The sequence below is a fragment of the Electrophorus electricus genome, chromosome 3 (assembly GCF_013358815.1).
Source record: "Electrophorus electricus isolate fEleEle1 chromosome 3, fEleEle1.pri, whole genome shotgun sequence".
NCBI lineage: Eukaryota > Metazoa > Chordata > Actinopteri > Gymnotiformes > Gymnotidae > Electrophorus > Electrophorus electricus.
In genome coordinates, this window is record NC_049537.1 from 15,784,750 (window position 1) to 15,901,351 (window position 116,602).

Below are 116,602 nucleotides of genomic sequence, written 5' to 3' on the forward strand. Positions count from 1 at the left end.
TTGTTGTTGTTCCTCACTGAAGCCTCCAGAGCCTTCTGCTTGCGGTAGAAATGCGAGAACTTGTTGAAGATGATGGTGATGGGTAAGGCCACAACCAACATTCCACCCAGGATACAGCCCGAAGCTGCTAGCTTTCCCGCCACTGTGACCGGCACAACATCTCCGTAGCCAACTGTGGTCATGCTTACTGTACCCCACCACCAGCAAGCAGGGATGGTGTCCAAGCCGACATCCTCCTTATACTCCGCAGTGTAAGCTATGCCAGAGAAGACAGACACACCTACAGCCAGGTACAGCAGCAGGATGCCAACCTCTCTATAACTGTGCTACAAAAGTAAAAATGAAGTAAGGAGGAAGAGGGTGAGCTTTGAAGTTTGTGATAGATGATTTCTTTGATAATAATGACAAATGGGGACCAGTACATTAAATAAAACTGCAAGCAGAGGCTATTAAATATCTATGAAACATTTGAGAACAAAATCAAGCTCATTGGTCAGTTCCTAATAATGGCACACAGCCATCTTAGCCATTTTCATCACTCAAGAGTTTGCATGGTATTTCTACCATTAAGGAACATGTGATTTGTAATCTGACTATTACTTTAAAATTCATCTGCTAGGATAAATACAGTACTAACTGATTGTAGGCTATTATATAATACAGTGGTGCTTGAAAGTTTGTGAACCTTTTAGACGTTTCTCTATATTTCTGCATACATTTAACCTAAAACTTCATCAGATTGCCACACAAGTCCTAAAAGTAGATAAAGAGAACCAAATCAAACAACTGAGAGAAAAATATTAGACTCTGTCATTTACTTATTGAGGAAAATGATCCAGTATTACATACACTGCCTGGCCAAAAAAAAAGGTCACACTCTCTAATATTTAGTTCGACCGCCTTTAGCTTTGAGTACACCAAGCATTCGTTGTGGCATCGTTTCCACAAGCTTCTGCAATGTCACAACATTTATTTCTGTCCAGAGTTGCATTAATTTTTCCCCCAAGATCTTGTATTGATGATGGTAGATTTGGACCACTGCGCAAAGTCTTCTCCAGCACATCCCAAAGATTCTCAATGGGGTTCAGGTTTGGACTCTGTGGTGGCCAATCCATGTGTGAAAATGATGTCTCATGCTCCCTGAACCACTCTTTCACAATTTGAGCCAGATGAATCCTGGCATTGTCATCTTGGAATATGCCCGTGCCATCAGGGAAGAAAAAATCCATTGATGGAATAACCTGGTCATTCAGTATATTCAGGTAGTCAACTGACCTCATTCTTTGGGCACATAACGTTGCTGAACCTAGACCTGACCAACTGCAGCAACCCCAGATCTTAGCACTGCCCCCACAGGCTTGTACGGTAGGCACTAGGCATGATGGGTGCATCACTTTAGCCACCTCTCTTCTTACCTTGATGCGCCCAGCACTCTGGAACAGGGGAAATCTGGACTCATCAGACCACATGACCTTCTTCCAGAGTCCAATCTTTATGCTCCCTAGCAAATTGAAGCCGTTTTTGCCAGTTAGCCTCACTGACAAGTGGTTTTCTTAAGGCTACACAGCTGTTTAGTCCAAATCCCTTGAGTTCCCTTCATATTGCGCATGTGGAAATGCTCTTACTTTCACTATTAAACATATCCCTGAGTTCTACTGTTGTTTTTCTATGATTTGATTTCACCACACGTTTAAATGATCGCCAATCACAACCATTCAAGATTTTTTTCTGACCACAATCCTTCCTCAAAGATGATGTTTCTCCACTGTCCTTCCACGTTTTAATAATGCGTTGGACAGTTCTTAACCCGATTTTAGTAGTTTCAGCAATCTCCTTAGATGTTTTCTCTGCTTGATGCACGCCAATAATTTAACCCTTCTGAAACAGATTAACATCTTTTCAAGGATCACAGGATGTGTCTTTCGACATGGTTGTTTAACAAATGAGAAGCTACTCACTGCATCAGTTATAACTTGTTGCCAGCTGAAACATAATCACCCATGCAGTAACTATTTAATGGGAGGCTCTTACTTATTTGTTTAGTTAAATCCAGCTGGTGACCTTTTTTTTTTTGACCAGGCAGTGTATGTGAGTGGCAAAAGTATGTGATCCTTTAGGATTAGGAGATAATTTGAAAATGAAATTTCAGTCAGGTGTTGACAGTCAATGGGGTGACAATCAAGTGCATTTGAGCACTCTGTTTTATTTAACTTCTTTCTTCTTGAAATATTCTTTGGTACAATGACTTGTGTGCTTAGGGTCATCTTGCTGTATTCAGCTCAGAGAGATGGCCTTACATTTTCCTTTGCTGGTATAATTCGGAATTCAATGATGACAAGCCATCCTATCCTAGATGCAGCAAGACAGGTGCAAACCATAATACTAACACCAGCAGGTTTCACAGAAGGGATGAGGTTTTTATGATGGAATGCAGTGTTTTAATTTCTCACAACATAACATTTTAATTTAAACCAAAATATCTATTTTGATCTCATCTGTCCACAAAACATTGTTCCAGTAGAACTCTGTCTTATCCATGTGGTAAACTACAGTTGGTAAGCAATGTTCTTTTTGAAGAGCAGCGGCTTTCTCCTTGTAACCCTTGCCTCCCCTGACCACTCTTGGGGAGGGTATTAATGATCTTGAATTTCCTCCATTTGTACACAGTCTGACTGTAGACTATTGGAGTCCAAACACTTTAGAGATGGTTTTGTAATCTCTTCCAGCCTGAGGGGCATCAACAACTCTTCTTCTGAGATCCTCAGTCCTCCTTAGTTCATGCCATGAAACACTTCAAAAAACGTGTTGTGAAGATCAGACTTTGCTAGATCCCTGTTCTGTAATGTTTTAGAATGGTCAATGTCCTGACCTTAATCCAATAGAAATGTTGTGAAAGTACCTGAAGCAAGCAATTCATGGGAGGAAACCTACCAACATAACTGAGTTGGAGCTGTTTTGTATGGAGGAATGAGCTAAAATTCCCCCAAGCCAATGTGCAGGACTAATCAAAAATTACCAGAAATATTTAGTTGCAGTTATTACTGCACAAGGGAGACATGCTAGATACTGAAAGCAAAGGTTCACATACTTTTGCCACTCACAGATATGTAATATTGGATCATTTTCCTCAATAAATAAATGACAGAGTCTAGTATTTTTGTCTCATTTGTTTGATTTGGTTCTCTTTATCCACATTCAGGAGTTGTGTGATTAAGTTTTAGGTCAAATGTATGCAGAAATATAGAAACGTCTAAAGATTCACAAACTTTCAAGCATGACTTTATATATGCACTTGACTGACAAAGATCCCTTTTATTTTGGGGATTTTAATGCAATTATTATTTTTGAATTGATGGTATATTATGATTGTGTCTGTAGGATGCTGGAAATCATTCAGTAGCTGAATTATCTTACCCTTAATGTAGCACCAAGTGATCTCAGCCCTGTTGAGTGTCTAGCCAGCTTCAGTACCCTGAATATCCTCATCAGCCTAAGAACCTGGACGACCTTCCCCAGGTTTCCTAGCTCAGACTCACCAGCAACCAAGTCAAAGAAGATTGTGATGTAGATGGGAACCACTGAGATGATGTCAATCATATTTAGCGGATGGAGAAAAAACTTCCGATGGTTTGGGGCGAGGAGCATGCGTGTCACTACTTCAAAAGTGAACCAGCAGATACAGAAAATTTCCAAAGTTTGCATGGTTGGATCCTCAATTGGCCGACCATCGTCATCATACATCTGATTCTCTGGGATGCTGTTGATGCACATGGTGGCAATTGACATCAACACAACACTGATGGAGAGCAAACTGAAGAGCTTACTAGGAATAGAATATCCTGGGTTTTCCAAAGTAAGCCACAGGCACTTCCGAACATTACCACAACGCATGTCCTGGAAATGCTGAATGTCCTTGTTAAGATCAGATATCTCATCTACTGAGGTGTCCACACTGCTTACATCACTTTCCTCATCCCATGACTTGTGATGGCTCTCCAGTTTGCGATCATGATAACGATAACTACAGCAACTGTCCAAGAAGAATTCATTGATGCCCCAGTACTCTATCTCCTGGCAAAAGGAAAAGATGCACAGCTCCTCCATAATGTGCAGTTTTCCGGTCTGATAAAAATGACAAACATAAGGGAAGAGGCCAGGGTTCCGGTCAAAGTAAAACTCTTTCTTCTGAACATCATAGTCATCACAAACTTGCAGAATAGCTTCCTCTGTGTCACAGGATAGAAGGCGGCACAACCGTGTATCTGGAAACTTCCGGAGCATACTGGAGCAGATACTGTGCTTGAGGCCACCAACATTGACATTCACCAGGTGGTCCTCGATGTCCTGGTCCCACACAGAGAGACTCTTCCTCACCATTGTGCACTTTTCTGTTAAGCAAAGTAGGACAATATATTATAGGTGTGAACACTCTTCATAAAAAAGGATTACTGAGTCTCTTAGTGTTGCATCAAATAATGGTTGATGTTACTTGCTGCTTTTTCTAAGGTTGGCTTTTCTGAAATTTAAAAGTGCTCTGCTCTGTAATCATCAGGCTGTAGCCCTACTTTAAAGTTGTCTAAGCCCCTTGCAAACATCTTTAGAATTCTATGTAAAAGAGATGGTAGCATTTGAGGAAACAGCACTTTGAACCTTGTACAGTTTTCTACTACTGTATAACTCAATATTAAATACTTGGGTTATTGAAAGTTTTCAATCATTTTCTTGATATGTGAATTGGTTATTGTCATTTTTTTATGGTACACTCAAAATAAAGTACTGAAAATTTTCAATCAATACTCAGTTCCACTGACCATCCATTAAGGCTTGGAGGATTGTGCATAACAAAAGATTGGCTATGGTAACTAACTGTACACCTATGGGGAAGTATCTAAGAAATCAATGTTTTTAATAATGTGCATGGTAAGTGTATACACAATATGTAAACATTTGCAAAGGTAACTATATCATGTAAATCTTGTTTTCCTACACATTGTAAAGGAAAGCCACCACAGAGCTCATGTAACATTTTCAAATGATATACTAATTTAAAAACACCTTTGGCATTCTTTACAAAGTATACCATATACCCTTGCTTGCTTTTTCATAAAAAAAGATTTAAAATAAATTGGAGGTAATCCCTGGGTATTTGTGACACTACTAAAACATGCACAATCTATAAACATTGTACACTTCTGACTTTTTGAAAGTACAATGGGACAATCCCAACCACTTGAAATTTACTCAAATTCTCTTTTAACAAGGTTTCTCATAAAGTAATATCCCATTTTCACACCATACTTGAGAAAAAGAAGTTAAATTATTTGGATTGTTAAAACTTATAGCCTATAAGTCTCTTTGAGTAAGACTCATTGTATATGTTTATAACCTACAGTTAAATGTTAATGTTAAGATAAACTTAAACAGTCAAGCACGGTATAGCTGCTGTTAGCACCCCTGACTAGCTAGTTAGTATTAATACACAGTTAAAGCCTTACTGCAATATAATGCATTCGAAATTTTAGAAACTGATATGATTTCATTGTATTTCAAACAACAAATTCTCAATACTCATAGTGAATCTGGGTTGGGAATGTGTTTAGGTGCCTGTCCCACTCATGAAGATCTACAATGTACTCCATTACTTCTCTTTTCTAACACAACTAAATCAACCAGTGAAACTCATCTAGTAATTGCAAGTCTATAACTAAATAAATATCTTAATTCAGTTCAATTCAGAATTCATTACTGAAGTAGGTGTACAGCAAGCAAACAATTTTAAACTCACTATAACACTGGGTTTGCAGAGTTGGGACCAAGAACTGTTAGTAAGAAGAGCTGTTTAACTGTGTTCTATTTATGTCTGCATTCATTTCTGCTTAAATCAAAAGTTTCTGCTAAAGATTTTGCCAAAGCTGTTACATCTTTTAATAATTTACAATGTATGCATAAATGTCGCAGAGTGTATTCTTCTGTGAATTATCCATAGGCGATTTAAGCACTTAAGGTTAAAGCTAATCTATATTTAAACAGTGGAGCTCTTTGCACAATGTTCGAAATGATACGACGAAATGAAAAGACGAAACGATACAGAATGACAGGCTACAAAAATAAAAGAAGAGGTTCACAGCGAAATCATTGAATACTCACCCCGTTTGGTTATTTTTGCGTTAATTTGTTGGTATTTCTTCTTGCACACCACTGGCTCAGTTATTATTCTTTGCCACATTCTCAAACACTGTAACACGTTAGGTTACGAAATTAATCACATTTATTGGATTTATTGGATGTTTGCTTAGGCTGTATTTATTAGTTTAGGCTACTCACCTTAAAGAATACTCTAGCACTCGCCTCCCGTTGTCTTTCATTTCACTGGAACACTTGCCCTCGACTTGTAGCTTAACGCTCCGAGACAAATAAAGATTTTGTATTTGATGTCAACTCGATGTAACAGTTAATGCAGCTTTATTTGCCATTCTTCACAAAATACATGCGACCTCTGATGGAAAAGTAACTGATTTTTTTTTTTTTTTTACAGTGCCATGCTTCTTGAACATTGTGAGGTAACCACTTGAAACCACTTTGTGTAGAATGTAGATTCGGGTTCGTCGGATTCCAGCACACGCTTTTTTTTTTTTTTTTTTTTCCCCTCAGACTATTATCGAAGCACATGGCTGCCTTTAGGTTCTGTGACACCTATATTATATTAGTAGACGTCTCCCTGTGTTCAGTCTAGAAGGGATTAAAAAAAAAAACTGCCAATCTCAACAAGCTATTTCCAAACATGAGTTAAAGAGGAGAAGGACGTAGGGACATGTAATTGCCTATTTGGATAACGGGAAATAACGACAACACTGTCTGCTGCTTTGTACAACATAAAAACTATACCCACTAACCTAATCTCTTATTTTGCTGTGGTGTAGTCTTGAGTATGTCAAGCATTTTTACTAATTTTGTTTCATGCGAAACTAACCGAGTTTTAAAGTGTTCATTTTCATTTTGCCAATTGCTTAATGTCATTTTTCGGTCGCGGAAAAAAAATATCTAAACAACGTCAAATATCCACATACGAGGGCTTCCGATTTCACTATTAAATACATTTATAAAACAGTACATTCAGAAATAGGTTCCAGCTCTTAAGTGCAAATGTCCCTCTTATGTGTATTTCACACAAGTGAATCCCTTCAGTACTGGTTTGGTGTTTTTAAAAGGAAATTTTAAAGTTAAAGTTGATCATGGATGGATAATAACGGATGTCTGCGCTTCTTACTGCAGTTCTATTTTATATGTTAGTCGCTATAATGCTTCATGACTACTGGTAATAACGAGTTCCACCGGTTCATGTACAGCCATTATATCATTACATCCTAATAATGTGGTGCTCCCTAAACAGCCCATGTAATCTCATGGACAATACCAGTGTTAAATAATTGGCAAAGAAATCTCAAGACTGAGACCAAATTTCAGTCAGTCTTGTTCTGCTCTTGTTCTGATTCTGTTCTGTGCAGGAGTGGAACAACTTACCACATAAAAATGCAGTATCTTGATACCAGTATATTAACATAAAATGAATATGCATTTTGTATTATTAATAAACAATGTTGTCCAATTCATAGGTCTGGGCTACATGCGGTTGAAGCTGTTAAACAGTGATATAGTTATATAATATACGTACTTTCTCACCCAGCACTGGCTTTGGTTTAATGTCATATTTAAGAAGCTATTAAATGTAAATGTTGTATTATTTGATGTATTTTGATACCACTCACATCAAAACTCCGTCTTGTAAGTACATTGCTTCTGCACCAAGATATATGAGCCAAGTTCACAGCTTCAGTTTAAACATGCATGCTGACAGCATTTCTTAAATGGCACACCTTGAAATCTAATTTCTGTATTGTTGTTTTGGTGATTTGTTGAAAACATACTCTAAGAAAAGTTCAGTTTGATTCTACCTTTGTCCTGTGACTGTCTGCTTTAACCCGTGCGTCGGACAGATCGCATGTTAAATGCATTCTGACATATCTGAACAATTTTTTATCTTGGACTCCATATGTAAGTGCACTGAGTAGTTTTGACATGACATGAGACAATAGATAGGTAATGTATAAAAGTGTGAATTTATAAGTAGGAAATGCTGCGAAACAAATGTGAGTTAGAAATTGATTGATGTAGGAAAGCATGCAGAAAAAGAGCCGCACTTTTTTGGCAGAAACTTGATCAGCGGTTGAGATTTTAGCTGCCTGTAGGACCTTAAAGTAAGTAAAGATTAGCGTCATCCACACAAATGATAAATAAAGGCTCTCTAGAATGATCAATTTAAGGAGGTACTTTTCTGTGCTGAACAGTGCTGTGTTGACGCACATAATTGACGTCGAGAAGAAGATGATGGGTTGATTCTTCAAGACAATGATGATGCTGGTCACGATGCTCAAGAGCCAAATCAGGCAGATGGGAGAATAGGTTCTGCTCACTATACAGAGCTGTGATTTGCAACTGGCAATGTAACGTTCCAAGGCCATGCCAGCGAGGTTGAGCACAGTTGCCTCCAGTCGTCAAGGCACACAGAAGCAGAAAACAGCATAATTTAAAAGCGGTACAGTGTAAGTTAAAACTTGTGTCATTGAGTACAAGGTGAGTATACAGGATGTATCTTGGGTCAGTTTGAAAAACTGGAATTTTTAAAAATACAAACACAAAAATCCCATTGATGTAGGTAATGACGATTCCTAACCGACTGTTATTAAGTTCTTCATGAAAGCGCTCTCAAATGGATCCCAGCTCATGTTCATTCTCCCAGAACCTTTTATAAAAGTCGATCTCATTGACCTGTTTTATCAAATAGACATATATTAAATATGATTATGATTATTTTTACACAGTTCTAATAAAATATTAAGACCTTTTTAGTAATATAAAATATCTGCAGAATATTTCATTTAAACATTCACACTTAAATATTGACAGTGCTATGCCATGGATGAATTCAAATGTCTTTCATCTATGTACTTAAATGATAATACAAAATCACTATAAATTCAAATATACCAATTATATAACCTTTTGATGTTGTCTCTGATAAAGACAATGATATGCTAAGATGCTGTTTTTATACTTTGTCTGTTTTAAATCTAACTCTGTAATTGTAATCCGATTTCCCTTGTGGTAATGACAAAAGCAGCTAAAATTAGATGTTAATTAACAAGACATTCAACTCCTTAACTCGAGAGCTCAAGATGTTTTTCATTTCACTGGTTTCATATATTTATTTATTTAGTTACTTGTTAATTAATTTATTAACTCATTTATGTTTATTAATTAATTTGTTTATTTAAAATGTTATTTTGAGTATTATAAATATATATTTTCACATCAAAACTTAAAAAGCAATTCTTTTAATCTTTCACTACAAAATATTTTTGCACAAGCATAAAGTATACAAACTTCACGTGATATTATGCTGTGGTTGCTATTACTCTTTGGTTTCAGTTTTGTCTCCATGCCAAGATTTGATCTGTTGACTACACTTCATAGACATGAGGACCTATCTCTGTCAGGAAATCCAATTATCTACACAGTCACTGCCATATGGAAATGAGAGAATATCCAAAAGGCACTTGGTGATTTTTCGCTCAGCCAACCAGACACCTCCAATCTGTCAATCACCAGCCTAAATCCTGTCACATTACTCATTTACTTCCATGTTATCAATAACCCATATATTGATCATCACATCAATGCCTTGCAAACTCAGTAAGGAGAGGGCCAGTTCAATAACATCAACCAAGCCTAAAAGACTCTGAGACTTCTATGTCATGCGTTTGCCTTTTACTTTTTTTTTATATTTGACTTCTGTTTGCTTCTCTTTGTTTTCTTGTTACACAGGCATAAGTGCTACATAAAGCTTTCTTGCCTCACTCTTTCATGTAAATGTTATATGCATGTTCTAGTAAGAATTTAAACAAGATACAATTAGTCCAGAATATTGCAGATAGTCCTTACAAGTACCAGAAAGTTTGACCATATTAGCTCAATATTATCAACACTTCACTGGCTGTCCCTCAAATTCTGTATCTATTACAAAATTCTGATACTGACATATGAGGTTCTACATGACCTTGCTCTTCAGTATCAAAGTTAACATTTTCTATTTTGAACTGCCATACCTATTTAGATCACAATGTGCAGGTTATCTATTAGCCTGTAGAATTATTGAAATTACAGCAGGGGAAAAAGCATTTTTATACAAATCCTCCCAGCTATGGAATAAACTTCCAGTCAGCGTTTGGAACTCAGACACAGTCTAAATTTTTAAGTCGAGGTTGAAAACTTATTTGTTTAGTCAAGCTTTTGGAAATTATTTCTCATGTTAGATAAATGGCTCAGACATTTAGATTTATAGACACAGGGTTAAGCCAACTTGGATGTTGGCGCAGTCATTCTGCTGCTCTCATATGTTCACTTAGGGTTGTTAACAGTGGAATGGATTGGCACTGATATCTCATGGAGTCTATGCTATCTTCTGGTTCTCCTCTTTTTTTCTATTATAGCTATTTATGCCAGAGTCTCTGTTATACTCTTTTAATCATATATAACTGTCCAGTACTATATATAACTATATATAACCGTCATATATAACAGCCATATATAACAGTGTTATATATAACTGTCATTTATAACAATGTCCAGTGTCCATTGTTATCTATTTAATTTCTTTGTCAAGCTGTATAACTGCTCCTCTTTCCTCTTCTGATGCTGATACAAGTTCCACCCTGAAGGAGAATTTCTGCTGTCATTTGAACCAACCTGACCATCATGGACTCTACAGCTGCACCTGATTGGTTCATCTGCATGTTGACCCCCTACTCTCCTCAAGATATAGGAACTGTTCCTGGGTATCAGGAAGACTTTAGTGAAGAGCCCATCAGTATCACCATCAAATCTCCTGCTAGACTGTGTTTAGTTGTTTACTCTCTAAATTCTGAATAGATCTACTAATTGTTTCCCATTGAATAATTGAGTACATCTGTCAAATTTTGGTTAGTCATTTCTTACAGTTTCTAGGATACTCTTGTAAATTTTATAGCAGGTTAAAGTTAAAAGCAAAATCACCTTTATTCATTGTTGTGTTATGTGACTGGTGGAGTGGAACTGGTGGCACTGAGCATGCATTAATGTGGCAAAGGGGCTTGTTATGGCCTTAGTCACCAGATAAACCATAAGTCCATGGTTAATTAATTATGTGGTGACACTGATCATACATTATTGGTGCCAGCCTGGCTTCATATAGCTATACTCACTGTGGAGGCCACTATTGTATCAGTTGTGGTAACATGTTTATTACAAAGTGGGCTTGCAGAGAGTGGGTGTGGGATGATAGATCTCACTGTTGAGACTTCTGGAAGAATTGTAGGCTTAATTCTTCTAAACACCAGAGTAGGTGGAAGCCTACTTGCTAAACCCAATAAAAAGCCTGCAATGTTATGGGCACCAAGGTGGGTTTATCCATCACTATGGTAATTATAGTAAATGGGAGGGGGAAGATTAGCCCCTTTTGTAATCCCTAGTGTCTTGGTGCATGTAAATAATAGGTCAGATGCTACCAATGGATAGGACTTGTGACAACCTGGAGACACTGTCAAGTTGACAGTAGGTAATAGACTTTACTAGGGCTGCCATGGGCTGGCAACTCATGGCAGGAGCATTCATGGCTACTTCAGCCATGTGTATTCACCCAATCAAGCTATGATAAGACAGATGCAATATCTTATGAGTATGAGAGTGCATAGGTAGAAGATGACTTGCAGGTGGATGGCACAGTTTTCAACCTTATAGTGGCTTTGACAATGAACATGGGGTCAAATATGGATGCATTTAGTATGGTGGGAGAAGGCAAGAGGTTACAGGTGATTGAGGCAAAGTGAAATCAATTAAAGAGTGGAGGATCCACCAAGGAAGAAAGAAGTGCTTGGATAAAGGAGTGCAGGGGGTCTGGCATTGAAAATTTCAGTCGGCTGAAGTCCAGTGGCAGATTTCACACCAAAGTTCAGAGGACATCAGTACCATTGCTACTATGAAGGAAAATCCATCGTCATGGACATAGGAAGGTAGAACCAAAGGAGTTGATGTTGAGCAGGGGATTAATGGCAAGGGACAGATAGTGAAGCAGCTAAAGAGTGAGCAGTGGAGTGGGCAGAAACTAAAGGTTATATGGCAGGGAGCTACAGAAAGTAAATTATGGATAAGAATTAATAATGACTTAAAAGGTCTACTGGTGAGTTTGAAGGAAACAGCTGAGAAGACGTTTAATTGCTTGAATAAGATTATATATATATGATTCAGTACGGCAAGATTGGTTCTGCTGATTGGTAACAAAAAGCAAATGGAGGCAGGACATACACACTGAGAAGAGCGACTTATTATTGAAGGCAAATCCAGAATCACAGTAATGAAGATGGTCCAGGGTCAAAAAGCCACAGGATTCAGATAAAGAAACAAAACTAGAATACATTCTAAATGTAAGAAACAAAACTTAAAAACTAAACATGGAGTTTATTGGATAAACAGGCTAATCACAAAATTGACAACAAGGTAGTACATCAAACAGAGAAAAGTAACACTAAGACATGAAACATAAGATACAAGCTTAGTGCAATGACCAGCAACAAAGCCCAGAAACACAGGGAATAAATACACAGTAATAAAAGAAAATGAGAAACAGGTGAGACAAATCATGGGAGGGGGAAAACCGAAATAAGGGGTGGAACAAGAACAGAGCCAAAAGAGAAGAACGCATGGCCAGGCATCAGTGTTAGAACAGCAAAGCTAGGGGAGGGTCAATTGTGACAATTAGAGACATGGAATAACAATTGGAAGTTAATCCTGCCAGGTGGAAGGAAGTGCAAGAGGCTATGCATCATGCACAGGCATCCCTCTGTACTAGGGACTAATAGCATTACTTATTGACTGTATAAGGTTGCACCTGACATCTTAAAGCATTTGTGGGAGCTGATGGTGATAGTGTGGAAAAAGGGAATTTTCCCAAAGGAGTGGTGGAGGGCAGGCAGAATTTTTATACCAAAAGAGAAAGATGCAGTGAGTATTGAACAGTTTTGACCTTTAAGCCATCTTAATGTGGAATGAAATATCTTCTTTTAGTGTGGACGTGTGGAGGCTGATTCTGCACTTGAATGCTAATGGCCTAATGGGCACATCAGCACAAAAAGCAGGGATCCCAGACTTTTCAGGATGTTTGAAACATAGTAGTATAATCTGGCATCAGATTCAGTCATCAAAAAGGGGTGTGTTTTTTAAATCTTGCTATTGCCTTTGGTCCAATGCCATTTTTTGTGGAAGGCATCTGGGTTCTTTCAAGTACCAGATAGTATTACTAAGATGCTGAGAACTTATTTTGATGAGATTTTCTTTGCAGGAAAATGTTTTGATTCCTTCTGTATTGGAAAAACCATTGAAAAGCATAGGAAGGTGATAAAGAGCATGCTTTGGGCAGGAGGAAAGGGATAGTGAAGGCTGTTAATAGTATTGATGCATCCTTTTTGCAAGGTAAGATGAAACTGTTGTGCCTTCAATTTGTATTGTTGCCTCATATGTCAGATGTCCACTAACAATATAATGTTACAGGCAGTGGCAGCTCAGTAGTTAAGGTGCTTGACTTGTAACTAGAAGGTTGCAGGTTTAAGCCCCAGCAGGTCCCACAGAGTTTTGTGTTAAAGGCTGAATAAGGTGTTGTACTTGGAAAGTTTCTGCCATGTCTTTGTGGAATTTGGTTTTAAAAGATGTATGCTTGGGGTAGATGTGAAGGAATTACCAGAAACAACAGGAAGGGCTTGTCAGAGGAGAACACATACTAGCTGGGGATGTGCATCATAAAGATGGAGTGCCTGAGGTATTTGGCATCTCAGGTATACACTTCATGGCCTTGCACACCCACAATGAACTTAATGGTAATAAATTAGACTTGTTTTTGACTTAAAGTTACACCACTACAGTATTGCAGAATGTAAAATCTTTCTATTTTCAAAACACACACAGGGAACATGAAGCCTGTGAATCAGGAGGCAGATCTGCAGACACGGAAGAGACTAGAGAAACAGCAGTGGCAGCCTTTTGGGGTACAGGAGAGCTTAGAGGAGCAACCACTGGGACAAGTCTAGTACAAGGCATAGAGACAGGTCTGGCACGAAGGCTCATGGAGTGGCCTCTTCCACTCCAGGAACTGGAATTAGCGGGTCCGGAGGTGCAGCTACAGGAACAGACCTGGTCACAGAACAGGTGGCATCTCTCACGCCAGGATCAGGATCAGGCTGGGTGGCTTGCGGCATAGCCATAGGCACTGGTGGGGTGACCCTGGAGGAACACAGACACAGAACCTTCTTGGTGGCTCCCAAGGCTCACGCGAGTGATGGGGAGCTCGCAGTTGCGCTTAAGTGCACACCGAGTGCCTAGCCATGAACACTGTGCATTCACTCCTCCTACTCACATCTTGCGCTGCAGGCCGCCCCCTGCAGCGTTTGTCAAGATGGGTGCTTTCTTGAGATCTCGTCGTCATTAAAATAAACGGAATCCTGCTTTTTACGGGATTGATGAGATGCCCGTGTACCCGCAGCGCCAGGGGATTTGCTCTCGCTGGTATGGTGCCGCTGAGACATGACGAACTTGGACTGTGTGGAACAACATCCGAGTGGAACAACCATCTCCCAGAGTCTCGCTCTCCCGCTGCGTCCTTGTTTGGCTGTTCATTCTGTAATGGTGAGCGGTAAGGAGGCGGACGCATGTGCTGAAAAAAGCGAGATGTATTATGGGCAAATCCAAAATCAGAGTCAATGTAGCAGTCCAGGGTCATAGAGCCAACACAGAGAGCACGAGGATACATAATTAAACACACCAGTACACGAAAGCAAACAGGGGAATCAGGCTATAACAAAAGACTAAGAAACACGAAGGCTAGGATAACAAAACAGGCTAACAAACGAAGGCTTTGAAACAGACGGGCTTTCAAACATCCAGACATTAATTCAAACACAATGAAGAGAACATTCAAAGAAGCACAACCAATCGAATAAACAGCCAACACCAAGGCCCCAAGGCAGGGCTTAAATACCTGAACCAAATGAGGGACAGGTGTGGAAAATCAAATGAGGGCCAGAGAAAACGATGAACAAAACGATGAATTCCATGAACATTTCATATCTATCTAAAATAATGTTTGGTTTTTTTTTTTTAATATACTTTTTATTATAATAAAGCCCGCAGACTTTATGTTGTTGTACCTTTCTGTTGTATAGCACAACAATATGGCATAAAATATGTGGCTGATGAATTGTGCATGCCAACATGTGTCCTACACTTGATAATTGTATAATTGGAGTCTTAAATATGTACCTGTAAGATGTGTCTAATAAATTGGCCTGAAGGTTCAGGTACAACGGTCAGGGTTTCTAATACTGGGACACTTTTAAAGCTGCTTTTGTGACATCTGTTCTAAAAAGCACTATATAAATACATTTGATTTGATTTGATAATACATAGGGTGTAAAGCTCATATAAGGAATATGTTTGCTATTACATCTAAACAATAACTTGTACACCCCTTATGCATTAGGAAGGATGCTTGTAAAAATTACTTGGGGGGGGGGGGGGGGATATGTGTGTTTTCATTGTGGCCCTTTGATGCTGTGATCACAGTGCCATTTTAAGAAAATGAGAAAAGTATTACTGAAATATGTATTATTATTCCCTTTATATATCATGTGTCACAGAACGCTCGCCTCCCACAAGTCATGCGGTTTGGCCCGCCATGTGTAGTGGGAGGATCTGTTTGTGGCCACACCTGCACCTTGTTTGTGTATATGTATTTAAACCCGTGTCGAAGTGTGCAGGATTGTTGGTCATTGTGGATGTAACGTCTTGATATAATGGTCCTTTTGTCGTTGTTAAACGTGTCCGTGTTTATTGTTAACCATTTCATGTTCATGTTTATCGTGTGTAATTCTTGTGAGTGCCATTATCATTTTATGTTTATATGTCAATAAATGTACTTCCCAGTTGCTGGAGTCTGTGCGTCCTGCCCCATGCCCTGCGGCACTTAGGCCACCAAGCGTTACAACACGAATATAAATAAAGAGTATAATATAATTTGCTCTTATTAACATATTCATCTGAAATGATACTAATAAATTGATAAAAATAAAATGAAAAGGGTGAGCATATAAGTGACACTAGTTCCATCTATTGCAGGTCTGTCAATCACATTGCTTATGGTGTGACCTTTACAACAATGTCTTTACAGGAAAAGTAGCCTTTGATATGCCTCACAAACTTCTGATCTTGAATTCTGTAGATCAGAGTCTTTGTATAATGTTTGAAGGCAGACAATTACTGAAGGAAATGAGAATTTGGTGAGCCAGGAAAAATGAGATGAGCACCCTATCCAAAACAGGGGCTACATAAGAGAATATGCACAACAGTAGCCGAACACTGTGTAACAGGATGGTATTCCATGCCTTTTTAGCTGAAGTTTGATGATAGCCAGATGAGACTATTCTAGTAATAAAAAGAACTCTTAAGTAAGTGTAAATTATCGTTATCCACACAACTGACATATAAAGGCACTGTGTAGCAATTGTCTTTTGAACATTATACTTTGTAATGGGAGTGGTTATATGGTGTTACAGAGATTGTTACACCCTTTTTTTGCTTTTACTTGGCGTGTAGTCATACTGCCCTCCGAGGTTTTTTGCCAGTCTCATACGCATTTAGTTCCACTGCGTGTAGCCTGCTTGCCTTTAGGAGGACTGGACTGTGAGTTCTGCATACCTACACAATGCAGTGGAACAACCCCAGAAGCTTTCTTGCCTCTCCCTTCACGATCTTGTCAGCCAACTCATCAGACTACTGAAAAGGAAAGGCAGAACATCCAGCAGTATTCCATGGAGGACTGTGAAAGGAAAATGAGTGAAATAGTGTCTTTCATTCAACACCACATGGCCCACTCACAACAAAGGCAAGAGGATGCTGACTCAGAAGATGAGTCAGACCCAAAGGTGAAATCCATACTTGAAGCAGTCTGTAGCTTATCTCTTCACAACTTCTCACACCCAAACCCCAGACGAAGGTGTAGCGTGGCTTCCACTGGTATTGAGACCATCCCTTTTGGAGTCTAGTGGTATCAGGTAACCTGAAGCACCTCTCAGCCCTCCAAAAATTGTACCCAAAAAGAGCACCCAGGAGAGTTTCGTCTGGTACAGGCTTCTTGGACTCCCTCCATAGTTCCATCTTCTCAAACCATTCATGGGGGACTCCCAAATGCACAGCCACACCACTTTTCCTCCATGTCTCCCTTTTACTTCTTGCCCCCACAATGAGAGTCAACCTGTTGCTCCATTTACTATGACACTCTATATCAGGAACAAGACCTCTGCTTTGCTGACCAGCAGTGATGGGTCCACAGTGGATATGCGCAGAACCACACATACCAAGCATTCTTATCAGTATTATAGGGAATGTTAATTTTATAATCATTCTCCAGAAAGGGACGAGCCCCTGCACCGTGATAAATACAACAGGCATGTCTTACTGTCCCTTAGGTGTGGCTGGAATGAACCACACCACTATGACCCCTCAGCTAGATATGGACATGATCACTCTGAGGGGAGTCACTAACCGTCTTATGCCTAGGCTCAAGAACCAAGATTCTGTGATGCCCCATGTATGAAACAGCTTGATGCTCTTGCTAAGCACACTGAGTGCTTTGATCCTGAGAAGCATGATCATAACATTGAGGACTACCTCAAAGAGATAAGAAACTGCCCATCTCACTACACACACAGAAAGAGGTTCAAATTAATCTGGAAGACAGCTTCTAGATCAGTTCATGCTTTCATAGAAACACAACCAGCTGACATGTGTGATGACTTTGATCTGCTCAGCTATGCTCTGGCAGAGGAATATTTACCTTGCAGATGAGACCTCAGGGTAGGATACCTCCTTATTTGAGCTTCATTGATATGGTCAGGGACATCATAAAGTCAGTAACACCTCAAACTCTGCAGGTGCACTTAGCCTACAGCCTTCGTAGTGCCATCCCCATCTCAGTTAACCTGCAACCTGCAAATCATTGAGACCTAAAATATTTATATTTAATGTAAGATTCTGGTATGATGACATCCACATCAACATCAAGACTCCGCGATGCTGGCTTACCATAACTATATCCCTACACTGTACCTCATTCCTAATTTGGCCATAAAGATATTCACTAGGTTTGTCCAAGGAAACCATTTATTAGAGAGACAGCAGATCGCCTGTGCAGCTTGCAAGCCAGAGCCACAGATGAAAAATGCAAGGCCCATATGTCCATTAGGGATGACATTATTAAAACTAGGGTAGAAGGAGCAGGTAACAAGTTGTTTGTCAACACACCCCAGCATGAGATAATAATGACCTTTGACTGTCATGACACAGCCATTAGGATGAAGCTTCCAAATCACACTCTGTTTATTAAAGACCCAGCATGGGCCACCATATACCTAGATTATGTTGTTTTGTACCACTTTATTTCTGAGAGATATGAGACAGAAATTGAGTTAATTGATGCTTTTAGTGGCCACAGTCTGCACTTGGGGGATACCCTCCCACAACAACTCCTGCAGGAAGGGACCAAAGTAGTTCAGTTCAGCCTGGACCATTCCAGACTTCAGATCTAATGACTCTAATGAGTCCTATAGTAAAAACACTTGCTGATCTGCAATAAACACGGTGAACATGGCTGCCTTCAGTCTCATCCTCATTGGCTGGGCCATAATTGCAGATGTTTGTCTTATGCCCCTTAGATACACCCAAGCTGTACATGCTAGGTTGATTTACTCACTAACATCCCTCAACACCTTTGCCTCCAACCATTTGAGGTGGTTCCTCTCTCCTCTCCAAGGGCCTCTGATGTGACTACACAGCAGTAAACCCTGACATTTGTTCCTTATTTTCCTTATTTTTGTACATCCTAAACCCATATGTTTATTTTTGTATTAGAAGTGTGCCATACTGTATTGCGTTAGTGTTGTTAATTGCTTAATTTTTGTTGTTATGTATCGTTTATTCCTTTCTTGTTTATTATACGTGCATAATCTGCTCAGATGTTACAGTCTGTATATCCTGCCCAGATGTCACAGCCTATATTTCCAGCCCAGATATCACAGTCTGCTATGATTTGCCTAGATGCTGTCATTCCTGAATGTTTATGCTCCACACTGAAAAAGACAAGGGATGGAGATGAACTGGGGCACTAGAAATAAAGATGGATCCCATCAATCTTGGACAACATGTGAACGGGGTGCTATGAAGGTTTTGTGGCTCCACCATCAGACCAAGGAGGGAATGTAGGTACCATGCCTCCACAGATAAGGGGGGGTGCGCTCTGAGACAGGTACTACCCACATACAGGACACACATAGATCTTTGCATCACCAGGTAGACCAATTTTAAAAGAGGGCATCCCCCCTTGTCCAATCTTGCTACCTGACTACTGCCTAATGGCTACATAGAGGAGGAGAACGCTCACCACCATCTTCCATCCGTGGACAAAGCTCTCTTTGGTCTACACTTGGTCTTAAATTCTCCACGAACTTAGATGAGATCGCTCGTTTATTTGATTTTTGTTTATTTACTCGTAGTTTGTTTATTCAACTGAATTTTGCTAGTAAGTGCAAAGAACTGTATTAAAACGTATACTCTCTTATGATGCCACCTGGCCTACTGCACAGGCTGTGAACAAAGCAACGACACCAAGTAAGACTATACATCTATACAACTGTCACGTCCGCAGATCTAGGCATCCCTCATTGTCATGGCAACCAAATCACTTCCTGGTTTTTCATTTGTCTCCATGGTTCCCTGTCTCCTTCACCTTGTCTCCAGCTGTTCTGAGTTTGTCCCTAATTGTAGTCCTATGTAAACCCCGTTCCTACATCTCTTGGATGTTGGTCATTGTTTCAGTCACCACGTTTGTGTTTTGGTAATGTGTGTTTAGTTAGCTCTCGGTTTTCCTCGCTCATGTTTGTGTCTCTGGTAAGATCCCATTTGTCCTAGCTCTTCGCTCGCACATATTTAGTACTGTCCCGTTTTGATCTTGGCCCTCGTTTTATGTACTTTCTCCCCGCACCCCCTGTTTAGTTACCATCGCTGTCTTATTGCTTTCCTTGTTTAGTTCCCTGCTGTTCGTGTGTCCATTGTACTCTCAGTCCGTGTCTATGCTGCCTTACTCGTTATTGCTATCTGTCCTTGGTTCTGTTCTGTGATTTTGTTGACTGTTTAAACCTATTTGTCAATTCCGTTATGACATCTCTTATTAGTTCTGTGTTGCATAACATCCACCGCGTTAGCACTTCGCGAATGTGTTCGCTCGTCACCCCACCGTTGTCACAACAACTGTTACAGCCGTGTCTTTGATAGCTAGCAATGTACATGCTTGGTTCGTTATGTTAAATGTAGAGATTTCAGTTGGCGCTACAACACTTTAGATCCAAGATAAAGGAATCTGTTCTGATACTTTCTCCCCTTTCCACGTGTGCTTCACATAATTCCTGATTAACTCGGCGTTAACCACTCTGTTACTTTGAGCAATATAATATATGCTATAGCGTAACAGCTTGGCGGTATAATTGTGTACATGTGGTGGCTGTGCTTCCTTTGTGATTTGCGTTATAAAAGGTTGTAAGGATCCATGTGACTATACCATGCAGAGCAGTCCTAGTTCACCCTTCTAAAGTGAAACTCAAGCGTTCGAGGCTGGAATATGATGTAATGGCAACCATAACAGTCACTAACATGGAGATCAGACAATCAAGGCTGGGAAACGGTGTTTTAAATGCACAAGACGAGTGACAAACGATACAGGTGGATGAGGAAAACAAAGAGCACATGGCAAACAAAAGGGGTACTGCATGGATGACACCACCATGTAGGAGGCAACATGGACTGTACCTCAAAGTACCAATCTCAGCTCATTGTCTATCAGGTTGCAAGGAAAGTCCGTCAAGGACATTGTACATTATATCTGGAGCCAAACAAACTTGTATATGCTATTGTTTTTGGATGGCCCAGCTAGAGTTTGGGCCAATAAATTAACCCAGCAAGGACATGCGGTCACTTAAGGCTTAATATTATATTGCGATTAAAATGAACAATTTGACTTTATCCACTGTAGCAACCCCAGCATCAAAATAAATTCTCTATAGTAAACCATGGCTAAGATCCTGTGTCTCATCAGGCAGTTTAGATTCTGAGGCTGCCCCACCATTTTCTTCAGCATCCTCTGATGGGTTAATATCCATTGCTCCATCTAGTCACAAGTGTTAATGCAAAAAGTGTTGTCAAACTTGTGATATAGAGCCAGCCCATTAAAAAATGATAGCATGTAGGTTGATTCAGAGTCAGGATCCAGGTTTAAGTGCCTGCCTGAACCCCAGGGGGTTTGTCTGAGTGTCTTTTATGCCAAAGAGGAAGTGTCTGCATTGCAGAGGTTTTGTTTTTGGTTTTTTTTTCCCTTTAATTCCTATTTGTGGTCTTATTTCCCATTTTAACCCTGATTATTGGTGAAATGGATAATCCATAGCTCATGTCTGGACAAGGTATTGAGACATTTGCTATTGCAACCTGCTTCATCTATTAAATCATTACACTAGTTCTTCAGCATGTTTAGTTGATAATAGGTTAATTCATTAGTTGTTAGTTGTAGAGCAGTTAGATTTGTGTATGAGGGACAGTGTAGTGGAAAATGAACCCTGGCTCTAAATACTGATGCATTGGGTGAAGCACAAGATTGGACATGTTTCTTCCTATTAAATCACTCCATCTTATAGACTCCCTCCTTCCTGACTTCTTTGTGAAGTATTGCCGTTTCAGTATGCATAGCGAGTGTATTCTTCTCTTGGTGATTTTATTGGTTACTGACCACTATTTCTTCCCCATGCCTAGATCCTAGCCCTTCGGTATCTTCTGAACTCAGCCTACCGATTCTGATCCTGGATTTGTCTGACTACTCTCTGCTTAGCGATCTCCTGGCCAACCCTGCATTATTCTTTAAGAAATATTCTTGCACACTTCATGTTAATTTTATAACTAATAAAGCCTTCTGCATTTGGTTCTAAATGTACTTGTGTCCCAGCAATCATTAGAATTGGCTGCTCAGTGGCTATAAGTAGTGTACTTTGATACCTGCTGTGGGGGCCTATATAGTTTAGGAATTGATTGGCACATTTTTGGTAAGTGGTAGGTCTCTGGTCCTCTTGGGAGGGCATTGGGTTTGGGGTGTGGTAATGTTGAGCGGAAAGAAGGTGGGTGTATGTGTGAAGAAGAGCGAGATTTAATAGGGGCAAATCCAAAATCAGAGTTTTTGTAGTCCAGAGTCAAAGAGCCAAAACGGAGAGCACGGGAATATGATTAAATGGGATAAGGGCTAGGATACATGAGTAACAAAACACAGATTCTAAGTCTAAACACACAGAAGCAAACAGGGGAGCAGGCTATAACATAAACTAGGAAACACAGGCTAGCTGAACACCAAGACGCAGAGTACAAAGAAACCACCATAAGAAAAAACATGCAAACGCAAGGAACCAACCACACACAATAATTCAAAGACCAGCAAAACACAGGGAACAAAACATGGTTTAAATACACAAACTTAATGAGGGACAGGTATCAAAAATGAAACTAAGGCATGGAAGCAGGGAGGGCAGGAGGGTAGCCATTCGTGACAGGTGCCAGACCTTCTTGAGGTTGCTGTCATACACTGAATATTGAAATTTTACTTTTATTTTTGCCTTTTCTTTTGATAAATTAAAAAAAACATTAACATTTTTGTAGCACATGAGATTGTTTTAAAACTAAAAGTATGGATATTGGAAGGGTAAATAATGAAATTCATACATAAAACACATTTATTAAGCAGACAAAACGGGTAGTAGAAACAAAAATCTACAAGACTGTTTTAAAGCAGTTTAATATAATGAAAAGGAAAAAAATGCAAATAAAATTTTATATTCACTATGGCACTTAAAAGTGCCCTTAATTGTATGAACAGCCATTTGATTTATGTGGTAATATATTCTAAAGGTAAAGCTAATTATGAGTTGTTGCATGTCTTCAATTAAATACATTTTATATTTCAAAGTTTACTTGTCACATACATAGTCATACACTGGCAGTGAAATGCTTTTTTTATATATTTTAAAGGATGTAAGATCTTTAAGTTAGTAATCAAAACCTGCTATTGGTATAGATGTCTGGTATAGATGATTATCATAATTTCTAATATGAAGGACCTTAATCCATATTAGAATTGCTGTGCAACTCAACTATTTTTATTTGTGCCTAATGGTGGAATCACTTGTTCATTCAAGGATTGTGCTGACTTTAAATGTAGTGCTGAGGTGATTCTTATTACAATTAATATATTTTCATACACTCATGGGACTTGCATGGAACTCATATTCAATTAGGCCAGCCTGTCACTGTCATCATGAAATTATCAAAATATCTTCCAAAGCCACAAAGTAGTCAATGCCCTATCATACTTCACAACTTTGCACACCCATAAAGAACTTAATAGTAATAATATGCTTGTTTTTGCCCTCTAGTGGTTTAAGTTTAGAATTGCAGAATGTAAAATCTTTCTATTTTCAAAACATGGTTTTTAAGTTATAAACAGCTTAGTTAGTTTGACTGTCACACACACACACACACACACACACACACACACACACAGACAGACAGTCTATCATTATAAACATCAGGTAATTAGGTTTTATGCTAGCACAGTAATGAAACCCAGTACAAACTTTCCACTAGCAGCTGCAAAGTACTGGAGTTGTGCAGCAGTTAAAGTGGAATAATGTCCTTAATGATCACAATTATGATGCCTTATAAATATATATGATCAAGAATGATCATCCATTATGATAAAACTCAACAACCTATTGTTATATCCTATAACTTATAGCATTTTATAGCTATCTAATATAATGCTTGTGTTTTTTATATATTTTTAATTATAATAAAGCCGTCTGACTTGATGTTTTTGTAAGTTTCTGTTGTATAGCAGTCTGACATACAATATGTGGTTGATGAATTGTGCATGGCAACATATGTCCTACAGTTGGTAATTGTACAGTTGAGGTCTTAAAATATTAACCCGTAAGATGAGTCTATAAACTGGCCTGAAGGTCCAGGCACAATATGAGGGTTTCTAATACATAGGGTGCAGAGCTCATATAAACAAGAAAAAACACTAACATTCTGTTTGCAATTATTTCTAAACAATAAATTGTACACCCCTTAAGCATACACGCAAATTAGGAAGGATGCTTGTAAAAATTACTTGCGGGGGAGTGGGGGGGGAGATATATGTGGTTTTCAGTGTGGCCCTTTGATGATGATCACAGTGTCATTTTGCCAAAAATTAGAACAGTGCTACTGAAATATGTGTTATTATTCCCTTTACATAGTGTAAATATAATCAAAAACAATATTTTCTTTTGTATTAACAATATGTTCATCTGAAATGATACTTCGAACTGATGAAAATGAAATAAAAAGGGTGAGCATTTAAATGTGACATTAGTTCCATCTATTGCAGGTCTGTCAGTCACATCACTTATGGTATGACCTTTCCAACAACTTTACAGGAAAAGTAGCCTTTGATATGCCTCACAAACTTCTGATCTCGAATTCCATAGATCAGAGGACTCAGGAGCCTTGGTATAATGTTTGTAAGCAGATAATTAATGAAGGCAATGAGTCTTCGATGAGCTGGGAAAAATGGGATGAGCACCATATCCAAAACAGGGGCTACATAAGACAACATGCACAACATTAGCTGAACACCGTGTAAAAGGATGGTATTCCGTGCCTTTTTAGCTGAAGTTTGATGATAGCCAGATGAGGCTATTCTAGCAATAAAAAGAACTCTAAAGTAAGTGTAGATTATTGTTATCCACACAACAGACATATAAAAGCACTGTGTAGCAATTGTCTTTTGTACATTATACATTGTGTTGTATACAATAACTGGTTGGCAGTAGATGACAGAATTAAAAAAAGAAATAGATTTCACTGCTGCAATAATGATAATATCGACTATTGGAGGAACAGCTCCGATTGTCCAAATCAAACAGATGAGAATGTAAGTCCTGTTCACTGTGCAGATCTGAGAATGATGTAGTGGTTTACCAATGGCAATGTAGCGCTCTATTGCCATCCCAGCCAAAATCAAAGGAGTATTCATATGAGTAGTTGAACCTAATACTAACAGTGTACAGCAAACAGAAACATTTACATTAGGCAATGTATATGTCAAAACATACAAAGTCACTGATATGCAAATCATGAGAATGTCATTGATTACAAGGTTAATATAGAGAATGTACCTTGGGTCACTGTGAAATACAGTATTGTGGAAGAAAGTGACAACTAACATCCCATTTATGCAATTAATGACTAGGCCAAGAGAAACAATAACAATATTTTTTATAACAGCTTGCTGGTAAGTGTCCTGAATTTGAACTTGGTCCGTAGTAATGTTCATTGCCCTGGTTCTCTCTGATAATTACCTGGAAAAAACAATAATTCCAGAAAACCAGAATGTAATCAAGACTCTTAACATTTTATAAATGTGTCAATCCCTGTTTGTTGTATAGTTAAATAACTTGCAACTACCTCATATAAGTTAACAGTCCAATTCCAGCTGCTTTTCATTCCTTTAGCCAGAAGGAAGGTTAGAGTGGACTGTTAGATTTGTTCATATCACCACTGTTTTATAATGTATCAACACCAAGGGATTTTGGTAAATTTAGCCACTCCCCCTTTTTAATTTTTTAATTTTTTAATTTTTTTAATGTGGGCTCCCCCCTCAGCTCAAATCTCAGTTTCATTTCAGTTTTTGTTTATGGGTAGGAAGTTTCTGATTAACTGTGTAGCAAAAATGCAGAATTTTATAAAATATTAACACGGAGCACCACTCTAAATACATGGAAACAACTATCAGTTATTACTGGTTAATTACAGAAAATGTATTAATGTTATGTCATGCCACCTGTTTCCCCTGATCACTACAACTCCCTGGGTTCTGATGACAACTCAGAGGAATTGTCACGATACGGCCCCTCCCTCCTCCTCAAACTGTGCATGTGTTCCTTAGTCTGTAGTGCCACGCCCTCCTGTGTCGTCCACCTGATCCTTGTTGTATGTAATTGTCGAGTGTGTGTGTGTGTGTGTGTGTGTGTGTGTGTGTGTATAAAAACTTGCACAAACATCTTAGGGCCACATTTGCATTCTCCCAACACATGGAAAGGAGTGATACCAGGTGCAATGATGAGCTCCAAGTGTCAAGGTGTGGTACTATGTGTTTGTTCAACTTGGTGGGATAATCCCTACAGAGCACAGGGAAACTAACTCGAAGGTTCTGCTCCTATTGGTCCAGTGCGGACATTATAACTGACAGACTCCTGCCTGTTGTGTATCAGATTAAAGTCACTCAAGGAAAAAGGGAGCTGACACTCAAATGGGTCCACCGTAACCAAATCAGACCACACAAAGCTGTCATGGAATGGAGTGAGAATGCAGAGTAAACCCCCAAGTTGCAGAAAGAGTAAACTCCTGTGACCTAATGTTATAGTTATCAGTACTAGAGAGATTAGAATCCTGAGACTAATATTCTCCTAAATCCTACTTTTCTCCCCCTTTTCTGTTTTTCATGCAGCCTTCTTCCGCATATGTACACATGATAATATACTCAGTGAAGTAAACTATGTAACATATGCCTCATAATCTAGCAATAGCCTTCACGCTCCTGGCAAAGTGTGCTGAACTGATCCTCAGCCCCTTTACAACTGCCGCCACCCCTGAAATTATCGCACCTAGGCCTAATTCAGGAATTGTCCTGAAAGAGAAGTCCCGACTGTTGATTACTATCTGCCACCTACACACCCAAAAGGTGTTTGTCAAGTTGAACCGCTGCAAGGTATGGGCAAAACAGGAGGCCAAAATGCTTCCTATGAGCACCCTTAGCCACAGCAACTGCTGTGGGATTCATCCTGAGTATTGGAACCTCCGCAGTGAACACTATCAGCCTAGCCACTGTCAGACGACATGTAGGCAGAGATTCCTGACATTAAAACATAGTTTGCCATGCAACAGGCACAGTTACAAGCTATTGGACAGAGTGTGAAGGGCACTGTCCTTGTACTCAACACCCATAGCATTGCTCTAAGACCCTACAAACCGTTAACGCTCTTCTATCAGTCATTCAGACTATTGGCTGTGACTATGCTCACACCGAACTCATAAACATGCTAATGTCTGATATGCTGCAAGTAAGTTCCTCAGTGGATAGCCTCACCATGAGCAACATTCCCCATGGAAAGGGATACTAGATTAGATATCTAATACCCCTTTCCTTAGTACAGGAATGTTTGACTGAGGCTACTAGGGAAACATCTGCAAACATCCAGGCCCACTTAGTGTATACTCTATTTAGCTTATCTTATGGATGGTCACTACAGGGCTGTGGTACATTAACCCAAAAAGTCTGATTAGGTAAGGGAATACAACTGGCAGTGTAATGTTGGTCATATGTTAGCATAACATCCACTGCGAGGGTGCTTACTAACCAGGGCCTTACCAATATTTCAGCTTGAGTGGTGGTTACCTGGAATCTAAGAGTAACGGCGATGAGATTTTGTGCATGGGTCAACATGGGCCTAAGGCCACAAATACCAATAGTGCTATGCTACGCTATGAAAGGTTTGCTGGAGAATATGTAGTGGATATTTTTAGTTTGAGTGTTACTCTATAGAGTAGAGTTTCTGTCATGGTAGGCTACAACTGCTGGGCTTTGCACTTTAATGTATGTCTCTCCTTGCCAGAATCCAAGATTTACTATGTTTTTGAGCCTGTAGATATTATCTGTGGCCTATAGGTAGGTTGATTAGGAATGCCAATTCTCTATCTTGGGAATTAACATAGATGGGGGCTGCACTACATAAAGTATCTGTCCTTATAGAGTTCAGAGAATAGTCAGTGGCCTGGATGTACACTTGCTATCCCATCTATCCTTAAACTAGATGATCAAAACCTTAGAATAACTAAACCAAGACACCCAGGTATAGCATGTGGATGTTGTATTGCACCTGTCTTCTGATACCTGCAGTCTCCACACGGGCAGCCTGATGCCCATGACCTTGACCATCATATCAAGTAGGGGAGATGTAGTAGAAGCTGCAGCCCTCACTTTTACGACTACAATTAACCCTAAGGTAACCCCAACACCCCTCACAGAAGGTCTCCTTATCAAGATGCTGTGGAATACCAGTCTCCATCCTTAGGCCCTAGGACATTCACCCCTAGGACAACTCATAACATCCAATCTGAGAAGCCTCCTTTATAAACACTGGAAGCATCTGGGTTCTACTGAAATGGACCCCCATTCTCTTATCAGCTCTTCAAAGCCACTCTGTAAGAAAGGTTTATTACTCCAAGGACACAAGACATTACTCAGTCAGGCCTGATTGTATGGACTATGAATCCACAGTGCCCCTCAGTGACTATAACAGACACCCCCATCTGGACTTATTGACCACGTATGGCCAACAATGCCCTGTTATATACATAACAGTCTCAGCACACTCAATTCTGAGTGAAATCTAAAGATTTTCATCACTGCATTGTTATGAAATCCATTTTCTCTAAATTTTATTAATACTTTTTATGTCTTGTTATTTGGTCATTCATGAATTTATTATGTCTATGCCTTAACCTATTATTCTAGTGTTTGCATATTACCTTTCATACATATATTACTTAATGATTACCTCCTCATCTCAAGTATAACAGACAGAGAAAGATTATTTGAATTATTAATATTAGGACAGTACATTACTTGTGTAATCATCATGCTTTCTAGCTCCCTTTAGCTCTCTTTTCTATCCTCTTCTATATCTCTATCTATGTCACTCCTTCTGTGTTTGTCATGAAAATGTAACTGCTTTACTATATATAATTGTGTGCTTTATATCACTTTTAAGAACATCTGCACTACATCTAGAAATATTTGGACCAAAAGACAGGTGAATTAGGATAACTGAGCCCACCTGTTACACTTTAAAAGACATATCTCATAACCAGATATCACTATATAATTGTTTAATTCCCCTATTTCTCTCCTTTTGTGTTAATTTTTTTATTACTCCACCAAAACCAAAGATGAGACAAAGAAAGCATGAACATGCATGGACAAACCTAGTATTATAAAAATTGATGCTTCAGAACAAAGAGTGAGTTAAACTTGAGTTAAAGTTGGAGGAAAAGCTGGAGTTAAAGTTGGAGAAGTTGAAACCACTTGCTAGAATAATTAAGTACTTAGAATAGTGTCTTTGTAACGAGACATGATGAGGGGGTTGAATGCTGAGGAAAGTCTCTGTAACAAAGAAGTGTTTATTTACAACACAAACAAAACCAAAACAAAAACACAGAACATTAAAAACACACTAAACCGCAATAACGTAGCAAAGAGCAAAACCAGAAAGCACTTGCGTGATGTGTTACATGTAATGTACACAGGGTCAACCACCAAAAACAGACAACAGACAACAGAACAACAGGTGTTTAAATATCTGTGCTAACAACGAACATAACTAAGAACAGGTCTGACATGATCAATGAACATGGGGTATGATGATGGACAAACACACACACAGGGAGGAGTCTAGGAGAGGGGGGCCATGCCGTGACAGTCTTATTTTATGTCTTGTATCTAGTTTGTTAGTCTGTTGTAAGCTGTTTAATTTGCTTTCCACTACAATGTCAACATAGTCAATTCTTTTTCTCATAAAATTAGAATTAATCCTGTTTGGCCAAGAGTAATTAGCCAACCTTTCTATAAAGTGTAACGTTTCCACTCGGAACAGGCGAGAGGCAGAATGCATGTGCGGGGGGCAGTTTATTAACAGAGGAAAACACAATCATTGAGGGCAAAATAACAGGGGCAAGGAGAAAACACTGAAGCAAAATGATACACAAACTAAACAAATGGAAAAGCAACGGCAAACCAACGAGCATAATTAATCACAATAGAACACACGTAACTTACCAAAATAACTGACAAAGTAGAAGAGCAAACACAGGGTACAAATAACCAAAACAATCATGCACTAAATAGACTCAGGTGAACATGGGACAGGGAGAACCAAAACACAGACCGGAATGAAGGAACAGACGAGGGGTGACAAAAACGAAACCAAGGAACAGAGCAGAGATGCAAAGGAAAACAGACATGAACGGGAAAATACAGACATAGGGACGCCAGGATGGCAGCCGGAGCACGCAAAATGAAACACAGGACCAGGACAAGGCACTGACAAAGACGGAACAGGCAAGGCAATGAGCTGGGACAGGAACCAGACTAGACACAAGAACAGACAGGAGTTCAGGTTAGACAGAGACGATGTAGAGGGCTACACAATGCAGAGACAGGGCCAAAGGGAGGAGCTAGGGATGATAAGACAGGACAGGAAAGAAACGGGGAAACACAAGGAGCAACCAAGGAAAGGACAGGACCAGGGGCAGGATGATAGCAAGGATTAGTGGCAGGGCCCGGGGCACACAAGGGATTCCATGCTAAATCCTGGGCCAACTCAGGAGTCAAGGCAGACATAGGGACAGAAGTAGGAAGGGGAAAGCAGACAGACTAGTAAGGCGGCTGGAACAGGAGGAGGGTGTAGAGTCAGGAGATGAGAGGAGAGGGGACATGTTGGTAGCGGGCACATATGTGTGAACTGGGACAGAAGCAAATGCAAAGACAGAGGTAAGTATATCAAGCACGAGCAACATAGGAACAGGAACAAGGTACATAACAGGCACGGATACAGGCAAGGAAATACTAATGCCACACAGCAGGGTAATGGTCTCACTAGGTTCACATGAACTGGTTTGGATTCATAGACAGGAACCCAGACAAAAGCAGTAACAGAAGCAGGCAAAACAGGAAAAGAAGATACAGAGGCAGACAAGGGAACAGTATTGGGGGCTGGCACAGCAGCCTCAGGGAGCATAGGAGTCTCAAAAGTGACTCCTGGCATAACCAAAGAGTTTGTATGGGTCCGGGAGGTTGACGGAGGGACCTCAAGGGTCACTGGCTCGCCACAAGGCATGGCTGAGGGAGTCCCAAATGTCATCTGAGGTACACCTGTAGCATCTACTGGGACCACAGGGGAGTCTAGAGGAGCGACCACAGGGAAAGGCCTGGCGCGTGGCGCTGGGATTTGTGGAGTTGCCTCCTCTACTCTAGGAATAGCCGGGTCCAGTGACACGATGTTCAGCAGCGGCGGGCCCATGGCCATGGCCGCATCATTCAGCGGTGAGTCTGGAAGGTCCGGAGACGCAGCTAAGGCATTCAGCAGTGGTGGGTCCGAGAGGCCCAAAGATGTGGCTGTACCACTCAGTGGTGCTGCAGGGTCTGGAGGCATAGGTATGGCAGTCAGCAGCACTGCAGGGAGCTCCAGGGGTGTACCTGACACAGGGAACAAGAACAGATTGAGAGACCTCTTCGGTAGCAAGGATAGGCCAGGAGGCGTCTCTCACGCCAGGGGCTGGAACTGGATCGGGCCTGGTGGCTTCTCTCGCGCCGGGAACAGGCTCATGACAGGTGGTGTCTCTCATGCTGGGAACAGGCTCATGATGGGTGGCATCTCTCATGCCGGGAACAGGACCAGGCTCAGGATGGGCGGCTTCTCTCATGCCAGGAACTGGAACAGGTTCAATATGAATGGTGTCTCTCCCGCAGGGAACTGGACTGGTGGCGTCTCTCATGCCTGGAACATTCATGGCAACAGCATCCACTCTGCCGGGCACAAGAACAGGAACAGGTGGCTTCTCCCACGCCAGGGACTGGATCAGGCTCAGCAGCTGCTCTCGTGCCGGTGACCGGAGCTGGCCGGATGACGGTGTCTCTCATGCCGGGGACCAGATCAGGCTCAGCAGCACCTCTCACGCAGGAGGCAGGGGCTGAATCTGGCTGGGCGGCTTCTCTCGTGCCGGGAGCTGGATCCGGCTCAATACGAACGGTGTCTCTTGCGCAGGTAACTGGACTGGCAGTGTCTCTTGCGCAGGGAACTGGACCGGCAGTGTCTCTCGTGCCTGGAACATTCACGGCGATGGCATCCACTATTCTGGGCACAGGAACAGGAATAGAACTGACGGAGTCATCTCTTGCATTGCGTCGGCAGCGTCTCTCATGCAGGAAGCAGGGACTGGATCCGGCTGGGTGGCTTCTCTTATCCTAGGAATTGGATCCGGCTGGGTGGCGACCACCACGCCAGAGATAGTGACTGGTCGGGCTGTGTTCTCCATGCAGGAGGCAGGGACTGGTTGGGTGGTTGAGAGGGGAGTAGCTACAGATGGCAGGTTTGGTGGAGTTGTAGCAAACTGTACTGTTAACAGCCAGAAGAAACCTTCCACCATTCTAGCCTCCTGAGCTCTGTGCTGGAAGACTATCTCCGCACACGCCAGTGCTTTACCCTGAAGAAATGTCTTTATGAACAGCACCTTCACTAGTTCAGGGGGTTTAGGGTAGGTCAGGTACTGGAGATAGATGCGGCACTGCATGCTGAATCTCCCCACCGACTTGTCCTCGCCATCATATTCACTCAGAGTCGCCACTCAGAGTGAAGGCAATACCAGGGGCTTCCCATCCTTGAGCATGGAGAACAGAGTCCTGATGTAATCCAACTCCGCCTCAGGGAGTAATCCAGCGCCCCTCGTTGTGTGGTGTGAGGGTTACTGAACCGGAGAGGACGGAACACTATGCGACGGACCGAAGCCCTCCTGCTGCATTCTCTTAGTATGCACGGTTATTCTGTAACATTTCTACTCGGAACAAGCAAGAGGAAGAATGCATGTGCAGGGGGCAGTTTATTAACAGAGGAAAACACAATCACTGAGGGCAAAATAACAAAGTTTTACTGGGAGCCAATGTAAAGTAGCTAAGATAGGAGTGATGTGATCAAATTTTCTACTTCTAGTAAAAACTGTATCTGGTTCTGATTCAGATATGAGCTTAACTGCTGAGGTACAGTATTTCTTGGGTCTTGGAAATTGAAAGTTTGAGATCAACCTGTAGTTTGATAGCTGGCATGGGTCAAGGTTAGTGGTATGATTACTGCTAATTTGAATGATTTAGCAATCTAGAAATCTAGGATTATTTTTGTTATTTTCTATTAGGGTTGAGAGATAATCTGTTTGAGCTGTAATAAGTCCCTTTCTATACTTGAGGAAACTCTTCTTCCATGCAAGCTGGGAGTTTAGTGTGGCACCATTTAATTTCTATTTTTCAAGTGTTTTATTTTACATTTCAAATGTGCTCATCATACCAAGGTACTAATTTTTTGTCCCTAATTTTTTATTCGTAAGTGGAGCGACATCATTGAGTCTGCAGCGGAATACTGATTCTAAGCATTCAGGTATTTGATCAAGTTCTATGGGGTTTGAGGGTATTCTAGTCGCAAAAGATAAGTAGGAAATTCACAATAAATCTAGATGCATTGGCTGACATAATCGTGCATCTGCTGGGGCAGCGAGGTTGAGGGTACTACATTGTGGCTCATATGTAGTTCAAATGAAATGAGGGAATGGTCTGAGATGGCATCAGATTGGGGTAGTATGACTATGTTCTCTTTGTCTACACCGTATCTTAGTACTGGTGGCCTATGTCCTCCAGAGTGTGTGGGTTCTCTTATACATTGGGTGAAACCAATTTATTCTAATATAGAACTAAATGCCATCTCAGTGCATCTTGGGCACTATCAAAGTGAATATTGAAATCACCAACAATAATGGCTCATTCTAGTAGAGTGACTAGATTAGAGAGGAAATCTGCAAATTTGTTAATAAATTCTGAATAGGGTCCTGATGGCCTGTAGATGCCAATTAGTGGAAGAGGCTGGGTGGGCTTCTTATCATTGGCTACATCATGTATGCTAGCAAAAATAATTTCAGAGGACTCAAAATAACTGCAGTGCTGCCTCCACAGCCATTTAGATGAGGGCGGTATACATAGCTGTGGCCACAAGGACATGCTTCATTTAAAGCTATGTACTCATTTGGCTTGATCCAGGTTAAATGTATGATCTGTTAGGATTTCATGTATCATGAGTGCATTAGATGTTAGCTGTCATAGAATGCTCCTCCCCCCACGAGTACCATGGTATGACCTGCCGTGTGCAGGGGGAGTCACATGTGTATTATTTGTAACCACGCCCCCCGGGATTGCACACACCTGCACAGGGTTTACTGTTGAATGTTTGTCTATCCATTTTAACCCCTGTCAGTGTGTGCACCCTCGTTGGTCATTGTCGCTACTTATATGTTAACATCAGTCTCCATAAAACATTGTTGCCGTAACGTTCTTCAGTAACGTTTGTGTAGTCCTGTATTAATGTGTATGTGTTCTTCATTTAATGTTAAGTGTACATTCATGTTTACTGTAAGTGTTATGTGTGAGTGCCACCTTTGTCATATATGTTTAATGTTAATAAACGTCTTGCACCATCGACGAAGTCTGTGCGTCCTGCCCCACACCCTGTGGCACTTGTGCCACAGAATGACCAACCACCACAGGACGCCTACTCCTTTGACACTAAATGGGCTTCCTAGAGGATGGTGCTTAGGCATGTCCCAAACTGCTGCCAGGATTCCAGGAAATTGGGGAGAGTACCGCGACCAATGTTCATGGAAACTCCGGAGGTTAAGATTATCTGCAATGTCTGGTGCCCTGGCCCCCAGTATACAGCTAACTACTGCTGCTGGTGTCCCAAAGGCCTAGCTAATTTCATGTGTCGCAAAATAGAGTCCCCTATAACCAGAACTCTTTCAACAGGCTTCTCAGTGGGTGCCTCACAAACCTGTTGTAAACATGATTTGGAGATGTGCACCTCCTGTCTCCTGTCTCTGTGAACTCATCCTTAAGGGTATTTTACGGTCTTTGAGTTCCCAAGGCCAAGTCTAGGGATCATAAAATTTGGGCCATGTGTCCTTGCCGAAGTGATAAAAATTAAGTTAATATTGTCTTTAAGTAAGGTTGTTGTGATGTTTTAGCAAAACAAATCTTGCACACTCTGTGTATAGTGACTGATGACTTTTTGGGCCTTTGGAGAGATTTCTGTGCACTTTGGAGATGTCTAGGACACCTACTGGAAAATACTGTATAGCTCCTGAACTCAGGTGAGTTAATAAAAAGAGTGTTAACAGGGAAAAGAGACCTGTGCATTAGACATATTAATAACATTAAACATACAGGAGTATAGAGATTATTTGTCCTTTCAGAATGATTTGCGTACAGGGCAGAGGCCTCTATAGAGGCCTCTGCAGGCTTCATCAAAGGATCCTGGGTAGGCTTTGGTGGACCTCAGGGTAAGATATATGACCTCTCCACCAGGCACAGGACGGTATAGAAAAACTTCTTTAGGACAAGGTAAAGATAAGTCTTTTCTTGGAATGTGGTGGTAACGGGTTCCAACTGGTGTGGGTGTTGAATATCAGTTTGCATATTTTGAATAATGTATGGTTTGGATGTAATGGTGGTGAATGCAAACAATAGTATGTAAAAATGTGGGGTGAACACATAATTACTTCTGACCAATGTATAAAAATGTGGGTTCTTTGTTTGATTGTTAGACATTCTCCAGAGAGTGCCTCAATAATGCTTTTTAACATTAACCTGCAATAAAAGATGGGCCCAGCTATTCTCTTTAACTGATTCTGCAGTCTGCATCTTCATTTTATATTTGAATGTTTAACTTATCCAACTGGGGGATTTAGGAATGACACAAGGAAAAAAAGAGCATGACTGAAAATTCATCTCCAGCATCCAAATGCACATCCCCCCCCTCCCCCCCCAAATATTTTTTTTTGTTTTTTGTTCATGTTCTTATATATTAGATGAGCTCAAATGGAATCTTAACCATGGAAAAAGCTTGGATGGGAATGAATGTCTTGGCCCAAGTGTCTTCTTCAATTTGAATCCTGAATGATCATTGTCCTATATGTACAATTTCAGATAACCAGTCTTAGTGCAGAAGTGCAAATTGTAAAAAAAAATGAGCATAAAATTGGAGGTGCACATAGAAGTTAATTTGCATTATTCAGGAAGATCACAATTTGTATGTTGCTTACCTCATGCTTACTGTAACCAAATTGTTAATCACTCCTAGTTGTGTTTCCTAGATATCCTATATAAACCAATTAGACAATATATTAAAGTTAGCAGATAGTAATTTCTAGAAATTAGGAAAGTAATTATGTTGATTATTCAATAGCTCTACCCATCCCAGGGTTTGTTTTACAAACTTCATTCTAAAACTTAGGAGGTAAAAATTGGTAGTGTGATTTTCTTTGTTTAGTTGATTTGTAGTAGATCCTATGTATTCCTGTATTCCTGTATGTGCTACAGAAATTCTTTTCCATTCCCTCAGTCCAAGAATCCTTTTCATAGTCATTAGCCTTCATTGCCTTCACTTGCATACTGTCGAACCTGCAACACTGGGGATATGGACACACTTTCAGTGCCATCCGAGCGGTTTAATGGGAGATGGACATTCTCTCTCAGTGCCATCCAGAAGACTTCAAGGAAAAATGGACCCTTTCTCTCAGTGTCATCCTGGTAGTTTGATGGAAGATGGCCGCTCTCTCTCAGTGCTGTCCAGGTGGCTTCAGTGGACCACGGGCACGCTCCCTCTGTGCCACCCTGATGGTTGTACATAGTTGAGCACCTGTGAGTCATAAAAACAGGCATTTCCGTTTTAACATTATCAGTTGGTAATCAATAGTAACAATATTGTATATACATCAAATTAGATCCGTTTCCTCTCATCTGTCATCAGCACCCTTAGACCTATAATTAGTTCTCCCTCCAACTATTTCTTTCATGACTGGCCACCCTCTTGGCATCCCTGTTTCTATAATTTTCCTGTCGTGTCTGCTTTATTTACTTCCTGGCTCCGTTTCTTGGTTTTGTTTTCTCTGCCCATCGCCTGTTCCTCAATTCCAGTCCTTGTTTTGGTTTTCCCTGTTCATATGTTTACCTGTGTCTGGTTAGTCATTAATTGTCTTGAATATTTAAGCCCTGTGTTTTGTTTCCCATGTTGTCGGTTATTTTGGTAAGTTTGGTCATGTGTAGAGTCTTTATCATTATCACTGGTTTCATCATTATTGTCCTTGTTTTGTTGTTTACTTAGTTTGCGTGCAAATTTGCCTCAGTGTCCCCCCCATCTTGATCTGTTTCCTAGCCTCCCATGTTTTGTTTCCCTCCTTTATTAAAGAACCTCCTGCATTTGGAGTCTGCTTCTCGCCTCATACCTGCTAAAAGGTTACAGTTTCATAACTGTTTTCCCTTTTCCCCCTTGATTCTTCTATTATACTTTAGTAATGCTATCATCATGAAAGCATGTTTTGTTAATTAGTCTTTTGTTGGTCTTTTTGTTTGATAAGTAGATTGCCTTGTTGGTCATCCCCAAAGGTTGCTTTAAAAAGTTATTTTCCTTATTTCTTTTCTCTTTTCTTTATTAGCCTAGTTACTTACTTTTTATCCACCACAAATCATTTGTGTTAATTTTCACCTGGTTGCATTGTTATGATTGACTGTTATTATAGTGATTCTAGTGAAATTGATACTCCTGGTCATTAGTAGAATCTTAGTCAATGATTGTTGTGCATGTTGTTGTGCATCTATGCTTATTCAATAAACATATTACATCTGAGTCAAGATTGATATTCTAATGTTTGGCTGATGAGAAATATTCACATATCGAATTGATGACTTTCATGAATTAATATACAGTGCTTTGCCATCTCTGTGGAGCAAGTGTCCTGAACATTGTAGCATAATCAACTGTAGGGGTTCTCCCTTGGTGGAAATGGAGTAATTGTTCAAAGGGGTGCTTGTCACTATGAGAATATCTGAACACCTCCCTAAAAAGCTTATCAAAACTTACTTGTGTTTCAGGAGTCTGAGCTTCCCATACACCATAGCCATTACTTTACCAGTAAGATGGGACGTTAACTACATGTTATGAAGGCTATTTTGGATGTGTCCATGGGAAAAAACTCCAGGGCTTTGGTTAAAATACAGGGACCATTGAAGTAAGAAATCTTTACATTGACAAAGCTGCTCTCATACTCTGCCAGCTTTGTCTTAAGCATGAACATAAGCATCTTCCTTGAGTCTGGGTAGCATGTTGCATCTCCACAGATGAAGTATTTTGTGATGAAACAGACTCAGACACAGAGGAATGATCCATGAGGAGGGCACTTTACTGAATAACCCAGAGCAGGGTCAGAAACAAAACTCAGAGGTCAGATGACCAAAGGTCAAATACCAGAAATATAGACAGGCGGCAGTACAGAAGGGGTGAGGCAAAACTCAAAAACCACATAAAACAGGTAAGTCAGAACAGAACACAGAACAAACAAGACAGAGAACAGCTTTGTATGCACACTGAATGTTGGCAATGCTTCGAAACACTCGGAAGTCCTGAAAGCATTATATAGCATAGTACCGGTGAGGTGAGGTGAGGGTGATCAGCAGCCATGGAAACCACATCTGAACATTTGGTGGCCGATATATATATATATATATATATATATATATATATATATATATATATATATATATGTGTGTGTGTGTGTATATATATATGTGTGTGTGTGTGTGTGTAAAGGCTATAAAAAATTATATGTAAATAAAATTCTGAAAATTAAGTAATTATTTTAACAATCTTGGGGACCTAAATTTAGCCCAATATCTAACCCAGTGCAAAGCATGTGCATAGCATTGCATGTATTTTGATTTTGATTATATAGAATGAACATAATCAATCATTTTATATAAAATATAAAATATAAAATGTATATAAAATTAAACACCTTTAAATGTGACACTATTTTCATATATTTTTTTCATCTATTGCAGATCTGTCAGTCACATCACTTAGTGTGTTACCTTTACAACAACTTTACAAGAAAAGTAGCCTTTAATATATCTCACAAACTTCTGATCTCGAATTCCATAGATCAGAGGACTCAGCAGCCTTGGTATAATATTTGTAAGCAGATAATTAATGAAGGAAATGAGAGTTCGTTGATCTGGGAAAAATGGGATGAGTACCATATCCAAAACAGGGGCTACATAAGACAACATGCATAACAGTAACTGCACACCATGCAAAAGGATGGTATTCCGTGCCTTTTTAGCTGAAGTTTGATGATAGCCAGATGAGGCTATTCTAGCAATAAAAAGAACTCTAAAGTAAGTGTAGATTATCGTTATCCACACAACAGACATATAAAGGCATAGTGTAGCAATTGTCTTTTGTACATTATACTTTGTGTTGTATACAATAACTGGTTGGCAGTAGATGACAGAATTAAAAAAATAAATAGGTTTCACTGCTGCAATAATGATAATATCGACTATTGGAGGAACAGCTCCGACTGTCCAAATCAAACAGATGAGAATGTAAGTCCTGTTCACTGTGCAGATCTGAGAATGACGTAGTGGTTTACCAATGGCAATGTAACGCTCTATTGCCATCCCAGCCAAAATCAAAGGAGTATTCATATGAGTAGTTGAACCTAATACTAACAGTGTACAGCAAACAGAAACATTTACATTAGGCAATGTATATGTCAAAACATACAAAGTCACTGATATGCAAATCATGAGAATGTCATTGATTACAAGGTTAATATAGAGAATGTACCTTGGGTCACTGTGAAATACTGTATTGTGGAAGAAAGTGACCACTAACATCCCATTTATGCAATTAATGACTAGGCAAAGAGAAACAATAACAATATTTTTTATAACAGCTTGCTGGTAAGTGTCCTGAATTTGAACTTGGTCAGTTGTTATGTTCATTGCCCTGTTTCTCTGATAATTACCTGGAAAAAACCAATAATTCCAGAAAACCAGAATGTAATCTTAACATTTTATAAATGTGTCAATGTGTCAATCCCTGTTTGTTGTATAGTTATATAACTTGCATCTACCTCAAATAAGTTAACAGTCCAATTCCAGGTGCTGTTCTTTCCTTTAGCCAGAAGGAAGGTTAGAGTGGACTGTTAGATTTGTTCATATCACCACTGTTTTATAATATATCAACACCAAGGGATTAAAGAGGAGTATACATGTAAGAGGTAGTGTGGGGGCCCACCTCCTGCTCCTTTTTTGTTATTTTTAAATTTCATGATTCCTTCCTGTAAGGTACCCTGTCAGCTTGAATCTCAGATTCATTTCAGTTTCAATTTATGGGTATAGATTTTCTGATGAACTACTAAGTCTGGTGTAAATTTGAAAATAGGTTACAATCCCTTAATGCACTTAATTACTGTACATTTGAACAATGTCTATATTGAATGATAACATGAATGACTGAATATATTCTATTGCCATCTTCCCCCATGCCATGAAAATAACAACATCCAATAATGAATGTTTTGCAGTGGTAAATATTGTAAAAGTGTAATGAATGCCATTGTTCAGTTTAACCACAATACACCATTTCAAAAATGCATTTAATTAAGGAACTGAAAATATTTTACTCTTATACTGTTGCACTGCTAAGACATAATAGACTGCAATGTGAGTGTCCTTGTTTGTGGCTCTGAATATGGAATAATGAGTTGACACTATCTACAGTGTGTAACGAATAGTCAGGACACAGGTAGGTGTGGATCCAAATGCAAGAGTTTATTTTCACTACAGGCAGGAAGGAGCTGTGAGGTGAAATAGAAGGGTAGTCATAAACAGGAGGGGAATGGTGAAGAGGAGAGTCAGGGGCACAATCTAACGTCCAAATGGCAGCAACGGGTCTGGTTGACGCAGTACCGGAGCAGACATGAATGCCTTCAGTTTCTGGAAGGCCTCCTATGCTGATGGCATCCATTGTAACCTCCGTCTAGACTGCCCCTTAAGAAGACTGGTCAGGGGCGAAGCTATGGTGCAGAAAGAAATTTGCAAACCCTAGGAACCTCTGTAATTCTTTGATGGTAACCGCCATGAGCCACTGCACTACTGCTGTAACCTTCCATGGAAATCCTGCCAGTGGATATAGCACTGCCCAAGAAGGTCAGGGATGTCTGTTGGAACTCGCACTTCTCAGCCTTGGTGTAGAGACGGTGTTGTCGGAGCTGGGCCAGAACAGCTCAGATGTGTTGGATGTGCTCTGATAGACACTGAGAGTAGATCAAGATATCGTCAATGTATATGATAAGGAATCAGTCTATCATATCTCAGAATAGCTCGTCCATATATGCTTGAAATACTGAGGGACTGTTTGCCAAGCCACAGGGCATAACCAGATATTCGTAGTGCCCACGAGCAGTTATGAATGCAGTCTTCCACTCATCTCCCTCCCTTATGTGGATCAAATTGTAAGCACTCCTTAAGTGCAACTTCATGAAAATAGAAGCTCCCTGTAACCTCTCATGGGTGACAGAGATCAATGGTAAAGAGAAGGATACTTTTTGGTCACCTTGTTTAGAGCCTTATAATCTATGCAAGGCCGCAGCCCATCTCCCTTCTTTTCCACAAAAAAAGAATCCTGCTGTGAGGGGGGAAGTAGATGGACGTATAAACCCCTGCTTAAGAGCCTCCTCCATAGTCTTGTCCTCTGGGTGAGTGAAGGGACATGGTTTAGCATGCCTATGAAGTTGGGCTCAGGGAAGGAGGTCTATAGTGCAGTTCCACCATCTGTGAGGAGTTAAGGTAGAGGCATGTGCTTTGCTGAATACATCCTTGTAGGCTCTATACGGAAGGGGCATAGTCTGGAGGACAGGTACAGAGGGACTCTCTACGAGGTGGAGCGAAGAGGGAAACTGAAAAATAAGCAATCACTGTAACAACAAGAGGCCTCTGACACCAGTTCATCTTGAGACCAGGATATGTGTGGGTCATGTTTAGCCAACCAGGGGAGCCCAGAATGATATTGTCGTGTGACAGGGGCTTGTGAAAAAAAAAATGGTTTCAGAATGAAACAACCGGACTTGGAACACCACAGGAACTGTCTGTAGGGAGACCAAATCCTTCCCAATGGGTTGGCTGTTTAGGGAATGCACCTGCAAGGGCGGGTCCTAGGTTATGGTGGGTATTTGCAACCTATTGACTATTTGTGAGTCTATGAAGTTTCCCCTCCATGACACTAACGAAGGTAAGGTAAGCTGGTTACATCTACAAAAAAATAATAGAGGAATTTCTTATTGGTACTGGGGTCAAAGCTTCCCTCCTTTTGGGTCATTTGGGACACTGCACGCAAAATTAATAACAATAGAGGCAGAGACCTAGAGAGATACGTCATCTTCTTTCACCCGTTGATAGGCTGGATTGGTCCACCTGCATGGGCGTTACTTCCTCTGTGTGTACGTCATTCAGAAATGCCTGTGTCTCCTTCATGTGCTAAACAGAGGTTTTGGCCAGGATGGTGGGTACGTTGCAGATTAATGATGGTAATGGCCAGCTGAATAAAACCCGAAAGGTCTGTTGATTGACCTTTGCAGGTGAGCTCGGCTTGCAAATCCCTCTGTAAACCCTTCCAAAATACAGTTCTCAATGCTGCCTCACTCCACCCACTGCCTGCAGCGATGGTACAAAATTCTCTGGCATAATCCACTATGAAATGTGCCCCTGATGTAGTTCAATCAGCTCAGTACCTGGATCTCTTCCTGAAGCAGGATGGTCAAAAATGGCTTTAAACAGAGAATAAAAAAGCTCCCTCTGATTGTAGGGAGGGATCTTGACTCTCCCACAAAGCTGTACCTTGTGGTAGAGTCAAGAACCCTCCCTACAAAGTGGAGGGGCTTTTAATTCTCTGTTTAAAGCTGCCTCACCAGTAAGCAGGGACAGGACGAAATGAATGCACTGGATTTCGACAGTGAACTGTGAAGCATGATAAGTAAAATACATGGCGCACTGCATAAGGAAGTTCTTACAACAATCTGGCGAGCCATTGTATTGTTCAGGGAAGACAACAGGCACTAACGTTGGGTTGAGTACAGCCACTCCTGGAAAACCTACTTCGGCAGAAGCAGATGGTTTAACACCTGTGAGCCCCTGAAGGGTTCTCCGCAAGTCGGCGATAATGCCTTCTTGCTCTGTGCACTTTGCTTGTAATTCCGCTGGATCCATGAAAAAAGGCAAAGTATTCTGTAATGAATCATCAGGAAACAGGTAGGTGTGGATCCAAATGCAAGAGTTTATTTTCAATACAGGCAAGAAGGAGTTGTGAGGTGAAATAGAAGGGTAGTCGTAAACGGGAGGGGAATGGTGAAGAGGAGAGTCGAGGGCACAGTCCAATGTCCAAACCAGAAGGCAGAATCCGAGGTTGTCGAAGGGGTTAGGAGTGAGACGTTGTCTATGGGGAAAGCAGAGGTCTAAATCCAGGAAAAGCAACAGAAACAAGGAATGCTCGGTATGCATGAGAATACAACACTTCGCAAGGATGCTATGGGAAAGGGAAGGTTATAAAAGACACTGAAATGAGAGACATGTGTAATCAATCAGTATTCAGGTGAGGGTGATCTACGTCTGGGCAGGGAAAGGCTAGTGGGCAGGACTGACACTGTTACACAGTGTGCAGCACTTCATGTGCAACATGTCATATTACCAACATTTTGTAATATTTCTGCCTGGTTACTTTTATGTATCATAAATAATACTCAGACACATACCAATCAGTACCAGTACTAAATCACTATGAAAGACTGTGGGTGGGTCTGTGTTGTGATTTTTATCCCCCGTCTAGCACTGTTGACTCTGTCACATCCATCTGTATCTGTTTTTGTTAGTTAGATCATGTGTGTATGACTTCAGCTTTTCTGGCAAAGCTTGGCAGGGACCCAGTGGTTGTACTACACTACCAGATATAGCTAGAGATGCTGATAGTGCTGGTAATTCAGGGTACCTGTATCTTCCTTGGTTATGCCATTCTTGTTTAGTGCCCCATTGTGGCTTGCATCATAATCACATGGCCAGATGAGAGGGATCATGTGGACAGAGCTACTGAATTTTGTATTAGATTGGTCTAAACCAGTGTAATTTATGTCACAAGCTGCTGTATTAGCTAATGAGTATGTTCTTATACAAGGGAAAGTTTTTAAGACTGTAAGTTTTGTCAAAGGGGACAAATGGTATCTTAATCCTGGCAGGCAAGTACTTAGCACTCATGAAGTCAGCATGGCAAATGAAGTGTTATTTTTGTCAATTCTTGATTAAAAACAATGTGGGGCTTGGCATCACATTAGCAACACATGCTCACTGCACCCTCCATGGTTAGTAGTTATCCTAATGGAAGGAACTAACTAGTTGGTGGGTGGAAATTAGCTTAATGACTAAGGTTGGGAGAAAAAAAAAAGATAAACTATATGGAAGCTGCAGCCATGTTTAATCTAACATATTTTCTAATTACAAATTATAATCCAAAGAAGATGACAAATGCACAGTTTGTTTTTGCAGTTTGATATCACTAGCAGCCAGTAAGATCCATGAGTCATTTCCAATCAGCTGAAAAGAACCACCTACATAACATGATGGTGTGAAAAATGTACAATGTGCATGTTGAGAAAAGGAAACATAGCATTTATTAATATTATTACACTTGGTTGAGTAGACAGTAAGGAGCTACTCGATTAAAAAAGAGTAGTAATAGTAGTAAGTAGATGTAATACTATGCAATTGCATAACTATGAATGCAGACATAGAGAGGTTTTCTTGCACATGTTATCACAGAGTAGGTGGGGTCCTGCTACATTATACTCATGTACTCTACATTAACTCTTTGAAAGCTAGGTGTCTTGCAGTCTGAATAAATGACATTTGGTTTTCACAGTGGAGCAGTTACCATCTAGCAGATGATGCAGCAATATCTGTGAGACATGGTAAATGATTCCTTTTGATATGGTCCCAGAAATATACCTGGACTACATTGGCATATACTCTCCAGACCTCAAAACCATTTGGATAAATGTATTGGAAGGTACTTGAAGACTTACAGATCCCGAAGGTGCTTGAATACTTACAGAACCTGAGATTTAAGATCCAGCCAATTAAGTACTTTGGGCACTTTATTAACTGGAATGACATTGCAACTGATGCAGAGAAGACAGCATTCATGAAAAATGGGACCCTCCTAGCATTCTTAAACCTAGCAAACCTTAATAGTGTAAATGTCCTAAATTATTCAAATCCATTATAAAAACTACACAAACTATTAACTATAGTTGTTGCAGAACAGGCACAGGACTGACAAAATACATCAGTTTTGACCACAATGTTGACAGACAATTTAAACTATGTATACAGTCTATAAAGGATTATAGGTACATTAAATACAAGCATAGTAGCACCAATCATTACACTTATATATTATCATGGTTCCTGGAGAGCACTGAATCTGCAAAGTAGACAACAATATGATATGATATATGATGAGATGAAAAGAGGACTCAGAAGTAAAAGGGCACAACTGGAGAAGTAGTTTCTATTTTGGTGTGAGCAAACGTGTCCATAAAGCATTGGAAGTATTGGAATCATCTTGAGGTGGAAGATGTTACTACATATTCAAACAGGCCATATGAAAATGCAGAAGAGCAAGCAGAGAGCTATTCTGCTATTGTGTTATACCTATTCTGGCCAGGTATATATAAGCAAATTGAGGTTATAATTGGGAGGTGTGCCATCTGTATTCAGTGTTGCACATCTAACATCAAAGGACCAATGATACCACACCAAGCTCCAGAAAGGCCCTCGCAGTTTGTGATTTATTCATGTGGAACTCCCAAAAATTCATTGTGGTCATTGATTACTACAGCAGGTACTTTGACTTAGAGAAACTCAACACCACCACATCTGTAGCTGTAATCAATACATTGAAAGCAATGTTTTCCAGGCCTAGAATTCCTGAGTGTGTCAGGAAGGGCCACAATACAGCTCAAGGTTTGACATGTTTTCACAGGCATGGGACTTCAAGCATGTGACAACAAGTCTTTATTACCCTACTTCTCTAGATTTTCCACTTCTCTAGATTTTTCAATGAAGCCATTAACCTTGTTTTCCTTGGGACTCTGCTGTTGTCACTGTGCTTCGTTTTCCTTTTCATAAATAACACTAGTAATCATTCACCTTCTCTCTGGTGATGTGGCCTTATTAAATGCTCATCCTCAAATCACTTGACCCAAGCCCTGCTTTTCCACTTTGCACTTGCCTGACCCTATACTCTTATGTGCCCTTGGCTACCTGCACTTATACTTGTGAATGTCACTTTCTTCCTGCTTTTGTAATGGCACAGCTGCTTGTATCACCGTATCTTTAGACTAACAAAATCATCTCGTGACTTACATTAGGACATTTAAATTCCTCCAGTATCCCTCTCCCATTTCACACTACTTAAACTACGTCACTATTTTTGTGCCAATGGTCCATGAATGTGTGTTTCATCATCCATGACCCTCACATTTTCCCCTGCAAACTTCAGCTAGTCATCCTTTACCATATCTTATACCTATCATATGCCCATTAATGTGCATTGGCTCACTGTGGGTGTTACTCAAACCTCAGCATCTTTCACCTTTTGCCGTAAAGATGATACTCAGCAACAGAGGACCAACATGAGCCAATATTTCTACCTTCAGATTGTCATATTTATTAGCTAGTACTGGGGGAACACTGTGAGGAACGTGGTGATAATCTCACCCCATTCTTGCTTGTCTCAAGCCTTTTGTTTGATGATTCACTTGAATGATTCACTTGAATGTGCATAGGAACACCACATCATCACCACTGAGTTTGATGAGGGACTGGTCAAAGTCAATTTTATTTATATAGTGCTTTTTACAACAGAATCAAATCAAATTTATTTATATAGTGTTTTTACAACAGCTGTTGTCACAAACACGGTTTTACAAATGTTCAAGTCCAAGCCCCCAGTAAGCAAGCCCAGGGCGACAGTGGCAAGGAAAAACTCCCTAGAGGAAGAAACCTTGAGAGGAACCTAGAGAGGACTCAAAGGGGGGATATCCTCCTTTGGCTGACAACAGACACTGGTGTGGCTTTCTGACTGGTGAACAGCTTCTTTGCATCCAGTAGGGGAGGGACAGCCATGCCCCACAGACTGGCAATGAGTTCCTTGGTGACTTTTGCCACATACTGGTCTCCTACAAGTGTTGCATTAGCAGAGGCAATTTGATTAGATTCAGAGAGAGAGGAACAAATCGGCCAACTGCTACATTATTATTTATTGATTTGTAGTATTTATTCATTTATTTATTTATATTTTTGGCATGGGTTGTCCTTTTAGCTGATGCCTGCATTCTCTTTCAATACCTTCAAAAGTAGGTTATTAGTTTTCTAACAGTAATGATTATACTGTTAAGTGTATAACTCAAACATTGATTACTATACTACCTTATATGCATAATGTATTAATAAATAATATAGTAAATAATTGTTAAAAATAATTGTAAAACAATTTCATTTTTGTATAATACTTCCCTTAGATGCCTTAACATGTTTTCACACAGATAGTCATACTACTTGTGATACCTTGCTATAGAAACTGTATAACATGTGACTGATTCTGATTCTGAACTGTATAATACTTGCCTTACTTTGCTGTATTATAATACATAAAATGTCTTATTGATGTCCTGTAAATCTCATACAATCATACACTTTTATAGTAAAGTAGCTTTCAGACAGAGAAATCATGAACAGTTCTGTAGTTTCTGTAGATTGTTTATTATAATTATAAAGGAGGTGAGACTAGATTCTTGTGAGTGATTAAAAATAACATGCATTTTAATGAGCCAATCAAAAGCAAGCAACCCAAAGGGTAAAACTGAAAGCCAAAAACAGACAGGCTGATGAACTAACAGCTGATGAAGGAAGAGAACAAGGGCAGAGCCAGTGGTCAATAGGTCAATGAGGGGCAGCACTTGAACTAGACAGGAGGCTGAGGGCATGACAATAACAATGCTGATAGCAGTGCATGATAATTTTTATATATCCATATAGATTGGGAAAGTTTTTTTTTTCCAAACGCAAACAAGTTTTCCATCAATTTCAAATCACACCTGAATCAGACTGGTGAATCCTAGGTCCTCTATCCTGCTTATTTCTGACTTTCTGATTGTTAGACTTTTTAAGCGTCAGTGACCCTTGTCAGTGACCCTGTGTTCATCTGCTACATATGCATGGAATGTATAGTGGTGAAATAATCCTCTGTCTTATCCAAAAATACAAGCTTGTACACAGTGTCCTCTCCTGACATACTTTACAATTACAGATTGCATGTATTCAATTCAAGTTTAAGTCAAGTATAAAACATTATCAAGTGAATTTAGCAAAACAAACAAACAACAAACAAAACAAAACAAAATTTTTTAAATCAATAAAATAGATACACATAGAGTGCATACATAATGTAAATAACACATTGACACATTTTACCTATAAAAATGTATGTAATTTTGGTGCTTTTGTGCTACTCTCAGATTATTTTTCATATTATTCAGATTATTATAAATTAATTGTATTATTTTGCAACAATGTATTCTACAAGACACACATACACACAAATCCCTTAAACCAAACCTGTCTGTTGAAGAAAAGCAATAGTGTTTATGTTGCCTCAGTTTAGAAATATGATCTCTCTCTCCAAAAAAAAAGAAAAAAATGTCACCCCTGCCACCCAAAAAAATTGTTCTCTAATGTCTTATAAATGATTAACAGTTGTGTCCTTGGTCAATATTCTGAAAAACAAGTACTAGGAAACATTTAACAAAATTGTAAAAACATCAGGAGCTTTCTCAGCAAAAAAACATCAACCTTTCCAGGCAACCATTCACAATCATTATTCAAAACCACAAAAATGCAAAAAAAAAAACAACAAAAACCACTTTCTTTTAAAATTCTCCCACAGGTAGATATACCGGAATTCCATTTAAATTATTTTGTTGCTATCATTGCTTGGCTGATTCAACTTTTATAATAGTCTTGCATGAGAAATTTCTTTTAATGTGTTGAATTAATTTTTGATCCCGAACCCCATAAATGAGTGGAGTTAGCAGGCGTGGTAACATGTTTGTGAGCAGGTAATTAAAAAAAAGTATTTTTGTCCGAAAAGTAGGCAAAATAAGCACAAGAATAAAGTCAAGCACAGGAGTTGTGTAGGACAACATACAAAGCAAAAGTTGGCCCCCATGCAAAAGGATTGTGTTCTGAGCTTTTTTGGCAGAAATTTTGTCAGCCGTCATCTTTTTAGCGGCAACAAGCACTCTATAATAAGTGTAAATAAGAACAAGCCAAACAGTTGACATGTAAATGCATTGTATAGCTTTGTTCTTCTCCTCGTGGTAAACTGTGTTGTAAAGAAAAGTGGGACTGCAGATAGTGACGGTGTAAGATACAGACAGGGTGCAAGTTATGGCAGCAATCACCAGGTCTGACAGTCCAGGGATAACTCCAATTCCCCATATCAAGCATATGAGGATGCATGTTCTGGGCACCGTACAGATCTGAGGGTGATGCATTGGTTTGCAGATGGCAATGTACCTTTCAATTGCCATGCCAGCCAGGTTCAACGGCGTGTTCTTGTGAGTGGTTGAGACTATGAGTAGGAACATACAACATAATGATAGGTTTACATGTTTACATGCATATGATATTACACAGAGAGTCACTGACACAAAAAGCATAAGCATATCATTGATAACCAAGTGTATATATAAAATGTATCTTGGATCATTGTGGAAAACTGAACTCTTCATGAAAGTGAAAACAAATGTTCCATTGATGCAGATGATCAGTAATCCAAGAAAAACAATGATGAAATTTTTACTGAAAGCTTCTTCAAATGTGTCCTGTAGATTCAGTGGATTCATTGAAGAGTTCATTGCCTATCAATACTTCAGTGGATTTATTCTTCAGAAAGTAATTTGTCTTATTAATAAGAGGAAATACTTTGCTCAATTTTTCATTTACTCAGATAACAAGTCAAACTAGTCAAATAAAGCTAAAGTCAATAGCTTGGTGCCTTTCTTTGTGTGTCTGCAATTTACAGTCAGAGTGGCTGCCCCAGAGGTTAAGTGAGAGGTTTATATAGTCTAGGTAAGAGGTGTATACATCTGGCTTTTGTGTATTGGCAGCATATGAGTACAGTTGAGATTATGCTCAGTGTTTTGCTCAGTATGTATGTGGTCCACTCAACTATACTCCACACCACTCTGCTCCACTCCACTGTGATCACTACAGTCCAGTATAACACTTACTCAGAGGGAAAACAACCTAATATCAAACTCCACTCTACTCCAACCTGGGTCTTCTCAGAAGCCTAAGAACTTGAATGGCATTACTGCTAGAATCAATTAGTCTAGTTTATTAAAATATTCATATAGTAATGAAATTTTATATATATAATAAAATTTGAGAGAGGCATGTGAGTGTTAGATTGGTTGTGTATTTTAACAAAATGTACCAGGTTTCAAAGTTCCACAAGTCTGTCTTTTCTTTTCTCTCTGGTGTTTATGTGAAGGAATGCTTCATGCTCTCAGGCAAGTATGCACTTTTAGATTCCACTGGGAAGCTTTGCTTATTTTTACTGACCCTCTGCACTCTTTTGCCAAAGTATTGGCTAAACGGTAGATCGTCTTGCCATCATTCAACTTTTCAAAATGATAAAACAGCATATGCTATTAATGCAGTAACTCTGGCAACCACTGATCTTTGTAGAAAAGGATAACATGTTAGGGACTTTGTTTGTATAGAAGAAAAACCTTCTCTCCAGTCTAATGCATGATTAACAAAGTTTTACTATATATATATATATATATATATATATATATATATATATATATATATATATATATATATACATACACATACATACATACATATATACATATACACATACATACATACATATATATACATATATATATATATATATATATATATATATATATATATATATATATATATATATATATAAAATGTGTGTGTGTGTGTGTGTGTGTGTGTGTGTGCAGTGAAAAAGTGAAAAGGCTGGCTTATTGCATAATGTAAATGTTGAAGTTGCCCTCACAACCAAATAGTGGTGTGCAGGTGTGCAGAAAAGCACTTCAATGAAGCTTGTGTGCTGAAAAAGAAAAATCAGAAATCTTCAATATCCTGCACCAGTCAGTCAGTTCAGTTCAAAATGAATTGAACAAATAAATACTACTGACTTGCTAACATAGTACAAATGTATAGGGCACTGTTAAAACAAAAATACATTCTAGTGTGATCAATGTCCGCAATTCAGTTAAGTAAATCCTTTTTTTTTTTCTAGTGAAAAACCTCTCATGCAGCCTGTATATAAGCTGCATATCTCTTGCTCAGGTATTATAATGCATCATAAATGTTGTCCATATGTAAATATGCTTTAAGCAGCAACAATTACAAGTAGCACATCATCATCATCACTACTTGTTAATGAAGTTGGTAAAATATTTTTCTTTGTATTTCAGTAAGAAGAAAATGTGCAGACTACTGGTGTCAGGAAATTTGGTCAATACTGCCTTTTACACATACACATGACTGGCACATATATGATAGATTTGATAAAAATGCTTTATGCTTTTTATTCTTTATCTTATATTGTACTTCTGTTTACTATTTAAAAAAATTAACATGAAGTTAACAGATCTTGAATAAGCTATCTTATTCAGAATTAAAGAGCATTTTAAGCTTGTACATTATACAGAAGAAATCCAAAGACATTCCACATGCTATATATAGGGATTTAAGCAAAAAACAAATTCCTCGTTGCATAATATTGCCTGTATTAAATAATATGCACCAACTTACTGGTAAATGTAATGTAATGTAATGAAATGTAAATGTAAAACTTACTTCTCATGCAGTCCTTAACCTTTCCATTCAAACTTGTGAACTAAAGTAATTTGTGCATACTGATATTCTGCATCCTGGCTATTCTCAAAGCACCCTGCTCAAGTGTCACCTCAGTTTGTTTGGCAGGTACCTGGCTGGCACCACATGGTGGACCTTGCGGGCAACATCCCTGAGCCAGTACCTACGGAACTTTTCATCTCGAAAGCCATAGATCATGGGGCTGAGGAAGCGCGGGATGATGTACACCAGCAAGAAGTTGACATAGCGGATCTCCAGGCTGTACTGCGGGAAGCACTGGATGATTAGCGCCTGCATGGAGGGCATGACAAAGGCCTGCATGCACAGCAGCAGCTGTGCACCATGCAGAAGCACTGTTTTTCGGGCACGCGCAACTGACGCAGGATCGGCTGCCGCAGCCCGTGCCGCCAGCAGGATCTGGCAGTAGGTGTAGAGCAGCGTCAGTGCCACTGACGAGAAGTAGATTCCATCCACAGCACAGTTCTTGTAGTATATGGCGCGAGCGCGGAATAGCTGCGCGTGGTCACAGAAGATAACTGCCCCGAAGATGGACTCCCCGTTCTCGACAGCAAGTGCCACCAGCAGGTCGGTGAGCGGCAACACGGCGCTCAGTGCCAGGATGACCCCTATGACTGAGATGGCCCATCGCACCGTGCAGATGTGGCTGTAGTGCAGGGGGGAACAGATGGAGATGTAGCGCTCCATGGCCATGCCGGCCAGGATTAGGGGCGTGGCACGCGTCGTCAACACAGCTGTCAAGATGAGAGGGCAGCAAACAGACGCCTGGATCTTGGTGAATGCATAGCTCACCTTGGGAGAGGATGGAGACAGTAAGCATGTAGAATGTAACTCTCTTTTAACAGGTTTGGCAAGCATAAAGTCGTTTTATATATATATATATATATATATATATATATATATATATATATATATATATATATATATATATATATATATATATAAAATACAATATATACTATATATATATATTGCATAGTTGATTCAACAAAGCAAGAGACTTTCTGAACAAAGATCAAGAAGTAAACAGAATACTAAGATATGGACAAAAAATAAATTAAGTTTTCTTAATTTGAATGCACAGAACAATTCACACTCATTCTGATCAGTCAAGAGTTTGAACCCAGGCCTTGTACACTACAGCCCTTTTACAGCACATGGGGTTAACTACCATGCTGGAGGACATAACCAGTACAAAGAACTTCATGTAAATCCATGCAATTTTACTGGCTGTAGTGCTGGACCTTGATCTATTATTAAAGGTTTAAGTCTACATGTCACAAAAAATAAGTTTTCATAAGTTGTTATAACTGAAACAATGAAACTAGGCGCTACCATTCCTAAAGGAAACAACCCAAGACATCAAAGAACTGAAAAGAATTAGATTTTTCACTTCTTCCAAATATTTCTTTATCAGAATAAAGTTTTACAACTTCTCTTTTGTGATTCAGACATTTATAATGTGTCATACATTGCAGTTTAGTGACAACAAAAGTTTTTTTCCTCCTCCTCTGCACATAATCATGCCCATGCTCATGGCCATCCCATTGCTCACCACGTACAGGGCGTTGACCAGCGTGAGCTGCACTGTGTCATTGATGACCATGAAAATGAACATGATGTAGCGTGGGTCCTCATTGAAGACGCTGTGCTGGCAGAAGGTGGACACCATGCTGCCGTTTATGACACTGAGGGCGAGCCACACCAGCACGGCCACCGTGTTCTTGGTGAGCGCGGCACCGAGGCTGTCATGTGCCACCGTGCTCTGCAGGGGCAGGCTGAGATTCTCAGACGCTGGGTCAGCCAACGAGTTCATGGCCTGAGACACTGCCCAAGAAGGAGGATGTGGAAGCAGCTTCAAATTAGTAGCACGACAGGCATTTCCTCAGTGCTGCATGGGGAGAAAGTACAATTGCATAAATGGTTCTTATCAGTTGAAAAAAAACATTCAAAAATATATTTTTTATTATGTTGTAAAGTCATATTTAGTTGTGTGTCAATTGACTAAAATTGTGTTTGTCTTCCAGTTTTTCTTATGCAGTAAATTCTTACCGTTTTCACTCACTCTCCAAAACTCCATCCCCATCCTGCCTCTTATATATTGTGAGTGTGTCATTGATCACAACAGGTGAGTGGTTAACAGCAGGGATTTCCTGCTGTTCACCATCACAACCTTATACCCCAGAGACAGGAAAGAGGCAGTAGCAGAGTCATGGATTTTCTCTAGTATATGAGCTAAAATAAAGCAGGAGGAAGGTTTTACAGTGTAATTCTTTTTCTGTGGGTGCTATGTATTCCTGTATGCATGTTTGTTTGGAACTTTTCATGTACATGCCCTGGTCAATTCACTTTTCTGTGACTTTTCTAGAAAAACAAAGTTATTTTGGGTATTCAAGTACAACATCAAACACCGTGGCTGTTTCCAATGAAAGAAACTTCATTAGATGCCACCTCATTAGGACCACTTTGTTCATGGCAACATATAAACTTGATAAACTGGTACCAGCTCAATACCCACAACTATGCCAGTACCATGTCAGGGTTAATATATGGAGAATGGAACCATGCCCTAATAATTCATTTAACAGAGATGCTGACCAGACATGATCAGTGTAGAAGGTGGCTGACAAACTACATTTAATAAAGGGCTACAGTTAGTAAATACACCCTTATGAGATATACTGCAGTAATAAAATAATATAATGGCCAATGATTATAGGTACTAAGAAGATGTTCCTAATAAAGTGGTTGATGTGTGCTTATATCTTGTTTATTAAGCACACTTGAATATACTAGACCAGATCACATGTTCACTTTATTTAAAGTTGCTGAAACAAATGTGTTATGCACACGCAAAAGCACAAAACTTATGGAATCAGTGGATCCAATTTTTTTAAGTGTATAAGTGTTGAAAATTTTTTAGCCTATGACAGACACGGGTAAACAAACTGTTAAATTAGTATTGGTATGTGATCAATTGCTAAACAAATATTTGAATGTATTTTTAATCAACATTGCTGATCTAATCAACGTGTAATTATTTTTTCTTTTATGAAGACAAGCAACAAAGTGCAGATTTTGTCAAAAGGAACAAAGGATTTCCTTTTTGCTATAGATGTTTATGTGCTTGCAAGCAGCCATGTAGGTCATAGGATTTATTGAGGATGGCAGAAGCATATGCAGAGATGATCCCAATAACCCTCAATATTCAGCAACATTAAATATTAAAGAGCTCAACAAAAGACACATAGATTGAATTAATCAGTAGTCATCATTCATTTATGTGATATCCCTTATAAAACAGTACAAAAGAAGAAAAAAATGATGTTGATGATTAACAAACACTGCTAAAAGAAAGAAAAACCTTTACTGATAGTTCCAATAGTTACTTTACTTTCAAAAACAATTTATAAATTTAGTACAGTAACATGACATAATTGTATTAACTATATCAAATATATGAATATATTAATTTTCTTCATGCTGGTTGTCTACTCTTGCATTAGTTTTACACCGATTGCTCACAAAATACCGCTTGAGATACTTACAGAACCTTTGGTCACGGACCCCATATATAATTGGGCTTAGAAAACGTGGCATGATGTACACGATGAGGTAATTGGCATAACGCATCTCCAGGATGTAGCTGGGGAAAAGGACGTTTAGGACAACCTCGACACTGGGTGAAACATACGAGAGCAAGCACATGAGCAGCTGAGCAACGTGCAGCAGGATGGTGTTCCTCGCCCGCTGGGCCGATGCCTTCTGCACTGTGATGGCCCGTGCGGCGAATAGCACCCGGAGATATGTGTAGACAAGCGTGAGGAAGACCAGCAAGAAGTAGAGGGCATCAAAGGCCTGCCGCTTGTACAAGAGCATGTGGTCCTTGAAGACATTCTGGCGCAAGCAAAATACGGAAGATTGGAAGAAAGTGAGTGGCTCAGTGGCCAGCGTCACAAACAAGTCGGTGACATCGGGCACAACACAAATGAACCAGGTGAGGCCAATGAGGAGGTAGGTGCGGTGCACGGTGCAGATCTGGGCATGGCGTAGTGGAAGGCATACTGCAATGTAACGCTCCACAGCCATGCTGGCCAGGCTCACTGGGGTATTGCGTGTGGTGAAGACGGCCACGAGCAGGAAGATGCAGCAGATGGACACGTTGATGGTGTAGTAGATGTAGCTCACCACAAACAGGGCGACGGAGATGGTCAGCTGCACGGCATCATTGAGGACTGTGTGGATGAAGAGGATGTAGCGTGGGTCCTCATAGAAGGCAGGGTTGCTGAAGAAGGTAGCCACCACAGTGGCATTGATGTAGCTCAAGCTGAACCACAGGCCAACCAGAATGAAGTTCTTTGTGAATGCTATGGCGAATGGGTCTCGGCTCAGAACCTGCGGTCCTCTTGTTGAGTTCATAGCTCAGAAAATTTGTCCTAAAACAGAACACTGCTAAACATTTGAAGGAATACTATGATTAGTACAGGAGTACATTAAGATTCTGAATAAATATTAAAATATTAACAATAAATATTATAAATAGTTATAGTCTCATTTAAATGTATTTAATAAAATTTCCTTCTTTGTGAAATGTCTGTTTCAGCCCATACTGTCACACACAGCCCTTTACGCAAAAACAGTTCTGGACAAGATTTGGACTAGATATGTATTGGTGTGCCAGACACTGTTCTAGTTACTGCTTATAAACACTCATACCAGTCAACAGCAGCAATATTAACCTGGTTACATCTTAAAATGTTTTAGTGAAACTTTAGATCATATTACTAGTAATATAGTATTACATTTACATTTATGGCATTTATATAGTATTATATAGTATATAGTATATATAGTATCATAGAGTATTAAATGGTAATAACTGTACATAGTAATAACTATAATGTTTAGAATGTTTAAACATATATTGTCTGTTCCAAATTTAATGATATACTCTATTTGATAGAGAATATAAATATTTATATGATACAATATCCTGAGTATGACCAGAGAGCCATATACAATATACAATATACAAACATTTACAATAATGATAGTCTGTCACTAAACTATTTTTATTCTATTCAAAATCTTATATCTTCTACATTATGTTTTTATACAGTAAAACTGCCTTAAAGGTGGTCACAGTAGATGAAAAAATTTAAAAAATGTCATTTTAATTCAGCAATATATTCCAAGTATACAAATAACATCAGTTAATACCAAAAGAATGTTTCCATTAAGTTTACAGATAATTAAAACAAGTACCAACTGTCTAAGTTTGTTTTGTGAAGCATATATTCACACATCAGTTTGCTTGTGTGTATTACCAGCATAGATGCAGCTAATCTGTCTGAGTTCAAATGTACCTGTAGACTGTTTGTGTTAATTATGACATGTCACATTAATTGCATTGTGGAAAAAAACAGAATATATATTATGCATAACTTGTAAAATAATCTAACCATTATAATTTGCCATTATAATAATAATCCATTATAATAATGTGAATTACTGTGAATATTGTGAAATACTGTGAATTACTGCTCTTGTTAGTCAACACAACTAAGCTTCAGTCAGAGTAGCAATACTCACATCATTCCTGCTGGCTAGTGTCATGCTGATCAGTAAATGCTGACTTTTATATTTTTCTGTGACATCACAAACTACTCACAAAGAGCAATATCTATGGTATTCATGAACTGATGTTTTTGAACGTATAGATTCATTCATATATATATATATATATATATATATATATATATATATATATATATATATATATATATAAATATATAAATTATATATATATATATATATATATATATATATATAATTATTTTATTATTATTATTATTATTTTATTATTATATTATTATTTTATTATTATTATTATTTTTATTTTTATTTATTTATTTGTTTGTTTGTTTGTTAGTTTTTTTGCCTGGACATCCCTGGACTCCCTGGCTGTTGTGGGAGTCTGAGGTCTCTTTTGTGATTTTGCCAATAAAAGATTGGCAAAACAGAGCCTTCCCATTGTGGAACGTTCAAGAAGTTTTTTGTTTTTTTTTCTCTCAAAAATGCAACATAAAGTGCATAGAAGTTGTAGAGCAAAAAGCAAGCACAGGAACATACAGCAGTTTACTGTTGATGACAGAAATATGTTCTTCATTGCTGACTGCTCAGGAGAGTAGACCGAACCTCACACTGCTTACTGCTGACAGCATGCACTTCACTTAAGTGTCCTGCAAATTAGCTCTTACCGGTAGCCCAAATAGGCTTCCTGGAATAACTTCCCTAATAACTTCACCATCATCAGAAAATGTGTCTCTTATGCTGAAAATTACACTCATGAGACTCGAAACAGGTCTATGCTGTATGAGGCCTGGAAAATTCATTGTGACATTAGGCATATTCAGTTGACGTATTCAGTTTGTGTCACAGCTGAACATTTATCAGGCATTGCACATCCCAGAATTGAATAGCAGGCTTAGCATGATACAGCTGTATCTGGCGTAGACTATGAACTCATAGGTTAACAGAAGGTCTGTTCACCTGTTCAACAGATCTTTTTGGTTGGTGGACCACTCAGCAGTGACACTGACACATGCAACAACTCCAGTAGCCCTGCTATGCCTAAAAAACCTGTTCCAGCGCAGCACCCACAACCATGTCAATAACAGTGTTAACAAGATAGGGGTAGGTAATGCAAACAGATTTGTACACTTTGTACACAATTTGTACATGTAAAAATGGATATAAAAGTATGTACACCTAATATTGTGGCTAGTGAGTGTAGGTACAATGTACTGTAGATGTTTGTAATAAAGCAGCTGTTGAGTGAACATAAAGTGTGTTTATGTATATAACTACACAAAATATCCAGAAATTAATTCACACATCATTCATGAAAGAGGCAACTGGGAAACTCATTAATACTGTGCATAGTGACAAGATATTACAGTTCAGCTTCTGATTACAACAATATAATTACAATTTTCAAATGACTATAAAAGGTAGAGCACTTTAATAGGTACAGCTACAGTACACATGTTCAAGGTCAAAAACTGAAGCCTAATTGTAGGTTCAGATTTGGCCTCATGCTTAAATTACCTCCTACTAGCCTAATCCATCCTGGACAAAATCACGTAGTTGTTCTTATCTACAAAGTAAAACAAACTAGACAGTGACTCTGGAAAGTGAGCTTTTAGAGTTTTTGCAGTAATGGTATAGGTGGTATGGGTACCCCGTATGGACTACATAAATATGTGCCATGTGAGCCTATGGTTTACCTTGTGTAAAGAATAGATTACTGTAGATGGCTTATAGCTGAAAAAATGGTTGCTGTTTAATATGTATATGACTGTTTATGTATTACTTATTGAAAGGATATACAAGGGATCTTGTAGAAAATGTGTTCTATTTCTCCATAGGTTAATTACAGTTTATTTACTTATGTTTATTCAAATACAATATATTTATATTAATTTTCATATGCTGGTACATATGAAATATATTCCAACTTTTCATTTATGCAGTAACAAATGCTACATTGATGCATTCAGAGCATGTCTGTAAGATACATGTAGGACACACAAATTCAGAGTTTTGCATCAAATAATTTGGGCTAAAAATCCCTTAGAAGGGCTGTATTTTTCCTTGAATCCCTCCTTTCTGCACATTACACAACAAATGCCTTTTCAGATACTTATGGAACATCTGATCCCTCAAGCCATACACAATAGGACTTATGAACCTCGGTAGGATGTGAACAAAGATATAGTTCATGAATTTTAGGTCCAGTGCAAACGCGGGAAAGCGCAAGACGAGCAAGCCCTCGAGGAGTGGGCCAATGTAGGTAAATATGCACAGCAGTAGCTGCACGCCGTGCAGTAGGATCGTGTTGCGAGCCTTTCTGGCATCTGAGCCAGCGGCCCTGGCTGCAAACGTGACCCTGAAGTAGGTGTAGACCAGAATGAGCCACACGAAGGACAGATAGACCATGTGCGAGATGTTCTTCTTCTCTATCAAGTATGGGTCATAGAACAGAGTGTCTCGACCGCATATGATGCGAGAGTTGAAGAACTGCATGGGCTGGGTGGCGAGGAGATAGAACAGGTCGGGGAGGATTGGGATAGCGCCCATCAACCAGATCAGGCCAATTATGATGTAGGTCCTGCGCACTGTACAGATCTGCACGTGGCGTAGCGGGTTGCAGATTGCAATGTAGCGTTCCACAGCCATGCTGGCCAGATTGAGCGGCATGTTGAGTGTGGTGAACACCGCAATCATTAGAAGGAAGCAGCACAAAGAGACATTGATTGTGTAGAAGATGTAGGAGGTGACGTGCATCACCATTGCTATAGTTAGTTGGATCATGTCATTTATAACCATGTGTATGAAGAGGACGTAACGAGGATTCTCACTAAAAATCTCATGCCTAAAAAAGGTGTGAACAAGGGAGCCATTGATGTAGTTGATGGAGAAGTACAAAGCCATGACTATCACATTTTTGGTAACAGCTGCCATGTACGAGTCCTTTGTCCTAGTTTGGGGGATGGAATCATTCGCTGAGAAGTTCATCACTTCCTCAGAGGTGACTGTAAAGAAAAGAACACCTTTTAGTATTCATTCCACAGTATATTACAGCATATTAAATACAGTATAGTCTTTTCTTCTTTAGCACAGGAACATGCAATATCTGAATTCATTTAATAGCCAAGCCAACTCTTTAATATAGAATTAAATTTGTTGCACTTTAATGATACTCTATAAGATGAGGATAATTTTGTTGTAGAGTCAGAAAATAAACAAATCACAAGGTCTTTTGAATCTTAATAATCTCCTAACCTGCTAAGTCCCGTATAAAAATAAAACATTTATTGGAAGTGCTTATATTGAGCATGAATACAAGAAGGTTATGGCCCCTCCCTGTTCCAGCTGAAATGCTCTGGAGTCGGATTCATGTGTCCACTCACTGCTTTTGATTTATGCAGGCATAGCCAACACCAGTGCAGAAGATTTCTTACAGCAATACACAGAGCCTCTGTATGCTCAGCTCAGTGGTGTTACTCTAGGCTGATCCTAGGTTAATAATTTTAGAAGGTCATAGGTTAAGGCAATATTGAACCAAGCACTGAATTGCATTTCTCAGCTACTTCATAACCAGTACTTCCAACATAAGCAGAACCATGACTTTATTATCACCTGCCATACAAACACACAAACACACACACACACACACACACACACACACACACACACACACACACACACACACACACACATACACTAATCTTGCTCACAGATAATTCTTAATTAAATGATTACACGGGTCTAGTGACTTGAGCTCATGACCTCTACTCAATCTCCAACAAATTAGTGTGTGATTCAGTAGGCCTGTTTGACAACTTTTGTATTTGACAGTTTTTATAAAAATTATGACATGGAATTAAGAGTTATGGAAAAAAAATAACTCTCTTTAAATAATCTCTTTAAATGTTGAATTTGAATCTCTGAAGCATAAACCAGCTGCTGATAATCCATAAGGAGGCTAGTGGAACCTAAATATAATTATTTGTGTAGTAACTTTCCTATGAAGCTACAGTTTTGGGGCTCCTACACTTGGTCATTTGAATCCAATATTTAAGAAGCTTTTAATTATATGAATTCTTCTTAATTATGTAGCCTAATCCATCTGTGGAAAAACACAGTAACATCATTCAAACCAGCTTTGTAATGGAACTATATGCCATAATTTGCAGATAGACTATGAGCCTGGGTGAACATGGCAGGGGCTTGTTCACACTTGGATCAATAGCTGCTACAAAAGAACCTGAAAGCCTTGTTTAGCAAAGCCTGTGAACCTGTTGGTTTGTCTCATTTTATTTCAATCTAATTAATTGCATCTATATATTTATGCTATACTAAGCATTAATGAAAATGCATACTCAGATTTAATCAGTCACTACATAAAATAAATAAATTCAGCCCTTCAGGCTAGATACTGATTACATTTATAGAACTTTATATCTTATTAAGGCTACAACTTCATACTTCATATTTGATTAGTTCATCCATGTTCACCGAATCTGAAAACCCTTGAAAATTCCAGTTTTTTCAGTCATTTTAATGCTGTTCATGTTCTTCAGTGGGATAATTTTAAAAATGTTCCTTGTTTATGTTTGTGTTTATGTTTTTCCAGAGCTGAGAATGAAACCCTGAGGCAGATAATAAAGGCTTGTGGGACCCTCTGACATTTCACATTCTCCTCTGGGTCCAGATTAAGAGCTCGGCAGGACAGGTAGTGGCAGTTGAGTGTTGAGCCCCTGAGCTCTCATTAGGGATGGCAGGAAAAAGGTCAACCCCAAATAGGGACACTTGTTTTTCAAAAACATGTGTTGCATCCCAGGGACTAATTAGGATGCCTATAGATGTAGGCAGTGAAGTTCAAGATGAGAAAAAGAGTGTCTCCAAAATCTTTAAAGGCAATTCTTGATCTTGTTTTGGCATGTTTATTAGGGCATCTCGGGGCATCACCTTTTGATTATGTGTAGAGTCTGTTGCATTACCACAGGGACTAAGGACCTGATGTTGATCAAAGTTTATTAAGGTTAATAATTAGTAATCAGGGTGGTGTGTGTTTACAATAAGCATCATAACTTTTAACTTTGCCACTATAAGTTCAAAATAACTTCAAGTTCAAATAATGCCACACCCAAAGGTCACATAAACAAAATTATGATTGACTCACAATAGGCCACAATGACAAAGACAGCGCACCATTTTAAATCTCTGCATTAATTATCACCCATATTTTGAGAAGAGCTTAAGGTAAAAAAAAATTAAAATAAAATAAAAATAAAAATTTAAAAAACAATAAAAAAAGTCACTCTGAAAATTATTTTTAAATTTCTTCTGGTGAAAGAATATAAAGAGTCCTCAAACATTACAAAATGATTATTAGAAAAAATATATATAAAAGCACAAGTATCAAATACAGAGGTTACAAAAAACATAACATGGCATTCTTGTACCTGACTGAAAACAACATAAGTCAAGGTTACTCTAGGTAGGCACTTTCAACCAGGAAATGCTTCATGGGGATTTTCCAATGGAAATCCCATTTAGCCTAGAACTGGCTGTAAAACCAGTAGTTGGTCATGATTGCTCTTTCTTTAACTCCAATCTACAATCAGTATGCAGTCCACTATAAGCCATGGTAATGCTTTCAGGGCACTCAAGTGATCGCAAAAACTCATAGTTTATCAAAATGTAGATGACTGAGCCTCTCAGTGATATTGCTTATTAAATATCTTTTGATGCATGTGATAACTGCATGTTTTGTAAACTGTTGTTAAATTTGCATTGACTTCAATATCCATGCAAAAATAAAAGTAGACGTATATAATTTATAGCTCATTTTAAATCTGATGACTACAATATTGTGGTTTCTAATCTCTCAAAAAATTTTATGTTTGGAAATCTGTTTAAAATCCCACACCATGCATATGCCCATTCAGTTCAGTTACTGAAAGCACACTGGAGTGGTACCAATACAATAACTGGCGTGGTATTGGAGTGGTACCAATACAATAACTACAGTATCAAATGTTGACACAATATCTGCCATATACCCCTCTTAAAAAAATAAACAAATCAATTATAAATAGGTTACAATGACAACTGTATTCAACCTTGGGATTTCGCATATCTGAACGCCAGTGCACATATGCACAGTGACTCTGAATTTACGTATAGTTCATTTGCATGTTCAGCACCCAGAAAATTGGTTTTGGTAGAACTCTTCTCGGGGTGAGTCAGGGCCATCACTTGTATATTTCCCAAAGAGAGATCAGTCCCTAAAACCCAGGATCATTGCAGATGATGAAAAGGTTTCAATTCCTTGTGAGAAAGTTTTTCTCCAGATTCTCCAAACGGGTCGTCATTGCTAACAGTGATAGACAGTTAAGGAACCAGCACAGTGTTCTTTGAAAAGATTTCAAAACAGCTTTTTTGTAGGGTATCATAAGGGTTATGAAATACTTGCTGCAAGACATACTGAAATATAACAGTGCTTGCTGACACACCATCACAGCAGTGATTTATTTAGTGCTCCTGTCAAACCCCCACCAGGGGCTTTGCTCCATGAAATGGTGTTTTAATGCAGTTTATAAGTTTCTATTGTTTAATATACTGTCACACCCTTGATATCCTATGAAATTAAGTAAACAAATAAAGTGTTTTTAAAACATTTGCATATTCTGTTTAAATACAAGGTGTCACAAACATGATGAATAGAGGATAACATTTTCTTTTGTGCTGTTTTTTTTTAAATTCAGAAAATAAACAAAAATAGAAGAGTCAGTGGTTAAACCTATCCACTGTTATTGAGACAGACATGTTTGTGGACTCAGAGTCTGGACAAGGGCTCTTTTGAAGTGCAGAATGACAGATTAGATAACAAAGAGTCATTGAAGCTGAAGTCTACTTGGCCTCAGCAGTTCCTGTGAGGAGCTAGACCAGAGAGGCCAGTCTGTAAGAGATCAGACGAACAGACACAGTGTGCTATACTTGCTCCATACAGAGGAGTCTCTGTTCAAGGCCCTTTGGTCAAAATGAGTCAAGATGATGTGAAAGGCTCTGCAAACAGCAGCAGTGCCATGTACCCTGCCTGACAATAAAATGCATGTTTTATAAAACAAAAGATATATAGCATTTTCAATAAATGTATATGGCACTTTTATTTGATTGTATTGGCACTATGTGTATATATTTTTACCCCAGTTTGAAGAAATCTGTTGCTGAAGAATATTTAGAGTGGTAAGATACAGAACTGTAAAGGATATATTTCTGGTTGAGTTGGATCAGAGTGGTCATAGTAGCTTGCTGGAACTCTACCAGGGTTTCACATGCACAGGGGTCCTTCACCTCGATTTCACCCTGACTCTCCTCTGAGAACAGAAAAACAGAGCAAGAAGGAGAGAATGAAAGAATAAAAATACTTATATTGTGATGTCTGGAAAGATTTCATTTTTGCAGAAAGACCCACATAAAATATTCAAGAAAAAATGCAAACCTTTTGCCATACATAAAATTTATGAACTGCATCCTTTGCCTTTTTGGCCCACGTTGACAGTCTGCTCAAGATGGCGCCAGAGGACAATTTCTCAGGTGTGACTGCACGAACTCATCTACATACAAACCTCAATGCTTCTGTGTTGACCCGGCTCCTTTATATCAACTGTGCAGCAAAGTCTAAATAGAAGTGCTCTGCATTGTACGCACCCTAGCTTTATAAATATAAAACAGTATTGACTAAACCTGGACATACCTGGGCAGACATTGAGTTTCAGGTTCTCTGCGATCTGGCTGATGGCAGTGAAATCGGCAGTGTAAAAGAAATGCTTCTCCACAGGTTCAGAGGCAATCTCCCTCAGCTCATCCTCTACCGCTTTGCCCACGCCAACAGCATACATGGTGATGCCTTTAAAAGAGCAACTGTGAATCTCTACATGCTGACCTACAGCCTGCTACAGCTTAAATAAAAGGAAATTGATGTGCATTATACCATTATTTAGAAAAACGCTTTTAAATCAACAATTTCAGTGACAAGCCTGTGCACTGAACAGGTTCAATTATCCTTACTCTAACACACTACCAGTCAGCATGCTTATATTGCTTATGAGATGATTTTACATTCTTTGCCCTGTTTTATGAAAATAACCAACCCACAATTATTGTTAATTCTACACCTTTCAACTCTGACCTGCATCCTTTGCCTTTTTGGCCCACTCTGTAATGTCATCCTGAGAACGTCCATCGGTAAACACCAACCCAACCCGGGGGATGTTCTTTGAGGCAGCACGGGCACCCTCGGCCTCAGAGAAGCTGTTTTCCACCATGTGCTTGAGGGCCAGCCCCGTCATGGTCCCCTTCTCCATGTACTCCACCTTCATCACAGCTGCCTTGATCTCATCCTTGGTCTGGTACATGCTGAGCGGGAACTCAGTCCTCACCCGGCTGGAGTACTGAATGAGACCCACGCGTGTCCCACGAGCAGAGACATCGAGTCGTTCCACGACCTGGTTGACAAACTGCTTGACGAGCTCAAAGTTCTGGGGCCGTACGCTTTTCGAACCATCAATCACGAGGACAAGGTCAATATTGGATGATCTGCAGCCTCAAAGCAATGCAAAGTTGGTTACATTTACATTTGGGTTTACATGTATTTGTTTATCAGATGCTTAAATCTGATGCAAACAAACAGCAGGTTACATGCAGTGAGATACAAAATGCAATCACCTAGAACTTACCTATTTTCTAACATTATTCTAGGGATAAGAATAAAACTTAGAAGAAACTCTTAAGTACCTCATGAATACAATGTTATTTAAAGTTTCCCAAACCTAACCCAAACCTAACTAGGGAATTTTTAGCAGGAATGAATGGTAATTCAATGAACACTGTGTAGTACATACTTCCACAGCTACTTCCATCCTCCTGTAGAAGATGACCATCCGGGCAGATACAGTGATACGACCCTGGAGTACTCACACACTGGTACTCACAACCATGTTCTATTACATTGCACAAGTTGTCGGCTACATAGGACACAAAAAGATATTGGTTTGAAGAAAAACACCTCATTTCAAATCAAGAAAAATAACTGTGATACACTGTACCATAAGTATTTTTTCTATGAACAGTACTGGTATAAGTTAACATTTTAGGGGTTCTATTTAGGCAAAAGTCATTGGACCTAACTGATCTTACATTTCTGTTAATTCTATGTGGTTCCTATTAATTGATCGACTTCAGAAAATGGGGCATCTATACTAGCATGCTGCTTTAACAGAAGCACCTACCTTGCATCTACACTCAGTAGCCATTTGAAAGGGACATGTATCTTCTACTTGTGTTTTAGTGACAGACCATAGCCCATCTGTTGGCATTTGTGATTCATCAACCACCATCTACCCTATATAGGAATGACCTGGGCCTTTTTTCCCCAAACACTTCATAGTATTAAGATAATCTTAAATGAAAGAATTAGCATTCAGGGTCATACTTGCTCTACCATTTAACAATGATCTTTGTATTCTTTTGAGAAAAGATTCTTTTGAGAAACCCATCCCAGTTCATTGACACCTTACCAGAAATATTTTTCTACAGGGTGAACCTTGATGAATGTGCATACGTAGGATTTATTCTAAAGATATGAGCTATATTGTGAATGTAACTATAATATCAATTGTACATTAAAGAACCTTTCTTCTGGCCAAAGAGTAGTGGATCTACTTCTCTTAGGAAACCAGTGTCACAGAATGCCCCCCCCATGAGACACATGGTATGGCCCGCCGCGTGCAGGGGAATTTCCATTTGTTGCCATGGCCTTGATGATGGCACACACCTGCACAGGGTTGACGTTGAGGGTATGTCTGTTTACTTAAACTCCTGTCAGTGTGGGCCTCATGGTTGGTCATTGTTAGTGTCGGTGTAGAATGTTAGTGTCAATGAGTGTGTAGCCACTGTTAGTGTAACCCAGCATTTGTATCATTTTATGTTGCTGTTGTTACTGTTTATATTGCTTGTGAATTCCTGTTCATTAGTGTTATTATGTGTGAGTGCCATGAGTGTCCTTTATGTTTTATGTCATTAAATGTTTCACATAGTCAAGGGAGTCTGTGTGTCCTGCTCAACGCCCAGCCTCTAACTTGAGATGCAAATACCTTTCCCAAGAAGACTGTGACAAAATGCATCTTCTAGCATTCTGTTTGGAATTTTTACAAGGTTGTATTATTCTTTTTATATATGAGCATCCTCTTCCATCTGAATGCTTTACATTTCATAAATTCATTTTTAAAAATATAGAGAACATATTTTTTCTATACTTGAAAAAAAATTCCCTTGGCAGTCTGAAAAGGTATTTTAACCTTTAAAATACCTTTAAAGGTATTTAACCTGACATATTTTAAAGTTTTCATTATTTTCACTTACCATATCTCCGTTCCTCTTTACATACTTCAAACATTATGCACATTCTGTTTTGGATTACTGCTTAACTTAGAGATCAATGAGAATCATCTGTAATATGATTCTGTCCAACAATTGCACAAAGAGCCAGTAATCTGCCTACTAGAAAGCTGCTGAAAACACTGCCAAATTTTGAAATGATACTTTCCAAAATAATACTAGGTCATATAATTATTTCAGGGTGTGCATTCATGGTGTCATATCTAAAGAATGTTTAAACATAAAGTATCTCAGAAATCAGTGTAATAGTATCACTGAGATAACATAATAATAGCACTTTGTTCTGAACTACTGAATCAAAACAGACACTACTGAAGCTGCAAATTAAGTACATTAACTTATGTCATTTTCACTACCTGTGAACAGCTGACTAAATAAATTATTGTCACTGTTTATTATCTGCAAGAAAAAAGAAAAAGAGCAACTCAGAAGAGGCATATCACTGTCTTAGAGACTAATGCTAAATATTTATTTTGGAGCTCCTCCACTATCTGGGAGAACTGGGAAGACCATTAAACATTGGAGCAGGACGTTTTCTCTTTTTTGTCTGTGTTGATTTTGAACATGAACTTATTGTTCCTGGAAAAGGTGCAGTAAGTTTTCAGAGCAAATAGAGCCACTTGGGTTGTTTTAAATGGGTTAGACAATGTGGGAATCATGTTGTGATGTGGTCAGAGCAAGAATATGTTATATCAATTTGTTTTAGCTCTGCATGATGGGGGAAAAAAATAAAATAAAACTTTAATCCACATAAATAAATCTATAAAGTGTTTTTGCAAACATTCTTAATATGAATCATTTGCTATACTCATCATTAATTAGAATAACTACAGGTAGAATAATTTTAATATTAATATCCAAGAAGGCAAACAATTAAAATAGACATCATTAGATGGTCATGAATCATTGTTCTTTAATCTCACACATACCTTGGCAGGTCTTTCCGTCTTCCTGGAGTGTGTATCCTTCATTGCAATGGCAGTAAAATCCATTGAGTACACTGACACATTCATGATCACAACTGTGATTCCCAAATGAACAATAGTCAATCACTGGAAGGATAAAGAAAGAGAAGATTTTACGAATTAACATCAATGATCAATGCTTCTACAAACACAAAATTTCAGTGAAGTACATATGGTCCACTGGTTCACTGATAATACATTTGTTATTGCACAATTTGCACTTTTATGGTCAACTTATTTATTTGTTTGTTTGTTTGTTTAAGTCAACTTTTGTTAGTTCTTGAGATACACAGTAACGGACTTTATTAGGGTAATAAACCAAAATTGCACCTTTGGTGTTGCCATGCACGTTCATTAAGTGAAACAATACAGACTAATGATTCTGCATACAAGTGTCACCTCCAGTGCTAAGAGTACATAAACTCGCAGAAGAAAAAATGGTGTGAAAGTCTTGAAATACCCAGTCACAAGAATCCCACAAAAAAGCCTAATCTGAACTGCATGGCTCATGTACAGAAGCATCACATCACAGGATGACTTTTATGTTGCATGTTAACACATGTATGTTCACATACAAGTTTCATGCAACGTATGTGTGCATGACCTGCAGTAAAACACTGCAATAGTGCAATGTACCAGAAGCATCCAATGACATGGAACAGTTTGTAGTTTGAGCAGTAGATAACACTAACTTGTGCAGGTCTTCTTATCATCATTGAGTGTGTATCCACCATTACAGCTGCAGTAAATGCCATTGAGGACACTCACACACTTGTGCTCACAGCTGTCATTCCCAAATGAACAGAAGTCAATCACTGGAAAAGTTTTAGATGAGAAATGTATTTACTTTTAATATAGTAAAACAATATAGAACATTCATATATAGAACATTCATATTGTATAATTAAAAAGATAACAAAATGTGCAAACAATTACAAACACAATGCCCAGTATAGTCTTTCAGATGGAATTATGACTTTTGCATATACACTCACCAGCCACTTTATTTAAAACCTCTTACAGGTTTGTAGATGTTTGGTCTTGTACAATTTGTGGTAATCTTCTGACCACAGACTGCTGATTAATGATTTGGCTGCTGAGTGTATATTTATATACAGATCATCCTAGACCTGTGGTTCTCATACATAGGGTCGCAGCCTGACCATGTTTACAGAGTGAATGTTAATAAAAAATAAAACTATGAAACTAAAAATAAAACTATGAAACTAAATAAAAAATGAAACTAAGTGGAGTACTATGAATTGCCTCTAAACACTTGCTAATGCAACTACTGTCACAGTGTTACACTTTTAGAAGTTTCTTTTCAATTTACACATTTTTTAATCTCAGCAGACGTCTTAAGAGATGATTCAGCAAATGAGTTTTGATAGTTTCATTTTGTGTAATTCTTTGGCAGGATGTAATAGAAAGAGATGGGGTTGTTTTGCTTCTTCAAAGATTCACTGTTCTGGAGAAATACTGTTCTAGACTAGAGTGACTAGAGGTAGGGTTTGTGAAAAAATGTGGGTATGATTACTTTTGAATCAAGTAAAAGCTGCGTTAAACAATTCAAATAGATTAAGCAAGGTCTGAAGATCTGTATTTTGGAATATAGTGTGTTTGGAGTATGTACAAAGTGTGTGCCTGTGTGTATATTTTTGTGGGTGTGTTTGGACTGATCTTGGGCCTGCACTAACTTGTGCAGGTCTGTTCATCTTCATTGAGAGAGTATCCCTCTTTACAGCGACAGTAAAAGCCATTGAGGACACTCACACATTTGTGCTCACAGCTATCATTCCCAAATGAACAGTAGTCAATCACTGGAATTGGTGGAGAACAGTGAGAAATTCTGGAAGAACTTTTGTAAGAACCAGATAAGCAAGCAAAGCAGGTATTAAGATGCCAGCATCTTTTGGTATTTTTGGTAAAGAACAAATAGGATGCACAACTAAAACCAAATAACTTGGACTGCTAGCAGAATTTGACAGAAAGTTATTGATTTTGATGGGAGAGAAATGAAGCCCTGGTGCTTAAGGTAAATTTCCCTCCTCAGTCATGTATGCTTGAACAGTCATTTAAATAATACAGGAATACCAGGAGAGCCATTCTCTTAAGAGGTGTGGGTCAAGTCTTTCTCTATATATAAATATTTATGCAACAGTACTAGAGAAAGAATGTCTAATACTGATACAGTAAATATTGGTATAATAATTGTATTCACACAAATTGTCTTACTGTATCAGTGATTTAATTAAATGTTTGAGTCTATACCTATTTCTACAGTAGTTGCTAAAATGTCAGAGGTAAGATCTTTTGTTACTGTGAATTCAACGTCCTATCAAACTTACAATTGTCAATAAGTAAGAAGTCTGAGAATAGTCTGAATCCTGACATATTGTTTTTATGGACAATAGTGGAATTTGGCAACCCAGGTAGCAACTCTATAACAGATAACTTCTTTTGATTATTTGTAATGTACCTTTATGGATTTAGAATACTTTTTCACATTTGTAGTGGCTAACTACATTTTCTTGAAGAACTTATAATCTGTGCATTATGTGTAATATATTTAGGAAATGGTGTTCAGTTCATTTATTACAAATTATTAATGGATAAACATGTGTTCTACTGTAACCCTCCATTTCCACAAGTGTCTGATGACAGTTCTGGAATATCCTTTAAGAGCTGTGCATCTAAGAGAAAACTGTAAATAGGTAGAAGGCAGGCAGTGGCAAGTAAGAACTGAGAATTAAAAGCATTAAAAGCAGGTCATAAACTGGCCCTATTTTGCAATTATTACTATCAGAAATGAACTGCAATTTCCTTGGATGGGACAAAATATGTTTCAGAAGACTGATAAATCGTAACTGTCATTTTGTATTTCTTGTCTCTGAATCTCTGACTGTGAGCAGAATTTAAGCCATTCTCTCTACACAGAACTTGGCCATATGTGAGTGCTTTCTCATGTGTACATGCCACATGTAAGGTCATCTTAACTGACATCTGGGCTTAAACTACTCCACTGCATTTTTTTTTTTTTTCACTTTGGTGTGTCCAGTTGTCCTGTTGAAGATTTGTTCTTACATTTTGGTTTTGTCTTATTGCAAGATCAGTAATGTTCTTGATGTCAGTCAAATGCCAAAAAACTGGCTTCCATAATAGGAGTGTGCTGGTCCATGGCTTCATTGGTAAAACAACATAATTAAAACTTTGGACCAATTAAGTTTTTTTTTAGCTAAGATAGCTAGCCTACTAGTAACTCATTAGTTCACTTTAAAATTGAATGTGAATAAACAGAGTGAATCTTAAATATTATATATTATAAAACTGCAAGGTAGACATAAAAGAAAGAAGAATAAAGGGAAATAAAGACTAATTAATGGGACAGTGACTTACTTCCATACTTTGTAAGGGAATCTGTATGCAAAAAATAATTTTGGTGTTTATATTTAAATAGGTCACCTTAAACCACTGATAACACTAAAATTAGAATGTAATATCTGTATCTCCAAGTATCTGCAAGGTCAACGTTTTTTGCTTTCTCAAACTACTGTACAGCTTTTACATTTGGGGATTTGGATGAGATTAGCATGTGTAGCATGTGTAGCCCTCACTAACTTGTGCAGGTCCGTTCATCCTCATTGACAGAGTATCCTTCATAACAGCGGCAATAAAAGCCATTGAGGACACTCACACACTCGTGCTCACAGCTATCATTCCCAAATGTGCAGTAGTCAATCACTGTAGACAGATTACAAGGGATAGATAAAAAGAAAGAAAATAAGAATGACGGAATTAATTCATTCATTCATTCATAATTTAATGTTCATGCAGATATCTATGTTTAAACCCATTATTCCAGTTTTGCTTTATCATCAAACAGAGGTATAAAAGAATGATTTTGAAGAGTAATTCTTTGTTATTATCTTACATTTAGTCATTTATTTATCTATTACTATAGTTAATATATATACTACTTATGCTTGGAGACCAACAAGCAATCTGTTGACACTGGTTGCTGTTAGATGATATAGAAAAACTATAAAAAATGTATATTTAAGTGCATGTTCCTTTTAATTAATAATTTAATTATTGATGATATGTGGCATGTTCTTTGTCCCTCACTAACTTGTGCAGGTCCGTTCATCTTCATTGAGAGAGTATCCTTCATTACAGCGACAGTAAAAGCCATTGAGGACACTCACACACTCCTGCTCACAGCTATCATTCCCAAATAAGCAGTAGTCAATCACTAAAACAGGTAGAGAAAAGTGAGAATTTGTGTCATTTGTAAGTGCAAAAAGAGCAAGCAAAGCAAAGCAGATAATTAATGTGAAAGGAAGAAAGAAAATGTGTGACAGGAACAAAGAAAATCAGTGGCTTGCTTGCCCTCACTAACTTGTGCAGGTCCTCTCATCTTCATTGAGAGCATATCCCTCATTACAGCTGCAGTAAAAGCCATTGAGGACACTCACACATTCGTGCTCACAACTATCATTCCCAAATGAGCAGTAGTCAATCACTGAAATGGGTAGAAAAAATAAGAAATTCTATACTTTAGAAAGAAGAAGAGTAAGGGAACCAATTGTGTGACAGGCAGAAACAAAATATGGCGTGGTTGCCCTCACTAACTTGAGCAGGTCCTGCCATTTTCATTGAGAGAGTATCCGTCATTACAGTGGCAATAAAAGCCATTGAGGACACTCACACACTCGTGCTCACAGCTATCATTTCCAAATGAACAGTAGTCAATAACTGAAACAGGTAGAGAACAGTGAATATTTGTGTCATTTGTAAGCACAAAAAACAAGCAAAGCACTAATGTGAAAGGAAGAAAAGGCTTTGTTGGCTTGGTTGCTCATACTAACTTGTGCAGGTCCTCTTATCTTCATTGAGAGAGTATCCCTCATTACAGTGGCAATAAAAGCCATTGAGGACACTCACACACTCGTGCTCACAGCTATCATTCCCAAATGAGCAGTAGTCAATCACTGAAACAGGTAGAGAACAATAAGAAATTATATGCTTTAGCAAGAGGAAGAAGAGTAAGAGAACTAATTGTGTGACAGGCGGAAACAAAATCCGGCATGGTTGCCCTCACTAACTTGAGCAGGTCTTCTCATCTTCATTGAGTATATATCCTTCATTACAACGGCAGTAAAAGCCATTGAGGACACTCACACACTCATGTTCACAGCTATCATTCCCAAATGAACAGTAGTCAATCACTGAAACAGTCAGAGAGCACCAAGATATAATTGGCAAATTAGGAAGCATTTAAAATTGATATGAAGTATCACTTATATTTTAGAATAATGCTAATGCATCGCTCTATAAAACTCAAGGGTGCAGAGAATCTTTTAAATCTATGGGTGTCCCAGAGCGCATTGAAGTTTGAATGCATATGGTGTAGGAAGACAATAAGCAGACAGAAATTTCTTTTTTTTTTTTTTGCCACTGTCAAACACAAGTATCTTTATGTGCTTGAAAGGGTAGATGTCCAGACAACAAAAACTTTAAGCTGCAAGCAGCCTTTACCCTTCTGGGTTACTACTGTTGTCTTATTATATTATGAGAGGTTTGCACCTTTTGTGAACTAAATTTGATGATTTTAGGATCAGAAATGTTCATTGTAATGATATGAACTTCTTTGCATTATTAATCTGCAACATTGTTTAATGTGCAATTTATTTATGGCTTCACATAAACCTAGGTTACTTAAACTGGGAAGATTAGGGTAATTGATGATAAAGACACTCAATTACTGTAAGTTTCAAAATGTCATAGTTCATTTAGGGAAATACTATAGCTAGAACTTCCCCCAAGTAAAACTTCTGATGCATGTGTATGTGTATGCATGTACGTGTGTGTGTCTTGGTTGCCGTCACTGACTTGTACAAGTTGTTTCATCTTCGTTGAGTGCGTATCCTTCATTGCAGAGGCAATAAAAGCTTTGAAGCACACTCACACATTCGTGCTCACAGCTATCATTTCCAAATGAACAGTAGTCGATCACTGAAACAGGTAGAGAATGTGAAGAGATTATGCATGGATTTTCACTGGCAGCAAAACAGCATCAAATCAATTACAGTATAACTTTTAACTATATTAATATGAACAACATGTAATTCAGACTAAGTAAGAGGGTAGAAAAATAAATAGAAGCATACAGCTATTGTGTATGTTGAACTACATGAATTTTCAAAACTGTTTTGATTTGCCTTGATATAAAAAATCTGTAGTTCCAGATGCAGATTGAAATTTCCCATATACTCTTTCAGAATATCAGGTATATAATTGCAACAGGATGGTTTTATCTTGCGATGGCATCTCCTCTGTTTCTATGGTATCTAAGACTCCTATCAGTTTGACTCACTCTTAATTAGTTAATGTTTGGGGCATGTTGCTTGAATGTTCATTTGGATGTTTTGTGTCTCATCCTGGACAGTGAATTTTACCATTTGTAGGACCCTTCCCACCTCCTGGCCACTAATACACAGTCTTTAAATGTTAGATTTTGGAGTGTTGCATGGATAGTAAATTATTTGTTGGTAGCTTCCAGTTAAAGACCAGTTCAAGACTAGAACCTCAGCTAGAATTCTTTATGGTATAGCATCAACAAGGAGTTGTAAACATTACTTTGGTTCATGTTGATATGAATACACCACATAATTGCTACGAATTTATCCACAGCCTACGGATGCTGAGGAGGCTGCTGAAGTGCACTGAACCCATGAAACTGACTTGAGATGATTGATGATTTATGAGATGATTCATTATAACATTGGAAGTAACATTGGGAATATACATATGGCTAAACTGTAGCCAAGAAAACATTCCCCACACCATTATACCACCAGCAGCCTGAACTATTGAATCTACATATTGCAGCAAAAATCAAGATTCATTTAACCAGGCAATGTTACCTAATCTTTAACTGTCCAGTTCTGTGAGTTGTCAAGATTCATTTAATCAGGCAATGTTCCCTAATCTTTAACTGTCCACTTCTGTGAGTTCCCTAATGATCCTTAATCTTTAACTATATAGTTTCTGTGAATTGTTCCTAATCTTTAACTGTCCAATTCTGTGAGTTCCCTAATGTTCCGTAATCTATAACTGTACAGTTCTGTGAGTTCCCTAATGTTCCCTAATCTTTAACTGTACAGTTCTGTGCATTCCCTAATGTTCTCTAATCTTTAACTGTACAGTTCTGTGAGTTCTCTAATCTTTAACTGAGTTGGTGCCCACTGTATCCTCAGTTTTCTATTTTTGGCTGATGAGAATGGAACTTGGTGTGATCTTCTACTGCTGTATCTGTCTCAGTAGAAAAAAGCTTCACTGTCCTCAGGGCATGATGCATTGTAAAATGATTCACTATCCTCAGGGCATGATGCATTGTAAATTCTGAGATGCTTTTCTGTTCACCTGAACAGGGTGGTTACCATAGCCTTCCTTTCAGTTTGAACAAGAAAAAAAAAAACTCCTATGACCTGTCGCAAGCTGTTTCCTACTGCTCCTTGGATAGTTTTTTTGTTTGCTTTTGACACCATTCCCTGTAAACTCTTATGACACCAAACCCTGATACTCTGAGATCAGTAGTTTCTAAAACAAACCAGTCAAAATCACTTCTAACATATTTTGTATTATAACTTAGTTCAGCCTCTTGATTTGTGTCTGTGATTTTTTTGCATTGTGCAGCTGCCACAGGATTGGGTGATTGAATCATTACATAATGGCAGACATCTTGTGGTTTAGTTAAGAAAAGTGGATTGCTTGTGGATTTCCTTAGTTAAATACAAGGCTGCTTTAAATGTAGCCCATTCATCATACTTTTCTAAAATTCCAAATAGTGCAGGCCATAAATCTAAGCAGCCTTTTCTACTATTAATAAACTTCTTCAACCTCCATCTGAGGATGTAGCTGGTTGCCTGGAAAAATTCAATGAATTTCTCAAATTATTTCAAGCTAAGTGCCATCTATCATGATCTCCCTTAGATTGATCTTTCTGATTGCACTCCTTCTTTTGTCACCCTCCCTGTTTATATCCTTTCTGATATTTCTTCTGTCAATACAACCTTTATCACTGAGATAATATCAAATTCCAAAAAGATATAATCACAACTTTCTCACCTCTCTTTTAAAGTGCTGTCTCCCTGACATTTCTGTTGTAAGTGATATCATCAATCTGTCACTTACAACTGGTTATGTTCCCCATGTTCTAAAACTAGCAGGTGCCACCCTCATTATTAAGAAAGCCATTGAGAATTTCAGACTCATATCCAATTTGCCGTTCATCTCCAAAGTCCTAGAGAGAGTCGTGGCCTCCCAGCTGCTTGACTCCAATAATCTCTTTGAGACTTTTCAGTCAGGCTTCTGCCCGCATCATAGCACCAAAAGAGTTCTTATTTATATCCTTAATGATCTCTTTATGTACTCTAACTCTTGTTCTATTGGCATTCTGCTGTTACTTGACCCCACTGCAGCCTTCAACACAGTTAACCATATTTTAATTACATGACTTTTAAAAATCTGATACTGTTCTGTTCTGGTTTGAATCATATAGTTTGAATTGATATCTAACTAATGGGAACCAATTTGTTTGCATAGGCAAATATAAATCTGACACTACCTTTGTTAGTCAGGGTGTTCCCCAAGGATCTATTCTTGGCGCCATGATTTTTATCATTTACATCTCGCCCCTCAATGATATTCACTGTCACTATCTTAAATTCTGACAACACTCACTTCCTGTGAATATAAATCCTTCAAACCTATTCCCAGCTCATGCCTTGATCTTTTGTATTCAAGAAGTAAATTCCTGGCTATGTGTGAATTTCTTGCAGCTTAATGCCCATAAAACAGAATTTCTTGTTATTGCCACTAAATCTTTTATCTCTTCATTTTCCAACTCTGTACTGGTTGTTGGCAATATTCCTGTTAGCCCCTCCACCACTGCATGAAACCTTGGTGCTCTTTTTGACCAATGTATGTCATTTGAACTGCAAATAAAATTGCTGACTAAGTCTGCATACTAATATTCCCACAATATTGCCCGCTCACACTCGATGATGACTCTTAAAGACATCTGTGTAGGTTAAATTACGTCTAGGTTAGCATGTACAAAATTCTGCAGATGGAGTCTTTGTCCCCACTAAGAAATATGTGCATATCACCTGCATCTTTAAACAGTTACATTATTTACCCATAATTAAACACATTCAATACAAAATTTTGTTACTAAACTTTACAGCACTTTACAGCACTTCCTGGCCAACATCATGTAATGCAAAATAACTCCATCCATACATTCCATCTTGCTCATTAAGGTCCTCTGACTCAGGTCTCCTTACTGTCCCCAGGGTTAGTCTGGCCACCATGGGTGGCTGGTCATTTGGTGTTGCAGCACCTTCTCTCTGGAACTCCCTTCCTACACCTATTCACTCCTGTTCCTCTCTTTCTACCTTTAAAACTCATCTTAAAATCTTTTTTCTCAGTATTTTCATTCACCATTTTAGTAAACATTGTGTTTTTGTGAAAGGCGCTATATAAATCTAACCTATCGTTATTAAAATTATTATTATTATTATTACAAATGAGCAGGTGTATAGGTTTTAATATATACATATAAAGTATACCGATGATGATAGGGAGGGAAGGAACAGACATCATAACTCTGCATAGGATGTTCAAGAATGGTGAATGTAGTTGTTCAACATTCTATAAGTTGTGTGTTGTTGCAAAAAAAAAAGTGCTGAATATTACAACTCCATGAAGGTCACATAGGGAAGTGATTTTGGTCAGGAAACCAAACCTAGCACAGAGGAAGTATGAACCCAACTAAACCTTAAATACGACCCAATCACCAATCTAATTAAATCACTAAAATCAAGCACCTAGAGAATAAATCATAAACCAGACTCATATCTTTTTGTGATAAAAATCTCCTGACTGCAAGAAGCTAGTACTATTTGTATCAAATGAAGTAGACATTTGTTTTAAGAACTATTTGTATTAGGTTGAAGATGAACAAAGTTTGTATTAAGAGAATAACAGGAATAATCTCAGGAAGCATCATGTGCAAGACCATGTAGAAATGTAGCAAATATAACAAAGAACTAAGCTAAGCTCACAAGCATTTATTCTTAGTCAACCACCTTGCACATATACACATAGATAATGAAATCTTTGTTCTTGCATTGCAACACTATTTTTGGCTGATGCTGAAATATATTTATTTGTGTGTGTGTGTGTGTGTGTGTGTGTGTGTGTGTGTGTGTGTGTGTGTGTGTGTGTGTTGAGCAGTAACATTTACTTGAAATCCCTACATATACTCACATCTAGTACAAACAAAACAAAACCTCCCCCCTTTGTTGTTTCCATTATTTGTTCCACTCGCTTTACATTGTAGCATATATTCACCAAATGGTGTATCTTGATACCAATATATGTGCTCATTGGATAAAAGCAGAAAAAAGCCACTAACTTGTGCAGGTCCTTTTATCATCATTGAGTGTGTATCCCTCCTTGCATTGACAATTAAAACCGTTTAGGATGCTGACACACTTGTGCTCACAGCTATCATTCCCAAATGAGCAGTAGTCAATCACTGAAATAGGCCAAGAAAAGCAATAGTTTTTATATGAGACATTTGTACAACTATGAAAAAAGGCAAACCGTGGTAAGTGTATATTTCAGTTAATCTCTCAGTGAAGCCATACATGGCCTCTTTTTCGACAAAATGGAATTCATGCTGAAAAGACTTTAAATGCTTCTAGCAAGCCATTTTAAGCAAAGCAAAATCCAAACCCCTCAAGCCTCAGGAAAGATGTATTTAGAACAGTTATTTCTCATATATTCACCTCTGAAATATGATATGGTATGTTAAAAGGTGAATACTATAAGGAAAATAAACTATATTATTCTCAAAAAGCTAAAACAGAAAGGCCCTCCCAAAAGCATCCACATCATCCAGAAAAGGGTATGAATTAACTGTCAGAAATGTATTAGCAAAGTTATTAGCAGTTAGTGTCAAACCTTATTTTGTAGGTTATCCAATTTTAGGATACTTTAAGATATCAGGTGTGACCTTACACCATAAAGAAATGCTTCAACTTCTTCTGAGTTTGGGATTGAAAGAAGAGTCCCGCAGCCAAAAATGTACTATATAACTACACTTCTTGTATGTGTGAATATACAGTATGTCTTGATCCTGATCATGAAAGCAGCATAGTGTACAATAACTGATTAACCTCAGTGATGTCCACTGAAAGTCATGCAAAACTGATTTTAAGTAGTTTTGTCAATCATCTGTTCACATACACTTGTACTCATTAAGAGTTATTTCAGAGCTAAACTGTTCCATGTTTGCTAGGCTAAATTGTTAAAGTTTAGTAGTTTGAATTCTTTATAGTATACTTCAAATCTAAAGAAATAAAGCAGCAGGAGACTGCATGTTTTCTATCACAAAGTTAGCAACCTGAATGGGGTTCATATATAAAAATCTATTAAAATCTATAAAGTCCATATATTAAATATTCAATTTAACAGCATGTCAAAAGCTATTGTTTCAAATGACTGGGATATCCACAGCCCTGAAACTACAAAATGTTTCCTTTGGTTCACACATCAAGTAGTACTTTTGGTCTTTCTATGAAATTATGTAACATGACAGTACGTTAACGAATGGTATGAACATACATCTCTGTGTATGTACACTGATTTCTTGTGTAAGTGTGTGTGTGTGTGTGTGTGTGTGTGTGTGTGTGTGTGTGTGTGTGTGTGTGTCTGTATGTGCTTGTGTGTTCATGTAAATGTATGCTTAGGTAATGATGAACAGTAACAACATTGATTGACCCCTGGTGTCTGTGTGTCACCAACTTGTGCAGGACTTCTTGTCTTCATTGAGTGTATAGGCAGTATTGCATTCACAGGTGAAAGAACCAGGAGAGCTAACACAGATCTGCTCACAGTCATGTTTCCCCTCAGTGCACAGATCTATGGCTATAGGGGACACACATGCCATAGTGTTGATACAGTCATAACATTACATCAAATTCTTTAAAAGAGACAAAAAAAAAAGATTCAGTCTGCATTCTGAAGCCTAAATGTTTAGAAGTACGTACGTGTGCAAGTCTTTTCATCCTCGTTCAGTGTGTACCCTGGCAGGCAGAGACAATGGTAGAAGCCAGGAGAGCTCTCACAGATATGATCACAGCCATGGTCTGACTCAATACAAATATCTATTTCTGCAAAACCAAGACACAATTTAGTACTTGAAGGTACCAAGGAAAACGATTCAAGTATTAGATGTCCTCCTGATTCTATTCATAACAATCCACCCAGTTTGGAGCCACACAACAATAGAGGGCAAACAGATTAAGACAATTGACTGGGATTGATTATAAGAAAAAAGTGTGGTTCCAGAACTACAAAAATGCAGGGAGACAACTGTGTGGGAGTATAAGAGTCTAGATTTGTTAAATTTGAGGAACACAATTTTAAGGGAGGCTGACTTACTGCAAAGCTTGTCTTGAAACTGGATTCCAAACTGGTGAATCAGATCAAAGGACTCCACAAGGAACACATGGTCTTCAAAGGGTGGGGACGCCATGGCTCTCAGGGATGTCATGTCCGCTCTGGCCACACCCACGGCATAGATCTCGATCCCAGACTCTCTGGCAGCAGCTGCCACTTCAGCCACGCGGTCCTGGGGTCGACCGTCAGTCACAATGATGGCGACGTGAGGGACATTGGCCCGGGCTCCCTCCGCATTGGAGAAGGCTATGTTCATGGCATAACGAATCGCCAGTCCGGTCATCGTGCCTTGAGCCAATGGGATAATCTTGTTAATGGCTTTAACCATCTGCTCGTGGGTTGTGAAGTCTTTGAGGGAAAAGACATTTTGGACTTGGCTGGAGTATTGCACAACGCCAACACGGGTAGTGTCCAGGCTGACGTCCAACTCATGAATGATGTCGATCATGAATTTGCGCATTGTCTCAAATTCATGAGGACGGACGCTACGGGAGCCGTCAATGATAAAGACGAGGTCAACCGGGCCAGATTTACACTTTTTATCTTCAGCTGTAAAAGCAAGAAAAAAGCTAATGAGGAGGAGATAGGAAGGTTTAGCAGTTTCTGCTATATTCTGGTCATATTTTATGGAGTGCAACAAGAGAAAAGTATAATCTAATATGAATACAAGTTGAATGATTGCTGAGGTAAAAATGGAGTATGGAGTAAGGTACTATAGCATCAGTATACATTATTTCTCAGTTCATTTAATTTTTAAGACTAGGCCTCCAATGTAATTGAGACTAAACAAATTGCTATTATATATGAAATCTTAATGTGGAATTTAAAGCTACCATTCCTATACTGATTCATCATCCACTTCAAATGTTTTTACTCTGCTGTCAGCAAGGCAACCCAGCCTAAGTGTAGTTTGGACAGTTTTGTGCAGGTGACATCCAATAGCAATTCCAGTGATGTGTGGTGTATGACTATGAGATTTATGCTGACCTGTTTTGGGCCTCGCTTCCATGACAGCCACTAAAGCCAGCAGCACGCCAACGCATACAAACAGCCGTCTCATTTTGGGCACTCGATACTGGCCTCGGACGTGCTGTGTAATCAGTTCTGCCTTAAGCCTGGAAGGGGGTGAGAGACTGAAAGCGAGCTTTCCAGATCACAGCACAGCGTTTACATTTTAGGGACAGACATTGGTGCTGCCATAAAACAACCACGACAAACAGATTGGCTACAGCATCCATGGCAACTGCTCCAAACAGGTGCTGTTAACGCAGAGGGACTATTCACTGTTTGAACTGTTTACATGAGTGCAGGCTGCTAGTTCAAACACATTGCAATGTAATTAGAGGAAAATACCAACGTCTGGGAAGTTTAGGTAGTAAAAGGCATATTGCCAGTTACACCAGTCTTTATAAACACACTTCTTTCTTCTATAGGTCTGGGAAGGGGTATCGCTGTTAGAGTCTAAAAACCTGTGTGTGTGTGAGTGTGTGTGTGTGTGTGTGTGTGTGTGTGTGTGTCCAGTTATATTATGTGCTTGCCAGATCTTAAAAGGCTAAGTTAATCTGTGATGATATACCTCATCACCAGACAGTTAGAATTATCCATTACTTCAAACTTGGCAATCATTTTATCTCACTGGTGTTTAAACAAATGTCCTCAGACCATCTGCCATTCCTTTCTTGCCTTTTTTGAATGCTACAGCTTCAAATCAGCTTTGGTAATTACCTGAGACTTTGGGTCTCAGGTGAAACTCTGCACAGCATCCAGACCTCTTTCCCCATGTGTACTGCTGCTACAACAGACCCCAGTGTGTGCTTCATGTCAAGATAACCTTCTGTGAGCTGAAGGCTGCTGAAGTCCACATTCATTATACACATGTGAGTGTTATACACATTTTCAGAGAAATTAGAATTTAAGATTTAATACTTTGGTATGCAGTTGTAATTCTGCCAAAATTTAATGTAATATTCTGATTCTTTTGGATTTTATTGGGGAATTGGGGACTACATGTATAGATTATTTTACAATATTTTGTTTTACCTTGACAGTAACCTAGTAAAGACAGACAATCATTAGTCTAAGTTACCCTTGGATGATGAGAGATTTTGCTCATGCTCTTTTTTTTGTAAACCTCATTCTTCCGCACTTTTCTCCACCCATCTGATGGAATGGGCATGTCTTCCCTTAGTCCTCTGCCTACCCTGATTACTGACCACGGAGGATTTATAATGATTTTTTTCTTCATTTCTGCATTGCTAGAATCTACTGTATAGCACCACTCCATTTTTTTCCATCCTTGTGTTTTAATGATTATAGTTTTGTTCACTTGTATCTTTCAGCTGTCTGAGTCATCACGTCACATTTGAAAGGTTTATGGACACTAGTCTTTAGGAAGCAAAGGGAGGATTTGTTAAAATTTGCAGTTTACTAAAATCTGACTTTCACTTACAGCTACTATACAAAGATTATTACAGCTAAACTCTAATGATATATATTTGTATAATATGCCCAAATGGTTTTGTTTTTGCTATTCTGTCAAATGTTACAGACAGGTATCTGCAAAGTCACTGGATGTGCACTGGATGATCCCTGGTAATAATGTACAACTGTGCCACATAAGAGATAATGTAGGAAATGTAGACTTTAAAAATGAAAAAGCACAAGGGAACATAGAGAGCAAACTGAATAGCATGAACAGCAAACTAAGACATACAGCAACACTCAAAAAAGATGAATTCAAATCATCTCAAATCCTGTCTGGCCAATTTCTAAACAATAGGCATACTCTGGGTTTAGAATTTGTTTTTCGATGTCTAAACAAAGCAAAGATTGCAATGTATCACTTTTTTTTTCAGCTCCAGAAATGTACTAAATATATCCAAGGCAGGTTTAAGATGGCAAAAAAAATAACATATTCCTGAAATGTTGCTCTAGCCATAAATGAGTGTCATTCTAAGAGTGTTTTGTTAAAACAGCTTCTCCAAAAATAACTTTTTTTGAAAGGAACAAAAACTTTGAAAGGAACAAAAATGCTCCTCAAACTCCCCACAGAAAATTCAAGTAAAGAAACAGCAAATGCTTACTGCCAAGCTGAAAGTAATGGCCCTGGACACTCCACGCTCCTTTGGGAAGGGAGATAGTAAAGCAACCTCTGTCTCAGAATAATATCTCCCACAGACACGAGTAGGAGTTCAAAACCCCTACTGCACATCCTCTCACCTACTGCACAAAGAAGCAGCTGAAAGTATTAATATGAATGTTCTAATTAAGAAAGTATATGTATCATTTCATTTAGACTTTAAAAGCTTTGCTAAACATATTGTATAAATAAATGTTTTAAAACCATACCATCAAAGAAAAGAATTAATTAAATGTGCCAAAATCCTAAAAACAAAAAAAGCATTAATTATTCTTTACTATTTGGAACTTAGTCCTTGTATTTATTTGAATCAGCTATTGTTTGCAACTCAAAGGGTGGCATGAGAACCTCACACCTGAGCACAGACTGCTATCTCTAAAAGCAAACATGTCCAGAGGATAACACCGCCCAGAGTTTAATATCAAAACCAGAGCAGCAGACCGGGCAGACAAAGTCACCATCTAAATGCCTCATGCAGTTCAGAGAAAGCTGAATCATATGTAGAAAGTCATAGAGGGCCTTTCAGCAGAGCATGTGGTGGGGTGAAAGAGTGTATGAAGACACTGGGACACTGCTGAGAGACATGCATAACCAAAGAGAAGCTGAGAGAGAATCTGGTGAGTGACAGCATTCCTAATGCACAGGCTTGATACAGGCATGAGTCTCCCGAAAGCACTGTAGATGAAGCATCATTTTAGGATAATAGAATATTACTGAAAAGACATACTAGAACTGTTAATGTGATTTTTAAGGTTATGAAATTTTAGGGAAAGCGAGCCCAGACCTTTTCAGGTTCTATTTGTGAGTTAGTGTAAACATCAGTCCAGGCAAATGTGGCCTCAGTACTTGTATTCAACATCCATTTTTAATCATTTTTGTCAATACTTTAATGGCTTTTCATCAATTGGTGATAGACAATAATGGTTAGCTACTTTAAAGAATTATATGAGCAGTAGTGAGGAATTTAACTAGAAATTTGTAAAATGATGAATATATATTCTAAACACTCTGAGGTTGTATGGGGGAGGGTAAAGTAGAGGCACTGGAGGAAGAAGAAAAAAGGAGAAAAGGATGGAAATGGTATTAAGAGGGCAGGGGAGGTGGGTCACCATGGAGAATCAGAGAGCTAGGTTTATGTTGCATGAGTTTGATTGACAGCTTCATAGCAGACCTAAGGTTAGGAAACAGCAGCTTCTTGTTAGCGAGGGATTAGAAGCAGATGTAGAGCTCTGCTACTGATAGGAGTTTTACTGTGTGGCTTTGTCTCCAGCCAGCCACTGCACGCCTAATATGGTAGTGGTCTTAACAGCCGGTCTAGGATCACCCTATGCAATCCAATGCTGTTAAGTGGCCCCACTGGAGAGCCACAAAAATATAAAGAAAGAGCTGGCAAAATAAAGACATGTAGTTGATCCCACATGGTGGGTTGGGTTTTTTTTCTGTCAGCCAGACCCTCAGCCTCCAATTGTCAGCTTGAGGTGATTAAACATGAGCATTTCTTAATGCTTAGAAACCTTCAGGCACAGTTCTGTCAGAGTACAGAAAGAGATCTTTTTATATATACTTTTATGTGGGTGTTGGTGCATCAGATTTAGAGAGTATGTGTTCAATTTAAATATGCATAATGAAGCTGGATGACAAGCGATAGGAAACAAGACATTTCTCAGAGCTGAGACATATGTAGCTTAGCTACATATATGAAGTTTCCATATTTAGAAGGTAGAAATCCTCTTTGTGAGAGTTTGTCATTATATTATTATATTTATAATTATATTTTCATTATAATTTGCATTTATTTTCTGAAATTATATTTAATGAACGTTAATCTGTGTTAAAGTAGTCTAATAATTAGGGCAAAAAAATACAAATAAGCAAAACAATTAATTTACAGTAAAATTATTAAAAATTCAATTTCTCACAGAGATAATATGTTGTCTTTATATTCCTTATTGACTATAGAGGTCCGCTATAGTGAGAGAATGAAGATAGTCAAGATGTCTACCAGTCAATATCAGTTATGACCATTAGGTAATATCAGTATCAATAATTACTAATGACCAAGGCCTAATCAGGAATTAGGCATAGATAACTACATATTTACTCGGATACATAGGAGTAGGCTGTTCTTTGACTATCTATATGACAAGCACCATTAACTACAATACGTCTGTAAATTGTAAAGTTTTTACAATGTTGCTATTCAGTTTACTTCGTCTGTTAGACTTAAAAGATGTTTCGTTGAAAAATAAATTCGCGTGCGAAGGACAACCTATATATTTCGTTGCGTTGTTGCATGCATCAATGATCATTCGAGTAAGCCAGATCTATTTCATGTGATGATACCGCTTTGCCAGCAATAATTTTAAAAAGTTAAAGGTTTCGTTGTTTTTCAGGGTTGTTGCCCGGGGACCCACTAGGCGCTTCATACCTCTATACACCTGAAACATCGCTTACCCACCTCGGCGATTTTCAAGGAAGACCTGAGACGCAGCAGCCAGGATGGGACAGGTAACCTCTTTTCGCGCACACAAATTCCCCGTTGGTCTTGATATAACGTGTCCTACGGCAGCTGATAAAAGTGTCCGGCTTTTTCCAAACAGCACCAAAATTACCCAAATATTATGCGTCAGTGGTTCGATAATAGACTGGGCAGAAGTCAAAACAATCTTCTCTTTACCAGAGTTCTCACTTGTCTGTTACAGAGACAGAATGAATTCCAGATATTAGGCTGGTATTAAAACTGGGGAGCATGTTAAAACGTGGGCCCACCCCTTTTGAAATTGGAACAGTACAATCTTCATTCTTTCGAGAGGAAAGCACAAGGAGTATGAAAGCGCGCGAATACGTTATTCCATATTGAGAAATACATGGTATATGGAATGTTTGTTTATATTGAGCTAGAGAGAGTCACTTGAATCTGGTATTTTCATCCAAGATTGAATCCAAGTGACCTGGGATGTAATGTCATTTAATGTTATATTATATTATGTTATGTTGTTATGTTATGTTGTGTTGTATGTTATGTTGTGTTGTGTTGTGTTGTGTTGTGTTGTGTTGTGTTGTGTTGTGTTATGTTATGTTGACCTATAGACCTTTTGCTTGATTAGTAAATCATCTTCTCAGTTCTAACCTGTGAGATTAGTTTGTCGAAATGTTTCTTCCTTATTTTCAGTTGAGGACTTTTTGTCTGGTCAGTATCACATATGAGGTGTTTCAGTGTAAACCCTTTTAAACATTTGGCAAGGTCATTTTCTTGAGGGCTAGAATATAATCAACCTTAGGAATTCAGGATGTCTGTGGTGTGCTTTGAGTGTAAAATACCTGTGTAGAAAGTTCTGTCCTTTGAACCTCATAACTTGCTTGGAAGATCCTAAATTAAAGAACAGGTTTGCTTTTTTCAAACCATACCTTAGTAAAATAGCTGCTTCCCATAACAGTCCTGCTGATAGAGTTGTTCATAAGAAACATGCTCCTGTGTAGTATCAGTGGGCTTAAACACAGTCCAAATGTAGCAACCATTTAAGCATTCAAAACCCTTTTTATCAGACTTCTGTAATCATACAGAACTTTACAAATTGTTGAGAGCAACTGCAAGAAGATAGAAAAATATGGCATTAAGGCACACTACTTTTCATGTATTTTAAATAAACATAAAATGAATACTGTGATGTTCCAATTTTCAAAAAGTTTATTACAGTTTTTGAATAATCACTCCATTGTAATGTGTTGAGCTGCTGAGAAATAGTATCCTTCATGGTAGCTCAGTGGTAAAGGAACTTGGCTAGTATTCAGAAAGTTGCCAGCCCATGCCTCACCACTGCCAAGTTGCCACTGTTGGGAACCTGTCTGAGGCCCTTAATGCTCAATTTGTGTTCAGTCAGAATTGTAAGTTGCTTTGAATAAAATCAGCAGGTAAATTTAAATCTTTATAGTGCTAAAACACAGCAAGATTGGGCTGTGATTGTAGCTAAAATGATGAGAAGCAGCATTTAAAATGTGATATGAGTTGAAAACATTTGGTGAGATTATTCTAATTGCAGTTATAAATGATGGAAATGGTAATTTTAAAGTATGGATTAAGAAAAGGGAAATTATCCATTAATGACAACATAAATAAGTTTGTAAGATCATAGAATATGAATAATATAAAAATCAGTTTTGTTTTAGATATTCAAACAGTTTAATGTACTGAGGCAAAAAGCCAGACAATGGTTCATTACATATTCATTTATTAAGACCCTTAAACCATAGAGTTTGTCATTTCAGAGGGTTTGCTTTCTCTCTTTCTCTCCCTCTCCCACTTTCTCTTTATTCATTTTCTCTATTCAAGCCACAAATTTACAAACCACATTCCACTACTAGGATGTGGTGATACACTCAGTAGAATCTCAGTAAAATTGGACCAGTTTTACCACATTCGGAAATTATATCATAAAACAGCAAAACATCTGCTTTTGTTAGCACCAATCAATCTATATATTTTTGTCTAATGATTTCATTCATTCCTGACATTAAGCAAGTGACATTAGCAATAACACTTCATAACGAGTGTTAGCTAAGTCAAAACAAAGATGGATACATCCCTTTAGTTTTTTATATGAATGCATTTGACTTTGTAGAAAAGCTTGAAATTAATCAGTCACCAGCTGTTTTATTTTCAGGAGTTCTAGACAAAATGAGGACGCTTTCACAGCAAACACTTGAATTTTTGTATATTCTAGCATGATAGCCTCCATTACTGAATAGTTTCCTTGAAAAAAATATTTTTACAGTGGTCTGCCAGTAAAAAGCACCCAGCCTTGTGATTGCCAGTCACGTTAAAGGAAAGGGTAGAATGAGAGTCTCTTTTTACAAAATGCAGCATCAGTCAGTTAACCACCACTGACCAAAGGAATGCAGGTCTTTCTGGTACTGGAGCTTGAATGGCCTGTTTCCAGTTCAACAAATCAGGATAAGTTTCTGACCAAACTTTTGCTAGAGCCTTTTGAGGGCTGGTTGTATGAGGATAAACTGTATTTTTCTAATTCTGATCTGAACTTGGTCCTCATACAGCCAATAGAATGCAAATCTTTCTGGTTGGTTGAATAGGGATAAACGTGGTTTGCTAATTTTGACCTGAATTTAAAAAATAAAAGTCTTGTACATTCATAGGGTGGAACAAAGTTGCTCTTCATTACCAAGGGTAACCAGAGAGTCGGTGAGACAGTACCTGCAGTTCAGACCAGACCAATCAGTGCTCATCCTTCATGCCAAAGTTGCTCAGAAGTCCTATGGCAACGAGAAACGGTGAGAAGTAGATTCTTCAGTTCACACTTCCTACTCTTTTATGATTGCTTGAAATTAGTCTAGTCTTAGTCAAGAACAGGTTGAGATCTCTGAACCTTTTTGTAGTCTAAACTGAATTATGGAAGCCCCAAATGTTTTGGGTTTTGTTAAATACTTGGAGTAGGTTTTGTTTTAATTCCATTGACTATGTGACCAAAAGAAAGGGAAACATAGTGGCATGACACAGGGCCATGTTCTGCCATATGATGACACAGGGCCATGTTCTGACATAAGATGACATGACACAGGGCCATGTTCTGACATAAGATGACATGACACGGGGCCAGGTTCTGACATAAAATGCATCCACATGAAGGGTTAGTATGAATATTCACAGATGTCAGTCAAGCACAATTTGTTCTGGAATTCCTTATTCATTAGGCTACATACACAAGACTGAGTATTACAGATCATCATGAACAATTTTACAATTCTATTGGTATATAGATATAGAATGATACAGAATAAAAATGCTATAGTACTGCAGGGTATTAAAAATGTCACTTGTCATTATGGTGTCTTCCATGTCATACACTTTAACCATGTCATACAACTAACTGAGCCAGAGTCACATGTGCCACATTTCTGTATGTCACCCACCTGCGTAAATGTCCAATGCAAGAAGTGTACCTATGTTCACAGGTAATTGTAGTGTTTTTGTGTGTGTTAATAGATTTTTCTGTCCTCCTCCATGTGTGTACCTTTGTGGCCCAGGATGGAATCTCAGGCAAGAGCATCTCAAAGGTGCTGTCCCTGTCATTTCCATGGTTCTGGAATAAATACGATTACTATATTATTATCTACATTAAATAACATTAGCTAGCACTTGAGGTGATCAAAATTGACTGACATCCAATTCATGCCACATGCTTGGAAAGGGATTTTAAATGCATATGACCTTTTCTCTCTGTCTACTTTTCACCAGGATCAGGTCTCAGTGAGTCTAGCCATCATCTGTGTGGGTATATGGGTCTGGACAGCTCTCCAGGGTCACAGGCAGATGGCTTCAAGCTAAGCTTCGAGGAACAAACAGACAAGGTAAGACAGCAGAATGAGATCTAAGATCAAAGCAGAGTAATCCTGTGAAGATAACTGAACATGACTGCACTGTTTAAAGATTCAGTTGGACATCCAACCATATGAAACATTATTGGTTGCCAACTGTTATGAAACATTAGGAGTTGGAAAAACTCCTATGTCTTACTTTTTCGCTTGCTTGTTACTGATGTCTTACTTCCAGACAAATATTCATTTGAAATACAGTGACACTCAACAAAATGGTCAGTAGGCTTCTCTACCCCACTCCAACCCACTTATTAGACTTCTTCAAGAGTGATTTCTTTTGAAGTCCTGTGCCCTAAAGCTACCTCTTAGCAGGCCTTTTACTTAACAGTGGATATAGCTTCAAACCACCTAATACTGTTTTCATAACTTGAGGTAGCACCTGGTGCTTCTGGTACATGAGCTTCCATTACTGTTGAGTACCACACCCACCACTCTCTAAATTTTGTTAAAGTCAAGCACTGGTTTTCCTGTCCCCATCTTCTAGTGTTCTAGATGATTTTCAAAGTTCTCAGTCAAAATTGCACTTTTGTAGTGCTTCAGATTCTTAATACTTAAGACAAATAATTCCTAAGGTGGCAAATGTGTTTTTTCAAACTTAGTAAATGTGCCATTCACATGGTGAACCTGAACAGTTTTTTTTCTTTTCTTTTCTCTTCTTTTCTTTTCTTTTCTTTCTCAGATGTTTGCCTGTGCTAAGACTCTGTATATCTCAGATACGGATAAGAGGAAACACTTCCGTTTGCTGCTCCGACTGTTTCACAATGGAGGGCAGCAGATTGGCTCTTTCCAAAGTGGACTTATTAAAGTCATTTCCAAACCATCACAGAAGAGGCAGTCCATGAAGAATGCAGACTGTGAGTCATTGTGTATGTATGTGAATAAACTAGTGGAGACATGTAATTCTTGCCTAAATTATGTCCAAAATAACAATTTCAGACATAACATAGGAAAAGAGTCACAAAAAACTGATTAGGCATGTTAATTGATTTTTTTTCACTCATTTGCTTTTAATTGTATGCGTAATTGTAGGACCAAATTTATTTCAAGCAGTTCACAGATTTCCTATTCTAACAGTGATAACTCTGTGTACCCCTGATCAAACACCATAGCTAAGATTTCTACTGACCAAGTCATATAGGCTAAATTGTAATTTTTTTATTTCATTCATATTTTTATAGAATACACAAGTCATGATGGAGAAGGAGATCTGATCCTCAGCCATATAAGAGATTTCTAACCGACTTCATTAAGATTAATATTTATGACAGAGTGTCTATTTAGAAACCACTTATAACCAGATTCAATGTTTAAAATGATGTCTGCTATAATAATTGAAAAAATTATATCTTAGAGAACTGGAAAATTAATATTCCCTGTTAACTTATAGTGCACTCTTTTACTTATTTCTTATACCTGGATGGATTTTTCTTCTGCAAAAAACAAAGATAGACTTCAGTACACTATGTTTCTCATTAATAGTGGGTTTTCTTTTTCGAATGGCTTAATGTTCTGCAAACCATTTAAAACTTGTTTTGACAAAAAAGGAAAAAAGAAGAAGAAAAAATATTTGTTCAAATCCTTGGACAAACCTGACCTTGCACCAAAGAGGTCAGTCGGGCATTTAACCTATGACCATTTGATCTTAAGCCACATACTGTTAAGGCTCGTTCTGTTGGCAGTGGCTGTCGAGTCCTCCAAAAGAACCTCAGGAAAAGAAAGAAGTAAAAGAAGTATTGTAGACTTCTGAGTGGCAGTGAAGTGATGCTGAATTCCTCACCTTCTGGTGGGAAAGTGACACAATGAGTGCAGGCTGGCTTTGGCCATGCTGCTTTAGTCATTGCTGTTTGCCTGAGAGAGTGTATGTATATGCGTATGTTTAACTTTGCTTATGTGTCTATTGTATGTTTCTCTGTGTGTGTTCAGTATGTATTTCATCAGGTTCCAGAGTATCATTATTTAACCGCTTGAGATCTCAAACAGTCAGTACACGGTACCTTGCTGTGGAGGGTGGAGCTTTTGTGGCCAGTGCCAGACAATGGACTGCTTTTACTGTCATTCTAGGTCTGAATACCAGCATTCTCTCACTAATGGATTAATTATAATCCATGTAACTTGTTTTACTGTCTGTCTCTGGTATGTATTCTGTATCATTTATGAGCCCTTTTACTTTCATTCTCTCTCTCTCTCTCTCTCTCTCTCTCTCTCTCTCTCTCTCTCTGTGTCTCTCTCTCTCTCTCTCTCTCTCTCTCTCTCTGTGTCTCTCTCTCTCTCTCTCTCTCTCTCTCTCTCTGAAGTGGAGGAGCAGCAGGCTGACCACAGTGATTACTCTGTGTGTGAGAGTTATATATGCTATGGTTGTGTGGTTCAACTGGTATGCACTGATTCAGGAGTCGCATTGCCACCCATGGTATACATTCCATGTTTTTACTCTTTTACAGAAACATAGCTGCAAAGATGCTGTATGAATTTGTACAAATGACAAGACAAACAACACAAAATTCAGAGCAAATCTTCCTATGAATGTCAAGGCTGATTTTTAGCTGAAATAAACCAAAGTAAATTGCGTTATATGCTGTAAAAGGTCTTATTTCAACATTGTCTTTGCTTGTTAATTATCAGTTAATCAGTCATTTGCAGAAAGCAAAACACCCATGCCTGTAGACTTTGCCCACTGGCCTTTAAACACATTGGTCATACTAATTTAAGTAAATCCCTTAAATCAGCTAAAACCCATGCTGTGATGCTTTTATTGCCTTCATCCTGAGTCATAGCAGATGATTGTCTTGATGGTAGATGATCATAGCAGATCATCATCCCTCAGGAAAATGTGTCAAATGGAGATTCTCCAAGAAGGCAGGAGAGGATATCACCTCTCAGCAACATAGAGCAGTTCAGACATTTTCAGGCTCATAGTAATGGTCCTGCAATTGTGTGGCCCAACAGGGGTTAAAGGTAGAGTGTTTTAGCATGCAGTGTGATGCTTGGCCAACCATAAAATTCTTTTTTTAAAGGTAGGTGGTGGCAGCAATATGTCAGCAACTACTTGGAATACTTAGAAAATTATTTATAGGCTGTATTTATCTCAAATCCATGAATTTTTTTTTAAAACATATATCTTTTAGTAATGTATTTTAGTAGCACATACAGCAAACACACTTTTATTTATATGGATATGCTAAGTAATCTGAACTAGCTATCTAGTATATAGCTAATTCTTTAGGCCAGATTAAGATTATGAGGGAGTTGTGAATCAGAACTGAATGTCTTAGTTGTATCTAAATACTGCTTCTTTTTCTCCTCTAAGGTCATCCGTAAGGTGAATAAGCAGCATGCTTGCCTAGACGTGGACGAGCCTGTGTCCCAGCTTCATAAATGTGCCTTACAGTTCAGGGACAGCAAGCACATGTACCTCTGCCTCTCCAATGAAAAAATCTTGCAGTACCAGGTAAAGTGACACTCAGAACATACAGGAAACATACAGAATATGCACATGTGCAGGAGCAAAGACATTAAATGGGTTTTGATGTACCTGTCTGAAAGGAGTTTCTCAGTGTCTAAATGCTTTTGATGCAAAGAGGAAATGTGTGGTATGGCAATTTCTGTCTCTACAGCCAAGGAGACATAGAGAAATTACAGTACTGCTGGATCATGAATATTATAAGACTGTGTTTGGAAATGGACCAAAGATATATTTCATTATTAACTAATAACAGCAAAATTTATACACTTCGTCCTTGTAAGAGGTTCAGATTTTTTTTCCATTAGATTCTCAGTGACATCCATATAGCCTACCATGTCCTATTTGCATGGGATGGTTTAATTCAGTTTATTTTAGTAAAAATTTTTAATTTAGTATTTTCATACTCCCGTAGGCCTCCCCCTGTCCAAAGGAAAGCAGTCGAGAGCTGCTGAATGATGGATCATGTTGGACCATTATTGGTACAGAGATCATGGAGTACACCTTTAGCGAGAGCCTCACCTGTCGCCCATCCACCATCAGCCCTGTGCCTGTCATCAATGGACTGGAGGTCAGACAAAATTGCTCAGCCATTATTCAAGCAATGTTGTAAAGATTTAGTATCCAGCAAACAAGCCTTTTTCAAGGCAAAAGGTTGGCCATTTCTGGTCTTGCTAAATCATACCTGTTTAAGATTATCCAGGATTATTACACTGCCCCAAGAAAAGTATGGTGACATGTAATTCAGTGCTCTCCACCAGTTTATAAAAGAAAGACTTCCATTTATCCCATATTATACAATAATGAGCTGAATCTGTAAATTATTTGGTTCACCCTTTCTTTTTTCCACTGCAATGCCCTATACTGGCATTTGTCTGAATTGGTACCCTACAATAATAAAATACCTCCATATCCATTTCAAGGAAACTTCAACATATCTGCACCAGACTGCATTCCAAAACTTTCAGAATGGTAGTGTATGATGCACACTAGCTTTTTAGGCATACAATACAGAGGACTGTATGACTTGCTCTGCTAATATGTGTTGAGTTCGTATATCAACTCATTTGTGTCAATTAAGAAGATTTTCATTAATCTTTCAGTACTACAGTACTTCAGTACTTTCAGTACTACAGTACTTTTAACATTGTTTTTTTTATGATGTAGCTAAATGGAGGAGGCCATGTAGCTATGTTAGAGCTCCATGGAGACAACTTCAGCCCCCACTTAAAGGTCTGGTTTGGGAATATGGAAGCTGAAACCATGTTCAGGTAAGAACATGATCTAAACATGTAGCATGTTATATTTGTAAGGACAGACGGTCATGTTTTTCCATTATGTATCAATGGAAGATCTTAGATGACCTTTAGGGCTTTCATAAACCACAGGATGTCATGATGATAAACAGTTCTGACATATGTGTATTATGTGTAAGAGTGTGGTTGGAAAAAACCTGTATTCTTTTCTAAATTACACCCATATAAAATATCATAAAGGTTAACCAAGAGTGCATTGTTTTGTATACAAGACAAAAGCGATGCATATTTCCTTCTATACTAATTAGAGATGATGTAGCCAATAAACTCAAATGTTTCCACATGAGATAAATAACATAGGAGCTCAAACTTTTATTTATTTCATAAATAATGTAAATAAAATATAGATATATATTTAATCCGTAATATGGATGACAAAAATAATGAGGGTGTTTTTTAAAGTAATTTAGAACTCTATAAAGTATGCTTAATATAGAAGTTTCTTTTCTTTCATTTCAAATTTCTTTAAGCCATTCTTACATTTTATTTAGTTTAGTGATATAGTTGTATTTGAAATTGCACTGGCATGACTGTGCCTCTTTCAATAGGAGTTGCTAATAAGAACAACTGTCTCTTTTGTGTGCTTACTGGTGAATCACTGAAGTAACCCTTACTTTAGGAACGTGGGTTGTTGGAATAACATAAGCCAGTAAAATTAATGAAATAGGTTTAGTAATGTTTATGGGCCTTGAAATTTGTAATTCAGGCTTCAGAAACATATGTCTCTGGAATTCTTCAATATTATCCTAGTCAGAACAATAAGCAAGTTATCAAGCATTAAAGTTGTAGTAATTTCCTTTCTGGTTTACAGATTTTGAAGGTCTTGTAATAATAATTATTATTATTTCTCTTTAGCTCCAGTCCATTAAAAAGTTATTTTTGTACATTCAGGTTTCATTGTTGATGGTTTGTTACATTATATTGATTTCATGGTTTAAAACTGACATCCTAGCAGTGGCTTCAACATTAATACATCAAAACAAGGCAACTAGCTTGGCAAGCCTAGTTTCACCAGACTGCCATTTACAGCACAGCATTCTTCACATATCAAAAGTATGACATCTGAAAAGCTTGGAAATTTCTAAAAGAAGCAGTGCCATTCTGTGCCTTAATGCTGAAAAAGATGCATTCTTTCATATGGACCTGCTATCTTGTCAAACAGCTGCACAGAGTGCCAAATCCTCAGTCCAATTTGTAGTTTGCGATTGTTATTATATTATTGCAATAGATAAATAAATGTTAACCATGAAGTACCTTGCTTTTCTTGTTTATGCACATTTCAGAAATGGAGAGCTCTTCACTCATAAAAGACCATAGCATTACCCTTAAGATGATTATCAACCAAAGTGCTTGTCTGCAATGGCTAAGAATTTCCAGACATGTTAAAGCGAGACTGATCTTGTATGTTACATAGCCACCCAATGGTGAGAAAAGCGATTTTCACATGGGGCAAAACACGCTAGTTTTAAAATTATAGCAGTAATCATCATGAACATCCTATTCTAACAAACCAGTTAGTAAGAAAGTTACCCTAAACTATCACTAACAAAGCAATTATCAAAGCTATCAAACTATTAACAAACTATCACTAACAAACTATCACTAATAAAGCAAAACATTAGTGAAAATAATCATTTTGGATATAATCAACATATAACTACTTACCTTATTAAATGATTAATGGGATAGGATTCTTCACAGGTAGGAAAGTGTTTATTGCTGTGTTGACTTCTAATTGTTTTGTGTTAGCTAGTTGCCCAGCTGGCTAGCTACTGCAAAGATGCACTGAGAGCCCTTTTGCTTGTGTGATTCAAGCAGTCAGTCAGTCACTTGGTCAGTCAATGAATAGAAATGTCTCTACTAGACCAACCTGCTGGCAAAAACTAACAGACTAGCAAAAACAACATAAAAAAGGCTACAAGTTTTGTTTCTGTTTTCATTTTGCATTACCAAACGTAAACCATTGAATAGTGTATCATAACCAGCCTTTTGCCAGCACCAATTTCAGGAATTTGTATAACCTTGTGTAATTTTCTTTTTTGTATATGTCTTTTTATATGAACTACCTTAATATTTTCAGCACTTTTCACGCTATAACAGTATCTACTCCATTCAACATCTTTGTCCAGGAGTCCCAGGTCTTTGCTATGTGTAGTCCCTGATATTTCAGTCTTCAGCGGGGAGTGGAGGTGGCTCAGGCAGCCTTTCACAGTGCCCTTATCTCTGATTCGATTGGATGGGCTGATCTACCGTAGCGCTTTCGTGTTCACCTACACCCCGGAGCACAGCCCTTCCCCTCAACCCTGTGTCACTACTGAGAGAGCTGCCAGTTCAGACACGCTCATAGATACCATACACCAGGAGTTCACCAGGACTAACTTCCACCTATTCATGCAGAGCTGACTCAGACAGAAATTAAGGTGCACATACCTAAATCTAACCATAACATCTATGATCCTCTCAGAATGCTTTGGTTCTGTTAGTACTTTAAATGAAACACTTATAAGGGATAAAGAGCTTGTAATGTGTGGCATGTGTTTCCAAATAATCGAATATGCTGGGAAAATAATAATCTATAATCACTTTCACCTCAAGTGACAGAGGTTATTTTTTTTATTGATCATGGAAATTAATGATGTATAAACTCTTTATGAAAATAATGAATGAATAATTGTAAGGAATTAATTGAATTATTATTTATTCTCCAGACTTCTTGTAGGCCTTCAACTACCTGAAAAAACAATCAATTACAGAAATTCTTATTATCCAATGGAATCATTTACATTTACGGCATTTGGCAGATGCTCTTATCCAGAGTGATTTACAAAGGTGCTTTGTCATTTACTCATAGACAAGAGAATAGAATCACCATGTGTTGGACTGAGACTGCTGCTCCATAAAAAGACCATCATCACTTGCCAAAGACCAATTAATCATCTTGTTGCATATACAAAATGTATAACACTTGACTAACTTCTACCGTGCACATGTTTGATAAGCATTCACTTCTTTTGCCAGCCTTTTTAGATCGTAATTATGTTCAGATCGAACCTGAACAATTTCTGAAATGTCAAGTTCTCTTTTAATTTGCACTCTGTTTGTAAATTTGCACTCTGCTTTAAATATAAAAATACCCAAACAAATGTAAAATAATATTTGTCACGAAAGTTTCTTTACTTTGACAGTGTGTGGTTGCTTTTATCTGTGGTGTCCTTTGTGTAAATCTAAGATACACTAGAAGAAGGTCCTATGTCATACCTATGTATCTGTGAAACAGTTCAGGTGCTTTTTATTGGCTTCAAATGGTTTGTCTGAGTAATTTAAATGTGAACACAGAGACCCCCATGTTACCTTGTGAAGCCACAGAAGTTCAAGGTGATAAAAGTTTAGCTCATGCCCCCCAAATGTCCAGTAAAAAAAAAAAAAGTCCAGTAAAATAAAAAATATATATCACATGAACATTTACAGCATCTATCAGACACTCTTGACCAGAATCCCTTACAGTAGTGCTTTGTTTTCTCCATGGAAGTAATCCTTATGCATTAACATTAGGCCAGATCTAAATATACCATTAAATGTTAACCCTGTCAAAGAATAAACACAAGCAAAATACACACAAGTAACAAAGGAAAAATGTGCTTTTGTTTAAAATATGCTTGCCGAGATGAGAAGTAAATGTTTCAGCTACGTAGATACATTTTATTTACTGGCTACATGTTTGAGGTTGAAATTTGATGATTACTACTTCAGCCTGCAAGCATCACAGCAGTACTGAGGACTTATACACACCAGCAACATTATTGGACACCCCATCATTACAGTTACTAGCCCAGCTATTGTTGACACTTATTTCATAAGTAAAAATTATGGATTGTAGCTCACTCACTCTGTTGGTAAGTGTAATTCATTAGCTACCGTCCCATCCATTTCCGATTGGTCAGTTTCTGAACACAGCACCACTACTGAACATTTATTAATTTGGTTGCAGATCATTTTCAACCCAGCAGTGATGTATGACAGCAAGTCAGAGCGGGCTACACATTTTCTTACATATTTCTGGTTACTCGTGAAACCTCACCAAGCTCTGGCTATGTCCTTTGAGAACTCCCTTTGAGAATCATGGAATGGTGCTGACCAACCAGCTATCATTCACTGCCCATGTTACTAGCATGACCTGAACATCCAGGTTTGTCTTGCATAGAATTTGGCCACTTCTTTCCAAAGAAGCCAGTCTCTAATCATCTCAAAACTATATCCTTGCAGCTGATCTAGAATGCAGCTGCACATCTTATATATAATCTTACTGTGTTCAAACATCACGCCACTGCTGTGTCCTGGCCACTGGCTTCTTGTAGTCACCTGCATCAGATTTAAAACCCTGATGGTTGCCTACAAAGCCAAAAATGGACCTGATACCTTATGCCTGAAAGCACTTCTCTCACTCTGCACCACAACTCGCACCCTTCATGCCTCAAGTACAGCTTATCTTGTACTATCTCGCCTTAAGAGGCTATCCTAACACCCAGATGGTGGAATGAGTCCCTTGCAGTTTTCAAACACAGATTGAAGACTCGCCTCTTCAAGAAGCACTTGAACAAACAATGGCAAGGCACTTAATTCATGTTTATATTCTTTCAGATAGAGTTCTAGCTTTATGGTCTCCTTAAATTCTGGTTTGATGTCCTTGTATAAGGATTTCTTCCATAGAAATAACAATGCACTTTTGTAAGTTGTTCTGGACAAGAACATCTGCTAAAAGTTGTTAAAGTAAATGACATAGCTCTTTTAATCTTTATGAAACATCTCTTGTTTTGGTATGAGGTGTCTGTGAATAGTTTTACACAAACCAGCAATTACCTGAAAATGTTTGGATCAAAAAAAACTTTGGAAATCAGCATCAAAGGTTGAAAACTTGGCACGCTCTCCATAAGATTGTGTGGCTGCATTTGGGGGAGGACTTGAAAGAGCTTTGGCTCCTTTCCTAATTACCAATGCAAATATGCTTGAGAGTATTGGGCTTGGCACACAACAGCCAACTAATCTTTGTCATGTGTCCACCTCTTAACAGGTTCCCAAAACTCATTCACTTCAGCTGTCCCTCAATTTTCAGACCTTTTTCACCTTTTATTACACCAGAAGGGTAGCCTTTAAGCATTTCCAAATGTAATCTTTATAAGCATCAATATTGCTGCCTGTAACAAAATACATACTGTATAATGATTTTCACTGGACAGACATACACCCAGTATGTCAGTTATGTCTTTCCCTTTGGCCTTCGGTCTCCATGTTTCCAAGCTCTTCACATAAAGGCACTCCTGTTCTCATTATCTCGTCATGTGTTTCTCTGATACATCACCACTCTCCCATCATGCAAACTATACAACCAAGCAAAGAGTGAATTCAGCTCATGACTGCTGGGGGAGGGGTAACTAGGGTCGGAGGGGCAGGGACAATCTGGGGGAGAATCTGGGGGACAATTCTGTCTCTGAAATAGGCATGGAAAGAATGCTCCATGTTAACCAGAGGATATCACTCAAGAGAAGGTAAAACATTTTGTTTGTCAAAGTGATCCACCACAGGACAGAGGCCTAAAAGCTGAAGTGGTTAATTACCATGTTGGAGTGCTGACAGGATTTTGTTAACAATGGTTTGATTAATTACTTGTGCAGTTTTGTCAGCTTGAGCTGCTAATTTTCATTCTTGGGTGTTGTCCCCAAATGTCTTTACAACCACAATTTTCTGGAAAAGGTAAGCAAATATACTCCAGATGAATAAACCTGTCATCACAAAATAGTTCACCTTACTTGTGGGCTGTATCAAATAATACAGTAAAACAAATTATAGCACATTCTGAAATATTACATAGTGACAACTGAATATTAGATCCTAAACATGATATTCATTCATATATTAAAACATTTCATTATCTTCTTAGCATTGCTATCCTTAAGACATTTCTCTTTGGCTCTTGAATCAAGAATGTCCTAGAAGACTTCTCAGGCAGGTAAAGTTTAAAACTAGCTTAAAAAGGGTTTCAGTAGAAACCTGTATCAAATACTGAAGTTGAAAGATTATTTGATTTTTAAAATGTACCATATGTACCATAGATCTATTTGATATCAATTAGTATGGATCCATTTGACAGATTGCATTTTGTTTTTCCCTTGAATTTCTCAAGAAGTTAAATTAAGAAATGGCTTCCAGAGAGATGCATGGCTTTGTAGCTCTTTTGGAGTACAAGCTCATCAGAAAAGGGTTCTTCCTTCAATCTCGGGATAGAAAACTGTTGAACTTCTTGTCCTCCCTCAAGCCAACACAAAATCCTTTATTTTATCACACACATCACAGTATGTTTTAAATCAGATAGTATCAAAGTGAGAGCATCAAAGAGGTATTACTGTTTGTGGGAAAATATCTGATTTTTCACAGAATTATTTTGAAAGCTGTGGAGAACAGCGTGTGACATACATGAAAAATATTATTAGCAATGGGAGAAAATTGATTCAGTGGACCTGAGAAAATCTGAGATTCAGTGCATACAGAGCTGAAGTTGTATTAGAAAGGGTTATGAGAGTAAGGGTAAGCTTAAATGCTGGACGGAGCCTTGTGCTTCCACTCTCCTCTCAACTTACCGCCTGGGCTCTTTCCACTACTCCCGTGGGAGCCTCCTTCCTTCCTCAGAGTCAATAAGCTTATCCTCTACCTCCACAGCTGCACACGTGCAATCATATGCAGAGACGGCCACATGTGCACACATATACAACCTCCCCATGTGCACACGCACACAGACACACACACACGCACACACACGTACACACACAGACCTAATATTCAGGGGTATATCTGAGGGCCCGTCGGAGGTACATGTGTGAAGGGCAAACATACTCTCATACCTATAGCTTATTATACTGAATAAAAGACTTTAGTGTTCATGCAGATAAAGGAAGTTAAGTATGACTGAAGCATCTTATGCAATTTTTTTTTTCTGCAGACATCTTAATATTTTAGAGTTGTATTGTTGCGGAGCTGCAGATGGCTGTGTGGAACACCTTTTGATCTTTCCCAAAGGAAGCATGTGGCCAGACATCGGTGTCTATCCATGCATATTTCACAGCCTCAGAAGCAACGAAAATCTTGGTTCAAAATACCATCAAAATACTAATCACAGTCACACAGACTGAAGATCGAGTCACTGACAAATGAAAAAGAGTATCAGGAAAAAGAGTATCAGCTTTTTCTTCCCAAGTTGTATGTCCTTAGCTTCTACTTTGCATTCTTTGTGCAGTAAAGAGAGCATGTGCAGTTTGCTTGAAGCATTGTCTGTTCAGTGTTTGATCTTTTGCTCTCAAGGGCACATGGAGGAAACCTGGGAAGATCAAGTTTCTTCCGGGAAATTCAGATTTGGACCAACAGAACACAGACCTTACATTCTTTTTTCAAGGAACAGTGACACAAGAGTGACTGCTCTTGAGTATTACTTCTAAAAATTCCTTTGTCAGTTTGAGAAGAATTAATTTTATAATCATTGTCCACTCTGGAAAGGACATTCATCAGATAACATTCTCAGACAGGAGAATAGCTGGGTCCATGAAAAGGAGATATTATTGCATTGTATGGATATCTAAGGCACATTTAAGTGGGCTTGGATATATTTCACAGCTTTTTCCCCCTTTTTCTTATGCCCCAGCCCAGAACAGTAGTTTAAATGGGACAGAAATGTTACAGTCAGAACTGTATGTGGCCCCTTTCATCTTCTCCACAGCCATTTATTTCACAGCTCTGTAAGCACTCACCATATCATTTCCCCTGCTCCACATGGTTGTGAAAAAAGATTTTAATCTTTTTAAAAGTAAGTCTGATTACATTTTTATAATTACAAGACAGAATGGCTGCAAATATCACTACCTGCAGAATAGAATTGTTTGTGGACAGGAAGTTTTTAAGAAAATTAAAAAAAGTTACCTTCTATGCTCCTTTAGTACACCCTCTGACTTACCAAACAGCAGGACACAGTCCTGTGTGTGTCTAGACTGTCTTCTTTGCTATCTTCTTATCTTGTCTAAATATCTTCTTATTTTGTCTCCTCCTCATCTAGGTGTAAATGTTGTTACAATTAATCAGTTACAATTAAGAATGCTGTTAATTAGTCTACATGTCCAAGTTGCAATAGCACATTTCCGCCATCAAAAGGTAGAATGAAAAATAGTAGCAAAACATAATGATAAGAGTTACTACTCAACTTTATCCAAATGGAAGGTGTACAAAGCTTTGAAACTTCAGTGGTCCAGCTTCCAGCCTGAATTTTGGTTGAGCAAAACCTGAAGTCAAAATCAGGGTTAAAAACATACTGTACACTGATGAACATACACAGATTTATTTGTGAAGTACTGTTGTTGAAGGCAAGCCATTTGCAAGTAATGTCTTTGACTTGAAATGCATTTTTGCATGTCAGGGAATTGCTATAGAGTAAGAAATCAGGATGATATACACTGTTTACATTATACAGAATTTATTTTACATTACATTATGAGATTAATTTTTTTAATTATTTAATTTAAATTTTACATGAAACTATTACATCTGTGACATAGCCTACCACTGTACACTGTAGTCCACGTCACTCGGTGGTGGCTGTGCACATGGCTTTTGTTTTTGTTTGAGACTGACCTGCTTAGTCAGTTTCGGTAAGCTTATTTGGTGTACAGCAGTGTTTGAAAGGCAGCATTCTCATTTGCTCTAATGAATGCCAATGTATGAAATTTGCCCTTGAATCGTTCAGTTATCAAACCTACAGGACTTTCTGCTTACCCCTGGTCAAATCTTCTCCAGATTTTTTGGGCCAGCAAGGCACTTTCTGTTTACTTTACTTTGGTCATTAACGTCACAAAGGCCCACTGTTGATGTATGGAACTCACTCTTTGAGTTAACCAATGGCCCATCGTTCCCACCTCTCCGTCCAGTCCTCCACTGTGCCTCCCACTGAGAACGAAAAAAGTCTCCAACAAGAAGGCCATAGACCAATGCCAAACCACAATGCTAAAGCTGCAGGCCAAGCAGTGAGCGGCTATGTCTCCCCTGAGGCATCCAGAGAAGCAATTCCTCTCCATATATGGGGTGGGGGTGGGGTAAAGTTGGTGATGGCGTAAAAAATTACAAGTATGGGTGGACAAAATGAATAAGACAGAAACTTAATTGCAAAAGACAAAAAAGCTAAACTTTCATTTAAGTTTATGGGCAATTATGGAAACCCACTGAAGGGACCCCCATTTAATAACAGACCCTCTTTGTCCAGAATGACTTACAAGTGCTTAGTTGTCTTCCTGGAAGAAATCCTCATGCTGGTAGACAAGGCTTTAAAAGATAACATTAAGTTAGAACCCTATCAGTGGGAATACCCATAAGGAAAGATTTTAAGGTATACAGCTATATATAAGGATCTCTGATTATTCAAGTGCTTTGTAGTAACTATGGATCGTTCAAGTGCTTTTTGAAGAGGTAGGTCTTTGGACAGCATTAAACACTGCTGTATGGACAGGTAATGGAGGTTAATTCCACCATTTGGGTGCTACTACAGAAAGGTTCCGATGCATGTCATCCTTGTCTCTTGAGGAGCAGTGATTCCAGGAGGTATACTGGAGGTATGAAGGTCAATGCTAATTTTATATATATATATATATATATATATATATATATATATATATATATATATATATATATATATATATATGCACAATTTGCACAAAACACAAAGAGAGACATTTATTTTATATAATACGTTCATAAAGCTTTTCAGTATTTATTGGACTATTGGTTTATTGGGGGGTTTAGTAGAATTTTTGTTATGATCTGAATTCAGTATTTTTATTATTATTTCCCAGGAAACCTGATTGATCAGCTATATGAGACATATTGCAAGTTCTAAAAGTAAAAAAGAGCCCAACACCTCCTGCCAAATGGAATGTGTTTATGTTTCTGAATCTTTTTATAGTTATTATGGTTATTCTTATGTGGGTTGCATCAAAATTTAGCCAGACTTCAGAGACTACAAACTACTTCCTTACCATTGTAGATGAACATTAGGTTATAATTAATTTCAGATAGAGGAGCAGAGAGAATATACTGGGTGCCAAGTATAGCCATGGCCAGTTACCATATATATCTAAAATGATAACCATGTTTTAGCATTCCAATTGCCTCTGCCTTGTGGCCAAAACTTATAGAGTAAACAAACAAGACATGTCCAGACAGGTATAGTCATAGCATCTGCTGCTACTGGGTTTACTATGGGAACAAACATTTTGGATGCACCCACTGTGCCTTCTGCCTGTGTAGAGAGAGATCTGCCCCTGTGTGTGTTGATGAGCTTGTGGCACCTACAGTGCTGTGAAAATTTAATTTTTGCATTTTTGTCACATTTCAATGTTTCAGATCATCAAACTACTTTAACATTAGATAAAGAAAACCCAAATAAGCACATGTTGTTTTTTTAATGCTAATTAAATTTATTGAAGGAAAAATGCTGTTCAGCCCCACTGTCACAGAACGCTCCACCCCCTCACCATGAGTCACGTGGTATGGCCCGTCGCGGGCAGAGGGAACCACGTCTGTTTGTAGCCACGCCCTCCATAAAGACACACACCTGCATGGAGTTAATTATAACATGTCTGTCTGTCTATTTGAACCCCAGTTAGTGTGATCCTTGGTGTGGGTCACTGTAGATGTAGATATTGATATTGATATTGATATTGATATTGATATTACTGTTTTTGTAGAATCACTGTTACTGTTGTTTAATCTTTGTCATTGTTATTAATGTTCACACTGTTAAGAATGTTCAGCGTTAATGTTTTGTGTGAGTGCCAATGTTGTCTTGTATGTTTTATATTATTAAATGTCTCTCAATGTTGAGGAGGTCTATGCATCCTGTTCCGTGCCCTGCAGCACTCGGGCCAGCATTACACCTACCTGGTCCTACAGTATGTGAAAAAATAATTGCCCTGTTAGCTACTAAAACAACCAGTTAAGCAAATTCTATATACAATTGGGTTAAATTTCACTTGCCACACCCAGACATGTTTACTGCAAGACCTGTTGAATATAAACATTATTTAAATAAAATTTCTCTGGAAATGTGAAGCAGGGTAGAAGGTCTCAGAAAGCAGTACATGTTGCCATGTTCCTAAGGGATTCAAATACAGCTGCCAAACAAAGTAATTGAAATCTAAATCTCTGGAAAGGGTTACAAAGCCAGTGGTATGGCTCTGGGACTCCAGTGAGAGCCGTTAGATGGTTAAAACCTGAGAAATGTACACCCATCAGTTTGTGACCTAAAGCTCAAGTTGATCCGAAGGACAGATGCAAGTTCACCTCTGAATAGCTCAAGAAAAACAAAAGGTTTTTGATTGGTCAAGTCAATGTCCTGACATGAATACCATTGAGAAGCTATGGTAAGACCTTAAACTGGCAGTTCACACTCAAAAACCCTGCAATGTAGCCAAATTAAAATAATTCTGCAAAGAAGACTGGGTCAAATTCTCCATAATGATGTATAAGACTCATCGCAAGTTATCGCAAATATTTGATTGCAGTTGTTACTGCCAAGGGTTGCACAACCAGTTATTAAATTTAGGGTAGCAATTGTTTTCACATGGGTGATTAAGTTTTGAATAAATCTTTATCTTCAGTAAATGTTATGAGCATTAAAAGGTTGTGTTTTTGGTTTGCTCATGTTGTCTTTATCTAATATTAAAATGAGTTGGATGATTGAGAACATTTAAATGTGAGTGGCAAATAATTCTTAACAGTATGTAGCACTGAGGCAAGCATGTAGATTATATCTTGGTTGTAGCTGCCTTTGCCAACTTTGCTAGGCTGGGTGCATGTGCTGGTAGAGGATTTGGTGCTGGCTCTATCTGCATCACTGCTCCTAGTCCTGCTCCTGGTACAGTCTCTGTTTCATTAATTATTGCACCAGCCTTCTGTGCTTCCTCTAGCTATTGCCATCTTACCCTGGGGGCCCAGGGCCTCCTTCTGTGTTCTTTTTGCACTTTGGGAGTTGTATTTTACAAAGGCAGAGAGCATGGTGAGGTCTAGGTTGTTTGTGTTTTGGTTTTATCTCTGCCCTGTGTGATAACTGTGTTGCCTACCTCTTATCTTTGGCACATGTGTCTTGTTAGTTCCTCATTAGTTGCTGCATATTTATACCCTTTAAGTTTCATTTTGTCCTTGCAAATGTCTTGATGTTGTTTTCTTAGTTACACTGCTGTTTCTTCTATCTTTATGTTTTATGTCACACACTGTTCCCTGTTTTATGTTCATGGTGAATGTTATACAAGATGTTTTCTTATATTTACATCATGTACCAGTGTTACAATGTGTTACAGTGTTCTGGGCTAAAGAAAGCAAAAGGGCATTATTTCACAAATAAGCAATTAACATTAGAAGAAATTATTAGCAATTATCCATGTACTACTACTGTCAATTTCTAGATTCACTTGCATGTTCTAAAAATTCTTCTCTGTGTTGATGTGAATATAAGACTAAGCCCATTAGAAAATAAATGAGGGTTTATCACTAACAGTAAGATATTTGTAAGGAAATGGGCTTGTGCCATTCAGATTATGTCAAATAGTTATCTCTAAGAGAATCAGTCCATTTTGCTTGTCATTTATGTTTATCATTGATATGTTGTTACAGCTGAATGATATATGTGCACATCTCTAAGACTATCTTCAGAATAGCACATAATATGTGCCTAGATTAAGGATGAAAATAATGACATATTAAAGTTATATTGGTCTCAATTTCAAGTATAGGTTTATGGTGATTAGGCCAGTTTAGAAAGAAATAGAACACGATACGTAGGTCTACAATTTTGAACAAGAAACATTTATCTGGCCCATCAAATTTCTATAAGAGAGGTGAAACATGATAGTTTAAATGAGAGCTGTGAAAATTATTCTTTAACAGTGGTCCCAGGACTCTCGTCATATGCAGACTTGTGGGCTGTTCAGGGGACTGGAGTGAGCTATAAAAAAGCTGTTATTGTGTTCATGTATAGCCTACTCTGTGTGATGGTATTTCTATAAATTGAGTGATGGCAGTCTAAGAAGCTTAAGTTTATTTTGACAGTGCTTTTCACTATGATATATAGAGCATGTAGGAAACACAGGAACTGAACAATGTATCATTGTTCAAACCTAGCATAGTGGATAGACTATTACAAAACAATATAGAACTGATCAATAAACACTTGAACACCAGCTGTTATGCATTTAGCAATACCAAGTTTGAAAAAGCTTATACTTTATGCTTATGTTTATACAGGCTTATGCTTAGCCTTTGATCATTTTTATGTCCAGATTTCATTTGCACTAAGACACATCAAGCTTTGTTCTTGTCCAACAGAATAATCTGTACAAGGATGAAATTTAATAACATTAGGAATGTCTGTGGGAGGGTGGGAATATAATGCCTGATTATTGCAGTGAACAGAAAATCTTTTCATCATATGAGACATAGGTGCTCTTCTGGCACATTATCTGTGGCTGTCAGGCAGACCACATCTAACTCAAGTACTGTGGCACCATTTGCTGGTAGTTTGTTGATACTACACAGCAAATGAAGACAGAGTATAAAGTCTGGACCCACTAATTAATCATAGAAATTACCAAGTTTTTCTGATTTAATCTAAACAAAACCCAAAACAAACAAATAAGCCCAGGGCCAGCGTAAAGTACACCTGAACCAGTGGACAAAAACAAGAAAATTCCAAGACATTTTTGATTTCCATTCTATAATTTGGTTCAGACGCATAGTGCCAACTTGCATAGGGGCAATAATATTGATTCTAAGAATATATGGGAACCAACTTAAGAAATCATCTTAAACAACCAACCCCATAAAGCAACCAATAAAAAATGGAAAATTACTAATTTAAAGGATTAAGGCACCTTCCCTATATATTTCCTTAGACAAGAGCATACATGTCTTAAAAACTTTAATAAATAAGAAAACAGTAAACACATTTAAGTCAAACCTCATTAATAGCTTTAATTTGGAAGCAGCCAAGATGTCACAACATTTAGTTTTATGCAACTCGAACTCTTTGTGATTAGTCCAGTTTATTCCTAATTGTAGATTAATTTAGCTCTACATTGTGAAAATAAATTAATGGTGAGCTAGACAAGGTTTAAACTACTGTGCAAAAAAGCAGGAGCCCTGAACCTAGTTGTAGACTACTATGTACTTCTCTGTATACATCTTTTTAAAAATGTCAGGAGTGGAGAGCAGCCATTTTTGAGAAATTGAATTTTTTGGAGACACTGAAATTTACTGCACTGTAATTATAAGAGACAGATCCTACTTTTGACTCTATTGGACTTTCTGTAACTACTTTCATAGATAAGTTTATTAAATACATTTTTTGGACAGCATTAAATGTGAGTGACTTTAAGAGACACCAGTAATGAATTTATTAAAAGAAAAATATTATTTTGTCAAATTAAGTGCAGTTGTTTGGACATGAAAATATGTCACAAATTCAGACACACAAGAAGTACATTGGAAAATATTTTACATTAAATATGTCAAGAATATGTAATATTTGTTTTTTAATTGGGTAACAACTTATATACATAAGGACTAAACAAATTTAGAAAATTATGACAATAACAACAATGATTGTAAAGAAAATTGATGATGTAACAAAAAAAAAACATTTAATATACAAAACTTTTTAGTGGTTCCATATTTGTCATTATCTGGAAAAAAATGTGCTGATGGAAGTTACATCAACCAAAATAATCAAATCTCACTGGCCCTTTCCTAGGTTTGGAAGGAGGGTTATTATGTATATACAACGAATGGGTGAGCTGTACCCTCCAGCTAATGTCTCCTCAAGGGTTAGCTTGAAGGTCAAGAGCTCCCCTAGTTATATTACTATATGCTAAATCTGTTTTCACATTTCTATTAAGACTTTGATGGAAAGCCTTAATTAGAGCCCATACATTCTAAACCACCTTTTGATTTCTTTTTGCATTGCAAGTGCGCAAACCAGCAATATACTTAAGGTATTCTCTCTCATTAAGTACCTCTCAGTGGACATTGTATATTTACAATAGATGCATATTATTCCATCTGATTATACCAGGTTGCGCTGTAGCTGGGCTAATCTTTACGCACATTTTTGAGTAAAGCTTGTGGAGTTGCTATCATAATTAGAACTACATAACTACAATTTGAACACAATATTAATTCTTAATGGCCAGCACATAGTGGTAACTGGACATATTTTTAAATCTCATGTGACCTTGTTAAATATTTATGGACATAATTTTGATGATGCCACATTTTTCATAAGGCCTATTATTTCTTGTCAGATTTACCAAATATTTGATTGTGGGTAAGGACTTCAACACTTATTGCAATATTTATAATCTTTCAATTATTTTGAGAAACATGATTACCTCTAATAATCTGGTAGAGGTCTGGAGGACTCAGCACCCATCTGATAGGGATTATTCATTTTTTTCTAAAATGCACAAAACCTAATCCTGCATTGATCTTTTTTATGTTGGATGCAAAATTATTGCTTAATATAATTAATACAAATATGGCATAATTTTTTATTTCTGATCACCTCCCAGTTTCATTGACCCTTAATCTTGTTTTTCCATCAGATTTTAATTTCAGATTATATTTTCATATCCTGACAGAATGTATCAGATTTTTTTAGAGATTAACAATAATACATCTGATATCTACGATTCTACTTTGTGAGAAAGTTTTAAACCTGTTATACAGGGGCATATTATTTCATATGAAGCATCTTAATAAAAGCTGCAGAAATGCTGTGTATGAGAAATCAAATCCAAGATAACAAAACTGAATTTTATATGGAAACACAGAAAGCAATAAAACTAAAATAACACTACTTATGCATAGGATAAGATGTAAAAACATCCTATGCCAGTCCATTGCCAGCTTCATATAAAGCCCCACCTACTCTCTTCATTCCAGCAACCACAACATTGCAAGCTCTTTTTGGGGGTCATCATGTAGGCACCTCCCTTTGTCTGTGTTTTATGCTCACAACACCTCCAGTGAGGTCTGGTCTCTTAGCCTCATCACTTTTAAATCAAACTGCACCTCTTTAGACATAAACCCAAACTGGCCTCCCTGGTGACTAAGGCTGTACCCAGCTCCACTGACATTGTGGTGCATGCTCATAGGCTTTATGCACTATGCCACTAGCACACACAACCTGTAAAATCCATATTTGCCCTCCCAGCAATTAAGACCATAGGTAGCCCCACTGGCATCATTAATGCATGTTCAGTGCCACTTATTCCATTTGGATTTACGACATTACACAATGACACAACAACCTCAGCTACTCCCAATTTAAGGTGCATTTCTCCAACGAGTCTGCTCACCTTATCCACAACCACTCGCTAGCCCTTTCACCTACTTCTGATAACTTCTTCACAGCTACCCTTAATTTAGGGCCTCTAACGCCTGAACTGCACAAGCAATGATGTGGCAGACTAATCCCATAACACCTATCTCTATCAGTCTTATATGCATCTGCCACCCGCATTCTCTCACCTCAGCCACCAAGTCTATGTATTTCAGCTTTTTCCTTTCAAAAGCTTCATCTACTACATTCGAATGGAATTAACTCTATAAAATAAACTATCCATTTACTTTCAGAATTCAACAATATGTCTGGCCTCAGCATAATTAATGCAATACACTGTGGGACCTGTATTTTTTTTTTTACCTATGTCCACTAGCAATTGCATTTCACCCCATCTACCAGTATTGCTAGCCTGTGGTTGTTCTCCAACAAGCTGCCCCTCTTGCATAAACCTAATTACTTTATTACTAATACTACTAGGTAATGCATTAATCTCTAATTTATTATCAAATAAACTTGCTAATACACTAAGCAATTGATTGTGTCTCCACGTATATATATACCTTGAGACAAACTAACATTACACACTGATAAAATATGCTTCAGCATGCCAACCCCCATGCATAATTTATACTTAGGGTCTTCACCTATGTACTGTCTAATGTTTTGCATTGTTGTAAGTTGCTCCAAGCAAAAACTTGATGTGATTTGATGTGATGTGATTTGCATCCATTGGCCACAGTTCTTGCCAGATGATTGTCCTCTTCTCTACACTTTCTCAGTGAAGCAATTTGCCTTGCTTACTTTGCAACACTGCTGCTGCAAACGGTGCTACCTCTTCCTGCTCACAAATAAAACTAGCCATCATTCACCTTCTTGTGGCCTTATTGCTTTCCAGAAGTCACCTGACACAAGGTCTATTTATCTACAGTGCACTTGGCCAATCACATCCCTTAGTTCTAACCAGCTCTTAGCTAACTGCATCACCACTCACAGATTCCACATCCTCCCTAATGTGCCTGGTTCTGCCACTTTCACTGTATCCTTGAATCCTAACAAAATCATCTCACAACTCAGCTTAGCTCATTTAATTTCCTCAAGAAAGCTTGTCAGCGGTAGCTCCAGTACCCCTCCTATTCCAAGCTACACTACAACACGGCACCACTACCTACTTCCTTAGTCACAATCTTCTCCAGCCTCTCTATTTCTGTAATTGGGACCTCATACACTGTCAGTGGCTATCTAATATGAGGCAGCAGGCCAAACTGGAGACACCCAAATTTCAATTTACCTGGTAGGCATGATTTCTTGATGCTATTAAAAACATTCTTGATGCTATTAATAACATGCATATGTTTTCCTTTAAGAATTGACAAACATCCCTGCCCATCCCTGAGATTATCATTTATCTTCTCTAGTAAACACCACTGACGTGCCTCAGTAGTTGTCAGTATTGTCATGTCATCTATGTATACCTTAATTGGAGGTAGCCAGAAACATTCTATAATCTCTCCCCAAATACAACTCCTTGTGAGAGAATAATTATTACCTCTATCACCATTTTCAATCTCTGACAGGACATAACAAACTATCCTGTATTAAAACAGAACTGAATATCCTGAAAATATGCTTTAACCATCCTAGTAATATTATTCTGTACCTGGAAGAATCCAAATACTTTCATAAGAAGTTATGCAAAATGCATTTGCTAAGAAAAACACATATAGGTTCCTATTCTTTCTTTGCTGGCTAAGTCTGATGCCAGATCATACTACTGTGCTCCAAACAAGCTAAAAGCCAGAAATCCCTGCCTTTTGTATTGATGTATCAATTAATTTATTCATTTTGAAGTATGCTTCCAATCTTCATAAAGTCACACTAAAAAAATCTTACCCTCCACATTAAGAAGAAAATAGAAAAATGTTAAGAAAACTCTGCTATACCCAAGGAAACCTTTTTTGGAATAAGGATACCCTCTGCTTTTCTGTGCTCTTTTGGAATACTCCCTTTCTTCCAGATTGCAACCATTATCTTCCACAAAAACATCAAGACCGCAGGTGCATTTCTATACACTCAATATTGCACTCCATTAGGCACTGATGCAGAACTTGCTTTTGCACAATACACCATGTCTTGCTCACTCCACTTTGGTGGGCTTACCCATACTACACTTGCAAACACCTATATTACATTTTCAAGTTAGCGCCACTCACCATGAGCAACTCTCCTTTTTTGTTTTTGATGCACCTACACACCATATCACTTTAGGTCTCCCATGGTTACACACACAAACCCCTCATCTCATGGACCAATGAACAGATTATACAGTGGTCCCCCTATCACCAAACCCACTGTCTACATCATCCGGTTATGCCCCTCAAGTCCACTACCACCGAGTACCCTAACGCTAATACAGCCTTCGCAATTCAGCTTCAGCTTCAGCTACAGACTGTTCCATTCACTTGGTGGAAAATGCTTGCCCCCCAACCTGAAAGGTTTATCCATTATCACAGGAGGATACAGCCATAATGAAACAGTACATTAATGAGGTAGTAGCTCAGGGTTTCATACGGTCCTCCACCTCTGCAGCCTCAACCAGCATCTTTATAATCAAGAAAAAGGGCTGAGGCCACCGAGGTCTAAACACCCTTTTGGTGAAGTACATTTACATTTAAATCATTTAGCAGATGTTCTTATCCAGAGCAACTTACAAAAGTGTTTTGTAATTTACTCATAGAATACATCCTAGCCAGTAGAGTAGGTTAGAATCCAAAATACCAGTGATCTATAATACTGTAAAAATACAGGGATCAATGCTGATGCCTAGAAGTACAAAATACATAAGCTCTATCTTAGACAATGATAACTACAATAAACAATAAGTACTAGAGTTTGTTAGTCAACATCAGTGTAGTAACATCCTCTGCCCATAGTCCCTGCACCTTTAGAGCAGCTCAGATCTAACTTGGTACTTCTCCAGGTTAGATCTATGCACTGCCTAAAAACATAATTAGGATTAAGGAAGATGATGAGTGGAAGACTGTATTCAGTACCACATCTGGCCACTATGAATACCTGGTTCTACCATATGGCCTAGCCATGACACCTTCCGTCTTCCAGGTGTTCATTAATGAGGTTTTACGGGTGTTTCTGGGTACATGCATGGTTGCTTACATAAACAACATGCTGATCTATTCTCCCTCCCTTGACCAATACATCTGCAATGTACGTAGGGTCCTACATGCACTTCCTCAGAATCAGCTTTACAGTAAAATTGAGAATTCCATCTGCACAAGTTAGTTTCCTAGGCTACCACATAATGGACTCTTGCATGCATATGCAGAGCAGTAAGGTGGAGACCATAACCCTGGCCCCAATTTTGCTGTAACTTCCAGCAATTCTTGGGGTTTGCTCATTTTTACAGGTGCTTCATCAGGTCTTTCAACTCTCCTCAGTGACAAACGACAAAACTCCTCAGTGATCTCTTAAAAGGGAAGCAGAATAGGCCTAAGTGGACCCCATGTGCAGAAGAGGATTTCATTGGGTTGAAGGAGGCATTGACTACCCTACTGCCCCTGTTTTGCAGCATCCTGATCCCACCAAGCCATTTGCTGTTGAGGTGAATGCTTTGTATGCAGGAGTGGGAGTGGTGCTTTCCCAATACTCTGCAACCAATCTTAAATTAAAGCATGTTGCATTCTTTTCCATGAAGTTGTCACCCGCCAAGAGAAATTACAGAGTCAGGGAAAGGGTGCTCCTAGCAATCAAACTGGCTTTTGAGGAATGGAGGTATTGGCTGGAGAGAGCTCAACATCTATTTGTGGTGATGACAGACCACAAAAACCTCAAGTACCTTCAGAACAAAAGCACCTTATCTCTAAAAAGGCTCACTGGTCAGTATTCTTCTCTAGGTTCAACTTCACCATCACTTACTGGCCTGTGTCCAAGAACATCAAGACTGATGCACCCTCACGTCAGTCTGACCCTGAGGCAATACCTACCAACCAGGAGTTCATCCTGCCTTCTTCTTTCTCCCTGGGAGCCATTGGATGGGACCTCAACTGGGTAATATCACAGGCTAAAGCACATCCTGGCTGTCCTCCCAACAGGTTATTCAGTGCCGCTCCTCACTCATTACTTGGGCTTACATCGCCCTTGGAACAGGACATCCAGGTTCCACCCACACAGGACAGCTATTAGCTGTGCGCTACTGGTGGCAATCCATGCAGCAAGACATATCATATACCCCACCTGCAGGGAAACTGCTGCCACTGCCTACATCAGAAAGGCATCATAGAAAGAGGAAGAGGAAGTCC

At 38.4% G+C, this 116,602-nt stretch overlaps 9 protein-coding genes across 16 annotated transcripts in view; 1 reads left to right on the forward strand and 8 right to left on the reverse strand.

The window, feature by feature from the left end:
* Window positions 1-4,377, reverse strand: part of si:dkey-43k4.5 (potassium voltage-gated channel subfamily S member 2) — a 4,573-nt gene extending 196 nt beyond the window's left edge. The window contains exons 1-2 of the mRNA XM_035524106.1: window positions 3,472-4,377; window positions 1-326 (exon numbers count right to left, since the gene is read on the reverse strand). The exon at window positions 1-326 is cut by the window's left edge and continues 196 nt beyond it. Of these exons, the coding sequence (XP_035379999.1) occupies window positions 1-326; window positions 3,472-4,377 (1,232 nt within the window). The remainder of the gene's footprint in view (window positions 327-3,471) is intronic.
* A 20,290-nt stretch (window positions 4,378-24,667) lies between these two features.
* LOC113574250 (odorant receptor 131-2-like) lies at window positions 24,668-25,597 on the reverse strand. Its single transcript, XM_027005021.2, has one exon. It carries the CDS (start codon window positions 25,595-25,597, stop codon window positions 24,668-24,670), a length of 930 nt encoding a protein of 309 aa, XP_026860822.2.
* Window positions 25,598-39,046: 13,449 nt separating this feature from the next.
* LOC118241030 (odorant receptor 131-2-like) lies at window positions 39,047-39,976 on the reverse strand. The gene has a single exon (XM_035524107.1). The coding sequence runs from the start codon at window positions 39,974-39,976 to the stop codon at window positions 39,047-39,049; it is 930 nt and encodes a 309-aa protein (XP_035380000.1).
* Window positions 39,977-49,068: 9,092 nt separating this feature from the next.
* On the reverse strand, window positions 49,069-50,001 carry LOC113574252 (odorant receptor 131-2-like). Its single transcript, XM_027005023.2, has one exon. It carries the CDS (start codon window positions 49,999-50,001, stop codon window positions 49,069-49,071), a length of 933 nt encoding a protein of 310 aa, XP_026860824.2.
* Window positions 50,002-52,102: 2,101 nt separating this feature from the next.
* Window positions 52,103-53,765, reverse strand: LOC113574237 (odorant receptor 131-2-like). The gene is made up of 2 exons (XM_027005005.2): window positions 53,589-53,765; window positions 52,103-52,825 (listed from the first exon to the last, which is right to left on the reverse strand). Exons 1-2 carry the CDS (start codon window positions 53,703-53,705, stop codon window positions 52,103-52,105), a joined length of 840 nt encoding a protein of 279 aa, XP_026860806.2. The 5' UTR covers window positions 53,706-53,765.
* Window positions 53,766-55,501: 1,736 nt separating this feature from the next.
* Window positions 55,502-56,452, reverse strand: LOC113574238 (odorant receptor 131-2-like). The gene has a single exon (XM_027005006.2). The coding sequence runs from the start codon at window positions 56,450-56,452 to the stop codon at window positions 55,502-55,504; it is 951 nt and encodes a 316-aa protein (XP_026860807.1).
* Window positions 56,453-59,668: 3,216 nt separating this feature from the next.
* On the reverse strand, window positions 59,669-60,559 carry LOC113574239 (odorant receptor 131-2-like). The gene has a single exon (XM_027005007.1). It carries the CDS (start codon window positions 60,557-60,559, stop codon window positions 59,669-59,671), a length of 891 nt encoding a protein of 296 aa, XP_026860808.1.
* A 2,059-nt stretch (window positions 60,560-62,618) lies between these two features.
* Window positions 62,619-87,392, reverse strand: matn4 (matrilin 4). 8 transcript variants are annotated; one of them, XM_027004974.2, is made up of 20 exons: window positions 87,162-87,392; window positions 82,552-82,679; window positions 81,547-82,113; window positions 81,153-81,275; window positions 80,908-81,030; window positions 79,514-79,636; window positions 74,923-75,045; window positions 74,136-74,258; window positions 73,899-74,021; window positions 73,663-73,785; window positions 73,430-73,552; window positions 73,160-73,282; window positions 72,649-72,771; window positions 69,723-69,845; window positions 68,995-69,117; window positions 66,511-66,633; window positions 65,799-66,212; window positions 65,364-65,516; window positions 64,879-64,983; window positions 62,619-63,986 (listed from the first exon to the last, which is right to left on the reverse strand). In XM_027004974.2, exons 2-20 carry the CDS (start codon window positions 82,622-82,624, stop codon window positions 63,928-63,930), a joined length of 2,970 nt encoding a protein of 989 aa, XP_026860775.2. In that variant the 5' UTR covers window positions 82,625-82,679; window positions 87,162-87,392; the 3' UTR covers window positions 62,619-63,927. The 8 variants fall into 8 exon arrangements, with proteins under 8 accessions (XP_026860775.2, XP_026860776.2, XP_026860777.2 ...); XM_027004975.2 differs by lacking the exon at window positions 73,663-73,785; XM_027004976.2 differs by lacking the exon at window positions 72,649-72,771.
* rbpjl (recombination signal binding protein for immunoglobulin kappa J region-like) lies at window positions 84,664-98,269 on the forward strand. Its single transcript, XM_035524108.1, has 12 exons — window positions 84,664-84,703; window positions 87,097-87,211; window positions 89,855-89,989; window positions 90,702-90,772; window positions 90,954-91,066; window positions 91,773-91,947; window positions 93,017-93,154; window positions 93,388-93,500; window positions 94,398-94,538; window positions 94,966-95,121; window positions 95,718-95,821; window positions 97,996-98,269. Exons 1-12 carry the CDS (start codon window positions 84,664-84,666, stop codon window positions 98,267-98,269), a joined length of 1,575 nt encoding a protein of 524 aa, XP_035380001.1.
* The last annotated feature ends 18,333 nt before the right edge of the window (window positions 98,270-116,602 follow it).

What these genes read in the sequence shown, in the direction of transcription:
- LOC113574238 (XM_027005006.2), bottom strand. Translation starts at nt 56,452, where the DNA reads ATGAACTCAACAAGAGGACCGCAGGTTCTGAGCCGAGACCCATTCGCC.
- LOC118241030 (XM_035524107.1), bottom strand. Translation starts at nt 39,976, where the DNA reads ATGAACATAACAACTGACCAAGTTCAAATTCAGGACACTTACCAGCAA.
- LOC113574252 (XM_027005023.2), bottom strand. Translation starts at nt 50,001, where the DNA reads ATGAACTCTTCAATGAATCCACTGAATCTACAGGACACATTTGAAGAA.
- LOC113574239 (XM_027005007.1), bottom strand. Translation starts at nt 60,559, where the DNA reads ATGGCAGCTGTTACCAAAAATGTGATAGTCATGGCTTTGTACTTCTCC.
- rbpjl (XM_035524108.1), top strand. Translation starts at nt 84,664, where the DNA reads ATGGCCCTGGACACTCCACGCTCCTTTGGGAAGGGAGATA. An exon ending in TGCTTTTACTGTCATTCTAG is followed by an intron (nt 93,155 to 93,387) that starts GTCTGAATACCA and finishes CTCTCTCTGAAG; the next exon opens with TGGAGGAGCAGCAGGCTGAC. An exon ending in GAAGCTGAAACCATGTTCAG is followed by an intron (nt 95,822 to 97,995) that starts GTAAGAACATGA and finishes ATCTTTGTCCAG; the next exon opens with GAGTCCCAGGTCTTTGCTAT.
- LOC113574250 (XM_027005021.2), bottom strand. Translation starts at nt 25,597, where the DNA reads ATGAACATTACTACGGACCAAGTTCAAATTCAGGACACTTACCAGCAA.
- LOC113574237 (XM_027005005.2), bottom strand. Translation starts at nt 53,705, where the DNA reads ATGGTGTCCACCTTCTGCCAGCACAGCGTCTTCAATGAGGACCCACGC. An exon ending in TGGTCAACGCCCTGTACGTG is followed by an intron (nt 52,826 to 53,588) that starts GTGAGCAATGGG and finishes TCCTCTCCCAAG; the next exon opens with GTGAGCTATGCATTCACCAA.
- matn4 (XM_027004974.2), bottom strand. Translation starts at nt 82,624, where the DNA reads ATGAGACGGCTGTTTGTATGCGTTGGCGTGCTGCTGGCTTTAGTGGCT. An exon ending in AAATGGCAGGACCTGCTCAA is followed by an intron (nt 73,553 to 73,662) that starts GTTAGTGAGGGC and finishes TACCCATTTCAG; the next exon opens with TGATTGACTACTGCTCATTT. An exon ending in GGATGAACGGACCTGCACAA is followed by an intron (nt 69,846 to 72,648) that starts GTTAGTGAGGGC and finishes AAACTTTTCCAG; the next exon opens with TGATTGACTTCTGTTCATTT.